General features: G+C 52.1%; 4 protein-coding genes across 20 annotated transcripts in view; 2 read left to right on the plus strand and 2 right to left on the minus strand.

Moving 5' to 3' along the window:
- Positions 1-961: 961 nt before the first annotated feature.
- Positions 962-32,398, plus strand: INTS11 (integrator complex subunit 11). The gene is made up of 17 exons (XM_076072912.1): positions 962-1,329; positions 2,543-2,640; positions 4,861-4,934; positions 5,621-5,849; positions 7,668-7,766; positions 8,875-8,909; positions 9,827-9,965; positions 10,981-11,045; positions 12,996-13,185; positions 14,157-14,240; positions 16,512-16,601; positions 19,461-19,623; positions 23,634-23,741; positions 24,656-24,717; positions 27,750-27,898; positions 28,431-28,560; positions 29,165-32,398. Exons 1-17 carry the CDS (start codon positions 1,302-1,304, stop codon positions 29,231-29,233), a joined length of 1,812 nt encoding a protein of 603 aa, XP_075929027.1. The 5' UTR covers positions 962-1,301; the 3' UTR covers positions 29,234-32,398.
- Positions 31,581-52,501, minus strand: EIF5A (eukaryotic translation initiation factor 5A). 2 transcript variants are annotated; one of them, XM_032968097.2, is made up of 6 exons: positions 52,361-52,501; positions 39,037-39,216; positions 38,026-38,130; positions 36,300-36,431; positions 33,464-33,538; positions 31,581-33,099 (listed from the first exon to the last, which is right to left on the minus strand). In XM_032968097.2, the coding sequence occupies exons 1-5, from the start codon at positions 52,406-52,408 to the stop codon at positions 33,476-33,478; spliced, it is 528 nt and encodes a 175-aa protein (XP_032823988.1). In that variant the 5' UTR covers positions 52,409-52,501; the 3' UTR covers positions 31,581-33,099; positions 33,464-33,475. The 2 variants fall into 2 exon arrangements, with proteins under 2 accessions (XP_032823988.1, XP_032823991.1); XM_032968100.2 differs by having other exon boundaries at positions 52,351-52,374.
- A 5,130-nt stretch (positions 52,502-57,631) lies between these two features.
- On the plus strand, positions 57,632-70,784 carry YBX1 (Y-box binding protein 1). 2 transcript variants are annotated; one of them, XM_076072922.1, is made up of 11 exons: positions 57,632-57,984; positions 61,779-61,842; positions 65,271-65,304; positions 66,077-66,166; positions 66,616-66,729; positions 67,364-67,405; positions 68,118-68,197; positions 68,625-68,904; positions 69,604-69,701; positions 69,738-69,817; positions 70,279-70,784. In XM_076072922.1, the coding sequence occupies exons 1-10, from the start codon at positions 57,822-57,824 to the stop codon at positions 69,784-69,786; spliced, it is 1,014 nt and encodes a 337-aa protein (XP_075929037.1). In that variant the 5' UTR covers positions 57,632-57,821; the 3' UTR covers positions 69,787-69,817; positions 70,279-70,784. The 2 variants fall into 2 exon arrangements, with proteins under 2 accessions (XP_075929037.1, XP_032823980.2); XM_032968089.2 differs by having other exon boundaries at positions 69,604-69,817.
- Positions 70,785-77,432: 6,648 nt separating this feature from the next.
- The window catches only part of RAP1GAP (RAP1 GTPase activating protein), a 254,893-nt gene continuing 218,757 nt past the window's right edge, over positions 77,433-113,568 (minus strand). For 10 of the 15 annotated variants that reach the window (XM_076072914.1, XM_076072920.1, XM_076072921.1 and 7 more), the window contains 9 exons: positions 112,160-112,348; positions 110,637-110,714; positions 98,100-98,209; positions 95,357-95,461; positions 93,575-93,725; positions 87,621-87,855; positions 85,563-85,642; positions 82,502-84,573; positions 77,433-82,378 (listed from right to left, as the gene is read on the minus strand). In XM_076072914.1, the coding sequence (XP_075929029.1) occupies positions 84,478-84,573; positions 85,563-85,642; positions 87,621-87,855; positions 93,575-93,725; positions 95,357-95,461; positions 98,100-98,209; positions 110,637-110,714; positions 112,160-112,348 (1,044 nt within the window). In that variant the 3' untranslated portion in view covers positions 77,433-82,378; positions 82,502-84,477. The remainder of the gene's footprint in view (positions 82,379-82,501; positions 84,574-85,562; positions 85,643-87,620; positions 87,856-93,574; positions 93,726-95,356; positions 95,462-98,099; positions 98,210-110,636; positions 110,715-112,159; positions 112,349-113,568) is intronic. The other 5 variants (XM_076072918.1, XM_032968064.2, XM_076072917.1 and 2 more) reach the window with 4 other exon arrangements.

Below are 113,568 nucleotides of genomic sequence, written 5' to 3' on the forward strand. Positions count from 1 at the left end.
CCCCCCCCCACTCGTCACACGGCGTCACAGAAAGTCAGACCCCCCCTCAACTATGACGTCACAAAGCTCTGCCCCCCCCCCCAAAACCATATTTCCATTTTGAAAATAAAACATGCTTCAAATGGCTTTAAACTATTGTCATTGTAGTGAGTATTTAATGTGGCGCTGCACTCTGATGTTGCAGGAGAAAACATTTATTTAAAAAAGTACTGTATATTTAAGTAGAACGTGTTGTCTATATTTATTCAAAGTTGCGCATTTTGATGTGACGTCACATTTCTCAAACTCCCCCACCCCCGCTCGTCACACATCGTCACAAATGTCTGACCCCCCCCCCCAGGTGCGTGACGTCATTTATGGACGGCCCCTTATATAATAGTATACAATATTGGTTGCGAAAGGCCGCGACGTGTTAAATGTAACGACACGCTTGGCTTTTGGGATGTCTCCATTCGTAAGATTGGTAAGGTGCGTGACGTCACTTTGACAAGCCACGTGGGCGATGACGGTCACCCCTGTCGGATTGCGCTTGGAGTAGGGTGGACGTGACGTCATATCGTCGGAACCATTTTTTTTAGCTGCCGGTACCCTCCCTGGCAATGAAATAGTTTTGTTTAAAAAAATGTTTAAAACACCCAAGTAGATTTCGATTTAAAGCTTTCGTGACTGCAGGGATTCATATTCTTGGTTCTTTCGGTAAATAATATTTTATTATTTAAAATTGTATATTTTTTATTTTATTATTTTATTATTTCCCTTCTACGTGACTTTACCGAAAGAACCAAGAATAAGACACCGAAGTAGACAACGAGACATCAAGTCTGCAACAGCCACACACACGCGATATGTGGATAAATGTGTGCTGATAAAATTATACATGGACGTGACGTCGTTGCTCGCGTGACGTCACCTCAAAGTTTTTTTTAACGATGGCGTCACGGGAGACTGTAACGCCATTTTGTTGGTGACTAACGTCAACGTCATTTCATTGCAGGGAGCGTGACGTCATATCTCGTGCGGCCTGCTCACGTCAATCAACACAACTTATGCGAAAACAGTGCGGCACGTGCATTTAAATTGATAACAAAACAGCACATTTTGTCTAATGTAATGCTCGCTGTGGGTGAATAAATTATATCAAAATCTGGGGGCGTTCGCTAAGTGAGTGAGGCCACTTTACGTGTGGTTGCGATTGAGGTTTGTATTTATTTTTCTCGGGAGTTTCCGTGAGGGGACCCCGTCGCCTGGATTTCGCCGCGGGAAGCCTAGACGAGGCCGCCGGCCGGTGGGATCCGTGGAAGATGCCCGAGATAAAAGTGACTCCGCTTGGTGAGTGTAGCAGTGGGAGAGATGAGTGCGAGCTGTTAATCCACTGCTGGATGAGGGCCTCCGCCACACGCTTTGTGGGCCGTGGGGTGCTGTTCACTTGACCATACTTCACCACACCGGTCAGTGCGGTTTGGTGAAGGCGGAGAGCATCTCCCGTGGGAGGCACGTATAGTACTGTACAACTATGGATTTTGTGGGAGGCACGTATAGTACTGTACAACTATGGATTTTGTGGGAGGCACGTATAGTACTGTACAACTATGGATTTTGTGGGAGGCACGTATAGGACTGTACAACTATGGATTTTGTGGGAGGCACGTATAGGACTGTACAACTATGGATTTTGTGGGAGGCACGTATAGTACTGTACAACTATGGATTTTGTGGGAGGCACGTATAGTACTGTACAACTATGGATTTTGTGGGAGGCACGTATAGGACTGTACAACTATGGATTTTGTGGGAGGCACGTATAGTACTGTACAACTATGGATTTTGTGGGAGGCACGTATAGTACTGTACAACTATGGATTTTGTGGGAGGCACGTATAGGACTGTACAACTATGGATTTTGTGGGAGGCACGTATAGTACTGTACAACTATGGATTTTGCTGTCTGGCCCTCATGCTGTGAATGGTCACCATCCAACCTCTGTGCTGCATGTACGTTTGTTGAACTTCTTTCGCACCGTACGTAGCCAACCGCGCTACTCTGAGGTGTGGGGGCGGGGGTGGTGGTGAGGAACACGGCAACAAACTAAACACAAAAACAACAAAAATCACGACGTTTCGGCCACAACACAAGCGGCCTTCATCAGGTGAAGGGACCAGGCTGTCTCGAGGACACCTGATGAAGGCCGCTTGTGTTGTGGCCGAAACGTCGTGATTTTTGTTGTTTTATTTTTTCACCTACGTGACTTTACCGAATAGAACCAAATAGTATGGATCCTTGCAGTCACGAAAGCTTTAAATCTACAATTTCTTGAGAAATTAAAAGCCGTGTGATCGTAGGCGACAAATGGCTGCACAGAATCAGAATGTGTATTTATACCGGAGGAATCCGATGAGCTACAAAGCTCTTTCGTTTTTTCCCCGATGCCCAGTCGGGGGGCCACCTGGGCCAACTGACGGACACTTCCATCACGGGGTGCGTGTCTCCGCTGGTCTGTGTGACTGTCGCCTCGTTATATCTCCACCCCCCCCCCGCCGGCAGGAGCCGGGCAAGATGTGGGAAGGAGCTGCATTCTCGTCTCCATCAGGGGCAAGAATATCATGCTCGACTGCGGCATGCACATGGGCTTCAACGACGACGTAACGACACCAGGGATACCGCTCATGTTTACCATACTATAGTAGTTGGGTTAGATCCCGTAAATATATGTTAACCGCCCACCCCCACCCCCCACTTGACACAGCCAATTAGTGAGGTTTGTCACGTAAACCAAACGTGCCAATTTAGGTACTGTTTCAGCACACCACCCGGTTGAGTGTTGGAGAGTAAACCCACCACAACATTTACGTTTCGCCGGTAATTACAACAAGCAGCATCATCAGGCGACAGCCAGAGTTGCGGAGGAATCGTCCTCCTGTGCTTCGGTCTTAAATAGACGGGGGATAGATGTGATGTCGTCACCTGTGAGCCAATCAGGTGCGGAGACCAGAGATGGGGGGGGGGTGGGAGTTAATGTATCCATATAAATGGAAATGGATATCTATTTTTGGTTTGCAATTTACACTCCCCGATTTTCTATCAAGACGGTGCTATTGGCGTCACGGCGTGAGACCAAGTACAGGTTTCCCCTCGCTTTATGCTTGTTCGGTGTGTGCGATTTCACGCCGTATACGCAGCTAACCATTTTACTACACAAAATTCGCTGAATGCGGTTTGAATTCACTCGCACGCGGCTATGGCGGTCGGACGTGGGGAAACATTGTGTGGAACGCATCTGCCGAGAGATAGCTTGCAGGGCAGCTCTTTGCATTCGGGAACTTTTTGACCAAAGCGGATAGCATAGACCTACTTCTGAGATCCCTACATACAAGTTTCCTGGGATCCGCATACAGTAGCGGTCAGCACTTTGCCACCGACTCTCCGGGAATATTGTTTATTGAGGCGGTCAGATTGCTCTGACCACGGTGGCTAGGAGATGTTAACTACCTCGCCTGGAATGCAGGAGGTCGTGGGTTCGATCCCGACCTTCAAAGCCTGTATACGCATATCTCTCTCCCGATGGTCACGTGTATTTTTCTCCGGGTCCTCCGGATTTTTCCCTCCACATTCAGAAAACACCCGTTTAGAGTGTTTGCCTGCTATACATTTCTACACAATAAGTCACTTTGTTGAGCTGGTCGCTTCTAAAAAAGAGAGGCTCTTACCTGTTCAAATAGAAAAATAGTTTGATTAGCTCAGGTTGCAGACAGCTGAGCCAGCATCAGCACCACTCAGAGTCTATGTTTGAATCTGGGTCTCAACCTCCCAAACCGTGATTAATACTGGTTCTAAAGTGTGGCAAGTTTTTAGGTCCATACTCTTTAGTTCTATTCGGTAAAGTCACGTAGGTAAAAAATTAAAATAAAATAAAACAATAAAAATCACGACGTTTCGGCCACAACACAAGCGGCCTTCATCAGGTGAAGGGACCAGGCTGTCTCGAGGACAGCGCTGGGATTTAAATCTAGAAAGTTTTTAGGTCTCAGCACTGGCTACCAATGAATGGTTCCACAAAAATGTAATATTAATTTTACTTTTTTTAACCTAGTTTGAATACAGTGAACATTTTATCTAGTAAAATTAAGATTGTTTGGATTTGTATTGCATCTAAATGTGACCACATCTCAAGACAAAATATGAATCTAAATTCCATCTCTGTCATTTAAACAATTTATTTTGATTGACATGGCAACAAACACTTGTTGCTGGGTATGTGAAAGCTGTGTCCCCTCGTGTGGATGAAAGAGCTTACTGAAGTAACCTCAGATGTACTTCTGTCATGTCATCTTCCAAGGAGCCATTCTGACACAGTGTGATGTATGAACTACAAAGTTGCGAATGAGAAACTCCTCATCTCTTGACAAAAGCAAAATTGTGTTGTAATTATGTAATTAGATTGATACATCTCCTATGTTCTACCTTAAATTTTGATTTAAAGCCTTCGTGACTGCAGTAATTCATATTCATAGCTCTTTCGGTAAAGTCACGTTGAAGGGAAACAATAAAATAATAAAATATATATAAAAACCAATAAAAAATTTTTTTATTTTATTGTTTCCCTTCAACGTGACTTTACCGAAAGAGCTAAAAATATGTTCTACCTTGTTGATTGCGTTCACGTAAATGTTTATTTTCATTTTCCACAAATCTTAAATATTGTCTTAAGACACACGAATCACATGTGACAAACGGAGGAATCGTCGAATGCCCTGGACCTTTGTCATTGACACTGCACGGCGTGAGTGAACGGCGCGATGCGGTGAGTAACTTCCCCCCATCCCTGCCCGTGTCTGCCGTGCTCCCGTGTCGATCGCGTGCAGCGAAGGTTCCCCGACTTCTCGTACATCACGCAGAACGGGCGGCTTACGGATTTCCTCGACTGCGTCATCATCAGGTAGTGCCAGTGATCTGGGCTACCACACTTCCGCCGTCACTATTTGCGGTAAAAGCGTGGCGATCCAGAGGTCCTGCTGCTGCTACTGGTGGTAATGGTGTTCAGTGGTTGCGGTGGTGATGACGGTTGTGGTGGTGATGATCGCATTGGTTATGATGGTAATGATCACGGTTGTGGTGGTGGCAAAGTCGCAATCATTACATTATGTTACTCGCATGGCCAGCGACCACATGCCCAAGCAGCTTCTGTTCGGCCTGATATGAGGGGGTTTATTTGGTGCGGCACAAGCTAAATCGGAGGTGGGTTGATGCTCACGGTACCTGTGATGGTGGTGATTCCGATGGTTGTAGCCCTGGTTATGGTTGTATCACTGCTGTTGCGGCTGCTGCTTTTGAGTTGCTGCTGCTGCAATTACTTGTGCTGCTGCTTCTGCCGCTGTTTCTGTTGTTGCTTCTGTTGCTGCTGTTCGTGACGCTGCTGCCACTGACGCATTTGTTGATTTCGATGGTGTTGCTACCGCCTCTCTCTATGTCGCTGCAGTCTGCTGTTTGCTTCGATGTTGCTCATTCGTACGTTTTTCTGCTGCCACTGCTGCTTTTACACTGCCGTTGTTGTTCATACTGCTGCTACGTGTCACGGATAGTGCCGGTAATTGGCAAGTTTGCGCCCCCGCCGTCTGCACCCAGCCACTTCCACCTGGACCACTGTGGTGCCCTGCCGTACATGTCGGAGATGGTGGGCTACGACGGGCCCATCTACATGACCCACCCGACCAAGGCCATCTGCCCCATCCTGCTGGAGGACTATCGCAAGATCACGGTGGACAAGAAGGGCGAGACCAACTTCTTCACCTCGCAGATGATCAAAGACTGCATGAAGAAGGTGGTGGCCGTCAACCTCCACCAGAGCGTGCAGGTGAGCAGGGACACACGCACGGCGCTCTGTCTGTCCATCCATCCATTCATCTGTCCATCCATCCATCTGTCCTTCCATCCATTCATCTGTCTATCCATCTGTCCATCCATCCATCTGTCCATCCATCCATTTGTCCATCCATTCATCTGTCTATCCATCTGTCCATCCATCCATCTGTCCATCCATTCATCTGTCCATCCATTCATCTGTCCTTCCATCCATTCATCTGTCTATCCATCTGTCCATCCATCCATCTGTCTGTCCATCCAATCATCTGTCCGTCCATCCAATCATCTGCCTATCCATCTGTCCATCCATCCATCTGTCCTTCCATCCATTCATCCATCCATCCATCTGTCCATCCATTCATCTGTCCTTCCATCCATTCATCTGTCTATCCATCAGTCCATCCATCCATCTGTCCATCCATTTGTCCATCCATTCATCTGTCCTTCCATCCATTCATCTGTCTATCCATCTGTCCATCCATCTATCTGTCCATCCATCCATCTGCCCATCCATCCATTCATCTGTCCTTCCATCCATCCATTCATCTGTCTATCCATCTGTCCATCCATCCATCTGTCCATCCATCCATCTGTCCATCCATCCATCTGTCCATCCATCCATCTGTCCATCCATCCATCTGTCCATCCATCCATCTGTCCATCCATCCATCTGTCCATCCATCCATCTGTCCGTCCATCTGTCCATCCATCCATCCATCTGTCCATCCATCCATCTGTCCGTCCATCTGTCCATCCATTCATCTGTCCATCCATCCATCCATCTGTCCATCCATCTGTCCTTTTATCTATTAACCCGTTTATTAATTAGTCTATTTGTCTGTCCATTCGTTCGTCCGTCCGTTTGTCCATCAGTCCGTCCTTCCATTCATCAGTGAGCTGGAGATCAAGGCGTACTACGCGGTGTGTTTTGGGGTGTGAGTGTGTGGTGAGAGGTGAGTGTGTGTCGGGGTGTGTGTAGTGAGTGTCTGGTGAGTGAGAGCTGAGGGAATCATGCTGTATAGCTTCACCAGGTGGATGACGAGCTGGAGATCAAGGCGTACTACGCTGTGTGTGTGGTGAGTGAGTGGTGAGTGTGTGGTGAGTGAGTGGTGAGTGTGTGGTGAGTGAGTGGTGAGTGTGCGGTGAGTATGTGGTGAGTGTATGGTGAGTGTGTGGTGAGTGTGTGGTGAGTGTGTGGTGAGTGGTGAGCGGTGAGTGTGTGGTGAGTGAGCGGTGAGTGAGCGGTGAGTGTGTGGTGAGTGAGTGGTGAGTGTGTGGTGAGTGTGTGGTGAGTGTGTGGTGAGTGTGTGGTGAGTGTGTGGTGAGTGAGTGGTGAGTGAGTGGTGAGTGTGTGGTGAGTGAGCGGTGAGTGTGTGGTTGAGTGAGTGGTGAGTGTGTGGTGAGTGAGCGGTGAGTGTGTGGTGAGTGTGCGGTGAGTATGTGGTGAGTGTGTGGTGAGTGTGTGGCGAGTGTGTGGTGAGTGTGTGGTGAGTGAGCGGTGAGTGTGTGGTGAGTGTGTGGTCAGTGTGTGGTGAGTGAGCGGTGAGTGTGTGGTGAGTGAGCGGTGAGTGTGTGGTGAGTGTGTGGTGTGTGGTGAGTGAACGGTGAGTGAGTGGTGAGTGAATCGTGCCGTGTGTTCCCGCCAGGTGGATAATGAGCTGGAGATCAAGGCGTACTACGCTGTGTGTGTGGTGAGTGTGTGGTGAGTGTGTGGTGAGTGTGTGGTGAGTGTGTGGTGAGTGTGTGGTGAGTGTGTGGTGTGTGAACGGTGAGTGAGTGGTGAGTGAATCGTGCCGTGTGTTCCCGCCAGGTGGATAACGAGCTGGAGATCAAGGCGTACTACGCTGGACACGTCCTGGGAGCCGCCATGTTTGAGATGCGCGTGGGGCCCGAGTCGGTGGTTTACACGGTGCGTGAGGTCGTAATGGCCGTGTCGGAGATTAAAAACTTACTTATACAAAAATTATTTTACCAAGTAAGGCCTCGCTGAGATTTTTATAGCTCTTTCTTTTCAGAAGCGACCTGGCCACAAATGATAGCTCAACGAAGTGGGCTCATCATCATCGTGTGGAAATTTATAGCAGCCAAATGCTGTGAATGCATGCAAACCTTGATTCAAGAACTGGGGTTTGGTGTATTTTCTCTTGAGGAAGATTCCTAATGGCCATGCCATTGACACTGACACAACATCATTGAAAATCTAGTTTCAAAGTCGCAGACTCGATTTGCTAATGGCAATGTCAGGGACACTGTTAAATACCTCGCCTGGTATGCAGGAGATCTTGGATTTGATCCATACCCTTGACACCTGTATATTTTGGGTTTGCGTGTCTCTCTCCCCGTGGTCATGTGGATTTTTCTCCGGGTCCTCCCGTTTTTCCCTCCACATATGGAATCAGGATGCGTTTAGAGTATTTGGCTGCTATACATTTCCACACGATGATAAGCCACTTTGTTGAGCTATCGTTTGTGATCAAGTCACTTCTGAAAAAGGCTCTACAGCTCAGTGGGCCTTACCTGGTAAAATTTTAAAAAGTTTCGTTTTCTTTAGCAGTTCCAAGCTTCTGGGTTTTAGTCCTGGAGCTGGCTGTGTCTCAGCTGTGTCTGAGATTTCCTCGCTGAATAAAAGGCAGTAATATCATTATTATATCAGCCTTCTACACCTTCTGCAAAGAGTGTTTGTTGGGGGTGAGCAGTAGTGTAGCGGTTAGTGCTACGCTGCGCTACGAACACGGAAACCCGAGTTCGTTTCCTGCTCACGGCTACCAACACCGGTGACGATTATCTAAACCGGTCCTGGGCCTCTCCTAGGTCGACTCAGCCTCAAACGAGTACCTGGTGCGATGTGTAAACATCGCCGCTGAGGAGACAAAGGCGGCCGGGCGTGGTGCTGGCCACCCACCCCCTCGTGTGCCGTGCCGGCCTTCATAGGTGCTCGCTAACAGCACTTGACCCAAAAATTGTTAAACCTATATGGGGGATCTTTGTCTTTCTTTTTGTTTTGTGTGTTTTTGCAGGGAGACTATAACATGACTCCAGACCGGCATCTCGGGTACGACGGCGCACACTCTTGTTAGATCGCTTAAGTTGATCGAAGTCCACGTGTAGCGGGGTGGAATCATAAGATATTGAATGGAGAGAGAGAGGGATTGTGCAGTGTAGCGGTTGGCGCGGCTGCGCTACGAACCCGGCGACCCGAGTTCGATTCCCGCTCGCGGGCACCACCGCGATGGAGTACCCGAACCGGTTCTGGCCCTCCCTGGCGTCGACTCGGCCTCGAGGGTGTTGCCCGGTGCGGTGAGAAAACACCGCACCTGGGGAGACAAAGGGTGTTGCCCGGTGCGGTGAGAAAACACCGCACCTGGGGAGACAAAGGGTGTTGCCCGGTGCGGTGAGAAAACACCGCACCTGGGGAGACAAAGGGTGTTGCCCGGTGCGGTGAGAAAACACCGCACCTGGGGAGACAAAGGGTGTTGCCCGGTGCGGTGAGAAAACACCGCACCTGGGGAGACAAAGGGTGTTGCCCGGTGCGGTGAGAAAACACCGCACCTGGGGAGACAAAGGGTGTTGCCCGGTGCGGTGAGAAAACACCGCACCTGGGGAGACAAAGGGAGCTGGGCATGGCGCTGGCCACCCGCCGCTTCGTGTACCGCTTCCGGGCTTCATTGGTTGGTGTGCAGTTGCCCCAGCTGTCTGGTTAAAGTTATACGGGGGATCTTTGCCTTATTCTCAGCTCTTTCGGTAAAGTCACGTTGAAGGGAAACAATAAAATAATAAAAAATATATGTTTCCCTTCAACGTGACTTTACCGAAAGAGCTAAGAATATGAATTACTGCAGTCACGAAAGCTTTAAATAAAAAAAAATTGATCTTTGCCTTGCGCACCCGGGTGTGCGTGCGTCTGTGCGTCGGTTTAACGCGTAGGCTTCCGCGTCTGCGCGTCTGCTCGTCTGCGCGTGCGTGTTGCAGCGCGGCGTGGATCGACCGCTGCCGCCCGGACCTGCTCATCAGCGAGTCGACGTACGCCACCACCATCCGCGACTCCAAGCGCTGCCGCGAGAGAGACTTCCTGAAGAAAGTGCACGATACCGTGGAGAAGGGCGGCAAGGTCAGCGCCACGGGCAGTGGCCACGGGGGACGGAGATGGGGGGCAGGCGGTAGAGATGGGGGGCAGGGGGTAGAGATAGGGGGCAGGGGGTAGAGATTGAGGGCAGGGGGTAGAGATAGGGGGGCAGGGGGTAGAGATAGGGGGCAGGGGGTAGAGATAGGGGGCAGGGGGTAGAGATAGGGGGCAGGGGGTAGAGATTGAGGGCAGGGGGTAGAGATAGGGGGCAGGGGGTAGAGATTGGGGGCAGGGGGTAGAGATTGAGGGCAGGGGGTAGAGATAGGGGGCAGGGGGTAGAGATTGGGGGCAGGGGGTAGAGATGGGAGCAGGAAGTTCGATCTTTAACACTCTGGAACACGAGGGGGGAATGTGGTACCGCAGGGCCACGTCACCAACATTTTTTACACACACACGCACACACGCACACACATGCACAAAGACAAAGATCCCCTGTATAGCCTTAACAGACTGTTGGGGCAAGTGCTCTTAGTGAGCACCTATGAAGGCCGGCACGGCACACGAGGGGGTGGCTGGCCAGCACCGTGCCCAGCTGCCTTTGTCTCCCAAGTAGCGATGTTTACACACCGCACCAGATACTCATTTGAGGCTGAGACAACCTAAGGGAGGCTCAGGACCGCTTCAGATAATCGTCACCGGTGTCGGCCGTGAGCGGGAATCGAACTCGGGGGCCGCCGGGTTCGTAGCGCAGCACTAACCGCTAAACCACTGCTCTCCACGCACAGACACACACAACAACAACAACAACCGCCATTTGCCACTAAGTGGCGGTGACGTCACCACGACGCTTGTGCCAGGCTATGTGCACCCTGAGGCCACGTGAAGACAGACACGCACGGACACGCACGGACACGAACGGACACGCACGGACACGCACGGACACGCACGGACACGCACAGTCTCTGCCACGCTTGCTCGGCGTCGTTGTGACCACTCGGTGATTGGCTCGAGCGGCGCTCCCTAGCAGTTTGCTGTGTGTGCCCTCCGCGTGGCGGGGTAGGTGCTGATTCCGGTGTTTGCCCTCGGCAGAGCTCAGGAGCTGTGCATCCTTCTGGAGACGTTCTGGTGAGAGGCTCTGTTCGAACCGCATCATACAATCACACCGTCGCAACATCATACAATCACACTATTGTATCATACAATCACACCATCGCAACATCACACAATCACACCATCGCAAAATCACACAATCACACCGTCGCAACATCACACAATCACACTATTGTAACATCATACAATCACACCGTCGCAAACATCACACCATCACACTATTGTAACATCATGCAATCACACTTGTGACATCATACAATCACACTATTGTAACATCATACAATCACACCGTCGCAACATCACACAATCACACTATTGTAACATCATACAATCACACTATTGTAACATCACACCATCACACTATTGTGACATTATACAATCACACCGTCGCAACATCACACCATCACACTATTGTGATATTATACAATCACACCGTCGCAACATCACACCATCACACTATTGTAACATCATACAATCACACTATTGTAACATCATGCAATCACACTATTGTAACATCATACAATCACACCATCGCAACATCATGCAATCACAACATGACACAATCACAACATCACACCATCACCATTGCACCAATGCACAGTAACATCATACTAACACACAGCGCATCGCACCGCACCATCACACCAACACACAGCACATTGCACCAATACACGGGATGCTCCACACGTTTTCAAGGCTTATGATGGGAGGTAGTGTGGTAAAAAAAAAATGCATTGCTGTTGGATGAATATTTGAGCGCACTGTGAAACTCTGCGGGCTTAATGTTGCAGGGCTCACGAAGAGGAGGGACATGTGTCAAATGGTTGAGTGTGCGCCTTGGTTAAAGTCGCTTTACAAATCCAAGATATAATAGAATACAGGCATTCCCCGGGTTAAGGAAGACCCGGCTTACGGAAATCCGACTTTACCGAAATGTTCCCATAGATCGTGTAATAAAAAAAAAATCCATTCTGTGTGGGTAAATGTTAGCGTTGGTTACGTGACCGCAGGTAGTGCAGCGCGGTGAGGCTGCGGATGAATACAGTGGAGCGAGGCGTAAGGCACGGTTGGCTATGTAAGGTCAATGTGCCAGTCTCTGTGTCTCTATATGGAGTCTGTGGGTGTCTGTGAATCAATGCGTCTCTGTGAATCTCTAGTTTATATGTGAATCTGTGGGTATATATGTGAGTGGGTCTCTGTGTGAATATATGGGTCTCTGTAAATCTATGGGTCTGTATGTGAGTGGGTCTCTCTGTGAGGAGTCTATGGGTCTCTGTAAATCTGTGGGTCTCTATGTGAGTGGGTCTCTCTGTGAGGAGTCTATGGGTCTCTGTAAATCTATGGGTTTCTACATGAGTGGGTCTCTCTGTGAGGAGTCTATGGGTCTCTGTAAATCTATGGGTCTCTGTATGTGAGTGGGTCTCTCTGTGAGGAGTCTATGGGTCTCTGTAACTCTATGAGTCTCTATGTGAGTGGGTCTCTCTGTGAGGAGTCTATGGGTCTCTGTAAAGCTAACGGTCTCTATGTGAGTGGGTCTCTCTAGTGAGGAGTCTATGGGTCTCTGTAAATCTATGGGTCTCTATGTGAGTGGGTCTCTCTGTGAGGAGTCTATGGGTCTCTGTAAATCTATGGGTCTCTATGTGAGTGGGTCTCTCTGTGAGGAGTCTATATGGGTCTCTGTAAATCTATGGGTCTGTATGTGAGTGGGTCTCTCTGTGAGGAGTCTATGGGTCTCTGTAAATCTGTGGGTCTCTATGTGAGTGGGTCTCTCTGTGAGGAGTCTATATGTCTCTGTAAATCTATGGGTATCTATGTGAGTGGGTCTCTCTGTGAGGAGTCTATGGGTCTCTGTAAATCTATGGGTCTCTATGTGAGTGGGTCTCTCTGTGAGGAGTCCATGGGTCTCTGTGCGAGCCATCGATGAATTGCTCTGACCTCCCCCATCGCCCAACCGCACGGGCGCAGGGAGCGCATGAACCTCAAGGCGCCCATCTACTTCTCGACGGGCCTCACAGAGAAGGCCAACCACTACTACAAGCTCTTCATCACCTGGACCAACCAGAAGATCCGCAAGACCTTTGTGCAGCGCAACATGTTCGAGTTCAAGCACATCAAGGCCTTCGACCGCTCCTACGCCGACAACCCAGGCCCCATGGTGAGGGACGAAGGGCGGAGGTGGAGGACCGCCGGGAAGGGGTTTAGAGTTCTGCGGTGGCTAGGAGATGTTAACTCTCTCGCCTGGTATGCAGGCAGTCGTGGGTTCGATCCCAATCCTGACGCCTGCTGCTGTATATTTGGAGTTTGCGTGTCTCTCTCTCTCTCCCTGCGGAGATGTTGACTACCTCGCCTGGTATGCAGGCAGTCGTGGGTTCATTCCCGATCCTGACGCCTGCTGCTGCTGTATATTTGAAGTTGGTGTGTCGCTCTCTCCGTGGTCGCGTGGATTTCTCTCTGGGTCCTCCGGTTTTCTCTCTCCACGTTTAGAATCAGCATCACGCGTTTTTAGAGTATTTGGCTGCTCTTATAAATGTCCACATGATGATAAGCTAACTCGTTGAGCTATCATTTGTGATTGGCAGGTCGCTTCTGAAAAAATATTTACATAGCTCGGTGGGCCTTACCGAGTAAAATAAAAATAGTTTAATTTAGTTTCCGCGGTTCCTCGGCGCGCTCCGGGTTCTTCCCACGTGGGATCTCTCTGGCTCAGTTCCTGTCAACCCCTTATCACAGACCAATTCAGACCTTATTGGTCACCCCGTGCCCTTATAAAGCTCAACGTTCATCCTTTAAACTCCCATCACAAGGAGAGAAACACAAACAAATAGACAATGATTGTTGTTGTTGCCCGTAGTGAAACGGCTGTACGCCGTTTGGACCTGAAAACTCAATTTCCCTGTACAAGAATACGGGGGGCGGGGGGGTAAACCGTGTTGGTTGTGACAGGTACGCCGTTTGAATCCGCGCTCGGGAGAGATGGTAGCGGTTAAAGGGGGAGGTCTTCACCCAGCAGTGGATCGATCACGGCCGTCTGTGGCGATCGGCGATTGGTCGCCGTGCCTGTCCACCGGTGTCCACCCCCCCACTACCCCCCCACCCCCCCCCCCACCACCCCGTGTCACGGCGCAGGTCGTGTTTGCGACACCCGGCATGCTGCACGCGGGCCAGTCGCTGCACATCTTCAAGAAGTGGGCGGGCAGCGAGAAGAACATGGTGAGGAGGTGGCGGAGAGGTGCTGGAGCAGGGGGAGGGACAGACCATCGTCATCATGGTCGTCATCGTCGTCATCATCGTCTACATCGTCGTCATCATCGTCGTCACCGTACTTGGTGTCGGCGTCACGGCTGTCGTCACTTACGATACGGTCATCGTCGTCGTCATCATCGTCATCGTCATCATCATCGTAGCCAAAATCGTCCGTGCCACTGTGATCTTTGGCTTCGTCGTCATTGTCACCACCATCACCACCACCGTCTTCTTCATCGGCACCACCAGCTACCGTCATCGTCACCTGGCAGAACCAGAATCTTTATTGATGCTGGAGGAATCCGATGAGCTATAAAGCTCTTTTTCACAGACGTCCAGTAGGGGCGGGTCAGGAAGTCACAACAACAAACAGTACACAAACACGATAGGAGTGGAAAGTATGGGCATGCTAAACAAGTAAATAAAATACATAAAGTGCCTCGATTCCTGCCGATTTTTCAACACTAAATGCAAGCAGCAAAACATCAACAGCAGTCCCACAGCACACTAAGACAATCCCTCATTCACAGTCCCTCAATTACATTGCACGTAAACATTTTACTTTCGATACAAGGAGGCCAAGGATCATTTTCATTGTTACCAACCTTAATCGTCACCACCACAGTTATCAACACCATGATCACTGCCACGGCCATCAACACCATGATCACCGCCACAGTCATCAACACCATGATCACCGCCACAGTCATCAACACCATGATCACCGCCACAGTCATCAACACCATGATCACCGCCACAGTCATCAACACCATGATCACCGCCACAGTCATCAACACCATGATCACCGCCACAGTCATCAACACCATGATCACCACCACAGTCATCAACACCATGATCACCACCACAGTCATCATCACCATGATCACCGCCACAGTCATCAACACCATGATCACTGCCACAGTCATCAACACCATGATCACCGCCACAGTCATCAACACCATGATCACCGCCACGATCATCAACACCATGATCACCGCCACAGTCATCAACACCATGATCACCGCCACAGTCATCAACACCATGATCACCGCCACGATCATCAACACCATGATCACCGCCACAGTCATCAACACCATGATCACCGCCACAGTCATCAACACCATGATCACCACCACAGTCATCAACACCATGATCACCACCACAGTCATCATCACCATGATCACCGCCACAGTCATCAACACCATGATCACCGCCACAGTCATCAACACCATGCTCACCGCCACAGTCATCAACACCATGATCACTGCCACAGTCATCAACACCATGATCACCGCCACAGTCATCAACACCATGATCACCGCCACGATCATCAACACCATGCTCACCGCCACAGTCATCAACACCATGATCACTGCCACAGTCATAAACACCATGATCACCGCTACAGTCATCAACACCATGATCACTGCTACGGTCATTAACACCATGATCACCGCTAGAGTCATCATCACCATGATCACTGCCACAGTCATCAAAACCATGATCACCGCTACAGTCATCAACACCATGATCACCGCCACAGTCATCAACACCATGATCACAGTCATCAACACCATGATCACCGCTACAGTCATCAACACCATGATCACCGCCACAGTCATCAACACCATGATCACAGTCATCAACACCATGATCACCGCCACGATCATCAACACCATGATCACCGCCACAGTCATCATTACCGCTACCACCATCCTCGTCACCATCATTGTCGCCACTACCATTATCTCCTTCACCACCACCACCAAAAAAAAAGATCCCCCATATAGCCTGAATTGGGGCAAGTGCTGTTAGCGAGCATCTATTAAGGCCGGCATGGCACACGAAGGAGTGGGTGGCCAGCACTACGCCCGGCCGCCTTTGTCTTCCCAGTAGCGATGTTTACACATCACACCAGGTACTCATTTGAGGCTTAGTCGATCTAGGGGAGGCCCAGGACCGGCTCAAATAATTGTCACTGGTGTTGACCGTGAGCGGGAATCGAACTCAGGTCGCCAGGTTTGTAGCGCAGCGCGCTAACCGCTACACTACCACCAACCCCCATCATTGTCATCAGCAACATCACTATCACCACCGTCATCGTCATTACCACCGCCACACCATCGTCATCATCATCACCACCACCTCCGTTACCACCACCGACACCACCGCGTACGCTTCGCGTGTGCTCGTGACCCCGTGCCGTCGCCGCTCCCCCCCCACCCCCGTCTCGCCCAGGTGATCATGCCGGGCTACTGCGTGCAAGGAACCATCGGCCACAAGATCCTGAGCGGGCAGCGCAAGCTGGAGATCGAGGGCCGACAGACGGTGAGCGCCGACGGCCGTCCCGAGTCACCGTAAACCGTACAAGTGGAACCTCGCGGCGCCCTCTGTCGCTCCACTGCCGGATGAAGGCCTCCCCCCATACCGCGACTCTCACGGGGGTTGTTCGACCATACTTCCCAAAGTTTGGTCGAGACTAAGATCTCCCCGTATGAAGGTCTGACAAGGCTATTCGGGAGATCTTTGCCCTGACCGTACTTCTTCACGCTGGTCGGTGCGCATTGGTGAAGGGGCGAGGGGACACCAGGACCGGTGGCTGGGAATCGGACCCGGGCCGTCGGGTTGGTGGTGCAGTGAGCTGACCACTGCGCCACCCGCTCTGCCCTAGGATGGACACACGTGGCTGCGTCAAGGGGAGTGGTGGCGCAGCGGTTAGCGCGCGCCACCGCTACGAGCACGGCGGCCCGAGTTCGATTCCCGCTCACGCCCAACACCAGTGACGATTATCTGAACCGGTCCTGGGCTTCCCCTAGGTCGACTCGGCCTCAAATGAGTACCTGGAGACGAAGGTGGCCGGCCGTGGTGCTGGCCACCCACCCCCTCGTGTGCCGTGCCGGCCTTCATAGGTGCTGCTCGCTAATGGCAGTCTGCAAGGGAGTGGCCTTTGTCTTTTTAGGTGTAAAAGTGACTATGCGTATGTGCTGTACAGTGAGGGAAAAAAGTATTTGATCCCCTGCTGATTTTGTACGTTTGCCCACTGGCAAAGAAATGATCAGTCTATAATTTTAATGGTAGGTTTATTTGAACAGTGAGAGACAGAATAACAACAAAAAAATCCAGAAAAACGCATGTCAAAAATGTTATAAATTGATTTGCATTTTAATGAGGGAAATAAGTATTTGACCCCTCTGCAAAACATGACTTAGTACTTGGTGGCAAAACCCTTGTTGGCAATCACAGAGGTCAGACGTTTCTTGTAGTTGGCCACCAGGTTTGCACACATCTCAGGAGGGATTTTGTCCCACTCCTCTTTGCAGATCTTCTCCAAGTCATTAAGGTTTCGAGGCTGACGTTTGGCAACTCGAACCTTCAGCTCCCTCCACATTTTCTATGGGATTAAGGTCTGGAGACTGGCTAGGCCACTCCAGGACCTTAATGTGCTTCTTCTGGAGCCACTCCTTTGTTGCCTTGGCCGTGTGTTTTGGGTCATTGCCATGCTGGAATACCCATCCACGACCCATTTTCAATGCCCTGGCTGAGGGAAGGAGGTTCTCACCCAAGATTTTACGGTACATGGCCCCGTCCATCGTCCCTTTGATGCGGTGAAGTTGTCCTGTCCCCTTAGCAGAAAAACACCCCCAAAGCATAATGTTTCCACCTCCATGTTTGACGGTGGGGATGGTGTTCTTGGGGTCATAGGCAGCATTCCTCCTCCTCCAACACGGCGAGTTGAGTTGATGCCAAAGAGCTCCATTTTGGTCTCATCTGACCACAACACTTTCACCTAGTTGTCCTCTGAATCATTCAGATGTTCATTGGCAAACTTCAGAAGATCCTCCCGTGTAGTTCTGGGCTGATTCCTCACCGTGCTCATGATCATTGCAACTCCACGAGGTGAGATCTTGCATGGAGCCCCAGGCCGAGGGAGATTGACAGTTCTTTTGTGTTCCAAATGCAAATAATCGTACCAACTGTTGTCACCTTCTCACCAAGCTGCTTGGCAATGGTCTTTTAGCCCATTCCAGCCTTGTATAGGTCTACAATCTTGTCCCTGACATCCTTGGAGAGCTCTTTGGTCTTGGCCATGGTGGAAAGTTTGGAATCTGATTGATTGCTTCTGTGGACAGGTGTCTTTTATACAGGTAACAAGCTGAGATTAGGAGCACTCCCTTTAAGAGTGTGCGCCTAATCTCAGCTCGTTACCTGTATAAAAGACACCTGGGAGCCAGAAATCTTTCTGATTGAGAGGGGGTCAAATACTTATTTCCCTCATTAAAATGCAAATCAATTTATAACATTTTTGACATAAGCTTTTCTGGATTTTTTGTTTGTTGTTATTCTGTCTCTCACTGTTCAAATAAACCTACCATTAAAATTATAGACTGATCACTTTTTTGGTCAGTGGGCAAACGTACAAAATCAGCAGGGGATCAAATACCTTTTTCCCTCACTGTATGTCTTTGTGTTTGTCTGTGTGCTTTGCGTCTGTGGGTTGTGTGTCCATGTGTGAGTGTGCTGTGCGTGTCCTGTGTGTGTGTGCTATTTGCATGTGTACTGTGTCTGTCCGCATGCATGTGCTGTGTGTGCTTGTGCTGTGTGTCTGCGCGTGTGTGTGTTTATGTGCATGTATGCGTGCATGCGTCTGTGTGTTCGTGTGTCCGCTTGCATGTGCTGTGTGTGCGTGAGTATGTCTGTGTGTCTGTGTGTGTGTACGCTTTGTGGGGGAGCGATAGTGTAGCGGTTAGCGCGCTGCGCTATGAACCTGGCGACTCGGGTTCGATTTCCGCTCACGGCCAACACCAGTGACGATTATCTGAACCGGTCCCGGGCCTCCCCTAGGTCGACTCAGCCTCAAATGAGTACCTCGTGCGGTGTGTAAACATTGCCACTAGGGAGTCAAAGACGGTCGGGCGTGGTGCTGGCCACCCACCCCCTCGTGTACCGATCCGGCCTTCATAGGTGCTCGCTAACAGCACTTGCCCCTACAGTCTGTTAAGGCTATACGGGGGATCTTTGTATCTTTGTGTACGCTTGCATGTGTGCGTATGTTGTGTCCGCGTGCGTGTGTCCGCGTGCGTGTGCTGTGCGTGCGTGCGCGTATCCCTGTGCTGTGTGTTGTGTGCCCGCGTGAGTGTGCTGTATGTGTGTGTGTGCTTGTGTCTCCGTGCGTGTGTGCGCGAGCAGCTGGAGATCAAGCTGCAGGTGGAGTACATGTCGTTCAGCGCGCACGCCGACGCCAAGGGCATCATGCAGCTGGTGCGCATGGCGGAGCCACGCAACGTACTGCTGGTGCACGGGGAGGCCAAGAAGATGGAGTTCCTCAAGCAGAAGATCGAGATGGAGTTCGGTGCGCGCACGCACACACGTGTGTGGCTTTGTCTTTGGGGTAGTGGGGAGCGGTGGTTCAGCGGTTAGGGCGCAGCGCTATAAACTCAGCGACCCCGAGTTCCATTCCCACTCGCGGTCAACACCAGTGACCGATTACATTATCTGAACGGGTCATGGGCCTCCTCTAGGTCGACTCAGTCTCAAATTATTACCTGGTGCGGTGCGTTAAACATCCCCACTAGGGAGACAAAGGCGGCCGGGCATGGTGCTGACTACCATACCCCCTTGTGTGCTGTGTCCACCTTCATAGGCGCATGTGTACATACGAGTGTTTGCGTCCGCGTCCGTGTATGTGTGCATGGTTGTGTATGCGTGTGTGCACGTGTGTGTACTCAAAAACAACCTCCTACCTCGTGGTGCTTGGATGGCAACGTTGTGGTGGACAGTGCCGTGGGGGGAGGGCCAATTGAGATTGGCCTTTCCCTTAATGGTGTCTGTAACCACCACAGCGGCAAAATGGGGGCTTTGGATGGGTGCAAGCGGCTGGTTACCCCTCCTTCAATTAACTACCATTAAAAAATGTATTAAGCTTGTGCCGGAGGCCCCGGGGGTACAGGCGTCTATGACGTCTCCTGGCCAAACCCCAGGAGACTGAATCCTTACACTCGGGGCTCCTCTGGAAACAACAAAAAGCCACTACAGATGGCCACGTGGAATGTTCGAATGCGCACTGCGGAGGAGAAGCTGCCACTCCTCTGGCGGGAGCTGGACCGGTACTGCCTGGATCTCTGTGGTATTCAGGAGGTCCGGTGGACCGGCTCTGGCTCCTGCCACCTTGAGGGGTAGAGATTCCTCTACTCGGGGCAGGAGACTGCCAAACAACAGGGAGTGGCTCTTCTTCTGAACAAAAGAATGAAGGGGCATGGAAGCGTGGCGGTGAGGTGTGGGAAGCTGTAAGCCCCAGGCTACTTTGGGCTCACCTTCCCATCAACCAGAGGCGAGGAGTGGTGGTCGTGGTTACTAATGCCCCCACCAAAGACGAGCATACGTGGAGGGATGCAGGCAAGGCAGATGATTCCGATGCCTTTCATGATCCCCTGTCACAGGTGCTGGCTAAAGTAGTCCCTTGGGATAGAATCATCTTGTTGGGTGACTTCAATGCCCGAGTTGGTCATGATGCTAGGACCTGGTCTGGAGTGATTGGAAGACATGGACCAGAGGTCTGGAGTGATTGGAAGACATGGACCAGATCAGCTCAATAACGACGGTAGGAGGCTGCTAGATTTTTGTGCAGCCCATGGGCTTGTAATTACCAACATGCTGTTTCGGCATCGGCGCATCCACACAACATCATGGATACATGCCGGGTCCAAGCAAGAACATCTGCTGGACTACATAGTGACGGAACAGCGGATGCGGGCCCATGTCCTTGACACCAGGACTTACCGTGGAGCTGATATGCCCACTGACCGTCGACTTGTCATCTGTAAGATGCGCCTGCCATGCTTCCACTCCGGTGGTGGGTGTACACCTAGGACCCCATTCAAACCCATTGTGGCATGGTCCCAGCTAGCTGATGAAAGTTGCAAGCGAGAATTTCATCATCGCTTGCGGCTGGGGTTGGCATCATCCCCCACTCCTCCTGATGTCGAGGGGAGGTTTAGGACTGTGGCTCATGCAGCTGCAATGGCTGCTTTGGGTACATGGTCCAGACCTTCTCAGATACTCTGCTGACAGAGGAGGTGTTTAGGCTGGCTAAGAAAAAAGCGACAGGCTCACTCTCATCGTCTACAGCATCCCACGTCAGAGAATGAGGAGGCTTGCCGCAGCCTTCACTCGGAGGTTCGGAGAGCCGTGAGGTGCAAGGATGGGTGGTGGTCACAGGTTGCTGAGGAGATGGAGTCTGCCTCAGCGGCCCGCGATCACAAATCTCTATTTAACTCCATCAAAAAGTAACCTGCAGCGCCACACCTAGTACCATCATTAGGGGAAAGAACTGTGATCCAATCTCCGACCCCCAGGAACAGGTTTGCAGATTTGCTGAGCATTTTTGTGAGGTCCTAGGGGAGGGGAAATCCCTCAGCCAGGAAAACATCGTGGCACAAAGTGGGAATGACCCTGCTGAGGCTGCAGTGCCTCAAATATTGGAAGAAGTCACCCCCTGTGAGTGGCTGGCTGAGGCACCATCTGTTGAGGAAGTACTGTAGGCGATCCAGAGCCTGAGACCAGGAAAGGCACCGGGCAGAGATGATCTCCCAAGCGAAATGCTGAGGGAGGGTGGTGTTTGTGCACAGACTGCCCTACATGACATCATAACAACAGTCTGGACCACTGGACAGGTTCCGCAGGATTGGAAGGATGCCCTGACGGTCCCCCTCTTTAAGAAGGGGAACCGCACAGACTCTAACTACAGGGGCATCTCACTCCTCAGTATGCCGGGAAAGGTCCTGGCAAAGATTAATCAACATCGCCTTGCCAGGCATGCGGTTTCAGGAAAGGGCGGTCCTGCACAGATGCCATATTTTCTGTCCGTCTGCTACAGCAGAGGTGTAGGGAATTCCAACAAGACCTACATCTCTGCTTTATTGACCTGGTCAAGGCCTATGATACCGTCAGTAGGCCTGGGCTCTGGGTTGTTTTTCGTGCTTTCGGAGTCCCTGACCCGCTATTCACGATCATTAAGGACCCGGATAAAACTACGTGGCCGGGAGTCAGAGCCATTCCCTGTTCACTATGGGTTGTGACAGGGATGTCCTCTGGCTCCCACATTATTTAACATCTATTTAGACCACGTAGTTTGTGAAGCCTTCAATAGCTGTATCGGAGGAATTTCTATCCGGTACAGATATAATGGGAGGCTGATTGATGCCCGGGTGCGGTCAAGGTATGGCTCCCTATTGCTCAACCACGTTATGTATGCCGATGATTTGGTAATAGCTGCTCATTCAGAGGAGGAGTTGGAGACGCTGCTGCTGAGACTGGAGTGTGCCACTAAGAGATGGTGCCTTACCATCAGCCCCACCAAAACTAAGCACCTGCCTGGGTATTTTGTACCATCGGACACTCCATCCCCACAACTCCCAATTGGTGATAGGGCAGTTGTGGAGAGAGTGGAGAGTTTCCCATACCTGGGCAGTGTGCTCATGACCGGCTCCAGTTTGACAGTAGAGGTCTCACTCCGAATCAGGCATTATCTTTTAATCAGTTGCGTAACACTGTGTGGAAGCTACCTGGTCTGTCGTTCTGCAAGAGTCTTCAGGTCTTCTCGGCCACAGTCATTCCCTCTCTTCTCTTAGCGATTGTGAAACGTGGACCCCCCTAATGGAATATCTTCACCGGTTAGAAACATTTTGGCTGGCCTGCCTACGATCCATCCTGGGTTTATCCAGGCTGGATTGTGTGCAGAGCTCACATATCCTTGAAAGATCTGGACAAAGTCCCATCCGTGAGCTCCTCCGGAAGGCAAAGCTGCGTTGGCTGGGTCATGTAGCCCACATGCCCAGCCACCGCATGCCGAAACAGCTTTTATTCGGCCGGATCGAGGGGGCTAAACGGCCGTGGCACGGGCTAGAGAAGAGATGGAGTGATGTGGTACAGGAAGACGTGGAGCTGAGTGGACTTGCCGATGGCCGGTACCAGCGGTGTCAAGATCGGCCTCTGTGGAGGAGGCTCGTGAAGGACGCTACCGGGCAGTTGGAGGCAGTCGCCCTCCAACAACAACGGAGGGCGGAGGAGCGACGCTCACAACAACGAGCGGATCGCCGGGTGGCTAAAGCACAGCAAGTTGGCACAGTCGGGGGCACAGGTGGTGCATCAGCCAGTCGTCTCAGTCATCTCAGTCAGTCGACCCGTGGCACCTGGGTCTGCCCCGTGACCTCCTGCCAGCAGGCTTTCGACACTTCACGCGGCCTCAACGTGCACATGGCCTGACACAAGCGTCTTGGTGACGTCACCGCCACTTACTTAGTGGCGAATGGCGGTTCTTGTTGTTGTACGCATGTGTGTGTTTGTGTACGCGTGCGTGCGTAGGGATCTCGTGCTTCATGCCGGCTAACGGGGAGACGTGCTCCCTGCCCACGTCGCCCAGCATCCCCGTCGACATCTCGCTCGGCCTGCTCAAGCGCGACGCCTCGCTCGGTAACCACAGAGGGAGCTCTCAGAACCCTCGCGCGAACCACTGCCCCCGTAACCCATCGGTGACCTTCACCGATTCAGAACCCTGGCACTAACCACGTCCCCCGTACCCCATCGGTAACCTTCACCGACTCAGAACACGAAACTTAACCCTATCGCTACCCATAGCACTAGCACTAACCCCAACCCGTCACTCGCACGAGCCTCAATGCTTAACCCATTGCTAGTTCTGTGGCCCTAACTGCAACCCATCCCTAGCACAAGCCTTACCCTTAGCAGTGATTCCCATACTAACCCCAACCCTGGCACTACTCCTTAACCCAATCGCCTGCTCCTTCATCACTTGTGTAGCCCCCGACGCGACACAAAACCCAAACTCTCGTGCTAACACTTAACCGTAATCCATAGCCCCGAACTCGCGACCCTTTAACCCTGACAACCTTCCCTCTCGTTAACATTACCCCCTGTATGAGTCTGTGGGTCCTCTGTGTGGGTCCATCGCCTTGTGACGTGTGTGTGGGTGCGTGTGGGCGTGCGTGCGTGCGTGGGTGCGTGCGTGCGTGGGTGCGTGCATGCGTACGTGGGTGCGTGCGTGTGTGGGGAGCGGTAGTGTAGTGGTTAGCGCGCTGTGCTACGAACCTGGCGAGACGAGTTCGATTCCTGCTCACGGCCAATACCGGTGACGATTATCTGAACCGGTCCTGGGCCTCCCCTAGGTCGACTCAGACTCAAATGAGTACCTGTTGCTGTAAGTACACATTGTCACTGGGGAGACAAAGGCGGCCGGGCGTGGTGTTGGCCACCCACCCCCTCGTGTGCCATGCCAGCCTTCGTAGATGCTCGCTAACAACACTTGCCCCATCAGTCTGTTAAGGCTATACGGGGGATCTGTGTCTTCCTGTGCATGGGTGCATCAGGGGCACCGCCGGACCCCAAGAGGCCGCGCACGATGCACGGTGCCCTCGTCATGAAGGACGGCGTGAGCCCCGCACCCAGCGTCGCACACACGGCCACCACAAACACACGGCGACCACACACACACGGCCACCACACACACACACGGCCACCACACACACACACAGCGACCACACACACACACGGCCACCACACATACACACGGCCAGCACACACACACACAGCGACCACACACACACACGGCGATCACACACACGGCCACCGCACACACACACACACGGCCACCGCACACACACGGCCACCACACACACACACGGCCACCGCACACACACACACACGGCCACTACACGGCCACCACACACACACATGGCCACCACACACACACACGGCCACCACACACACACACGGCCACCGCACACACACACACGGCCACCACACACACACACACACGGCCACCACACACACACACGGCCACCACACACACACACACACGGCCACTACACGGCCACCACACACACACGGCCACCACACACACACACACACGGCGACCACACACACACGGTGACTACACACACACATGGCCACCACACCTACACACACACACACAGCGACCACACCCACACACATGGCCACCACACACACACACGGCGACCACACACACACACGGCCACCACACACACACACGGCCACCACACACACACACGGCCACCACACACACACACGGCCACCACACGCACACACACATGACCACCACACACACACACGGTGACTAGACACACACATGGCCACCACACCTACACACACACACAGCGACCACACCCACACACATGGCCACCACACACACACACGGCGACCACACACACACACGGCCACCACACGCACACACACATGACCACCACACACACACACGGTGACTAGACACACACATGGTCACCACACCTACACACACACACAGCGACCACACCCACACACATGGCTACCACACACATGGCCACCGCACGCACACCATACATACACACGGCCACCACACACACACACGGCCAACACACACACACACACACGGCCACCACACATACACACACGGCCACCACACACACACGGCCACCACACACACACACACACACATGGCCCACACACACACGGCCAACACACACACACACGGCCAACACACACACACACACGACCACCACACACACACACGGCCAACACACACACACACGGCCACCACACACACACACGGCCACCACACGCACACACACATGACCACCACACACACACACGGTGACTAGACACACACATGGTCACCACACCTACACACACACACACACAGCGACCACACCCACACACATGGCTACCACACACATGGCCACCGCACGCACACCATACATACACACGGCCACCACACACACACACGGCCAACACACACACACACACGGCCACCACACATACACACACGGCCACCACACACACACGGCCACCACACACACACACATGGCCCACACACACACGGCCACCACACACACACGGCCACCACACACACACACGGCCAACACACACACGGCCACCACACATACACACACGGCCACCACACACACACGGCCACCACACACACACACACACATGGCCCACACACACACGGCCAACACACACACACACGGCCAACACACACACACACACGACCACCACACACACACACGGCCAACACACACACACACGGCCACCACACACACACACACACGACTACCACACACACACATGGCACACGGCCACCGCACACACACACACACGGCTACCACACACACGGCCACCACACACACACGGCCACCGCACACACACCGCCGCGGGGAGCGTTGGCGTAGCGGTTAGCACGCTGCGCTACAAACCCCGTAACCCATGTCCGATTCCCGCTCAAGGCCAACACGAGTGACGAATATCTGCACCATTCCTGGGTCTCCTCTCGGTCGACTCGGCCTCAAATGAGAACCTGGTGCGGTGTGTAGTAAACATCGCCACTAGGGAGACAAAGGCAGCCAAGCGTGGTGCTGGTCACCCATCCCCTCGTGTGCCGTGCCGGCCTTCATAGGTGCTACTCGCTAACAGCACTTGCCCCAACATTCTGTGTGAGCTTCCCCACCCACTTACCTCCGGTCATCCTCGCAGCAGCGGCTTTTGGCTAACCATCGAAACCAAAGACGGTCACCGCATCGCTTTCAGACGCGGTTCTGCGGCCCGTCTGGGATGCTCTCATGATTATTAGGAAGCCACTAGGAGCTGAACACTTTTTAAACCATCTAGATTGCAAAGCTAATTTCTTTAGTGCTGTTTTTTTGTGCTTGGTTTGCTCTTCTTCCCCCGCACCTCCGATTGGCACAGTTGGCTACATACGGTGTGGAAGAAGTTCAACACACTTACATATTAACTTAACTGCTATTTTTTATGCTACCAGGTAAGGCCCACTGAGCTTTTTAGCTCGTTTTAAGAAGCGACCTGGCCACAAATGATAGCTCAACAAAGTAGCTCATGACATGGAAATTTACAGCAGCCAAATACTCTAAACGCACGATGTTGATTCTTAATGTGGAGGGAAAAACCGGAGAACCCGGAAAAAAATCCACGCGACCACGGAGAGAGAGACACACAAACTCCAAATATACAGCAGCAGCAGCAGGTGTCAGGGTCGGGATCGAACCCACGACCTCCTGCGCACCAGGCGAGGTAGTTAACATCTCCTAGCCACCGTGATGATGATGAGAGAGACACCGCAAACTCCAAATATACAGCAGCAGCAACAGGCGGTCAGGGTCGGGATCGAACCCACGACCTCCTGCACACCGGGCGAGGTAGTTAACATCTCCTAGCCACCGTGATGATGATGACAGAGAGAGAGACACCGCAAACTCCAAATGTACAGCAGCAGCAGCAGCAGGCGGTCAGGGTCGGGATCGAACCCACGAACCTCCTGCGCACCAGGCGAGAGCGTTAACATCTTGCCACGGCGACACCCTTGTCCCAGCAGTCTGTGTGGGCGACATAGACATGGAGGGGGTATGGGGGAATCTTTGTGTTTGTCTGTCGTCGTCGTGGCGGTCGCCGCAGACGCTGCGGCTGCTGGCGCCCGAGCAGGCGATGCGGGAGCTGGGGCTGAGCGAGCACGTGCTGCGCTTCACATCCACGCTGCCGCTGCACGACTGTGGCGGCGCCAGCGAAGCGGACACCATGCAGCGTCTCTACGGACACCTCAAGGGGTGAGACCAGCGAGCCACCGGCCGTCCACACCCACCACCACCACCACCACCACGGCCAGGAAAGATTTTCAGAGAGTCTCAAGACTCACTTTCAGGAGGGTCCTGCCAAGTGTTTTTTTTTTTTGTAGCAGGCGGGGGTGCGATGCTGCTGCTGTTTGTGATCCCGTGACCCTGTGCATCGTGGGTGTGCCTCGTGCGTGGTGCAATGGTTAGCGCGCCTCGCTACGAACATGCCAATCCGAGGTCGATTCCCGCTCACGATTACCTGAACCGGCCTTGGGCCACGCCTCCGTCGACTCGGCCACCACCCGGTGCGGTGCGCGGTAAACATCGCCACTGGGGAGACAAAGGCGGCCGGGCGCGGTGCTGGCCACCCACCCCCTCGTGTGCCGCCGTGCCGGCCTTCATAGGTGTGCCGCTCGCTAACAGCACTTGCCCCGACAGTCTGTCAAGGCTACACGGGGGACCTTTGTCTCCAACCTCCACTCTACCTCCCCCCCCTCCCCCGCCCCTCGTTGCCGTGCTGACACAGCATCCTGAAGGAGCACGCGGTGCAGCAGCTGGCGGACGGCTCCGTCATGGTCGAGTCGGTCCTCATCAAGAGCAGCGGCGTGCAGGACGAGGCGGCGGCTCGGAGCATGCTCGTGTCCTGGTCCTATCAGGTGCGCCGCACGCGTCCAACCCACCCACGCACCCACCCACCCACGCGCCGTAGTGCGTGCGTGCCTGCCAGAGTCACACGCGAGTGCGTGTGGGTGATGATATCGTAGGGCACGATGAAGGATCGTTGCCTGAAACTTAAGTCGATCGTATTTGCTTTTGTTAAATGGTGGATTTTGTCGAGTTGTTAATCGTGGTTGTGCACCACTGCCCCATCGCAGCAGCAGCAGACAACTCGGTTTGTGGGCGTCATCGCGGCTGTCCTGTGCGTGTGCCTGCACGCGCTGCGTTCCGTGCGTGTTCGTAGTGTAGCGGTTGGCGCTCTGCGCTACAAACGCGGCGACCTAAGTTTGATTCCCGCTCACGGCCACAGACACCAGTGACGATGATCTGAACTGGGCCTGAGCCTGGGCCTCCCTTAGGTCAACCTGGTGCGGTGTGTAAACATCGCCACTGGGGAGACAGACGGCCAGGCGTGGTGCTGCCTACCCACACCCCCTTCTGTGCCTTGCCGGCTCGCCAACGTAGGTGCTCGCTGACAGCAAGAGCTCCAACATTCTAAGGCTATGCGGGGGAATCTTTGTCTGTTGCGGTCCGTGTGTGCAGGATGAAGACTTAGGAAGCTATCTCATGACTCTTCTGAAGAAGGGGCTGCCTCCGAGCATCGGAATGTAACGCGAACGGTCCCAGCAGCAGCAGCAACGGCGATAAGACTCGTTAAAAAAAAGTCGAGAGGCAGGGAAAAAAACCTTGTCCCTCGCGGCCTCCGCCGCCAGCAGTTGTCCCGGTGTGAACCTCCGAGGTGCGTGGCCGCACGCCTGCGACCCATCGCCGTGGAAGCAAGGGGTTGGCGGCTCGCAGGAAGATTTTTGGAGGTCCGTAAACCTGCAGGGGCTGCGGCCAAGAGGAGGCGGTAGCAGCAGCAGCAAGTGGAGTCCTGAACGTGCTCATACGCATCCCGGATTCTCTCCGGTTTGCTTCCACTTGGAAAACATTTCCTAAACAGAGGTTGTGTGCCGTCCTTCCAACCCGCGTTTGTTCTCGCATTGAATTTCGTAGTGACGTTATTCCCGGCCCCATGACATCACATTCTCTTTTAATGTCGTCACACATGTTATTTGCCTTGGTTGAAAAGGCTCACAAATTTAAAACCAAAAATGTCACCGAGAATCATCGTAACCTCACGGTTATGCGCAGACGGGAGAGCGGCAATGCATTCACGCTTTCAACCGCGTGGAAGACTCTGGAAAGTTATGAGCCACAAGACTCTTTAGAGGCTTTCCGGGAAAAACGTGGCTCATTTTTTAAAACAAATTCCAAAATTAAACCAGTGCCATCTCACCACTCCATCATTCCAGTTTGACCAGTGTTCCCTGTTCCACACGCGAGCGTTTCGCGCACTGCGTGGCATTTGTTGTTGGGAGTTTCCCCGCAAAACGTGGTTGTGAAATCGGACGTGTGCCGGTGGACGACGTGAAAATATCGCCACGCGCAACTCGTGAGCAGAATAAAGGAATCTCAAAAGGCCGCCGTCGTCTGTACTGAACTTGGGGTGAAAATCTGTGCCCCAGATTTGTTGATGTTTTATCACCCAACTATAAAAAGAAGCGGCAACCCCTCGCGAGGGGAGTGAACCTCCACCTCGGTGAGATGTAAAATACCTCCCCTGGTAGACAAGAGGTGGGTTTGATGCCCAACTCTTGACCCCTTTATATTTAGAGTTTGCACGTCTCTCTCTCACCGTGGTCGCGTTGATTTTTCTCTGTGTCCTCCGGTTTTTACCTCCACATTAAGTATCAACGCGAGTTTGAGTATTTGGCTGAGATATACGTCCACGTGATAAGCCACTTCGTCGAGTGATCATTTGCGACCAGGTCGTTTCTAAAAAAATAACTACATAGCTCAGCGAGCCCTTACGAATAAAAAATGTAGTTTTACCTGTGTGGCTGGCACTGGAGCCTGCGGTCCGATCGACTCCTCAGTGGGGGGGTTTTAGTCGTGGCTCGCCACCCAAGACCCAGCGACCAAACATTAACGCGAGACCACGGGGTCGGCAAAACTGCAGGCTCTTTAAAATGACCCTCTCTCGCACTCACGTTTCATTGGCGAGTCGCTAACATTTTTACGGAATAAAAAAGGCTCGTTATTTTGTTTGCAGGACCCCTGCCATAGATATGAAAAGGGCTCGTAGACAAGACCTACCGTAGGAACCTCGGACATTGCCATAGCGCAATTCTTAGAGGCACAGACTTGCACAGGACCCATAGACTTGCAGAGAACCCATTCATTCATATAGGGACCCATAGACCCACACAGGAACCTTTACACAAGACCCATATATTAATAGGACTCATTGATTTACACAAGGCCTATAGACGTAGCACAGGACCCCCTGTACTTGCAGAGAGCTAAGACCGTCTTAGAGACCCAAACACTTGCATAGGACGCAGCCACTACCAGAAGACCCGTCTCCTAGGCTTGCACTGGGGCTGTATCTACTTGTAGGCTAAACACACAACTCACAGAACCCAAGGGCTTAAATGCAACCCACAGAGACTGCAACTCACAGAGACTGCAACTCAAGTCACAGCGGGTAATGTACGCCGAACGAAATCTTCGCCCCCGAAGTGTTAAGCCGCCTTTTTTTTTTCCAAGTTACATTCTTCCAAAAATCGCCCCAACCTTGGATCGCCCAACATCCACCAGAAGTCGGGAGGTAGAGACCACCACCTGCGTATTTCCCGTCGGGGATAACGGTGGGCCTGGGGGCAGCGGCTGTCCGCGGTCAGGCCCAACCACGGAGTGGCAGACAAAGGAGGGAACGCGCCTAACCGGGGAGGGGGGGGGGGGGACAGGGGCTCGTTGCGCCAGAGCCGCGTGGATCGACCCCGGCGAGCGGCCACGTCGCACGACCACCCCCCCACCAACCCCCATCACCACCCCCCGGGAAAGGCAGCGGTGGCGGCGTAGGGGGAGACGCAGGGGGGAGACGGAGCGAAGGAAGACGACGCGTAGACACCAGCTGGCCCGTAATGTTTATTATTCAGAGCACTGCGCAGCAACATTGGAGTATGACGCGGGCCAGACACGCCGTGCGGCCGCCTTACTACGGTCATGGGGAGCCGGCGGGGATCGTTACCCTCGCCGGCACGGTCCGCTCGCTCCGCCCACAACACAGGGGGGTAAGGGGGTGTGGGGGGGGGGAATTGTATCGATTACAATCGGCGCTCCTCTCTCCTCCTACCGGTCGTGGTTAAATCTTTTCCTTGATCTCACTTTTGTCACGAGCGCGCGCACGGATGCACGCACCTCTCCCGACTCTGTCCGTTCTCTCTCGGTTCTCGACGACGCAAGAAACGTGACGGCCACCAACAACCACCACCCCCCCCCCCCACACACCCTCCACCATCGTCGTCGTCTTCTTCCTCCTCCCCCGAACAGTAACATCCATACGGCTTTTTTTTTGGCCAAGTTATTCCTATCCGTCGTGGCGGGTGATCGGCAGTGTTGGGACGGCGGGGTGGTGGTGGTGGGTGGAAGGGGGGAGGGGCGGACAGCGCAAGCAGCCAAGAGGAGCGCCAAGTCTTGGTCGAGTTCCGGCCACCGCATTCCAGACTAGCGCCACCGCTAAACCGTCGTCGCTTGCGAGAGGTCGGCAGCTCTAGCGACGGGGACCCCCACCAACCCTCACCCCCCCCCCCCCTTGATTCTGAGATTGCGAGGCGGTGGTTTCGGGGGAGGGTGTGGGAGGTTTAGACCACGCAACGGACCCGAGCAAACGTTTGTGTAGAATTTTTATTTTTTGTTACTTCTCGGCTTTTTTTTTTAAGGGGGGGGGGGGTGGGTGGGGACGGGGAGGAAAAAAAAACAAGTAAAAAGGCAAAGCTGTGCTAAGGCGTTGTGGCCAAAAAATGCTGTTGTCGACGATTACATTTTGCTCCTGTCTGTGCGCACGCACTCCACCTCGAGATCAGAAAACCGAGGGTGATCGAGTCACGGACGTCTGCGGTTCGTGTGGGGTTGGCGAGGGCCGGGTTGGGTGGGTGGAGCGAGCGAGCGGGTCGGCGAGTCTGCGTGTAGATACGAGGAGGAGGAGGGGGGGGGGGGGAGCAGGACTTGATGGGACGCACCGATGGGTAGCGTCGCCTCGCTCCCCTTTGCCCCTTTGCCGGCGGCGCGCGGTCACAGCAGTGCTTGACCGGCGGCAACGCTGACCCCGCCGTGGGTGGTTGGTTCGAAGGAACAGGGCGAGACTGGAATGGGCCGAGAACACCTTCTAACGGGGTCCCTTGGCATCAAGAGCGCTCGCTAAAAAGAAAAAAACCTCTGCTAATTTGTCTTCTCGTTTTCAGGAGGTGTGCGGAGGGGAGAGGCGGCAGGTTGTGTGTGTGTGTGGGGGGGGGGGTTGCTTTTTATATGGAAAATAAAACTAAATGTTTGGTTTGGGCCTCGATAATGTCGGTCGATCGCAGTGGTTTCTGTTATTTTAATAAACTTGTGTTGTCTTCTCTTGTTAGCATTCACACCTCCAATAAGCAAGGCTGCAGGGTCGGGGGCAAGAAAGACAGAGGGAAGGACACGAGCCCGCGCACACACGCACGCCAGTCCGTTAACCATCCGCTTCACACACGCACGCCAGTCCGTTAACCATCCGCTTCCCGCACCGTCTCGCTTCGTAGACGGCAAGGGAATGAACGTGCCTCGGTAGCGCGGCTAGGAGAGCGGAGGGGGGGCGGGGGGAGGCTTTGTTCACAACGCTTGCATCGCGACGAATCGATTTCGTTAGCGGGCCGTGCGTCGCGTGCGGCCGGTCGGGCGCCCACAGGTTGCGATTTCGGATCGTGCGAATTGTGCGAATCGTCGGTGGTGAGAGAGGCGCTTGGGCCCGGCGGGTGCGCGACTCACCCACAACCCGCCTTATTTAGCCATCGCCTTGATGCCCACAGCGCTCTCCTCATTCATGGCGGACAGCACTGTGACCTGGAGACACGAGGACGACACCAAGAGAGGGGGGGAGTGGGGGGTCACACGCACGTCCAGTCAGAGATCCGTCGCTAGAGAGCACGTCTGTACGCTGGCGCGGGTGTTAGAGAGAGGCTGGTAAAGCGTTTCCCATTTGAATTAAATTGTCCTTCTCTTCACCCAAATCCAATGGCAGCTCTAAACCCAGAGTTAACTTTGAGTTTTACACAAGGGGTGGAGATAGTTGGCGCTAGTAGTTCGTGTGCCTCGCGGTAAGGCTGGCCAGCAAAACACCCTGCCGTGACTGCTAACATGAACAATAATAATTCAATTCATAAACAGTGGCTTTTCATATCGGATCTCAAAGCACTGTACATGTAACAGCAGCAACACACAACTCGACATGAAAACAATTATACTCGAAACCATTTACTAAATTAACTAAAAGTGTAATCGGCGATAATGTCGCCCGTTAGAAGGGAGGGAGAAAAAAAAAACGTAGAATTTAAACTGGGTACGAGCCAACCATCCCAATGCTGAGAAATGACCTGTAGATTCGATTCAATTGGGATTGTGAATTGCAACATGGGTCCCCCCGAATGTTGAAACGTATCCCGACCCTCCTGAATGAGTCATGAGACTTGGCGTGGTTTCCATGGGTCGACAAGCATAATAAACCAAAACTTTGTATTTTACCAGGGTAATGTCCACCACCCAAGCTGTAGGGCTCTTGTTTGGAGAAGCCGCCTGGCTATCGCAAATGAAAGCTCAAGGAAAAGTGCCTTGTCGTGTGAACATTTATACAGCAGACAAAAATACCATGAAAGGTCACTTAAAGGGATCTCGGAGGTAGCTCTTTGATATCCGCTTCGGTGGAGATTTCCAAAATACAAAGGGCTGCACACACTGCCGCCCTGAAGTATCCGATAGCGGCCAGATATTCAAAACCCATGATGTTGATTCTAAATGCGGAGGGAAAGACCGGGAGGACCCGGACAAAACTCGCGTCCACGCAGAGAGAGATACGCAAACGCCAAATATACAACAGGCGTCAAGGGTTGGGGGGGTCGAACCCACAACCTCCTGCATACCAGGCAAGGGAGTTAACATCACGCCAGCCCGTGACGTGCCACGAGAGGGTAATGTCCGTCGACACGCTCGGCGGTGGACCACGCCGTGTTTAGAGGGCAACCCGCGGAATGAGACACCACAGAGCTAGATCCGAGATTAATTCCAAGAGCCCCCCCTCCTAGGCCGACACGATACACCCTTCCCCGCACGCTCTGCTGCTGGAGAGAACTCAACGCACGTTCGTCAACAACACAGAGGCCCTTGAAAGGTAAAAATATATATATATTTAACAGGCGACGTTTCAGGCAATGGCCCTTATATATAGCATAGCACTTTATGACTCGGACAGGAAATCAACAGAATCTGCAGGGTAAACGGCCAAAGCTAGGGGATATAACGGCCAATTTTAAGGAGGCGAGTTGTCAAGACGGGACTTTGAAAGGCTCCCACCGTCTCATTAGCAAGGGGCCAAAGCGTTCCAAAGAGCCCGGTAGCTGCATCAAATCCCGTCACCCCTAGGGAACGAGCCTCGACCCTCCCAACGAAGATCTCAAGTCGGGGGGGGGGGGGGGGGGGTGGACGAGCAGGCAGAAAACAGCTAATGTGGCAGCAAGACGTTCAAGGGGGACACATCTCTGGGGCGGGGTTCATGGTTCATGTCGCCAAGTTGGATGCGTGAAACGTCACCGACGCGAACGCATCTTAAGGGTGCTGTACAAATTAGGGGGCGGGGGGGGGTGGGGGGCAACGTGGCGAGGGCCTGGGGAGGGAGTTGAGGGAGTCTCTACCCACACACATTGCCAATCGCATTAAGACTGCCCCGCGTACCCTCGCTCTGTATACCCGCCCCCCTCTCCACGTCCGTTTTTAACGTTTCCATAACTCGATTTTAGTAAATTGTGCTGGGACCCGTCTAGAAAATTATCTGTCCCGACAGGCTATGGGTGACGTCCGTTGGCGTGTTTCTCTGCCCGCAACTCTGCAAATCAGGGCGTCTGTCTGTCCGTGCGTCCCGTCGGCGTCCGATGTGTCCGTCTCCGGGGTAGGTCTCCTGTCCGTGTGGGTGTGCGTGCTCTCTATGTCCCCCGCGTGTCCGTCTCTCCGTTTTTCCTTCCCATTCCGTTGCGAAACCGGAAGAATAACTTAGAAGTAAAGTAACTATCGGTACCGAGGCTTCCCACGCGGCCACGCGGCAGGGCGTGCGCGGCACCGTCGGAGCGGAAGATGGCAACAGCCCCCACGTGAGCAGTCGCGACGAATGCCATCAACGCTGCGACCGAACATCGATCGATCATCGACCTCCCGTTCGTCTTCAGAGCAACAACAACAGCAGCAACACCACCGCCACAAGCCATTTCTACGAGTCACGCGAAAGAAAGTCTACAGGGCGGGTGTCAAGTCCTAGCGCGCCCGTCCGGTGCTCTCGCTGGCAACAAACGAGGCGGAGATCGTGCCGGGGGGCGGCTAAAACGCAGCAAAACGGTGTCAAGAGCGCACGTGGTGGCGAAGTGGCATCGGCCTGGTCGCCTCGCCGAGTTCACCCACAGCGCCTGGCGGGGGCGGTGGGGGCGGGGTTCTTGCCCCGTCAGCTCCACCGGCGGCGTCGAGAGCTTTCCAACAGCTTGACGGGACGGGCCTCAACGAAAGGGCACCTAGCCTGGCACTATCTCGGCTGCCGGACCGACCGTGGAGCCCCCCTCCAACTCACCAGCATCTCCTCCCCGGCCTCGTGCTTCTGCTCGATTTCCTTGCCCAGCTCGCCCTCGGGCAGCTTCAGGTCCTCGCGCAGCTCGCCATTGTCCATGAGAAGGGTGAGGTATCCGTCCTGGATGCCAATCAGCTGTGCACGCACGCAAACACAACAACAAAAGGTCACACCCCCCTCCCCCCATGTAAACCTCAGCAGACTTTCTGGGGCAAGTTTCCGTTCACGAGCAGCGCCCACGAAGGACGAACTGCACACACGAGGGGGGTGGTGGGGTGGCCCAGCGCCGCGCCCGGCCGCCTTTGTCTCTCCAGCGGCGATGTTTACTGCACACCGCGCCAGGTACCCATTTGAGGTGGAGTCGACCGAGGGGAAGGCCGAGGACAGGTTCGCATAATCGTGAACGGGCGTTGGCCACGAGCGGGAATGGAACCAGGGCCTCTGCCGCTCCCCGCAACAATGATCGCCCCCCTTTAACAGACTGCACTGTCGGCGAGCACCTATTAAGGAACACGGGCGCAACGAGGGCGGTGATGATATTGCCGGAGCCACGCCTGGCCACCAAGCGTCTCTCCACAGTTTTTTTACCGCGCTACACACGGGCAAACCCGAGAAAAGCCACGACAGGAGCCGGCGATGACTTAGAGATCCCCGGTGGCAGGAGTGACCATCGCTGAGTGGGGGAAGAGGGTGAGAGGAGAGGCAGTGGCAGGAGTGACCATCACCGAGTGGGACAAGAGTGTGAGAGGAGAGGGAGTGGCAGGAGTGACCATCACTGAGTGGGACAAGAGAGTGAGAGAAGAGGGAGTGGCAGCAGTGACCATCACTGAGTGGGGTGAGAGGAGAGGCAGTGGCAGGAGTGACCATCACTGAGTGGGAAAAGAGGGTGAGAGTAGAGGGAGTGACAGGAGTGACCATCACCGAGTGGGACAAGAGAGTGAGAGAAGAGGAAGTAGCAGGAGTGACCATCACCGAGTGGGACAAGAGAGTGAGAGAAGAGGGAGTGGCAGGAGTGACCATCACTGAGTGGGGTGAGAGGAGAGGGAGTGGCAGGAGTGACCATCACTGAGTGGGACAAGAGGGTGAGAGGAGAGGCAGTGGTAGGAGTGACCATCACTGAGTGGGACAAGAGGGTGAGAGGAGAGGCAGTGGCAGGAGTGAACATCACTGAGTGGGACAAGAGGGTGAGAGGAGAGGGAGTGGCATGAGTGACCGTCACTGAGTGGGGTAAGAGGAGAGGGAGTGGCAGGAGTGAGCATCACCGAGTGGGACAAGAGGGTGAGAGGAGAGGGAGTGGCAGGAGTAACCATCACCGAGTGGGGCAAGAGGGTGAGAGGAGAGGGAGTGGCAGGAGTGACCATCACTGAGTGGGGTGAGAGGAGAGGGAGTGGCAGGAGTGACCATCACCGAGTGGGACAAGAGGGTGAGAGGAGAGGGAGGAGAGGGGAGAGGTGGCACTGAGGGGAGTATAAGAGAGGAGAATGGGAGGATGGCGGAGATGAGGAGGTGAGCCGATGGAAGAGCAGGGGAGAAGGGAGATGATGGGAGGGGAAGTGACGGGGTGAGTAGGAGAGAGTAAGAGCGGAGCGTAGGAGAGTAGGTGAGGAGAGTGCGAGGGGGAAGGCGATGGCAGAGCAGCAGAGGAGAGGCGTGCGTAGTTGAGATTCCACGAGAGTTCGGAGAGCAGGAGGGGGGGGGGGGGTGGGGGTGAGTAGGGACGGCTGCGTGCCTGGTAGTCGTTGCGCTTGATGTTGGGCACGTCCATGTTGTGGGTGGAGGGGCAGATGTCCTCGTACTTCTTGCCGTTGAAGATGTCGATGCCGATCATGTGGACCTGCGTCCGCGTGTGGGGAGAGCGGAATCGAGAGGCGGTTAGACGGCCGGTGTCCCCCCGCGCGGGCGCGCTGGGCCGCCCGGCCACGCCGTGGCGGGTCGTGGGGAGGTTAAAAATCGCCAGTCGTACCTTGGGCTTTAAAAACAACGGCGCGACTAGGCCTCTCTAAATAAAATAAACGGCCGAGCCGCGTCCCGAGATTCAGCGGTGAGCGGGGGGACGCCCCTGCAACTTGCCGAACGTCTCGGAACGGGAGAAAGGGTGAAGGCGGCAGGCGTTAACGTGGCCAACGTCGCCCGTTACAAATTGTACGCGATTCACACGAGTACGACCACCGCCCGCGCGGACCCCCCCCCCCCTCAACCGATCCGGGGTATAAAAAAACTACACGAGTCTAAAAACTAAACTATTAAAACTATATATTATTTTTTTCAACAGGTAAGGCTCCACCATAGCTATGCATAGCTCTTTTTCAAAAGCGACCCTGGCCACAAATGATAGCTCAACAAAAGTGGCTTATCGCGTGGAAAATTTACATCGGTCAAATACTCAACGTGGAGGGGAAAACCGGAGGAAGGACCCGGAGAAAAATCCACGCGACCACGGGGAGAGAGAGGGAGAGACACGCAAACTCCAAATATGCAGCAGGCGTCAGGGTCGCGATCAAACCCACGACCTCCTGTACACCAGGCGAGGTAGTTAACATCTCATAGCCACCGTGATGATGATGAGAGAGAGGGAGACACGCAAACTCCAAATATACAGCAGGCGTCAGGGTCGCGATCAAACCCACGACCTCCTGTACACACCAGGCGAAGGAGTTAACATCTCCTCGCCACCGTGGCGGCGCCCCCCCCGTTGCGACTGGCGACGACGGCACAGCCTCCCCCCCCCCGCCACGCTCACCTTGGCGTGGCCGTGTTTGCCCGTCTTGGAGGTGGACATCTCTACGATCTTGCAGGGGCGTCCCTTGAGGACCACGTATCCGTTCTTGCGCAATGCCGAGCACTGCTGGGGGAAGGTGGCCGAGGCGCCGGCGTCGCCGGTGTTGAAGTCGATGTCATGATCCGCCATGCCGTTGCCCAACTGTGCCGGAGGGAAAAAACGTTGTAATTATTATCCGTTTACTTAATTGGTTCAAGCCTCCCCGTGCCCATCGTGGCCCCACACTCCATCTGCCCGCAGCCGCCCACCGTGAAAACAGACGCCGCTCCTCTTCCATGCAAGCAGTTCCTTCTCTAAAACTATTTTAAAGCTATAAACTGTTTGTATTTTACAAGGTAAGGCCCCAGTGAGCTGCATAGCTCTTTTTCAGAAGCTGACCTGGCCACAGATGATAACTAAGTGGATTATCATCATGTCGAAAATTATAGCGGCAGCCAAACACTCTAAACGCACGTTGATTCTAAAAATGTGGAATGAAAAACCGGAGGACTTGGAGAAAATTCCACGCGGCCACGGGGAGGAATGGAGACATGGCAAAATCCAAATATAGAGTGGGCATCAGGGTCGGGATCGAACCCATGACCTCCTGCATAGCGGGCGAGGGAATTAACGTCTCACAGCCACCATGGTGCCCTTCCCTCCTTCCCCCGCTCTCATTTTCACCTCCCTCTCATCATTCCCCGCTCCTTCCTGCTGCTCGTCCTGAGCCATGCCCCCCCCCCCCGCCCCTCTTTGTCTGGGGGGCTTCTGTCCCGGCAGCGTACCGCTCCCTTTCCCGTTCTCCCCTTCTTCCGCGGTGTGCCATGGGGTAAAAAGTTATTACAGTAGTAATAACAAGACAACTATTTGTGACACGCTCGACATTTGCTCAAAGACGAGCCGCGCGTGTGCCAAGCGCCAGTAAGAATAATCAGAACCGGCGACGTATCATTGCGGCTACTACTGCCAAGCAAGCGTTGAACTACTTTAGCACCCTTACGTAGCCAACTTTGGCTAATCGGAGGTGCGGGGAAGAACTAAAAAAAACACACGCAAAAAACTATTCTGAAGAAATTAGCTTTCAATTGCAATTAACCCTATCGCTAACCTTACGATAACCTAATGATAGGTTAGTGATATGGTTACCCATTTCCTAGTAAGCCACGTTGGTTCACACCAAGTTCCCCCCCATTCCCCCACCTCCCCGACAAATGCCCAAACAAAATGAAGGCTAAATCTTGACTTGAAGCTTTCGTGACTGCAGGAATTCATATTCCTTGGGTCTTTCGGTAAAGTCACGTAGATAGGTTCAAAGGAAACAACAAATATAACAAAATAAATACGACGTTTCGATCGCAACACAAGCGGTTGTCATCATTGCTTGTGTTGCCATCGAAACGTCGTAGTTTTTTTTTAATTTTCTTTGAACCCATCTACGTGACTTTACCGAAAGACCCAAAGAAGATAAAAAGCTGGTTCACTCATTCAAATGCGAATTGCCAAAGCTCCCTTGTCCCGATCCGAGAGTCATTGTACATTTTTTTTTTTGCTTTCATCTCAACGGGCTTCTCGGCGCGGATTTACGAAATTCCTGCAGCGGACCGTCTTCACGCGACAACCCCGCTCCGGTTCCGTTTGCCGGCGGGTGGCAATTCCGCGTGCCTACGACAGGGCCCGAAGTCGGACTGTTTTTTTTAATGTAACCCAGTTAAAAAGGAAAAGGGCTCAATGAGTTAAGTGTGTCATCCGCGAGGCTGGCCTCGGGGAGGGGGGTCAGGGGGGGGGGAATTGCGGCAACAAGCGGCTGTATTTATGTTTATCACGCATCGTTTGTGCGGTATCGGGTGTCTTGAAACTTTACCAAGACGCTCCCCCTCCTCCCAAAATATTTAGCCCGGCTCTACCACTGGGCAGGGAGAGAGAGCGACTCTCCTGAAGTCTCAACGGAGCTCCCGATTGGTAACGAGGGTCACGGCGTCTCACGTACCCGGGAGGGTGACACGGCGCCCAGCGGGGGCCCGCAGGGGCTCGCGGTTCAAATCCCAAGGGCCACCCCGGTTATTATCGCTGCGTGTATGTACTGTGTGTTGAACATCTTTGGCACCGTACGTAGCCGACCGTGATAATCGGAGGTCCGGGGGGTAAGGACAACAAAACTAAACAACAAAAAGGCAGTTTTAAAGAAATGGGCTTTCAATCAAGATGATTTAAAAGTACAAAGCTCCGGAAGAGTGTTCCAGACGGCCGAGACGAGGAATCCCGTGACACAGTCCGTAAGATCGGGCCATCATCGTGCGCCGGGCGCGACATCACCGAATTTGCCAAACTTGAAAATCAAAAAAGAATTACCCCGAGATTGACTCCGACCCTTCGTAACACACACACGGCGGTGACTGTCCCCCCACCCCCCACCCCCCCACGGCTGACAGACGAATGCCAGTTTTCAGTCACCTTGTGCCCACAGGGACAGCTACCACTGTGGGGGGGGGGGGGGAGGGGTGGGTTGGCGCCATTTCAAAACGTGCCGAGGCGAAGGAGGCGCGATGCGGGGCGCTCTCCGGGACGCCCCGGCGCCGGGCGGTGTACACGGGAGGGCGCTACAACATCAGCGACAAATCGTCGACGTTACCCTTCACAGACCTACGCCGCCCCCCCTCCCCCCCAGAGTAAATCTACCCCATGACCCCCCCACCCAAAGCTAAACCTACTCTTGTACCCAGCAAAGCAAATACCACAACTTGCCCCCCCCCCCCAAACTCTCTGTGACCCCCCCCCAAGATGAACCCTGCTCATGGCCCCCCTCCCACTCCAAGACGAAATCTAACCCCCGGGCCCCGACCCCCACGGTGACTCAAAGACGGGGGGAGGGGGGGGGGTCGGGCAAAAGTGCCATGTGGCCACGCCTGAGGCCTGGCACGGCGTGTGGGTGGGGGACGACTCGCAGCACCCTTTGGTCGCTTCGCCGCTCACGCTCGCCACTTCGTGAACCCCTCCAAAGTATTTGTGCTTGCTCAGCCGATTGACTCTGCGAAAAAGTGGTGGGGGGTGCCGGGGTGGGGGGGGGGGTAGGAGTCTGCGTCGCTGGCACCGGCTCGGGGCCACGTGGGTGGCGCCGGGCCAAGCCTGCGGGACTCTTGCAGAGCCCGGGAGGGCCGCCATCCTCGTCGCCCTCCTCCCGCCGCCACCCGCCCGCCATCAGTGTCGCCATCGCTATCATCGTCGTCATTATCATTCGCTAAAACCACAGCAGCAGCACCACCACCAAACGGACAAATACCCCCACCCCCCCCTTATATAGCCTTAACACACTTTTGGAGCAAGTGCTGCTTGCGAGTGGCGCCTACGAAGGCCGGCACATCACACGAGCGGGTGGGTGGCCATCACCACGCCCGGCCGCCTTTGTCTCCCGAGTGGCGATGTTTGCGATACATCGCACCAGTTTACTCATTTGAGGCTGGCCGAGTCGACCTAGCACCACCAACAAGCAAAGACAAAGACTAAGACCCCCCCCCCCCGCCACCCCCCGGATAGCCTTAACAGACTGTTGGGGCAAGTGCTGTTAACGAGCAGCAGCACCAATGAAGGCCAGCACCATCACGCATCTCGACACCCGCATCACTCTGCCGTAGCACGAGCGGACATATCGGCAGCAACAATGCCACCAGCAATAGCCAACAGATGTACTGCCACTACGAATTCGAAGCATCGGCGATGTTACTTGCGGCAGTGCTAGCAACAGCACCACCACGAGCAGTGGCAGCGCGTCGGCATGAGCGGCAGCAACAGAAGTAGCAGTGGCGACCGTACAAACCAGCAGCGCCAGCAACAGCTTCACCGCCAGTAGCAACAACGCTCGCAGGACACAAGCGGCAAGTATCAGCGCCTGCATCAGCAACGCACCGCCAGCAGTAGCAACATTCACAGCCTCCACCACCACCACAAGCAGTAGTGCCAACAGCAGCACAATTTCATCACCGCCAAGGCTATCAGTAGCATCACCAAGATAGTCAAAAGCAGCAGCGTTAGCATCGCTTACAACAACATCTGCAGCCGCAGCAGCAGCAGCATTACCACCATCTCTAGCAGCACAAAAAGTAGCAATACAATAAGCAGCAGCGTTAACATCATCATCAGCAAGACTATCAACCACCAGCAGTACAATAAATAGCAGTTCCATAAGCGGCAGCACAACTATCATCAGCAGCAGAATCATCAGCAGTAGCGGCAGCAGTTCCATCATCAAGCAATAGCACCATCACGATTAACAGCGCCCGTCAGCAGCACGAGAATTATCACCACCAGCAGCAGCACAATAAGCCTCACTCCGATAAGAAACAGCGGTAGCAGCATTACCATCATCAGCACAAACAGCAACCACTACCAGCAGCAGCAGCAGCAAAGCGCAGACGGCCACCTCCACGAACACACCGCTACCACGCCCAGCGGCCACGCCACGTGGTGTGCGCCCTGCCTCTCTGGCAGCACCGCGTTTCGTCAGCCCCCCCCCCCCTTACTCTCTACCCCCACCAAAGACAAAGGTCCCCCCGGTATAGCCTTAACAGACTGTTGGGGCAAGTGCTGCTAGTGAGCACCTATGAAGGCCGGAAACGGTACACGAGGGGTGGGTGGCCACAGCACCACGCCCGGCCGCCTCTCCCCCAGTGGCGATGTTTTAACACACGGCGCCAACAACTCATTTGAAGCCGAGTCGACCTAGGAGAGGCCCAGGACCGGTTCAGATAATCGTCACCGGAGTTGGCCACGAGCTGGAATCGAACTCGGCTCGCCAGGTTCGTAGCGCAGCGCGCTGTTACACCACCGCTCCCCAAAACACGACACTAGCCTCCCCCACAACACCAGTGTGACCCACCACCGTGGTTTGCGAGGGGGGGGGGGGAAGTGACCATAATATTAATAGCAGTGGCGGCGGCGCTTGCTGGTGACCGGCAGCGAACGGCAGTCGAGAGCGAGAGACCCTCGCCAGGATTTTTACTGCATCGTCGTCGTCCGCGGGGCGAGGCCCGCGAGCGGGCGGGCGGACGCTGGGACTGCACCACAATTTAACGCTGCGTCGTGGTCCGTCCTCGGGTTGCCGTGTTTGTCTTGCGCTCATTATCAGCTCTTATGTTGCCCTCCTCTCGCAACCCACCCCCGCACCACCTACCACACCCCCGCACCACCGCCACCACCACGCCCCACCTGCCACCTCGTCTTTAACAAAGCCTTGTCTTGTACCTTTATTGCCAAGCATCGTGTGTAATTTTTTGTTTGTTTTTGGCCTAACAGCAGAACCAGCCATTACACACGCACCCTCTATCTTCTTCTCCAGGTCTTCGTTCTCCCATGCCCAATGTCTCTCTTACTCCCGGATCTGACCAACAAAAAAAACGTCTTGAAGCCAGGTGTACTACGGTCACTTTCCTGTCTCCCCCTCCCCCACCACTCCCCTCTCCCTTCTAATCCGCGGGTCTAAACCCCAGACCTGACTTTTTTCTACGTCACCGTCTGACCTTCACGTCGCCTCTCTTACTCCCAAGCTCCACCCGACTCGCTCTTAAACTAGAGAGCTGTGTTTTTATTTTACCAGGTTAAGGGCCTCACTGAGCTATGTAGCTCTTTTTCAGAAGCGACCTGGCCACAAACGACAGCTCGAAGTGGCTTATCGCGTGGACATTTGTAGCATCAAAATACTCTAAATGCACGTTGAATCGAAACGTGGAGGGGAAAACCGGAGGACCCGGAGAAAAATCCACGCGACCATGGGGAGACACGCAAACTCCAAATATACAGCAGCAGCAGCAGCAGGCGTAAGGGTTGGGATCGAACCCACGACCTCTTGTATACCAGGCGAGGTAGTTAACGTCTCACCACCATGGGGTGCCCTTCTTCCCAACTTCTACCACCGCGAGGGCTTTCCAAACACGTCTTCGATCACTCTTAGTCTGACAATTTCATTAATTCCCAAACCCCATGTCGGTTTGTCAATTATACAACTTCAGCCCCTCCCTCTTGAGCTAACCGCAGTTCGGCATTAACGTTTTTATATCACCGCTCCAAATTCACTTTTAGTTGCCTCCCCCCCCCGTAGCAGCAACTTATCTTCATTCACTGCCCACATGTTCTTTAATCGTAACTCGTTCAAACCTCGCTCCAGGGTGCCTTTAAACCTCTTAACAACTCCGGATGATTGCGTGACCCAACCCAATGCCGTGCATAAATTCCGAATCGGTTTATTGGCTGCAAAAAGCCTGCGCGGTCAAGCTTCCGACAACTCCCGTTTCCTCCGTTTCCTAATCTTTACTACGACTCGCGCCCTGCCGCGATCATCGCTCCTTCCCGAGCTTTCTCTGCTCTTTATCACGCGACAGCATTCCTCCCCCCCCCCACCACCCCGGGGGGGGTCTCACCTCCCATACGTCTCCAGGTCTCTCTTGCCCCCCTCCCCACGCCCGCAAGGCAGCACAGAAAATGTCCGAAAGAGACGAAGCTCCTCCCGGCAAAAATAAAAACGGCTAAAACGAACGAACTTGGTCCGACAGCCCAAACACAATAAACCCTACCAACGAGGCTTTTCCAGGCTAACAAGTTAGTTATTACCACCAGTTACCATTACCACCCACCGTGCATCGGATGGGCACCGTCATAGCTTCAAGCTTGTTTTGTTTAAACCAGGCACGAGCTCAATAGACCAGGTGATGAGTCTCATTTGCAAGAGTGACGCGGGCATGCTGGCGTGTCTGCATGAGCATCCCCTTGCCTGGCAAAACCATTCCAATATTTGTTTTTGTTACCTGGAAGCTCATGAGCAAATCGCCCACCAGGCACCCTGATCTCGCCAAAGCTCAAAAGCCAAGCAAGGTATTTGAGCCTGGACAATGCTTGCGTGGGGGGTGATCACCCTGCATAGGCTGCTGCAAGTCAACAGAGGGGAAAGTGCGGCAACGGCCAGGCCAGCGTCGCACTGTATTTATATGCTGCCGCGTCTATGCTCCCCACCATCAACCCGCACTGACCGGCATTAACTTCGAAGCGCTGGGCTGGGCCACCCCCTCCCCCCGCCGCCCCCACAAAGCGTGGGGCCCAGGGCTAATTGCCACAATTCCCCGTTACCCCAGGGACTGACGGGCGTGAAGGTAAACTCTCGACCTGCGCCGCCCGCCACCCACGCGGCGTACCGGAAGGCTCTCAACCTGGCAGTAGGTTGACAAAGTGCTGCACATGCTGTTATTTTTTTATATATATTACTCTCGTTTGCCCGGGAAAGCTTCACCGACTCTCGGGACTCTCTCTCCATGGAGGGCACTGCGCCCAGGTATTTTCCGCAGCGGGAGGCGATGATCGCAATTTAAAGTATATTATTCAAGTTCAGAAAATGTCATCCACGTTTTCAAATTTGGCAAATTGTACAATGCAGCATGCACAATGTACGGACGGAGCGTTGGTCCCCCACCACCACGGGAACGTGGAATCTTCCACGACCACTCTCACCCGCTCAGAAACCCGAGTGCACCGTCGCGTTCGACGGGAGACTGAGCCACGCATTGACTTTTGGATTCATCTAAAACCCTCCATGGTGGTGGTGGTGGCGGCGGCGGCGGCGGCAGGGTAGGCGGAGATGCCGGGATGGGTGGGGTTGGGTAAAGGCGTTGCCCTCTTCTAGTCTGGCCGGGGTCCGTGTCAGGAGAGACATGTGCTGTGTTGCCAATGAGGCTTCTTGTTGCTAGAACCTACATGTATATGTACAGCCGCTCCATCATCCATACAGCACACACTACCTACCCCTAGTTCATACAGCACACACACACTTCCTACCCCTAGTTCATACAGCACACACACACTTCCTACCCCTAGTTCATACAGCACACACACACACACTTCCTACCCCTAGTTCATACAGCACACACACACACTTCCTACCCCTAGTTCATACAGCACACACACACACTTCCTACCCCTAGTTCATACAGCACACACACACACTACCTACCCCTAGTTCATACAGCGCACACACACACACTACATACCCCTAGTTCATACAGCACACACACACTACCTACCCCTAGTTCATACAGCACACACACTACATACCCCTAGTTCATACAGCACACACACACACTACCTATCCCTTGTTCATACAGCACACACACTACCTACCCCTAGTTCATACAGCACACACACACACACAACCTACCCCTTGTTCATACAGCACACACACACACACTACCTACCCCTTGTTCATACAGCACACACACACTGCCTACCCCTTGCTCATACAGCACACACACACACTTCCTATCCCTAGTCCATACAGCACACACACACACACTGCCTACCCCTAGTTCATACAGCACACACTGCCTACTCCTAGTTCATACAGCACACACACACTACCTCCCCCTAGTTCATACAGCACACACACACTACCTATCCCTATTTCATACAGCACACATAAAACCCCCAGCTCCCTCCACTACTGCGTCCCCACAAAGTGGTGCTAATTTTACTTCACCCCAGATAGTTAATTTGTCGTAGTGTATGTTTGCAAACATATATGTTACCCATACATACACACGTACATATATGTATTAAACACGTGCGCATGGGCTTTGGGTCAGTTATGGCAAAATCTGGATTACCATTTCATAAAATTAAAAACGGTGATCGCGTAGTTTGATTGCCGTTAACAATCTGTCGACTTGTTTCTGTCAAGAGCTGAGCCAACATGTCCCCATTGAGTCAGTTCTATCAATAACCTATCGGAAGAGGGACTTCCATAAGCCATGCGGGTTTGTAGGGGGTTTATTTGATAATACTTCACCACGCTGGTAGGTGCGGGATGGTAAAAGTAGGGGCAGGGAGGCACAGTTATGGCAATATCTAAATACAGAACTAATTGAACAAAGAACGAATTACCCCACACAACCACCCAAGACCCAGTCACAATTCACCATCACCAAATTTAGAAGTCCTTAATCCTTATATATATTTTTTTAATTCTTAATAAACGCACGCATGCCAACGCTGACCAGAACGACAAAAACGTGGTTGAACCACTGCCATGTCCGAATGCGGGTGGAGGGGACGGAGCCTCAGTTGAGCTGGTGAACTGACAAATGTCTGCGAATTATTGTTTCAATGCGGCTAGGATGTGTTGAGGATGAATCCTATTTACTCGTTTAAACACGGAGTCATTTATCCCCTGCTTGTGATTGGAAATTCGATGACAAGGAAGGGATTAGTGGCAAAGCAATAAGGGCCACACCTATGACTTTGCCGATTTTACCACCATGCACACGCCAAAGTTGTCTTAGGCGGACTGTGCTACCTTGTGGTCAGCAGAGGGCAATGAAATGTCTGTTGTTTTACTGCACTTCTATGCTCCCCGCGTCAATGCTGCCCACCCTTCACCGACCCGCACACCCCGGGACGTCGATTCAGAACGCAGTGCGACACACCACTGGACCATTCTAAGCCCACTGCTGGATGAGGGCAGCCCCACGCCATCTCGGTTACGGCCTTCAACCGCACCTCAACACCATGGCGGGCTTGTAAAGTGGGGAGTGGTAAACGCAGGACTGGATCTCGTTATTAATGGGGTGGCCCCAGTGGCAAGATGTTAACTCTCTCGCCAGGTATACAGGAGGTCCGGGGGTTCAATCCTGACCCTGACGCCTATATATTTGGAGTTTGCATGGTCACGTGGATTTTTCTCAGTCTCGTGCGGTTCCTTTCACATTTCGAATCAACATGTGTTGAGAGCATTTGGCTGCAATACATTTCCACATAAGCCACGTAATTGAGCTATCATTCGTGGCCAGGTTGCTTATGAGAAAAAGAATATAGCTTAGTGGGCCTTAGCTCGTAAAATACAAAACATGTTTAGTTTTGGTTTATTATGCTCGTCGACTTAAGCAAATATCACCGAGTCTCATGACTCATTCAGGAAGGTGGGGGCAAGTTTTAACAGTCGGGGATGATATTGCAATTCACAATCTCAATTGAATTAAATCTACATTGGGATGTTTGGCTCAAACCAAGTTTAAGTTGTTGTTTTTCTTCGTCCCCCTAACAGGTGACATGATCGCTTATTACACTTAGTTAATTTAGTAAATGGATTCTAATATAACAATATTTATACCGAGTGTCTGCTGCTGCTGTGACCTGTATAAACGTAATTATTATTATTGCCCATGTTAGCAGCCACGGCAGGGAATCAAACTTGAGTGCAGAGCTGGCCAGGTTTATAGCGAGGCACACTAACCACTCCAGCGCTCTCTCTCCACCCCTTGCGTAAAACTCCCAAGTTAACTCTGGGTTTTAGAGCTGCCATTGGATTTGGATGAAGAGGGGGGGCGGGGGGGAGAAGGGCAATTTAATTCAAATGGGAAATGCATCACCAGCCTCTCTGCAATCTTGCGTCTGACCTGAGCAAGGGGTGATTCACCGCATAAAAATAAATATAAAATATATTTTTTAAACGTGTTATTTTAAACATGAGAGGCAGCAGAGGCCCCGCCTCGCCTGACACCACCCAACTATTCCACGATACCCCACCACCAGAAACTTTTTAACTATTAAAAAAGGGCGCTGATAAAAAGAAAACATTAAAGCGCGCCTGCCAATAAAACATTACAATTTCACACATTGCACGCACGTGTTTAAATTGACTTTCGCAAGGTAGCAGGATAATTAGTCAGAAAATTATCCTCGATCGATTGTTTTTTTTCTTGTGAAATGGTGGCGAGAACTTTTTTTTTCCCAATTTACAAAATTACTCGGCAAACTGAAGATAATTGAAAGAGGCAGTGTTCTTAATGACTGCCGAAATCTGCTAGCAATATATAATTATTGAGCGTGTCAAATGCTGCAATTATTTAAACGAATACAAAGGACATCACTGGTGGTTACATGCTGGCAATGGGCGACTATTAAGAGTACGAGTGCATCGCATTTACGGACTGTCGGGGTTATTTGACCTAACTTCAGCGTGCCGGTAAATGAATATTCACTAAGACATTGGACCAGCGTAGATGTAGGTACAACGTGAAATCCGGTACATAGCCCTTAATCCCAGCGTTTTAAAGAGTTTTAAACAGTCTTAGTGGCTGTTAAGCTTTGACGATGCATTCACGAATGTTCACCACCCCCACTTAACCCCTACACCAAGACTTGCTCAAGACTGCAACGGGTGGTGTTGGAGGCGAGAAATTCGCCAATTACAAATAGAGTATGTTAAATAGGCACTTAGTTGGTATAATAGATCAGCTTCAGCCACACTACCCACTAACGATATTAAGCAGACTGCTGCAATTATTCCGATTATTAGATGCCATCTTTAAGCCACGAGTATATCAAGGATCTGGTGGTTACGATATCAAACCACGTGGCCGGAAAATCCATATTTTATGTTAAATATAAACACGCATTGTTTAATGGCCTTAGCAAAGGCAAATACCCCGTACAGCCTTAACAGACTGTTGTGGCAAGTGCTGTCTCCGAGGACCTATGAAGGCCGGCACGACACACGAGGGGGTGGGTTGCCAGCACCACGCCCGGCCGCCTTTGTCTCCCTAGTGGTGATGTTTACACACCGCACTCAAAGCTCATTTGAGGCCGAGTCGACCGAGGTGAGGCCCGAGACCGGTTCAGAGAAGTCACTGGTGTTGGTGTGCATGTTGATGCAAATAGCCTTGACGCTCTAATCATTCTTGAAATTAAAATTTGTTTAATGTCACCCCGGGCTGAAAATCCTGGCTCCGCCCCTGGAGTTCTATAATGTAATCTGTCTTGAGCGGTTAGCGCTACGCTGCGCTATGAACCTGGCGACCCGGGTTCGATTCCCGCTCACGGCCAACACCAGTGACGATTATCTGAACCGGTCCCGGGCCTCCCCTAGGTCGACTCAGCATCAAATGAGTACCTGGTGCGGTGTGTAAACATTGACACTGGGGAGACAAAGGTGGTCGGGCGTGGTGCTGGCCACCCACCCCCTCGTGTACCGTTCCGGCCTTCATAGGTGCTCGCTAACAGCACTTGCCCCTACAGTCTGTTAAGGCTATATGGGGGATCTTTTTTTTGCAAATAGCCTTAGCAGCAAAATGCACACACGCACTGTATTAAACGATTGTAATCTACAAATAGTATAAATTGCAGTGTTGAAATAATAAATGATCGTTTTCATTCCAATGTATGTCTTGCAATTAAGTGGACCGGTTAAGCATTCAGGCCAAATTCGCCAAAAATGAATGTTAATATTATACGCATTGAATCGTAGTAGTACCACCATACAACATAACTCCAGCTCGCTTAACTATTACTCGTGCACAATTATAAATCACAATTGTGGTTTATAGACTATTACGATTTAAACGCTCTTCAAACGCATGGTTGAGACGAGCCAATAGGGCAAGTCAGCATTTTTTTATTTTTGGCAATCATTTAATAAAGCTAGCAGTGGCACACACACCAAAACTCGCATATATTACAACTGCCGTGGTTACATCTTTATAAGCTGTATATACATTTTTTTTAAACTAGATATTCAATTGCGCTCGGGCCTCTCCCACGAAGCATGGTCAGGCATGCGGTCACAAATCGTCTTACTTCACCAATGCTGTTAATGTACTACTTTATCACGTCGAACACGTGTATTTATGGTTAGTTTAATCGACAGGAGGCCCATTGTAAAGTTAGTATCACCGCGTGGGCCGCTAAATTTAATTTTTTAATTGTTTAAACTTTGAGGCCTAGTTCGAGCCCAGGCGCTCAAGCGCCCACATCACGGTGCCCCTCTCGTAAAACAATATCTACGCACTATTAATCAGACAACAAATTATACATCACGTCAATTGCATGTTACCTTAACAAATTCAAACACAGGCCCGCAGCACACGCGTTTAGGACTTCAACAAAAACCCACAATTTATGCACAATAAGCGCCGTTTAGCGGCATCGCCCACAGCGGCGAGGCCTCCTTACCGAACACTTTAACCGCCACGACAACCTAACACTCTTTTTGTAAATTACCGGCGTAAAATTTGTAACTTAGATTCGATTAATCATTTAAGCCGCAATTCACACCAAGCTCAGAGCCTGCGCTAGGCCGCAATGGACGTGTATGGTGGGTGGGGTGGAAGCCTGTCCCGACGCTAAAACTCTCGCGTATCTCCCATCCGCGCGGGTTCCCTCGCCTCGTCGGGCACACCGAGCGGGGTCCCCTCGCCCGGCCCGGGACCCCGCCAGCGGGCGAGGGGAGACCGCTCGAGTTCCCCCAAAAGCTCGGGGCCTGGGACGCACCGCCACTCACATGTGCCACTCCAACTCCGGGCGACGACGAGGAGGCAGCAGTGCGCATGCGCGGGGGGCCTTGCGGCCTGCGTCTTCGGACGGGAGGAGTGGCTTCAGGTTTTGGTAGGCGTGGCTTGAAATTCGTGTGGGCGTGGTCACACGCTGAACGTTCGGCAGCGGGCGGAGGGCGTGGCTGCGAGTGTAAGTAGGCGTCGTCTCAACTAGAGAGGGCGCGGTCCCGATTTAAGTGGGCGTGGTTCATACCATATAAGGAGCGGATGGGTGTGTGCTTGCTACTAAAAAAAGGCAGTGGGGAGGTGGGGTCCACTGTTGGAGAGAGGCCAGTACTTGACGCGGGCACCCCCCCCTCCCCACGTGTACCGCGGGGTCGAATTCAGAGGGAGGGGAGGGAGGGAGGGGTGGGGAGGGAGGGGAGGGAGGGGAGTGAGGCCAAGGCAGTGCGCATGCGCGCCTCGACGCGCCGCGTCTTGAGGGGGTGGGCGTGGCTTGAGAGAAAGGGGGCGTGGTCTCAACATATCTGGCTGTCGCCTGGTGATGCTGGTTGTTGTAATTACTGGCGAAACGTCGTACCCGGATTGCTAAATGTTGTGGGTTTACTCTCCAACACACGACCGGTGTGCTGTACTCGTAACTTAATTGTCACGTTTTGTTTACATGACAAACCTTACTAATTGGCTGTCGGGTGGTGGTAGGTTCAACGACATATTTATATTTACGCGATCTAACCCAAAACAACCCTCTATTACGGATAATATTTTGTCACGAAAGCCTACTACGTGTTAAACTGTGAGAAAGAGCTTAGTAGCTCAACGTATTTATCCAGGATAAATAAAGATTCTGATGGCCCTTCGCAGCACATGGCCACCCTACCACTATGGTCTGTGTGACCAATCTACCTCTGGCCTATGTGCTGCACAGAAGGGACATTGCCCAAAACGTCGCCAAAGTTTTCAATAAAGGCAGTGTTGTTGACGGGTGTGTTGAATTTTTGTTGTTGTTTGCTTTTTGCGCACTACTGCCAACGCAGCAGCAGCATCACCAAATCAAGTTTATGAATGATTAAAATTAATATACGATAAAACAATGTATTTTTTTTAACTGAAATATCATTAAGCATCATTTGGTTTAAAGTATCACTCTCCAACTCTCATCCACTCTACCTCTCTAGGCTGTCTGTTCTTGTCCGAAACGTCACCTATTACTTTATCTATTAAGGCCAAATTGTTATTGACAAATGTGTTGAGTTATTTTTTTCTACTCCATGCTTATGAGGGCACATTATAACCATGTATAATATGCTGAACTTCTTTTGCACCGTATGTAGCCAACCGTGCTAATTGGATGTGTGAAATGTAATTCTCATCAGCCCCCATGGCATAAAGTACAGTCTATATAATATCGCTTTGGTTTATCTTCTATCCTCCTGTCTGATGGCAATTAGTTCAGCAGTTAAACGCCAATGTTGAGGTCTGAGAGGGCTTCAGGAGCGTTCGTGTATTGAAAGAGCGCACCCTGCAATGGTTTGCTACATGAATGTATAGTTGTCTTCATGTATCTCTACGGATGTGTCTATGAGTCTCTACGTATCTCTTCGTGTCTCTGTGGGTTTCGTAGCATATGGTCAAATAGTTCGGTTTGCATGGCCTTCCATTCAATGTTCCATTCATCTACGTGCTAAGGAAACGTCGCCAGCCTCCTCGATCATTTTCCTTTCAAGGCCCGCGACACAGTGTTATTCATTCAGATTTATTCTCATATAAAACAAATACGGATCATTGTAGTATTGGCTATGGCAAAGGCCACGCTTTCAAGTTAAGCGATCCGGAAACCGGCCACGTGTGCTGTTCGACCATGCGGCCAAGGAGGGCCGCAGTGCGGGGAGGGGGGTGTGGCCATGTGGCCATTCATACCAATGGTGGGGCTCAGGGGGGGGGGGGGGGGTTCAGGAGGGGGGGTGCTCAGATGGGAGGGGGGGTTATGGGGTTTGGGGGGCGGGAGGTTTGGGGGGGGGTTGGGGGAGGGGGGTTGGGGGAGGGGCTTGGGGGAGGTGGGGGGTGAACCATTGGGGTGGGGAAATAGGCGTGGCAGCAGCAATACCTATTATTATGCTATGAGAGAAAAAAAAGGGGACCATTGTCCGAAACGTCGCCTATTATATATTTGTTGAATAAAGACATTGTATACTGACGGACGTGTTGAGTTTTTGTTGTTGTTGTTCGAGTGGGGGATTCAAGTTGGGTGGGGCGATTACATAACCCCTGTTGTACCAACCCACTTCCCGTTCCCCTGAGCCGTGGTCACGTGGTTCTGTCGTCTTACGAGGGGCGGGTTTTGGGGGGGAGGAGATGTTGGGGGGAGGGCGTGGATGTTGTGACGTCATCACCTCATTATCGAGCCTCCCCACTAATTAATTAACAAACATTTCTAGCGACGTATAATTCATTGGCAGTGGTGCACAATCATTAACAAGATGGAAAAAAAACCCTAAAAGTATTTGTCAATAACACTATTTTTTATTTATTTAAAGCTTTCGTGACTGCAGGGATTCATATTCTTGGTTCTTTCGGTAAAGTCACGGAGAGAAACAATATATCATTAGCGACGTTTTACGGGAAATATCGCCTTCCTTGGAACGCGTAAACAGATAGGCTGGAGAGACAGAGTGGCTAAGGTTTGGAGACTGCCTAGGAACGCCATGGGGCCTAATTAAAATAAAAGAAATACAAACTTTTCTGATGACCAGTTTTTAAACGGGCATGTGAATGAGATTGAGATCCAGACAAACCACTGATTATCAGAAAACATTGAAAAAAACGTAATTCTCATTTGGTTTTAGGTAGTCTCCAACTCTTATTATCCACCCCATTAAATTATCTACAGATATTGTTTTGAGACCTATCAGTTTTGCCAAGAAATATAAAAATATGAAAATATATATACAGTATGTAGAATTGTTTTAAAAGTGAGGCACATTTAACGGGTGTGACTTAATAGCCGTAACAGAAAAAAACACTCGCAACTGACGGAAGAACGGAAACAAAGTTTGTAATCAACACTTAATTACACATTCGTGGTTCTTTCGGTAAAGTCACGTAGAAGGGAAGCAATAAAATAATAAAAATATAAAACAATAAAATTCTCACGACGTTTCGACTGCAACACAAGCAATCATTATCAGGTGTGAAAACCACAGCAAGAAATTTTGAAAGAAGTGGCGGTTTTTTTAACGTTAGCACCACGGAGAGCGATTTGGCAGTTATTCAGATGGACATGTCTCGGACCGCATTCGTGAACACAAAGCAGACCTAAAACACGGTAGGACCAACACCTCGACCGTGGCAGATCACTGTTATAATTCAGTGGGCTCACATGACATTGACTTCTCCAAGACAGAGGTTCTTTGCAAGCCATCTGGCTACCATGAGAGATTCGTTCATGAGGCTATCCACATATACAAACACAGAGACAATTTCAACCGAGAAGATGGATTCTGGCTTAGCAATCATTGGAAGGATTTGATAAACCATTTTGGGTCTTAATTGATTGTTCACGCTTACGGTGGCTTTCAGACAGCATACATTAATTTTCGTCTCCCCCCTCCTCTTTTCCGAACATAGATTGACTCGTCCATCTGAAACTGCCAAATCGCTCTCCGTTGTGCTAACGTTAAAAAAACGCCACTTTTTTCAAATTTTCTTGCTGTGGTTTTCACACTTGATGATTGCTTGTGTTGCAGTCGAAACGTAGTGAGAAGTTTATTGTTTCATATTTTTATTATTTTATTGTTTCCCCTTCTACGTGACTTTACCGAAAGTACCATGAATATTTTTTAAGCGGTCGAGGGATGATCGTTGATTTATGACGTAATCGCGTAACTCCATCCGTCATTTTAAAGCTATCAGCCGTTGGGAGTTCCGTGGCGTCATCGCGCCGTTTCGGTTTGATACGTGACGTCATCACGCCGGAATACGTTCAAGTGTTGGGAATCGTGTGACGTCACCGCGCTTGTACGCAAACGCCCCTGAACATCATCGCGTTCCCCCCCCCTCACCACCCCAAACGGATGCTACTACCGTGACGTCATTACGTCAAAGGCGTGTCGCGACTTTGATGTGATGCCTTCCGCACGCGAGGGATTCAGGGGCCAACCATTGGGTACGTACGCATGGGGGGTGGGGGTGGGTTAACCCAAATGCGTACGCGTGCGTATGGGGGGGGGGGGGTCTACCTACAATGTACGCAGAGGAAACGAGGGGGGGTGTGAAGCCTCGAAAATACTTTGTCTACGTTGGCCTTCAAATGAGCCACAGTTCAGTTTACTCTTTGGTTCTTTCGGTAAAATGACGTAGAAAGAGAAAATAATAAATTAAATAGCAGCGTACGACGTTTCGATTGCTACACAAGCACTCATCATCAGGAGGTACAAATGACAAGAGAAAATAAAACCCTAGGAAACTTAGAAATATAAAAAGCAACACAACAGTCAACGCCCTACCTGGTTGATTGACGTTTTTGTCCAAAGATTTTACTAAATCTTAAGAGAGAGAGATAAAAACAGAGCAGGAGAAACGCTTGCTGTGCTTCAGCCTGACATTGTGCGTGTTGAAACGAAACTCCTATTAACACGTAAAACCCGTTCGCGACTGGGTTCAGTCGGCGTTTGAACCTAGCGGACACTAGACAAACGTTCTAAAGGTACGCGACTTAATTCTTTAACGCAAGCCCGGCGGTGTGCTGTTTACTAAAAAAACAAACACCCTTGAGCAACACCAATTTAGAACATTTTTAAAGCAGCCTGCCTCAGCAGCAGACCATGCCTTTCCCACCTGATGACGGACGCTTGTTTGTGCGCCCGAAACGTCGTTAATTATTTTATACCTACGTTTACTTTACCGAAATAACCAAAAGAGTACGTTCATATTATTAATCCTTGATCGTTTCTTGCGTGGATTAAATATCGGTCGATCTATAGGATTCGGGGCGGGGGGGGGGGTTTGCTACCTAATGGATGGCCCCGAATCGGTTGACGCCCGGCAGACGTAATCACGTGACATCATCACGTCGAGGCGTGCCGGACGTCATTTGGTTAAAGGGGAGCGTCATGACATCATCGCGTCGAGGCGTATCCCGGTGGGGGTGGGGCGTAAAGGGGGTGGAGCCTGGGGGGCGGGGGAAACGTAAAAGTCCCCAACAACCCCGCGCCACGATTGGTCCGCCGTCTCCGCCGACGTCATCCCCCGCCCTCCCCGCCCCATTAGAGCGTCGCGCGAAGGGGGCGGTGACGTCACCGCGCCGGCCCTACTCAAGGGGGCGAAGCGGTGTCCACCATCTTTCCGGCCAGAGAGAGCGCGCGCGCGCGTGAGGAGAGGAGAGAAGCAGAAGCCAACGGGGGGGTCTGAGGGAGCCGCGGCCAACGCGAAGCGAAACCACCGGAAACGGCAGCTACAAGAACAGCCATCATGAGCGACGCCGAAATCGTCACCGAGGCCCTCGCCGCCGTCGCCGCCGTCGTCGACGCCGTGAACGACGCCGCCGAGAACGACTCCGCCGTCAACGACGACGACGCCGCCGCGAACGACGCCGAAGAGACGCAGCCGCAGAAGCCCGAGAAGAAAGTGATCGGTGAGGAGGAGGGGGGGGGAGGGGGTGGGAGGGTGGGGGGAAGGTGGGGGGAAGGCGCGCGCGCGAGCTCCAACCGCCACAGCGCGAGACCGTAGTTGGTATTGTGACGTCACGGGCGAGGCCAACTTCCGAAGGGGTTAGGGGAGGGAGGTTTAGAATGTGGGGTTTGGGGGGGGGGGGGTTCTTTTACAATTCAAATGTTTGCCGAACTTTTACAAGTTAAAATTTGTGTTATGTTTAATGGCGGAGGGTTGGGTTTATCGAGTGCGTAGAATGTTTACTGATGGTGCCTTGGCCGCCCGACTCGCACCCCTCACACCCCCCGCACCTTTTGGTCGCGCCCGTCCGCTTCCTCGTCGCTTACGAGTTAATCGTACTGTTGTACAGTAGAGCACTGTACATAGCGCGTGAGCACATGGTGACCCTTGGTTCGAGTCCCCGCCACGGTGTCCGCTCGCGGCCTTTACCCCGCGCTGTTGTTGAGAGAGAACTTTTGGTCGCGCCCGTCCGCTTCCTCGTCGCTTACGAGTTAATCGTGCTGTTGTACAGTACAGCACTGTACATAGCGCGTGAGCACATGGCGGCCCTGGTTGTGAGTCCCTGCCACGCTGTCCGCTTCCGGCCTATTAACGCCCTTCTATTTAACAAACACGCTGCCTTCTTTTATTTTATTGTTTCCCTTCTACGCGGTGACTTTACCGAAAGAACCAAGACTATGAATGCCTGCAGTCACAAAAGCTTTGGATCAAAATTTACGCTGCCTTATTATTAACCACGGTTAGCCTCGGTGTGGGGGGGGGGGGTTATTACACAATGAGTAGCAATTTTATGTAAAATGTAACCGCAGTGAATGTGCGATACCGCGGCCTTAAATCACCTGGAATGTTAACGCCGCTTGCTCACCCGCTGCCTCGCGAATCGGGAATTTTATTTAGCCGAAACCTGGGCTTGGTTTAAGTGCCGCGTTAGTTTCGCCCTCATACTTTCGCAAGAGCGTGTCGTTTCAATAAATACGAGCGGTTGAATAATTGGAAAGCAGCGACGAGAGGGGTGACGCAGAGAGATTGGAGCGGTGAATTCGGCTCGAGCGGGGGTAGGCCTTCAGCCAGCAGTGAATTGAACTTTGGTGATGATGATGATGAATTCGCAACACCGCTGGATCCGAAATCGTCGGAGGTTTAAGATTTTTGACCGGGGGTCCCCTTTTTGGTCAATCCATCGCTGGAATGGAGGCCTCAAACTACGCTGGCCGACCAGCTGCTTGGTTTGGATTAAAGTCGGCAGTAGCTTTGGACAACTATTTGAGTTTGATGTTACTGGTCCCCGTCATACGAATGTGTAATTTCTATTAACACGGGCTTTGTAAAAGGTAGTTATGTCGAAAGTTAACTTTGTTTTTAAGGAATTGCTGAGCACCCGGCATACGAACGTGGAGTTTTCGCAACGCGCCGCTGAATACAGAAGCTGCTCCTTTACAGGGAATGAGGAGTGTCTGAATCCCTGCCATGTGACCGTGGAGTTTTCACTTCGAACGGAAAAGAGAATGTGTTGAGTAATAACAATTTAATTTGTAATTTACAGCAAATTTGCATACCAGTCAACCCATAAGGTTTACCCTTTATTCTTGTATAGGGAAATTGAGTTTTCAGGGCCATACGTTGTACAGCCGTTTCAATATGGGCAAAAAAACACTTGTCTATTTTTTATTTTTCCCTTGTGATGGGACTTTTATAAAAGGGCACGGGGTGACCAATAAGGTCTGAATAGGGGTTGACAGGTGCGAATTTGTCAATCCGTTGCCGGATGAAGGCCTCCGCGGATTGGTTGACTATGCCATACTTCACCACGCTGGTTTATATGAAGGGGAGATTGGGTGGGCCAGGTCCCCGAGGGTTTAGATCTGTCACGAGCCACTCTGATGTTAGCTGCGGCTGGAATCTGACTCGGGGCACATTGCTCAATTCTTAGCAACAGCAGCAACAACAACTCGCAGTTGTATTTCACTGGGAACATAAACTTCTCGAAGCCCTGCTAATGTTGATTAATCGCTTGGTTACATGTCCCTACGTTAACTTGTGGTAAGTGACTGATGTTTTCAAAGCTAAGGGATTGAGATACTCTTATTGTTAAAACATCAGAATATCAACAGGCCAATGTACAGCATCACCTTCATGAATGTAAAATGTAAGACAAGCCACAGTAGTGCGCCGATGATGACCACAGGCAACCCCAAGCTCGTGGGATATTCGCACAACCATGTTGTGTACACGTCTCCAGGACGTCGTGGGTCGGTGACAATTGTGGCTGTTGAAACGACAGTAACGCAATTGTCAATGTTGATAGGCAACAATGCAGCGCTGACATCTAATTCCTGTTGACCTCGGTTCTGATGTCTACAAGGGAGAAAAAAATGGATGTCTTTTTTTTGCAGCGCGTCTTCCCGTTCATTTGGCCGATGGCTACGATTGTCCTGAGGCCACTGTGACCCACGCGCAGGGCCATCCCTAGGGTACACGGGGAATCTGGGTGACTGCCCCGGGCCCCCCACTTTGGGGGGGGGGGTGGGAACCCCTCCGTCCCTTGCGTTTCGACGGCACAGTGTTGGATGTAATACGTCAATGGACGGCCCCTGCCCATTGGGTCGCAAATGTGTGGGCGATGCTGTTCAAGAGGAAGCGATGCACACGCCATTGTACATGGGGAGGAGGAGCACGTGGGCGTGAAGAGTACAAAATAAGAGCGTGACGATGGAGAAAAACAGTTGGGTTGGGCTCTTCTTGTGTGCCATGGTAATCCAGCTGGGTGCTGCCTAGGTCAAATTATTGGCCTTGTTTTTCAACTAATCCTATCATCGTCGTCGTCTCTCTGGGGTAGATAAAAATGAGTTGATGCCACGTTGTGAGTACGGCAGAGTGCAGTGGTTGGCGCACCCGTGCTCTGTACCCGGCTTGCAGAGTTGGATTCCTGCCCGTGGTTAACATCGGTGGCAAGTCCTATCCGGAACCGGTCCTCCCTTTACAAACATGCTGTGATTGATGATCTGCAAGGGTTTAGGGCTTGGTTTTATAATGTATCAAGGTTAGGAAAATGGTAATTCATAATCAAAATGCCATTTATGGCACCTACCAGTGAACTCTCTGAAGCTAAAAGTTTCATTGCATGGGATGACGCTGGTCCAATTTGTTGTCTCCACGTACTTTTATATTCCTTTAGTCACATCCGCTACCCTTACATGGAGATGCACTGACGTGCATATACACCCATTCTCTTGCATAATCCATAAGCTTGCATCACAAGTTCTAAGCTCAAAGTCCTGTCAGCACGTGGTGGGGGGGGGGGAGGAGGTCTGCTGCCTGGCTTTTAATTCTCCACGTGCTTCTCTACTCTGCCTCTTGTCTCTCTTAACAACCAGCCGTCTAATGTCGTTCCACCGCGTCCTTCCTTCCCGCCTTCGTTCTCCCGTTTGCTCCTCCTGTGGTGGAATGGGCAGGCAGGCAGTGGCGTCGTCGCCCTTCGAATCGGCGTTGTCTCTGTCGCTTCTCGACGCGCGCTCGCGACGTCGCAGTCCTCTGAGCCTCCCTTTTGCCATCGGGTAGAATCTCAACCCTCCTTGCCCACCAGAGAGAGGGAGAGAGAGACATTCCGCTGGCAATCGAAACGAGGAAGTTCCCACCTCTTGTCATTTGCATTGAAGGCGAAGTCCGTTGGAATGTGTTTCGTAGGGGGTGGTGTGGGTGAGTGGTAGCAGTTGTCGCCCTCCCCGTCTGACGTTCTGATGGTTTTTATTTTTGCAGCCACCAAGGTGCTCGGAACGGTGAAGTGGTTCAACGTGAAGAACGGCTATGGCTTCATCAACAGGTGAGACACCGCCACCAGACAAGACGTTTTGGAGGGGGCCGTGTAGCTCAGGGGGTGCTTGTAATGTCCGTGTCTGAGATCTGTAGCTCGAGGGGGGTGCTCATAATGGTCGTGTCAGAGATCCGTAGCTCGTATGGAGCACTCAAAATGGTCGTGTCAGAGATCCGTAGCTCAGGGGTGGATGGTCATAATGGTCGTGTCAGAGATCCGTAGCCTGGGGGGGGAACGCTCCAATGGCTGGGTCAGAGATCCGTAGCTTGGGGGTGGATGGTCATAACGGCCGTGTTAGAGATCCTTAGCCCGGAGGCTGGGCGCTCCAATGGCCGTGTCAGAGATCCGTAGCTCGGGGGGAGCGCTCATAATGGTCGTGTCTGAAATCCGTAGCTTGGGGGGAGCGCTCATAATGGTCGTGTCTGAGATCCGTAGCTTGGGGGGAGCGCTCATAATGGTCGTGTCTGAGATCCGTAGCTTGGGGGTGGATGATCATAACGGCCGTGTTAGAGATCCTTAGCCCGGAGGGTGGGTGCTCCAATGGCCGTGTCAGAGATCCGTAGCTCGGGGGGGAGCGCTCATAATGGTCGTGTCTGAGATCCGTAGCTTGGGGGGAGCGCTCATAATGGTCGTGTCTGAGATCCGTAGCTTGGGGGGAGCGCTCATAATGGCCGTGTCTGAGATCCGTAGCTTGGGGGGAGCGCTCATAATGGTCGTGTCTGAGATCCGTAGCTTGGGGGGAGCGCTCATAATGGTCGTGTCTGTGATCCGTCGCACGGGGGGGCGCTCCTAATGGTCGTGTCTGAGATCCGTAGCTCAAGGGTGGGGGGGGGTGGGAGCGCTCATAATGGTCGTGTCAGAGATCGTGAGTCGGTTTCTGCCGAGTTACAGCGTTTTTTTAATCTTGCTTTAAGTCGCCCTGTGATGAAACCGGAATTTCCGGTATACTAAGTTGTGGGGGCTTGATCCAGTGCGTCCCCAATGACAGCACAAAAAAATCGTTAATATATTATGTTTTTTTCACTTTATTGGGCTCATTCGTTCTTTTTAACACATAGGTTTTCGCGACCAATATTATTCATAATAAAGGTTTTTGGGTTAGATCGCGTTATTTATAAATGTGTCGTAACCCTCTACCACCGACACGGCTAATCAGTAAAAAATTGTCACGTTGACAAAAGACAAATGGTTCACTACTTTAGCCTACCGGTGTGTTGAAGAGTGAATCCACAACATTTACAATTTTTGAGTACGACGTTTTGCTGGTTATTACATCCAGCTGGAATGGTTCTGGCAAATTGCCCGATGATCCTTTTTTACTGATTGGCCGTGTCGGGTGGTGGAGGGTTACGACACATCCATAAATAACGCGATCTAACCCAAAAACGTTTATTATGAATCATTCGTTCTCCTGAGTTTCGGTTTTACTTGAGACAAACATTGTATGCTACTCGTAATTGGGAGTTATAATGAAATCGCTTTCAGAATTAGTTTGGCGATGTCATCTTCCAGGGCTGGTCTGGGATGAGGCAGTCCATTCCCTGCTGTCAGAATTCTAAATATACCTTTCTTGGCCTCGTGATACAGTGCCAAAAAAAATTAGTTGGGGAGGGAAATTAATCCAAGTGTCTAAAAAGGGACCTATTCGGTACACGATCCCTGAATATGATACAGGAAAAATCTATGATGGCGGCGGTAGTCTGGGACACTCTTGAGTTACTTTCCCGACGGAGTCTCAAGTAAATGGTTGAACGGCGATGTCGCTTGGATTCCTAGGCGGTGGGGGGCGGGGGTATGCGCCCCCACACTCTCTTTATCGCTCCCTCGTTAAAACCACAAGTTCACGTTGCCCAAGAGCTATTTGAACTTGTTGAGCAGCGTGGACGAAAGCCGCGTGGCCACGGGGTGGTGTTGGGGTGTGTCAAATGAAGTGGGTGGCAAAATGCGAGTGAAGCAGTAAGCCAGAGGCTTTCCCCTAAGCGGTGTCCTCACGTTGCCCGACACGCATTTGAGACGTCGTTATTAAAGTCGATAACAAGAAAAAAATGCCAACAGTGCAACTTTCAGATGTCCTTTTGTTCAGTAGCTGTCCCCACGAACGATGCATTTTTAAGAGTAGGCGGCAAAAACCATGCGGCGCGGGTATTCTCGCCGCGTGGTTTTGCCTCCCCGTAGCGGCCACGCACGATTGAGCGTCGCGTCTCTCCAGCTTCCCCCACGCGCCACTAAACCCCGCCGGCTTCGTCGTGGATTGAAACTGAACTATCCATGCGTTTTTTTTTTTGGGTTAGATCGCGTAAATGTGTCGTTAAACCCGCCACCACCCGACGCAACCAATTAGTAAGGTCTGTCACGTAAACAGAACGTGGCAAATCGTTACTAGTACAGCACACCGTTGTGTTGGAGACTAAATCCACAACATTTACAATTCGGGTCAGACGTTTTGGCAGTAATTACAACTTGCATCAATAGGCGACAGCCAGATCACATTAGGCGAAAGCCTGATGTAATAACCGGCAACAAATCGCACTCTAATTGTAATTGTTGAGGATTCACTCTCCTACACATACGAAAGCCTACGTGTTAAACTGAACGTAAACTAACTGAACTATTTTATATTTTTACCAGGTAAGGCCCCACTGAGCTGTTTAGCTTTTTTTTTCCAGAAGTGATCTGGCCACAGATAGCTCAACAAAGTGGTTTATCATCACGCAGGAAATTTATAGCAGCTGAATACTCTAAACACGTGATGTTGATTATAAATGTGGAGGGGGAAAAACTAGAAGGCCCGGAGAAAAATTCACACGACCACGGGGAGGGAGACACCGCAAACTCCAAATATACAGCGGGCGTCAGGTTTCGGATCAAACCCACGACCTCCTGTATATCAGGCGAGGTAGTTAACATCTCTACGGGGAGAGTGAGAGACACGCAAACTCCAAATATACAGCAGGCGTCAGGGATAGGTTAGGCCCACTGAGCTATTTTATATTTTTTCAGAAGCGATCTAGCCATAAATGATAGCTCAACGAAGTGGCTTATCATTGCGTGGAAATTTCTAGCAGCCAAATACTCCTTACGCATGTTTCTAAAATGTGGAGGGAAAAACCGGAGGACCCGGAGAAAAATCCATGCTACCACGGGGAGAAGACGCAAACCCCAAATATACGGGCGTCAGGATCGGGATCGAACCCACGACTACCTGTAGACCGGGCGAGGTATTTGACATCTCGCCACCGTGCAGGCCCCCCCAAGGCCTGTAAACCGCACTCGGATTAGGAAAAACTCGCGTGCTTAAAATTAACGCGTGGCTACGGTTGTTTAAAATAACACGAGACGGAACCGAATGCCGTTTGTGAAAACGTGTTTATCGGTGTGAAAATAAATGTAATAATTGTACATTTCTCTCTCTCCCGCCCCTCGCCTCGTGCTCCCAGGAACGACACCAAGGAAGATGTGTTCATCCATCAGGTGAGCTGCTGCTGCTGTTGTTGTGATGGCGTTGTAATTGTTGTTGTTTGTGAGATGTGGCAGTAGCAGGGGGTTTGTTTGTCTTAATTCATAGCAACGATCGATTATCAAAGTCGCCTTCTTCAACGAAACTTCACTCGTCTCGGGCAACGTAAACAAGTTACACGTCCGCACAATACAGGCCATTTGTGCTTTTGGCTCGTTCCAATAGAAAGTAGAAGGTTGATTCTTTATTCGAGGAGGAGTGAGACTGAGGGAGGGTTAGAGTCGGGGGCAGTAACTGTACAGGGTAGGCGTGTTGGGGATTGTGGGGTTCCGAACCCTCGGGATTTTATTTTCAGCTCGCAACGGACAAAAGGTGGAAGACCAGACCGATAGATGGATGGATACAGATGGATAGACAGACGGATGTATGGCTAGAGACGTTGGAAATGCCAACGGACGAATGGACGGATGAATGGAAAGGCAGACGATTCAATGGACAGATGGATGGATACAGATGGGATAGACAGACGGATGTATGGCTACGGACGTTGGAAATGCCAACGGATGAATGGAAAGGCAGACGATTCAATGGACAGATGGATGGATACACACACATGAATGCAAGGATAGACATGCGAATAGATGGACGTTATAGATTGAGGGTTCGACAAATAGATAGATGGGCCAAATGAATAGACAGTCGAAAGGATAAACCAATTTACGGGCTGACAAACGAACAATCCTAATCTCCTCCGCCCCGCCACCTGCGCGTTTTGTTCATCGGCAGACGGCGATCAAGAAGAACAACCCAAGGAAATACCTGCGCAGCGTGGGTGACGGGGAGACGGTGGAGTTCGACGTGGTCGAGGGGGAGAAGGTACGGACGGCAGCAAAGCTGGCGAGCACCCCCTCGACAGAGAGAGATTGGACTGCGTGCGTCTGTGGGTGACGGTGCGAGTCTGTGTCGGCGTGCGTCTGCCGGTGCATGTATCAGTTTGCCAGTGTGTGTGTGTGTGTGCATCTTGCGTTTATCACGAAATGTATTTTTGTTCGTGCACCACGTGTGTAATTTTATACGTGTAAAATGTGTGTTTTATTTATCAGTGGTATACCTATTAGTATCTCCTGAAGAGCAGGTTGCCGACATGAGCATCGGTGTATCTTTGTGTCGGTACGCATGTCAGAGCGCACGGTACTACCGCGTGCGCTTGCGCGCAAGGCCGCATACAATCGCGCGCCGCTACTCCTCCACAAACACCAAAGCGGCTCTCCCTCCCTGCTCGTCCCTCCCCCCCCCCACCCCCCCACCCCCCACGTGCCGTGCAGGGAGCGGAGGCGGCGAACGTGACGGGCCCCGACGGCGCGGCCGTGCAGGGCAGTCGCTACGCGGCCGACCGGGGCCGCTACCGTCGTTCTTACCCACAGAGACGGCGCCCCAACGTGAGTCCAGATGTGCACCCCCCCCCCCCCCCCCCACCCTAAACCGCGTTGGCTAGGAGATGTTAACTACCTCGCCTGGTGTACAGGAGGTCGTGGGTTCGATCCCGACCCTGACGCCTGCTGTATTCCCGCTCATGGCTAACGCCAGTGACGATTATCTGAACCGGTCCTGGGCCTCCCGTGGGTCGACTCGGGCTCAAATGAGTACCTGGTGCGGTGCGAAAAGATCGCCACTGGGGAGACAAAGGCGGCCGGGCGTGGTGCTGGCCACCCGCCCCCTCGTGCGCCATGCCGGTTTTCATAGGTGCTCGCTGACAGCACTTGTCTCAAAAGTCTGTTAAGGCTATACGTGGGATCTTTGCCGTTGTGTGTGCGAGATTTTTATTTATCATTCGTGACGTTCGTTGAGCCAGGACCACCTCCAGTCGAGTAATTAGCGGTCGAAATTTTCTAATCCAGACCGCGACTCCGTCACACATTGTCCTCTCCACCTCTTGCGAGCGTCTCGCCACTGGACCTTTAATATTCGCTGTGAAGCGGGGGGCAGCGCCTAGCACGTGCAAGGTGAACACACGCCGCAGCGCGTTAACCCCACCGTGTGTGTTCGTCTTGTTCTTCTGGCTCCCTAACACAGAACCAGGAGGGCGGGGAGAATGGAGAAGGGGGAGACGCTGCGGTAAGAAACCCACCCCCACTCTGACTCCCCTCCCGCTCCCCCTCCCCTCCTTCCCTCATCCACTCGGTTACCCCATTATTGTTGTCCCCCCCCCCCCCCCCGCGCACCTCCGATTAGCACGGTTGGCTACGTACGGTGCGGAAGAAGTTCTACGTACGTGCATGACTTGTCCCCGCTTTGTGTCTACAAACGTACACGCGCAATCAAAGCCACCGTTTGCCGCGAAGCGACGGTGACCACAGTGCTTTGTGCCAGGCTCGGTGCGCTTTGAGGCCGTGTGAGGGTGCTGAGGTTTCGCCTGTAGCTCACGGGACAGACCCCCCCCCCCCCCCCCCCTCCCTCCCCGACTTGCACGCACGCAAGGCTAACGATGGTTGGTCTTGAGCGGGGATCGAACTCGGCTCGCCAGGTTTGTAGCGCGGCGCGCTAACCGCGACACTGCCGCTCCCCCCCGCGCACGCGGTCGCACACGTCAGGGCGGGGGGGGGGGGTGGTGCGTGCTCGGACACGCGTGTGTACGTAGAACTCTCTTGCTCGGTCGATGCTGCGTGCCGGGAGAAGTGGCTGCGTGTGTGTGAGAGAGAGAGCTCCACGGGAGCTCCGGCGGCTGAAGGCTCCATTCTCTGTCTCTGCTGCCGCCGCTGCTGCTGCCGCCGCCGCTGCCGCCGCCGCCGCTGCCGCTGCTGCCGCCGCCGGGCTCTCGTCGCCGCAGGCCGTTGAGGAGGAGGCAGGAGCAGCGCCGGCGACGAACCGGCGCCCTCTCCAGGGACAGTTCCGCCAGCCGTACCAACGGTCAGTGCCGATGTCCAGCACGCGCGCGTGTCCTGCGCGTCCACGCCAGTGGCTTAACACCCAGTGGCTATTGTCTGGACCGGTCCTGGGCCTCCTCTAGGTCGACTCGGCCTAAAATTAGTCGCTGGCGCGGTGTGCAAAACATCAGCACTGGGGAGACGAAGGCGGCCGGGCGTGGTGCTGGCCGCCCACGCCTCTCGTGCCGTTCGGGCCTTCGTAGGTGCTGCTCGCTTACAGCGCTTGCCCCGACAGCCTGATAAGCCTATACGGTAGGATCTTTGTCTCTGTGGTGTATAGGGGGAGCGGTCGTGTAGCGATTGGCACGCTGCGCTACGAACCCCCGCGGCTCTAGGTTTTGACTCCCGAATCCGGTAATTTATACCGGCGCCACTTGTCGTCCCCCCCCCCGCCTCGCTCGCTGCACCAGCGGTGGGTACCGCCCGCGCCCCCGCGCTCCGCAGCCGCAGCAGCAGCAGCAGCAGGCAGAGGGGGAGGAGGCCGGCGGAGAGGACAAGGAGAACCAGGCCCAGCAGCGGCGCCCCGGCGGCGGGTACCGGCGGCCGTACTACCACCAGTACCGTCGCACGCAGCAACCACGCCGCCCGGCACAGCCCAAACAGCAGCAGGAGGGGGCGGCGGCCGAGGGGGCGGCGGCCGAGGGAGCGACGGAGGCGGTGACGACTGCGACGGAGGACTCCAGCAACAAGGTGGGTTTTGCGTGGCTGCTTCTCTGGCACGCTCAGAGTGAGGGTAGGGGGGGGGGGGCTGGACAAAGTCTCCGAGCGAGGGCTCTCGAAGAGAAGGCTGGGTTTTAGCAACGTCTTGGAATAACAACATCGGCGTGAGAATGGGAGTCCTTGAGACTTGGCAATTAAATTTGAGAGTTGAAATTGACCGTTTTATTTGCCGGGCAAAGCCCACAACTTGCTGCGTACCAGGCGACGGAGTTGACATCTCCCCCACCTTGGCACCCTGTACGAGTGGAGTCGAGACACGCGGCTGGGTTCCAGTGTCATGGCCCAGCGGGTTAATGGTGGTGAAATGTTAACTACCTTGCCTGGTATGCAAGAGGACCTGGGTCCGATATCCATGTCCACCCTGACGCCTGCTTTATATTTGGATTCTGTGCGTCTCTCTCCCAGTGGTCATGTGGATTTTTCTCCGGGTCCTCCAGTTTTTCCCCTCCACATTGAGAATCGACAACATCGCGCGCTCGTAAATTTCCACGTGATAAGCCCCACTTCGTTGAGCTATCATTTGTGATGGCCGGGTCGCGTCTGAAACAGAGCCGTGTCGTTGAGTGGAGGCTTACCTGTAAACATAAAAAAATATATTTACTGTATTTTTTTAATGATGGGCGAGCTGACAATCTTCCTCTCCCATTGTCTGTCTCGCCTCTGTCTTAGGGCTCGGATGAAGCCCCCACCTCTGCCTCCACCCCGGCCCCCGTCTCTGCCCCTGCCTCTGCCCCGGCCTCCGCCCCCGCCCCCGCCTCCGCCCCCGCCTCCGCCCCCGCCTCCGCCCCCGCCTCCGCCCCCACCTCCGCCCCGGCCCCCGTCGTGGCTGCCGAGGCGATTACTGAGGAGTGAAACCAACCAAGAGAGCCCCTCCCTCATCCAGGTACAACTTGCATAGCTCCTGCAGCAGCTTCTACAACTGCTATAGCTACTACAGGCAGCTACTACAGGCAGCTACTACAGGCAGCTACTACAGGCAGCTACTACAGGCAGCTACTACAGGCAGCTACTACAGGCAGCTACTACAGGCAGCTACTACAGGCAGCTACTACAGGCAGCTACTACAGGCAGCTACTACAGGCAGCTACTACAGGCAGCCGCCATTCACCACCGAGTGGCGGTGATGACCCCCACGGCGCTTGTGCCAGGCTGCGTGCACTTTTGAGGCCTTGGGGTTAATTGTGGTGCGTTACGGGGTTGAGTGAGATGACTGGCAGATTCCGCAACATGTGCCGACTCGCTAAGTATTCACCACACTTACGACGACGTTGCCCGTGACAACGGGCGAAGGCGAGGAAGGAGGAGGAGGATGAACCGCGTTGTGGTGGGGCGTTGTCGTTGCAGGCGTTTGCCGGATGAGCGATCCACCCGAGAGAAGTAAGATCGCAGAGGAGACCGGCCGGGCTCGTCCTTGTGCACACGTGTCTTGACACTGCAAACGCGACGTTTCAAAATCCCCTTTTTTCTTTTTTTTTTTACAAAGAGCCAAGTACCCCCCCCCCCCCATCACCTCTCCACCCCCCCCCCTCCTCTCCGGATCTCCTCTCCCTCCTCCTACTGACATTCTCAAAATCACTCTTTCCCCCCCCCCCCACCACCATCTCTTAACCGAATTTCATGGTCAATTTGCCAGCAGGTTTGTTTTGTTATATAAATAAATGAGTGAAACATGCTCAGGCGCTGAGATTTATTTTTTATTTTTATTCAACCTGTTCCGTGTTGGTACCGTACATTTTTTTCTTCGCTTCCCCCCCCCCCCAACGATGTCCTGTGTTTTATTAAACAACGCGTTGGTTTTGTCAACACTTGTGGCAACAAAGACGGTTAATAAATTGATTGCCATCAACGTATCCCGCTTTTGCCGTTTGATCTGTGTGGCAACTTGGCACGCGCTTCGAGGACGATGGAAATGAGCGAGCCACTTGGTGTGCCGCGGTGGCTCGGAGATGTTAACTACCTTGCCCTGGTATACAGGAGGTCATGGGTTCGATCCTGGCCCTGACGCCCATATATTTGGAGTTTGCGTGTCCTCCCTGTGGTCGCGTGGATTTTTCTCCGGGTATTCCGGTTTTTCCCTCCACATTTTTTTGAAACATGCTTATCGAGTATTTGGCTGCTATCTCTTCTGAAAGAGAGCTACGTAGCTCAGTGGGCCTTCCCTGTGGATTGTTCTCCGGGTACACATTTAGACTCGACACATGTTCAGAGTTTGGCTACTGCGATACATTTCCACACGACGATACGCCACTTCGTTGAGCTATCGTTTGTGGTGGCCAGGTCGCTTCTGCAAGGCCCCACCTTACCCTGGTAAAATAAAAAAAAAATTAAGTTTAATCACAAAGAAGATGGCTTGTTATCATTATTACCTTTTGTGTTTTTTAACCAGGTAAGAGCCTGCACTGAGTTCCCATGTCCCATCGATGGTCAACTTGGAGGAGGGGGGGGACCCAATGTAAAGACAAATAACTCGGTGGGCCCTAAAATAAGAAAAAATAACTAACGGTTTGGATAATGTGGCCTCCTTCGGAGCACAATGCTACACCAGGAGGCCTGCAACCTCTGGGTTAGCACGGTTGGCTACGTATGGCGCAAAATAAGTTCAACTTGCGTGAAGAAGGGCCGTGGCCTGAAACGTCACCTGTTATATATACACACCCCTTTTTTAAGGCCACATTGTTATTGAATTGTTGAGCTTGTTTGTATCGTGACCTTTGCCAGTATCAAAGTATGAAAAATAATAGATTTTACCATTTCGCAATAAATGCAGGAGTTAAGATGTTTCAAACACAATAGAAACCGTTTGCAAGGAATCGCGTTACTGCATGAACCACACACCGTACTTGTCGTGAACATGCAAACAAAACGTGCTCTGACAATTATATATGGGCATTGTCTTTGAGACTGATTGGCCTACACCAGAGACGGCCTTCTGTATGGCCTAGTCTCACCAGTGTCAGACCAGAGAATGCCAAAAGGCGAGCAGGACAAAGCCAATGCCACACGTATCGGAGCATTCATAGCTCGGGGTGAGCAGTTTTATTTGCCAGAAAGGGTAAAACCTATTTTTATTCTTCATACTGGTTTGTGTTTATGCGCCACCTGAAAGCAGCAACACAGCATCACCAGCACGTAATTGGTTTAACCGTGTAAATAAATACAGCTTCAAGGCCACAAGGACGTATGTGAAAAAGAGCTTTATGGCTCATCGGATTCCTCCGGTATAAATATTTTGATTCGGACTTATTTTCTGTGTAGCGGTCGCTACGCACGTGGCCTGTAACCCAGCGCCAAAGGGCGGGGGTTGGTGGATCGCCGCACAAAAGTTTCAAAGGTCCGCCTCCCCCTCCCCGCAGGGTGTCGAGGAGGGTGCCATACCCTGGGCTCGCCAGGAGAAGGCGGTGGTCAACCGGTGCGGGCGACTCTCCGTGTCCCATCTGTCTACACACACACACAGACACTCTCCCTGTGTCCCATCTGTCTACACACACACAGACACTGCCCTGGTACTCTCTCTCTCTGTCCCATCTGTCTACACACACACAGACACTGCCCTGACACTCTCCCCGTGTCCCATCTGTCTACACACACACACAGAGCCCTCGCACCCGGTTTGCTTTTCTCCAGGGGGGTGTGTCCCGGTTTTCCTTCTGCTCGTTCGTTCGCCGGCCCGAGGAAAAGAAAAAGTTCTGTATGCACGAAAATGTTGAGCGCGCGTGGCCGGTCGCGCGACGCAGTTCTGCGTGAGTGACGCGGCAGGCGACAACCGAGGATTTTATTTTGCGTGCCGCGCCGATCACGAGCCGCGCTGGAACACCGGCAGAAGGGAGACGCGAAGCAAGGCGCTGGGAGGCTGTCGACAGGCCACTTAAATCTTTTTTTTATTTCTCATTTCTTACCAATAATAATAATAATAGTCCTGTATTATATACACCAGTGATCGAAACCGCTTCCAGATATATTCAAACACTCTTGACACAAATATACACTATATACAACAACAAAAAAAACCCCAGCCCAGACAAGCAGCCCAAAAAGCCGGAGGTCCAAAAACAAACACGAAAGCACTAGACACATCTTGCACTCGCAGGGGAAGGGGTCGTTATTATTCACGGCGTTGATAAATAACATTGAACTCTCTGATACACTAAGACGAAGAGGCTGGGGTGGGCACGCAGCATCATGCGCAGGATGTGGAGGCATGTGGGGAGCCATGGGGGGAGCCATGGGGGTTGTTTGGAAACGACGCGGGAAGTGCCGGGCAGGGGTTTGGCATGGGGGAGACCTCGTACAGTTGGGTTGTTGCCGTACCGTGTCCGACGTTTCGCAACGTGTGCCGGAAGGAACATTCTTCGCGGACTGAATTGACTCCCGGCACGATTTTTCCGACGTTTCGGTTTGCTCCACGCGCCCCCGTAGGCGGACGACGACGACGACGATCTCGGTTGCCGGAGCGGGTTCGCGGGCGCGTGGAGCGAAACGTCGGGGGACGTGGTGCCGAAACGTCGGACGAGCGGCGGCACGAACCCTCCCACGCACGCACCGGCACGGCGCGGAGCTGCCTACGCGCGAGTGTTGCCCTGGAGGCCTCGCCACCGTGGGGGGGGGGGGGGGGGGGTGGGGGGGGGGACGACTCGGGACACAAAGCGACGACAGAGAAAACGAAGGCCACGTTTACAGACGGACGTGACAACGAATCGAGATTACGATGGGCACAAAAATAAAAGCCACCCCATGCCCGAGGAAACACTTCCACAGAGGGACGGCGAGCGCGAGGGGGGGGGGGCGGGGGGGGGCAGGGGGGGCGGCACAATCGCCAGGGGCACTCGCGACGCACGTGGGGGTGGGGGTCACCGTGGTCACGATGGGCACGGTGGGCACGGTGGGCACGGTGACCCAAGGTGGTAAAGCTATAATCGTCATTGGTGTTGGTGGCCGTGTGCTGGAATCGAACTCGGGTCGCCGGGGTTTGTAGCCCTGCGCGCCAACCGCTGCGCCACCGCCACCACAACCACCACCACAACCACCACCACAACCACGGCAACCACCACGGCCGCCACCGCCACGGCCACCACCACAACCACCACCACAACCACCACCACGGCCACCACCACAACCGCGGCCACCACGGCCACCACGGCCCATGCGTGAACCACAGCAGCACCGGCCTCTGGCTTCCCATCCCACCGGAACGGAACGCTCATAAATACGCGCGCCGACGAGACTACGAAACCAACAAACAACAATAAACAATCAACAATAGTAGTAGTAGTACGGTCACTGGGGGATGGATTACAGATCCGATCCGCGAAACCTCCTCCGCGACGCCCGGCTTTCTCACCGCCGAGACGACGCTGCTTGCACGCTGAACTTCTTTCGCACCGTACGTAGCCAACCGTGCTCATCGGACTTCCTGCGTGCGCGTTGCTGTGGCGGCTGCTGCTGCCGCCGCCGCCGCCGCCGCTGCACATTTCGAGGGCTCCCGTCACGAGTTGGGTCGGCACTGGAAGTCGAAAGAATATCCGTCGTCCCCATCGCCGAATTGAAGAAAACCCGCCACAGTTTAATTCGTGCCCCAAAGATGCCGTGGATGTCTCCTGGTCGTCATAATAAATAATAAACACACTTTAGAACGCACGCGCTTAGATTTCGCGGATTGGACTCATCGTTCGATCGAGAAGTTGGAGGCGCGGAGCCTGAGCAAGAAGTCCCTCGTACGTCACAGCCTGGATCAGGTGATGACCTAGATCAGGTGAGAGTCTGGACCAGGGGAGGGTCTGGGCCAGGTGAGGGTCTGGACCAGGTGATGGCCTGGACCAGGTGAGGGTCTGGACCAGGTGAGAGTCTGGACCAGGTGAGAGTCTGGACCAGGTGAGAGTCTGGACCAGGTGAGAGCCTGGCCAGGTGATGGCCTGGACCAGGTGAGAGTCTGGACCAGGTGAGAGTCTGGACCAGGTGAGAGTCTGGACCAGGTGAGAGTCTGGACCAGGTGAGGGTCTGGACCAGGTGAGAGTCTGGACCAGGTGAGAGTCTGGACCAGGTGAGGGTCTGGACCAGGTGAGGGTCTGGACCAGGTGAGAGTCTGGACCAGGTGAGAGTCTGGACCAGGTGAGAGTTTGGACCAGGTGAGAGTTTGGACCAGGTGATGACCTGGACCAGGTGAGAATCTGGACCAGGTGAGAGCCTGAACAGGTAACAACATGAACCAGGTGTGACCCTGATCGTGCTGGGGTTGTCCGGACACCCACAGTAGCTGCACTTTCTTTTAGTCGACTTGTTCAGCACGTATGCCTGTACGTACATATGCTGAACTTCTTTCGCACCGTATGTAGCCGACCATGTTAGTCGAAGGCGCTAGCTCGTGGTTGGGGGGGGGCATCAACATGTTGAGGGGGGGGGGGCGGCAGGCTGCGGTGGCATGGATACCGTGCAGGAGAAGAATGTCGAACGCTCGCGCGGGCCGGGGGGGGGGGGGGCGAGGACGACCCGCGGCCGTCAACAAGAACATTGTGGCGACATCCAAAGATGAAAAACAATGCAGCAACGCGCGAAACGAATTCCTGTCTAACGCGGGGGTCTCTGTGTGTGCGCGTCGTTGGTCTTAGTAACTACAGGGGATCACGTGCGGTCAACAACAACAATAATAAGCAATCAGCAATAGCAGTAGCACGGTATAAATATTCACAGCTCGTGAGCGGTACTCCCCGAGCAAGGCGGTTTGTGTCGTGCTCTGTGGCCACAGATAGGGGGGGGACTGGGGGGGGGGACTGGGGGGGGGGGGACTGGGGAGGGGGCGGGGGAGGATGGCGTGGAGGGGGCGGAGGGGTGACTGGGGGGAGGTCGGGGGGGGGTGACTGAAGTGGGTGACTGGGGGGGTGACTGGGGGGGTGGGGTGACTTGGGGCGGGGGGGGGGCGGAGAATGCGGTGCTGGTACCAACGACGGCAACTCGGAGCGGCCAAGATGTCGAGTGGGCGGAGAGTTCTGTCCAAGCCGATGGTAACGGAGTTTGTTGGATAAAACCGTCGCCACGCAAACTCCGGGGTCATCCCCAGAGTAGCGGCGGCGGCGGCTTTTAACTTCAAAGCCATCGAACAAAGACGGTCAGCGCATCGCGCGGCGCATTCAGACGCGCTTTCCGCGGCCGTCTGGAACGCCGCTCTTCCTTCCGACATCAGGAAGCCACTAGGGAGCTACGCACTTTTAAATCATCATCACGATCATCATTATCTATATTGAAAACTCTTTTCTGTATAGAACTGCTTTCTGTGTTTGTTCTTCCCCACCCGCACCTCCGAATAGCGCGGCTGGCTACGTACGGCGCAAAAGAAGTTGAACGTATTTGTCCAATAAAGCAATGTGCCAACGAAACGATACCATCGCGACACAGCTACCGCACAGGACCACGGCACATCGCTTTTTGAGGAGAACCACTGCCCCCCCCCCCCCGAGCAAAGGCTCGGAACGCGTTGGCTGCGTCTGTAGCCGGCGGGGGCAGGGGGTGGGTCACGGATAACTCGAGCGAAGGTGATCCCGACGCACGCAAACGGAAGTCGGGACGACTCCCGTGTGAAGTTCGTGCTGCCGCAGGGGTTCTCGCTCGCCGGCCCGCCCGCCCGCCCGCCCGATCAGAACAGCGGCCACGTCCGCCGCAGGCAGCGTTGCCCGCGGTCGTGGGGACGCAAAACCGGAGAGTGGCCGAGGGCGAATGCCTTTTGAAAACAATCGCACGCCTGGAACGCGATGACATGATCCACGTGTGTGTGTGCAGGATTGTGCTGAACTTGCTGATATGAACCTTATGGCGGTACCACGGCTCTCGCGTGATGTCCGTGATGCAGTCCTAGTGAGTCTGTTGATGGTCGGCGATGCGGCAATCGACTCATCTCGACGAGCTGTACACTACGATGCACCGCCACGGTGCGTACCGCGAGCGTTCAGGGTTCCGGCACAATCGTCCTCGCTGCGTTTCGACATCGCGGAGTGTGGCGCCGATTTCGGATTGATTGGTACCCCAGTCGCGGAGTTAAGTAACACCCCTGGACAAAAATAGTGTCCCAGAAATAAAATATTTAATTGCCTCGGCCATTTTGTATTATTTGGTACCCCGGGGTCCCGCCATAAGGATCATATGACTCAGCTTTATATCAACAATGCCTTGCGATACAGGTACAAACCAAGGCGTCTTGCCAGGCAATGCCAAGGCTACCAGAATCGCTGGGAGGTCACCGATCAGTTCCCTACACGGTGGCCCGTCCACAGCACTCATTGCCAGTGGTGGCAAAATCAAAAGCCCTAGGGCCCCAAGTAGTTCAAGAGACCCCCACCCCCGTCCACCTCTACCACCCCCCCACCAACCACCCCACCCCCACCCAACACGGTTCATGAGAAAAATATGGGGTGCATCTGTCAATATACCGGCATCGAATTTCACATTTAACAAAAAAATATATCCTAAAAATCCAATGACAATTAGTAACTAAAACAACACGCACAAAAATATGGCATTGGCCAAACAGAAAACTGGTATTGGCCAAACATCCCAATGCTCACTAAAATGTACCTGCACATTACTCAATTGGTAACACACACACACAGCAGCAACAACATCAACCCCCTACTGTGGAAATACTTGGCAGGACCCTCCTGAAAATGAGTCTTGAGACTCGGTTGAGGATTTCCTGGGTAAACAAGCATAATAATAATAATAAACAGCCCATCTCGTCTGTATCTCTCGTCTTTCAATCTCACTACATCTCTTGTGTTCGGTCTACATCTCATCAGTCACCTCTAGTCATCAACATCTCTGGTCTACATCTCATCAGTCACCTCTAGTCATCAACATCTCTGGTCTACATCTCATCAGTCACCTCTAGTCATCAACATCTCTGGTCTACATCTCATCAGTCACCTCTAGTCATCAACATCTCTGGTCTACATCTCATCAGTCATCTCTAGTCATCAACATCTCTGGTCTAGATGTCATTAGTCATCTCTAGTCATCAACATCTCTGGTCTAGATCTCATCAGTCATCTCTAGTCATCAACATCTCTGGTCTACATCTCATCAGTCATCTCTAGTCATCAACACCTCTGGTCTACATCTCATCAGTCATCTCTAATCATCAACATCTCTGGTCTACATCTCATCAGTCATCTCTAGACATCAACATCTCTGGTCTACATCTCATCAGTCATCTCTAGTCATCAACATTACTGGTCTACATCTCATCAGTCATCTCTAGACATCAACATCTCTGGTCTACATCTCATCAGTCATCTCTAGTCATCAACATCTCTGGTCTACATCTCATCAGTCATCTCTAGACATCAACATCTCTGGTCTACATCTCATCAGTCATCTCTAGACATCAACATCTCTGGTCTACATCTCATCAGTCATCTCTAGTCATCAACATCTCTGGTCTAGATCTCATCAGTCATCTCTAGTCATCAACATCTCTGGTGTACATCTCATCAGTCATCTCTAGACATCAACATCTCTGGTCTACATCTCATCAGTCATCTCTAGACATCAACATCTCTGGTCTACATCTCATCAGTCATCTCTAGTCATCAACATCTCTGGTCTACATCTCATCAGTCATCTCTAGTCATCAACATCTCTGGTCTACATCTCATCAGTCACCTCTAGTCATCAACATCTCTGGTCTACATCTCATCAGTCACCTCTAGTCATCAACATCTCTGGTCTACATCTCATCAGTCATCTCTAGTCATCAACATCTCTGGTCTAGATCTCATTAGTCATCTCTAGTCATCAACATCTCTGGTCTAGATCTCATCAGTCATCTCTAGTCATCAACATCTCTGGTCTACATCTCATCAGTCATCTCTAGTCATCAACACCTCTGGTCTACATCTCATCAGTCATCTCTAGTCATCAACATCTCTGGTCTACATCTCATCAGTCATCTCTAGACATCAACATCTCTGGTCTACATCTCATCAGTCATCTCTAGTCATCAACATCTCTGGTCTACATCTCATCAGTCATCTCTAGACATCAACATCTCTGGTCTACATCTCATCAGTCATCTCTAGTCATCAACATCTCTGGTCTACATCTCATCAGTCATCTCTAGACATCAACATCTCTGGTCTACATCTCATCAGTCATCTCTAGACATCAACATCTCTGGTCTACATCTCATCAGTCATCTCTAGTCATCAACATCTCTGGTCTACATCTCATCAGTCAACTCTAGTCATCAACAACTCTGGTCTAGATCTCATCAGTCATCTCTAGTCATCAACATCTCTGGTCTAGATCTCATCAGTCATCTCTAGTCATCAACATCTCTGGTGTACATCTCATCAGTCATCTCTAGACATCAAGATCTCTGGTCTACATCTCATCAGTCATCTCTAGACATCAACATCTCTGGTCTACATCTCATCAGTCATCTCTAGTCATCAACATGTCTGGTCTACATCTCATCAGTCATCTCTAGTCATCAACACCTCTGGTCTACATCTCATCAGTCATCTCTAGTCATCAACATCTCTGGTCTACATCTCATCAGTCATCTCTAGACATCAACATCTCTGGTCTACATCTCATCAGTCATCTCTAGTCATCAACATCTCTGGTCTACATCTCATCAGTCATCTCTAGACATCAACATCTCTGGTCTACATCTCATCAGTCACCTCTAGTCATCAACATCTCTCGTCTACATCTCATAAGTCATCTCTAGTCATCAACATCTCTCGTCTACATCTCATCAGTCATCTCTAGTCATCAACATCTCTGGTCTACGTCTCATCAGTCATCTCTAGTCATCAACATCTCTGGTCTACATCTCATCAGTCATCTCTATTCATCAACATCTCTCGTCTACATCTCATCAGTCATCTCTAGTCATCAACATCTCTGGTCTACATCTCATCAGTCATCTCTAGTCATCAACACTTCTGGTCTACATCTCATCAGTCATCTCTAGTCATCAACATCTCTGGTCTACGTCTCATCAGTCATCTCTAGCCATCAACATCTCTGGTCTACATCTCATCAGTCATCTCTAGTCATCAACATCTCTGGTCTACATCTCATCAGTCATCTCTAGACATCAACATCTCTGGTCTACATCTCATCAGTCATCTCTAGTCATCAACATCTCTGGTCTACATCTCATCAGTCATCTCTAGACATCAACATCTCTGGTCTACATCTCATCAGTCACCTCTAGTCATCAACATCTCTCGTCTACATCTCATAAGTCATCTCTAGTCATCAACATCTCTCGTCTACATCTCATCAGTCATCTCTAGTCATCAACATCTCTGGTCTACGTCTCATCAGTCATCTCTAGTCATCAACATCTCTGGTCTACATCTCATCAGTCATCTCTATTCATCAACATCTCTCGTCTACATCTCATCAGTCATCTCTAGTCATCAACATCTCTGGTCTACATCTCATCAGTCATCTCTAGTCATCAACACTTCTGGTCTACATCTCATCAGTCATCTCTAGTCATCAACATCTCTGGTCTACGTCTCATCAGTCATCTCTAGCCATCAACATCTCTGGTCTACATCTCATCAGCCATCTCTAGTCATCAACATCTCTCGTCTACATCTCATCAGTCATCACTAGTCATCAACATCTCTGGTCTAGATCTCATCAGTCATCTCTAGTCATCAACATCTCTGGTCTACATATCATCAGTCATCTCTAGTCATCAACATCTCTGGTCTACATCTCATCAGTCATCTCTAGTCATCAACATCTCTGGTCTACATCTCATCAGTCACCTCTAGTCATCAACATCTCTGGTCTACATCTCATCAGTCATCTCTAGACATCAACATCTCTGGTCTACATCTCATCAGTCATCTCTAGACATCACCATCTCTGGTCTACATCTCATCAGTCATCTCTAGTCATCAACATTTCTGGTCTACATCTCATCAGTCACCTCTAGACATCAACATCTCTGGTCTACATCTCATCAGTCACCTCTAGTCATCAACATCTCTGGTCTACATCTCATCAGTCATCTCTAGTCATCAACATCTCTGGTCTAGATCTCATCAGTCATCTCTAGTCATCAACATCTCTGGTCTACATCTCATCAGTCATCTCTAGACATCAACATCTCTGGTCTAGATCTCATCAGTCATCTCTAGTCATCAACATCTCTGGTCTAGATCTCATCAGTCACCTCTAGTCATCAACATCTCTGGTCTACATCTCATCAGTCATCTCTAGTCATCAACATCTCTGGTCTACATCTCATCAGTCATCTCTAGTCATCAACATCTCTGGTCTAGATCTCATCAGTCACCTCTAGTCATCAACATCTCTGGTCTACATCTCATCAGTCATCTCTAGACATCAACATCTCTGGTCTACATCTCATCAGTCATCTCTAGTCATCAACATCTCTGGTCTACATCTCATCAGTCATCTCTAGACATCAACATCTCTGGTCTACATCTCATCAGTCATCTCTAGACATCAACATCTCTGGTCTAGATCTCATCAGTCATCTCTAGACATCAACATCTCTGGTCTAGATCTCATCAGTCACCTCTAGACATCAACATCTCTGGTCTACATCTCATCAGTCCCTCTAGTCATCAACATCTCTGGTCTACATCTCATCAGTCATCTCTAGTCATCAACATCTCTGGTCTAGATCTCATCAGTCATCTCTAGTCATCAACATCTCTGGTCTACATCTCATCAGTCATCTCTAGACATCAACATCTCTGGTCTAGATCTCATCAGTCATCTCTAGTCATCAATATCTCTGGTCTACATCTCATCAGTCATCTCTAGTCATCAACATCTCTGGTCTACATCTCATCAGTCATCTCTAGTCATCAACATCTCTGGTCTAGATCTCATCAGTCACCTCTAGTCATCAACATCTCTGGTCTACATCTCATCAGTCATCTCTAGACATCAACATCTCTGGTCTACATCTCATCAGTCATCTCTAGTCATCAACATCTCTGTCTACATCTCATCAGTCATCTCTAGACATCAACATCTCTGGTCTACATCTCATCAGTCACCTCTAGTCATCAACATCTCTGGTCTACATCTCATCAGTCATCTCTAGACATCAACATCTCTGGTCTACATCTCATCAGTCACCTCTAGTCATCAACATCTCTGGTCTACATCTCATCAGTCACCTCTAGTCATCAACATCTCTGGTCTACATCTCATCAGTCATCTCTAGTCATCAACATCTCTCGTCTAGATCTCATCAGTCACCTCTAGTCATCAACATCTCTGGTCTACATCTCATCAGTCATCTCTAGTCATCAACATCTCTGGTCTACATCTCATCAGTCATCTCTAGTCATCAACATCTCTGGTCTAGATCTCATCAGTCACCTCTAGTCATCAACATCTCTGGTCTACATCTCATCAGTCATCTCTAGACATCAACATCTCTGGTCTACATCTCATCAGTCATCTCTAGACATCAACATCTCTGGTCTAGATCTCATCAGTCATCTCTAGTCATCAACATTTCTGGTCTACATCTCATCAGTCACCTCTAGACATCAACATCTCTGGTCTACACCTCATCAGTCACCTCTAGTCATCAACATCTCTGGTCTACATCTCATCAGTCATCTCTAGTCATCAACATCTCTGGTCTAGATCTCATCAGTCATCTCTAGTCATCAACATCTCTGGTCTACATCTCATCAGTCATCTCTAGACATCAACATCTCTGGTCTAGATCTCATCAGTCATCTCTAGTCATCAACATCTCTGGTCTACATCTCATCAGTCATCTCTAGTCATCAACATCTCTGGTCTACATCTCATCAGTCATCTCTAGTCATCAACATCTCTGGTCTAGATCTCATCAGTCACCTCTAGTCATCAACATCTCTGGTCTACATCTCATCAGTCATCTCTAGACATCAACATCTCTGGTCTACATCTCATCAGTCATCTCTAGTCATCAACATCTCTGGTCTACATCTCATCAGTCATCTCTAGACATCAACATCTCTGGTCTACATCTCATCAGTCACCTCTAGTCATCAACATCTCTGGTCTACATCTCATCAGTCATCTCTAGACATCAACATCTCTGGTCTACATCTCATCAGTCATCTCTAGTCATCAACATCTCTGGTCTACATCTCATCAGTCATCTCTAGACATCAACATCTCTGGTCTACATCTCATCAGTCACCTCTAGTCATCAACATCTCTGGTCTACATCTCATCAGTCATCTCTAGACATCAACATCTCTGGTCTACATCTCATCAGTCACCTCTAGTCATCAACATCTCTGGTCTACATCTCATCAGTCACCTCTAGTCATCAACATCTCTGGTCTACATCTCATCAGTCATCTCTAGTCATCAACATCTCTGATCTACATCTTATCAGTCATCTCTAGTCATCAACATCTCTGGTCTACATCTCATCAGTCATCTCTAGTCATCAACATCTCTGGTCTACATCTCATCAGTCATCTCTAGTCATCAACATCTCTGGTCTACATCTCATCAGTCATCTCTAGTCATCAACAACTCTGGTCTACATCTCATCAGTCATCTCTAGTCATCAACATCTCTGGTCTACATCTCATCAGTCATCTCTAGTCATCAACATCTCTGGTCTACATCTCATCAGTCATCTCTAGACATCCACATCTCTCTCTGGTCTACATCTCATCACTCATCTCTGCTGTTCTTGAGCCCCCAATTGGCCAGCATCACCACTGCTCATTACACAGATCCCAGAGGAATTGTGACGACGGTGACGACCGTGACGATGATGACGACGACAACTGCGCGACCGGGGTGGGTGTTGTGGGTGGGGTAGTTTGGTGGGTGGGGTGGGTGGGTGTTGTCGGTGGGGTAGGTTGGTGGGTAGGTGTTGTGGGTGGGGTAGGTTGGTGGGTGGGGTGGGTGGGTGTTGTCGGTGGGGTAGGTTGGTGAGTAGGTGTTGTGGGTGGGGTAGGTTGGTGGGTGGGGTGGGTGGGTGTTGTCGGTGGGGTAGGTTGGTGGGTGGGGTGGGTGGGGTAGGTTGGTGGGCGGGGTGGGTGGGATGGGTGGGGCTTTGTGATGGCGGTAGGAACTTGTGACGAGAGAGATGGCCGGCAGGCAGAGCGGTGGACAGACAGGAAGACAGGAAGACGGATGGAACGGATGAAAAGGTAAAAATTCACGTCGATGGACAGAGAGAGACAGCGACGGACACGAATACAGGCGGAGGGCTCAATGTACGGGGCAGACGGACGGACGGACGGACGAGCTATCAGCCGGGCAGACAGACGGACAGACAGACGGACAGACAGACGGACAGACAGACGGACGGACGGACGAGCTACGGACAGACAGACGGAGCAACGCACACGTGGACGGATGCGTGGAAGGAACGCGGCGCAAGAAACCTCACGGTTCCTCCGCGCCGGGCGCTGACAAAAAAACAACACGCAGGCGGTTCTATCAGCATCATCATCGTCGTCATCGTCGTCATCGTCATCGTCGTCATTGTCGTCATCGTCGTCGTCATCGTCGTCGTCACGGTCGTCAGAGGCAGGGTTCGAACTTGAGCTCCTCCTCCTCACTTGGGGTGAGCAGCTGCCCTCTCTTGAGCTCTCTCTGCCACTGGCTTCTTGACTCGATCTGCTCACACACCGTGCATACCACACACACCGCGCACACCACACACACCACACACACCGCGCACACCACACACATCACACACACCACACACACCACACACACACACACACGATCAGCACGGTTGGCTACGTACGGTGCAGAAGAAGTTCTACGTACGTAAATAGATACACACACACACCGGGCGCGCACGCACGGCACACGCACACGGCACACGCACGCACACACACGGCACACACACGCACGGCACACACACCGGGCGCGCACGCACGGCACACGCACACGGCACACGCACGCACACACACGGCACACACACGCACGGCACACACACCGGGCGCGCACGCACGGCACACGCACACACACACACGGCACACACACGCACACACACACGCACGGCACACACACCGGGCGCGCACGCACGGCACACGCACACAGCACACACACGGCACACACACGGCACACACACGCACGGCACACACACCGGGCGCGCACGCACGGCACACGCACACACACACACGGCACACACACGCACACACACACGCACGGCACACACACCGGGCGCGCACGCACGGCACACGCACACAGCACACACACGGCACACACACGGCACGCGGGGCGGGGTGCAGCTCAGCTCAGCGCGGAGCGATCGCTGGCGCTCAGACGTCGCGACCCACGTGGGTTTCCACGGTGATGGGCGGCAACGCAGCGGCAACGCTCGCGGGGACGACGAGGCACCCAGCGGGTACCAGATGCCCAACCTGGGCGCCTTTCTCCGTGGAGTTTGTGCGAACCTCCCACCCCCCCCCCCACACCGTTCTGCACGGGTTCCCCTCCAGATCCCCCCCGCACGCAACGTCAGCCACCCGCATTGACCAGCGTGGTGAAGTATGGTCAAACGATCCTCAGGGGAGGCCTCGATCCGGCAGCGGATCGGTTAAAGTCCGCGCGTTGTTGCTGTACTGTTTTACTTTTGTTGTCAGAAAGGTTCTTACCAAGTGGTTCATGACTGGGTGACCCTTAACCTTTCCGTTTGGCTTTGATGTGTCCCCAGACACAGCGAGGCACGCGGAGGCTGAGCCCACACGACACGACAATGGGAAACAAAAACACGACAACACAAACCGCACGGCGATTAACATAAAAATAGTGGAATGGCAAAGTCACGAGACATGCAACAACGTCAAATCATAATCACAATAAAAAATTATCGTTCTCTTCTTGTATTCTATTATCCTCCGGTCACATTCCGCATGTCCCACCGCAGTGGGCCGTCCGCGATGACCCCAGCGAGCGGTGCACCACCCCGTGTCAGAGAACAATTCGCGATACGATCACGCGGCAGAGCTACACCTCGCCACGGTGGCAGAATGTTCACTACCTCGCCTCGCACACAGGAGGACGTGGGTTCGATCCCGGCGCCTGTGTGTTTGGAGTTTGCGTGTTCTCCCCATGGTCTAGTGGATTTGTCTACGGCTCCTCTGGGTTTTCCCCTCCACATTCAGAATTAAAATGCGTTCAGAGTTATTTGGCTCCCATTGATTTGTACGTGATGATAATCCACTTGGTTGAGCCAACACTTGTGATTTCCAGGTGGCTTCTGAAAATGAGCTACAACAGAATAAAAAAATGTTTTAGTTTACTTTTAAATTCACATCAATTGCCTCGCTATCCGCACAAGGGAATCAGCTCTGTGGCAAACGAAAACTTTAAATAATTTCACTGGTTCTGAAATTATTTTCGGTGACCTCCAAAGTAAATGCTCGACCAAAATCCCAACACGTCTGTCGATAACACTGCGTTGGCTTCGTCGTGACGCCCATAAACCATTTTCACTGGAGTCACTGTGGCACATGGCCCTCACCCACACCACCCCACCCACCCAACCCACCCCACCCACCCAACCCCACCCACCCAACCCCACCCCACCCACCCAACCCACCCCACCCCACCCACCCACTCAACCCCACCCCACCCACCCAACCCCACCCCACCCACCACACCCACCCCACCCCACCCACCACACCCACCCCACCCAACCCCACCCCACCCACCCCACCCACCCCACCCAACCCCACCCCACCCCACCCACCCAACCCCACCCCACCCACCCACCCAACCCCACCCCACCCACCCAACCCCACCCCACCCACCCAACCCCACCCACCCCACCCACTCAACCCCACCAACCCCACCCACCCAACCCCACCCTACACACCACACCCACCCCACCCCACCCACCACACCCACCCCACCCAACCCCACCCTACCCACCCAACCCCACCCCACCCACCCAACCCCACCCCACCCACCACACCCACCCCACCCACCCAACCCCACCCAACCCCACCCCACCCCACCCACCCAACCCCACCCCACCCACCCAACCCCACCCACCCAACCCCACCCAACCCCACCCCACCCACCCAACCCCACCCCACCCACCCAACCCCACCCCACCCACCCAACCCCACCCCACCCACCCAACCCCACCCACCCAACCCAACCCCACCCCACCCAACCCCACCCACCCACCCAACCCCACCCACCAAAACCACCCCACCCACCCAACCCCACTCAACCCCACCCCACCCAACCCCACCCCACCCACCACACCCCACCCAACCCCACTCCACCAACCAAACACAAACTACCCACCCACCGCACCCCACCCCACCCACCCCACCCACCAAATCCAAGCATCCCACCCCACCCCATTCCACCCCACCCATCCCATCACACTCGCCCACCCCACCCGCCCACCCCACACCACTCGCCCACCGCACCCCACTCGTCCACCCCACCCACCCCACCCACACACAACACCCACCCACCCTGCCTCCTGGCGGTGCATTCAGCCCATTGGGTGGCCCCTTCGCAAGGCTCCGAGCCGGGCGGTGCAGCAACTGGTGCAATAACATCAGGCACCAGAGGCTCAGCCCCTGCAACCGCTCGCTCACGCCACCGCTGGCAGACGAGGGCCTCCGCCGCTAGGAGAGACACAGAGGCGCACCGGGACGTGGCATGCCGGGATTCACCGGCGTCCGTCTCACCTGGAGAGGCGGCGGCACCGGGGGCGCCGCCGCCGCCGCTGCTGGCAACGGCCATGCTGTCGTCCAGCCAGGTGCTGCAGGTGAAGGAGTCGCGCTTGTGGGGCGTGCCAGCCGAGGACAGGCTCTCCTGCGGCACATCACGGTCATCGTCAGCCGCGTAAGATCCATCGCCGGGCGAAGGGCACCACGAGCCGGTGCCGCCTCCCGCGTGGCACGACGCTCCGTCGCGCTCCTCCTGCACACGAGCCGCCCCCAACCGCCCCCCCCCTTCGTCACACTCCATCTCCGCGCCGTACGTACGCTCGGGCGCGCTCCCCTCCTCGTCATTAGTCCCGCTGCCTCTCTTGTCATTAGTCCCGTCCGCCAAGCCGACCGACTTTTCTTAACGGTGCCTTGAACCAAATCCGTCTGTTCCCTATCAGCGTGATTCCCCACCATCGTGCTCACTGCTACGTGCGGTCCTCACGATCCCCGCTATCCCGTGTGGTGCTCGCTAGTCCAGTGTCGTACTCACTAGTCCAGTGTCGTACTCACTAGCCCTGTGTCGTACTCACTAGTCCAGTGTCGTACTCGCTAGTCCAGTGTCGTACTCACTAGTCCAGTGTCGTACTCACTAGTCCAGTGTCGTACTCACTAGTCCAGCGTTGTACTCGCTAGTCCAGAGTCGTTCTCGCTAGTCCAGAGTCGTACTCGCTAGTCCAGTGTCGTACTCGCTAGTCCAGTGTCGTACTCGCTAGCCCTGTGTCGTACTCACTAGTCCAGTGTCGTACTCACTAGTCCAGTGTCGTACTCGCTAGTCCAGTGTCGTACTCACTAGTCCAGTGTCGTACTCGCTAGTCCAGTGTTGTACTCGCTAGTCCAGTGTCGTACTCGCTAGTCCAGTGTCGTACTCACTAGCCCCGTGTCGTACTCACTAGTCCAGTGTCGTACTCCCTAGTCCCGTGTGGTGCTCGCTAGCCCCGTGTCGTACTCACTAGTCCAGTGTCGTACTCGCTAGTCCAGTGTCGTACTCACTAGTCCAGTGTCGTACTCACTAGTCAAGTGTCGTACTCACTAATCCAGTGTCGTACTCGCTAGTCCAGTGTCATACTCACTAGTCCAGTGTCGTACTCACGAGTCACGTGTCGTACTCACTAGTCCAGTGTCATACTCACTAGTCAAGTGTCGTACTCGCTAGTCCAGTGTCGTACTCGCTAGTCCAGTGTCGTACTCGCTAGTTCAGTGTCGTACTCACTAGTCCAGAGTCGTACTCACTAGTCCAGTGTCGTACTCGCTAGTCCAGTGTCGTACTCACTAGTCCAGTGTCGTACTCACTAGTCCAGTGTCGTACTCACTAGTCCAGTGTCGTACTCACTAGTCAAGTGTCGTACTCGCTAGTCCAGTGTCGTACTCGCTAGTCCAGTGTCATACTCACTAGTCCAGTGTCGTACTCACTAGTCCAGTGTCGTACTCACTAGTCCAGTGTCATACTCGCTAGTCCAGTGTCGTACTCGCTAGTCCAGTGTCGTACTCGCTAGTCCAGTGTCGTACTCACTAGCCCAGTGTCGTACTCGCTAGTCCAGTGTCGTACTCACTAGTCCAGTGTCGTACTCACTAGCCCGGTGTCGTACTCGCTAGTCCAGTGTCGTACTCACTAGTTCAGTATCGTACTCACTAGTCCAGTGTCGTACTCGCTAGTCCAGCGTCGTACTCACTAGTCCAGTGTCGTACTCACTAGTCCAGTGTCGTACTCACTAGTCCAGTGTCGTACTCGCTAGTCCAGTGTCGTACTCACTAGTCCAGTGTCGTACTCACTAGTCCAGTGTCGTACTCGCTAGTCCAGTGTCGTACTCGCTAGTTCAGTGTCGTACTCACTAGTCCAGTGTCGTACTCGCTAGTCCAGTGTCGTACTCACTAGTCCAGTGTCGTACTCGCTAGTCCAGTGTCGTACTCGCTAGTTCAGTGTCGTACTCACTAGTCCAGTGTCGTACTCACTAGTCCAGAGTCGTACTCGCTAGTCCAGTGTCGTACTCACTAGTCCAGTGTCGTACTCACTAGCCCGGTGTCGTACTCACTAGTCCAGTGTCGTACTCACTAGTCCAGTGTCGTACTCACTAGTCCAGTGTCGTACTCACTAGTCCAGTGTCGTACTCACTAGTCCAGTGTCGTACTCACTAGCCCGGTGTCGTACTCGCTAGTCCAGTGTCGTACTCACTAGTTCAGTATCGTACTCACTAGTCCAGTGTCGTACTCGCTAGTCCAGCGTCGTACTCACTAGTCCAGTGTCGTACTCACTAGTCCAGTGTCGTACTCACTAGTCCAGTGTCGTACTCGCTAGTCCAGTGTCGTACTCACTAGTCCAGTGTCGTACTCACTAGTCCAGTGTCGTACTCGCTAGTCCAGTGTCGTACTCGCTAGTCCAGAGTCGTACTCACTAGTCCAGTGTCGTACTCACTAGTCCAGTGTCGTACTCACTAGTCCAGTGTCGTACTCACTAGTCCAGTGTTGTACTCACTAGTCCAGTGTCGTACTCACTAGTCCAGTGTCGTACTCGCTAGTCCAGAGTCGTACTCACTAGTCCAGTGTCGTACTCACTAGTCCAGTGTCGTACTCGCTAGCCCAGTGTCGTACTCGCTAGTCCAGTGTCGTACTCGCTAGTCCAGTGTCGTACTCGCTAGTCCAGAGTCATACTCACTAGTCCCGTGTCGTACTCACTAGTCCAGTGTCGTACTCGCTAGTCCAGTGTCATACTCACTAGTCCAGTGTCGTACTCACTAGTCACGTGTCGTACTCACTAGTCCAGTGTCGTACTCACTAGTCAAGTGTCGTACTCGCTAGTCCAGTGTCGTACTCGCTAGTCCAGTGTCGTACTCGCTAGTTCAGTGTCGTACTCACTAGTCCAGAGTCGTACTCACTAGTCCAGTGTCGTACTCGCTAGTCCAGTGTCGTACTCACTAGTCCAGTGTCGTACTCACTAGTCTAGTGTCGTACTCACTAGTCCAGTGTCGTACTCACTAGTCAAGTGTCGTACTCGCTAGTCCAGTGTCGTACTCGCTAGTCCAGTGTCATACTCACTAGTCCAGTGTCGTACTCACTAGTCCAGTGTCGTACTCACTAGTCCAGTGTCATACTCGCTAGTCCAGTGTCGTACTGGCTAGTCCAGTGTCGTACTCGCTAGTCCAGTGTCGTACTCACTAGCCCCGTGTCGTACTCACTAGTCCAGTGTCGTACTCCCTAGTCCCGTGTCGTACTCACTAGTCCCGTGTCGTACTCACTAGTCCAGTGTCGTACTCAATAGTCCAGTGTCGTACTCGCTAGTCCAGTGTCGTACTCGCTAGTTCAGTGTCGTACTCGCTAGTCCAGTGTCGTACTCACTAGTCCAGAGTCGTACTCACTAGTCCAGTGTCGTACTCACTAGTCCAGTGTCGTACTCACTAGTCCAGTGTCGTACTCACTAGTCAAGTGTCGTACTCACTAGTCCTGTGTCGTACTCGCTAGTCCAGTGTCGTACTAGCTAGTCCAGTGTCGTACTCGCTAGCCCCGTGTCGTACTCACTAGTCCAGTGTCATACTCGCTAGTCCAGTGTCATACTCGCTAGTCCCGTGTCGTACTCACTAGCCCAGTGTCGTACTCGCTAGTCCAGAGTCGTACTCGCTAGTCCAGAGTCGTACTCGCTAGCCCCGTGTCGTACTCACTAGTCCAGTGTCGTACTCGCTAGTCCAGTGTCGTACTCACTAGTCCCGTGTCGTACTCACTAGTCCAGAGTCGTACTCACTAGCCCCGTGTCGTACTCACTAGTCCAGTGTCGTACTCGCTAGTTCAGTGTCGTACTCACTAGTCCAGAGTCGTACTCACTAGTCCAGTGTCGTACTCACTAGTCCAGTGTCGTACTCACCAGTCCAGTGTCATACTCACTAGTCCAGTGTCGTACTCACGAGTCACGTGTCGTACTCACTAGTCCAGTGTCATACTCACTAGTCAAGTGTCGTACTCGCTAGTCCAGTGTCGTACTCGCTAGTCCAGTGTCGTACTCGCTAGTTCAGTGTCGTACTCACTAGTCCAGAGTCGTACTCACTAGTCCAGTGTCGTACTCGCTAGTCCAGTGTCGTACTCACTAGTCCAGTGTCGTACTCACTAGTCCAGTGTCGTACTCACTAGTCCAGTGTCGTACTCACTAGTCAAGTGTCGTACTCGCTAGTCCAGTGTCGTACTCGCTAGTCCAGTGTCATACTCACTAGTCCAGTGTCGTACTCACTAGTCCAGTGTCGTACTCACTAGTCCAGTGTCATACTCGCTAGTCCAGTGTCGTATTCGCTAGTCCAGTGTCGTACTCGCTAGTCCAGTGTCGTACTCACTAGCCCAGTGTCGTACTCGCTAGTCCAGTGTCGTACTCACTAGCCCGGTGTCGTACTCGCTAGTCCAGTGTCGTACTCACTAGTCCAGTGTCGTACTCACTAGCCCGGTGTCGTACTCGCTAGTCCAGTGTCGTACTCACTAGTTCAGTATCGTACTCACTAGTCCAGTGTCGTACTCGCTAGTCCAGCGTCGTACTCACTAGTCCAGTGTCGTACTCACTAGTCCAGTGTCGTACTCACTAGTCCAGTGTCGTACTCGCTAGTCCAGTGTCGTACTCACTAGTCCAGTGTCGTACTCACTAGTCCAGTGTCGTACTCGCTAGTCCAGTGTCGTACTCGCTAGTTCAGTGTCGTACTCACTAGTCCAGTGTCGTACTCGCTAGTCCAGTGTCGTACTCACTAGTCCAGTGTCGTACTCGCTAGTTCAGTGTCGTACTCACTAGTCCAGTGTCGTACTCACTAGTCCAGAGTCGTACTCGCTAGTCCAGTGTCGTACTCACTAGTCCAGTGTCGTACTCACTAGCCCGGTGTCGTACTCACTAGTCCAGTGTCGTACTCACTAGTCCAGTGTCGTACTCACTAGTCCAGTGTCGTACTCACTAGTCCAGTGTCGTACTCGCTAGTCCAGTGTCGTACTCACTAGCCCCGTGTCGTACTCGCTAGTCCAGTGTCGTACTCACTAGCCCCGTGTCGTACTCACTAGTCCCGTGTCGTACTCACTAGTCCAGTGTCGTACTCGCTAGTCCAGAGTCGTACTCACTAGTCCAGTGTCGTACTCACTAGTCCCGTGTCGTACTCACTAGTCCAGTGTCGTAATCGCGAGCCCCATGTCGTACTCACTAGCCCCGTGTCGTACTCACTAGTCCAGTGTCGTACTCACTAGTCCCGTGTCGTACTCACTAGTCCAGTGTCGTACTCACTAGTCCCGTGTCGTACTCACTAGTCCAGTGTCGTACTCACTAGTCCAGTGTCGTACTCACTAGTCCCGTGTCGTACTCACTAGTCCCGTGTCGTACTCGCTAGTCCAGAGTCGTACTCACTAGTCCAGTGTCGTACTCGCTAGTCCAGTGTCGTACTCACTAGTCCAGTGTCGTACTCGCTAGTCCAGTGTCGTACTCACTAGCCCCGTGTCGTACTCGCTAGTCCAGTGTCGTACTCACTAGCCCCGTGTCGTACTCACTAGTCCCGTGTCGTACTCACTAGTCCAGTGTCGTACTCGCTAGTCCAGAGTCGTACTCACTAGTCCAGTGTCGTACTCACTAGTCCAGTGTCGTACTCACTAGTCCCGTGTCGTACTCACTAGTCCAGTGTCGTAATCGCGAGCCCCATGTCGTACTCACTAGCCCCGTGTCGTACTCACTAGTCCAGTGTCGTACTCACTAGTCCCGTGTCGTACTCACTAGTCCAGTGTCGTACTCACTAGTCCCGTGTCGTACTCACTAGTCCAGTGTCGTACTCACTAGTCCAGTGTCGTACTCACTAGTCCCGTGTCGTACTCACTAGTCCCGTGTCGTACTCACTAGTCCAGTGTCGTACTCACTAGTCCCGTGTCGTACTCACTAGTCCAGTGTCGTACTCACTAGTCCAGTGTCGTACTCACTAGTCCCGTGTCGTACTCACTAGTCCCGTGTCGTACTCGTCGAGCCCTTCCTCGTGCTCCTCGGCGACGCTCGTGAAGCTGCTCGCGTTGGACGAGGAGCGCGACAGGTGCAGCGCCGTCGCCCCCCCACCGTTGTTGTTGTTGCCCTTGGACCCCACGGAGACCACCACCCTGCAGCACGCGTGGGGGGGTGGGCCAGAGGTGAGACCCCTGACCTAGACGATGACCTGCACTTACGTTGTTCCTTCCACTTTGTGAGCCGTGGAGTTTGTGCGTGTAAGTGGTGGTCTATGTGAGTGAGCGGTGGAGTTTGTGTGTGTAAGTGGTGGTCTATGTGAGTGAGTGGTGGAGTTTGTGCGTGTAAGTGGTGGTCTATGTGAGTGAGTGGTGGAGTTTGTGTGTGTAAGTGGTGGTCTATGTGAGTGAGTGGTGGAGTTTGTGCGTGTAAGTGGTGGTCTACGTGAGTGAGTGGTGGAGTTTGTGTGTGTAAGTGGTGGTCTACGTGAGTGAGTGGTGGAGTTTGTGCGTGTAAGTGGTGGTCTATGTGAGTGAGTGGTGGAGTTTGTGTGTGTAAGTGGTGGTCTATGTGAGTGAGTGGTGGAGTTGGTGTGTGTAAGTGGTGGTCTATGTGAGTGAGTGGTGGAGTTTGTGTGTGTAAGTGGTGGTCTATGTGAGTGAGTGGTGGAGTTTGTGTGTGTAAGTGGTGGTCTATGTGAGTGAGTGGTGGAGTTTGTGCGTGTAAGTGGTGGTCTACGTGAGTGAGTGGTGGAGTTTGTGCGTGTAAGTGGTGGTCTATGTGAGTGAGTGGTGGAGTTTGTGTGTGTAAGTGGTGGTCTATGTGAGTGAGCGGTGGAGTTTGTGTGTGTAAGTGGTGGTCTATGTGAATGAGTGGTGGAGTTTGTGTGTGTAAGTGGTGGTCTATGTGAGTGAGTGGTGGAGTTTGTGCCTGTAAGTGGTGGTCTATGTGAGTGAGTGGTGAAGTTTGTGTGTGTACGTGGTGGTCTATGTGAGTGAGTGGTGGAGTTTGTGTGTGTAAGTGGTGGTCTATGTGAGTGAGTGGTGGAGTTTGTGCGTGTAAGTGGTGGTCTATGTGAGTGAGTGGTGGAATTTGTGTGTGTAAGTGGTGGTCTATGTGAGTGAGTGGTAGAGTTTGTGTGTGTAAGTGGTGGTCTATGTGAGTGAGTGGTGGAGTTTGTGTGTGTAAGTGGTGGTCTACGTGAGTGAGTGGTGGAGTTTGTGTGTGTAAGTGGTGGGCTATGTGAGTGAGTGGTGGAGTTTGTGTGTGTAAGTGGTGGTCTATGTGAGTGAGTGGTGGAGTATGTGTGTGTAAGTGGTGGTCTATGTGAGTGAGTGGTGGAGTTTGTGTGTGTAAGTGGTGGTCTATGTGAGTGAGTGGTAGAGTTTGTGTGTGTAAGTGGTGGTCTATGTGAGTGAGTGGTGGAGTTTGTGTGTGTAAGTGGTGGTCTACGTGAGTGAGTGGTGGAGTTTGTGTGTGTAACTGGTGGTCTATGTGAGTGAGTGGTGGAGTTTGTGCGTGTAAGTGGTGGTCTATGTGAGTGAGTGGTGGAGTTTGTGCGTGTAAGTGGTGGTCTATGTGAGTGAGTGGTGGAGTTTGTGCGTGTAAGTGGTGGTCTATGTGAGTGAGTGGTGGAGTTTGTGTGTGTAAGCGGTGGTCTATGTGAGTGAGTGGTGGAGTTTGTGTGTGTAAGCAGTGGTCTATGTGAGTGAGTGGTGGAGTTTGTGCGTGTAAGTGGTGGTCTATGTGAGTGAGTGGTGGGCGAGCGTGGTGGAGCCACCCGTACTTGGCGGTGGGCATCTCGGGTGAGCTTTGGCTCGAGTGGTCGGAGCGAGGCTCCGGGAAGGTGCGATCGCTCTCCGCGGCCTTGTGCGAGCCCAGCGAGCCCTCGCTGCGGACACACGGGGGAGATGGGGGGACACGCGGGGACACAGGGGTAAGAAGATATACAGTGAGGTGAAACAAATATTTGATCCCCTGCTGATTTTGTACGTTTGCCCACTGACAAAGAAATGATCAGTCTAAAATTTTAATGGTAGGTTTATTTGAACAGTGAGAGACAGAATAACAACAACAAAATCCTCCTCCAAACACGGCGAGTTGAGTTGATGCCAAAGAGCTCCATTTTGGCCTCATCTGACCACAACACTTTCACCCAGTTGTCCTCTGAATCATTCAGATGTTCATTGGCAAACTTCAGACGGGCATGTATATGTGCTTTCTTGAGCAGGGGGACCTAGCGGGCGCTGCAGGATTTCAGTCCTTCACGGCGTAGTGTGTTACCAATTGTTTTATTGGTGACTAAGGTCCCAGCTGCCTTGAGATCATTGACAAGATCCTCCCGTGTAGTTCTGGGCTGATTCCTCACCGTTCTCATGATCATTGCAACTACACGAGGTGAGATCTTGCATGTAGCCCCAGGCCGAGAGAGATTGACAGTTCTTTTGTGTTTCTTCCATTTGCGAATAATCGCACCAACTGTTGTCACCGTCTCACCAAGCTGCTTGGCAATGGTCTTGTAGCCCATTCCAGCCTTGTGTAGGTCTACAATCTTGTCCCTGACATCCTTGGAGAGCTCTTTGGTCTTGGCCATGGTGGAGAGTTTGGAATCGGATTGATTGATTGCTTCTGTGGACAGGTGTCTTTTATACAGGTAACAAGCTGAGACTAGGAGCACTCCCTTTTAGAGTGTGCTCCTAATCTCAGCTCATTACCTGTATAAAAGACACCTGGGAGCCAGAAATCTTTCTGATTGAGAGGGGGTCAAATACTTATTTCCCTCATTAAAATGCAAATAAATGTATAACATTTTTGACATGCGTTTTTCTGGATTTTTTTGTTGTTATTCTGTCTCTCACTGTTCAAATAAACCTACCATTAAAATTATAGACTGATCGTTTATTTATCAGTGGGCAAACGTACAAAATCAGCAGGGGATCAAATACTTTTTTCCCTCACTGTACGAGTGGGCGGGCGAGTAGATGGTTGAGTGAGCGACCGTGGGGTTGATTGAGCGAGCGAGTAAATGAGTGAGTGAGCGAGCAGGTAGGCAAGTGAGCGTATGAGCGAGTAGATAATTGGTCAAGCGAGTTAAACGAGTGAGTGTTTGGGCGAGTGAGTGAGTGAGCGAGCGAGTTAAACGAATGAGTGAGTGAGTGAGTTAAACGAATGAGTGAGTGAGCGAGTGAGTTAAACGAATGAGTGAGTGAGTGAGTTAAACGAATGAGTGAGTGAGTGAGCGAGCGAACGAGTGAGTGAGTGAGCGAGCGAACGAGTGAGTAAGTGAGTGAGTGAGTAAGTGAGTGAGTGAGTGAGTGAGTAAGTGAGTGAGTAAGTGAGTGAGTGAGTGAGCGAGCGAGTTAAGCGAATAAGTGAGTGAGTAAGTGAGTGAGTGAGTGAGCGAGCAGGTGAGCGGGTGAGTAAGTGAGTGAGTGAGTAAGTGAGCGAGCAGGTGAGCGGGTGAGTGAGTGAGCGAGTTAAATGGGTGAGTGAGTGAATGAGGAAGTGAGCGAGCAGGTGAGCGAGTGAGTGAGTGAGCGAGTGAGTGAGTGAGTGAGCGAGTGAGCGCGCAGGTGAGCAGGTGAGTGAGTGAGTGAGCGAGTGAGCGAGTGAGTAAGTTAGTGAGTAAGTGGGTGAGTGAGTAAGTGAGCGGGTAAGTAAGTGAGCGGGTGAGTGAGTGAGTAAGTGAGTGAGTGAGTGATTAAGTGGGTGAGTGAGTAAGTGAGCGGGTGAGTAAGTGAGCGGGTGAGTGAGTAAGTGAGTGAGCGAGCAGGTGAGTGAGTAAGTGAGTGAGTGAGCGAGCAGGTGAGGAGGTGAGTGAGTGAGTAAGCGAATGAGTGAGTAAGTGAGTGAGCGAGCAGGTGAGCGGGTGAGTGAGCGAGTGAGTGAGTGAGCGAGCAGGTGAGCGGGTGAGTGAGTAAGTGAGTGAGTGAGTGGGTGAGTGAGTAAGTGAGTAAGTGAGCGAGCAAGTGAGCAGGTGAGTAAGTGAGCAAGCAGGTGAGCGGGTGAGTGAGTGAGCGAGCGAGCAGGTGAGTGAGTGAGTGAGCGAGCAGGTGAGTGAGTAAGTGAGCGAGCAGGTGAGCGAGTGAGTAAGTGAGTAAGCGAGCAGGTGAGCGGGGGCGAGCAGGTCAGCGAGCAGGTGAGCGAGTGAGTGATTGAGCAGGTGAGCGAGCAGGTGAGTGAGCAGGTGAGTGAGCAGGTGAGCGAGCAGGTGAGCGAGTGAGTGAGTGAGCGAGCAGGTGAGCGAGCAGGTGAGTAAGTGAGTGAGTGAGTCAGCGAGCGGGTGAGTGAGCAGATGAATGAGTGAGCAGGTGAGTGAGCGAGCGAGCGGGTGAGTGAGTGAGTGAGCGAGCAGGTGAGTGACTGAGTGAGTAAGTAAGTAAGTGAACGAGTTAAACGAAAGAGTGAGTGAGTGAGCGAGTTAAATGAACGAGTGAGTAAGTGAGCAGGTGAGTGAGTGAGTGAGCGAGCAGGTGAGTGAGCAGGTGAGTGAGTGAGTGAGCGGGTGCGAGCGGCCCAGGGGCCCTCACCGGATCTCGGGCCCCTCCTGGATGTTCTCGATGCCGATGGCGCTGCTCCTGCGAGCGCCGAACGGACTCGACTTCCTGCGCACAGGGCTCTTGCTGGGGATGATCAATGCCTGGGGGGTGGGGGTCAGGGGTCGGGGGTCGAGGGGGTGGTCACACGGTGGGGACAGGCGTCTCAACCACCACGTGACAACGACCAGCGCCGGCAACTACGACGCTCAGCCCGGGTTGACACGAGCGAGTCGCTACGGGCTGCGGTCACCTCCTGACCTGGACCTGTCGCGGTTTGACAGTGCTGGAACACGATTCGGCTCCAACCACGAGAAGAAGCCTCCTCCTCCACCTACGCGTGGACTCGCTTGTGCAACCTGAGTAGACTCGCTTGTGCAACCTGAGTAGACTCGCTTGTGCAACCCGAGTTGACTCGCTTGTGCAACCCGAGTTGACTCGCTTGTGCAACCCGAGTAGACTCGCTTGTGCAACCTGAGTAGACTCGCTTGTGCAACCCGAGTTGACTCGCTTGTGCAACCCGAGTTGACTCGCTTGTGCAACCTGAGTTGACTCGCTTGTGCAACCTGAGTAGACTCGCTTGTGCAACCCGAGTTGACTCGCTTGTGCAACCCGAGTTGACTCGCTTGTGCAACCTGAGTAGACTCGCTTGTGCAACCAGAGTAGACTCGCTTGTGCAACCTGAGTTGACTCGCTTGTGCAACCTGAGTTGACTCGCTTGTGCAACCTGAGTAGACTCGCTTGTGCAACCCGAGTTGACTCGCTTGTGCAACCTGAGTTGACTCGCTTGTGCAACCTGAGTTGACTCGCTTGTGCAACCAGAGTAGACTCGCTTGTGCAACCTGAGTTGACTCGCTTGTGCAACCTGAGTTGACTCGCTTGTGCAACCTGAGTTGACTCGCTTGTGCAACCTGAGTTGACTCGCTTGTGCAACCCGAGTTGACTCGCTTGTGCAACCCGAGTGGCACGGGCAGTGAAGAAGATCAGCGAGTAATACCACGGATTCCAACGCAGTGGCTGATGGGAAAGCCTGGGTCCTGACAACAGAGAGAGAGAAGCCCAGCGGCCGGAATGAAGCCGAGTTCTTTACTTCTCTACGTGGCCCCCTTGGAGCGCAGGACACTTGGTCCGTCATCGTCGTCGTCATCGTCGTCGTCATCGTCGTCGTCATCGTCATTGTCGTCGTCATCGTCTTCGTCGTCGTCATCATCGTCGTCATCATCGTTGTCATCGTCTTCGTCATCGTCGTCATCATCGTCGCCGTCATCGTCTTCGTCATTGTCTTCGTCATTGTCGTCGTCATCGTCGTCATCGTCGTCATCATCATCATCGTCATCGTCGTCGTCATCGTCATCGACGTCATCATCGTCATCGTCATCGACGTCGTCATCGTCGTCGTCATTGTCGTCGTCATCGTCGCCGTCATCGTCTTCGTCATCGTCTTCGTCATTGTCGTCGTCATCGTCGTCGTCATCGTCATCGTCGTCGTCATCATCGTCATCATCGTCGTCGTCATCGTCGTCATCATTGTCGTCGTCATTGTCGTCGTCATCGTCGTCGTCGTCATCATCATCGTCATCGTCGTCGTCATCGACGTCGTCGTCATCTTTATATTCTTAGTTTTTTCGGTAAAGTCACGTTGAAGAGAAACAACAAAATAACAAAATATATATAAAACAATAAAAAATTCTCACGACGTTTCGACCATAACTCAAACGGTCATCATCAGGTGTGTCGGTTTGCATAAATTTATTTTGAAAACGGCATATTTATTTATATATATAAAAATAACGTTTGCGTCACGCGCAACGATGGCAGTTTGCCAGGACTAGTCCATCTATTTTTTGAAAAGAGGAGGGGGGGAGACGAAATTTGTTTTTATGTATGCTGTCTGAAAGGCACTGTAAGCGTGAACAATCAATCAAGAACTGAAATGATTTATCAAATCTTTCCAATGATTGCTAAGATAGAATCCATCTTCTCGGTTGAAATTGTCTCTGTGTTTGTATATGTGGATAGCCTCATGAACGAATCTCTCATGGAAGCCAGATGGCTTACAAAGAACCTCCGTCTTGGAAAAGTCAATGGCATGTGAGCCTACTGAATTAGAACAATGATCTGCTACGGCCGAGGTGTTGGTCCTACCGTGTTTAAGGTCTGCTTTATGTTCACGAATGCGGTCCGAGATATGGCGTTTGGTTTCTCCAATGTAACTACTACCACAGAGGCAACTTAGTTTGTAGACACCAGGGTATTGTATGTCCGGAATCACATCTTTTACAGACGGAACCAGATCACGGATTTTATGTAATGTGTTGAAACGGACCTGGATCTTGTGTTTATTCAAGATTTTGGAGATCTTTTTTGTGATCCCAGCAATGTAGGGTAAAGTGATGGTTTTGAAAGGCTCCTCAAGAGGGTTCTTCTTCATGGTTTGAGTGATAGCTTTGCGGATTGTATAGTCGGAGTAACCATTAGCCCTAAGAGCTTGGTGTACGTGCTTGAGTTCACTGCTTATGTGTTCCTGGTCGGATATGCATTGGGCTCTATGATACAGAGTCTTGATGAGAGAATTCTTCTGTGATGGATGGTGGTGGGAATCCGGTTTCAGATAAGCATCCGTATGGGTAGCTTTCCTGTAGACAGAGTGGCTCATTGAACCATCAGGTCTCTTTTTAATTAGGACATCCAAAAAAGGTATCTTGCCATCTATTTCGACTTCCATGGTAAATCTAATGGCTGGGTGTATGGAATTGATGTGGTCGAAGAATTTGTCTAGAGCAGGCCGGCCATGTGGCCAGATGACAAAAGTGTCATCCACGTACCTCTTCCATAAGGTTGGGCGCAGAGTGGCAGTCTGGATGGCGTCAGTCTCAAATTTCTCCATGAAAATGTTAGCTATAACTGGAGAAAGGGGGGAGCCCATTGGGGTGCCCTCAGTTTGTTTGTAGAAAGTTCCATTCCAAGTGAAGTATGTATTGGTTAAACAGTGTCTCACCAGGGGGGGTACCTCAGTGTTTAGTCCTTGATGAACCAAGTCTTCAATGATTGCAATGGTGTCAGGTACAGGAACCTTGGTGAATAAGGAAACTACATCAAAACTGACAAGCAGGTCGTCTGGGGACAGGGAAATACCCTTGATTGTTGATACCAGGTGAGTAGAATTTTGTACCGCAGAGGTGGTCTTTCCAGTGAAAGGACGCAGGATTTCAGACAAAAAACGAGCTAGTTTGTAGGTGGGGGAGCTGATAGTAGAGACTATGGGACGAAGAGGTGTATCAACTTTATGTATTTTTGGTAAGCCGTATAATCTTGGTGGCCTGGCAGCAGAAGGTTTCAACGAAAACTGTTTAGATTGATCAATTAATGCGGTTGAATCAGAAATGATTTTGTTGGTTTGTGTGACGAGGCTGTTGGTGGGATCTCTTTTTATTTTTGTATAACTACCATCGTCGAGTAATTCTTTAATTTTGTTGTTGTATTCTATTTTATCCATGATAACAGTAGCATTGCCTTTGTCAGCTGAGAGAACTACAATATCATTCCTCTTTTTTAATTTATATAATTCAAAACGCTCATCTTTGCTGAGGTTGCTAGCTGGCATCTTAGCGTTTTTGAGGGTTGCAGCGATTTCAGATCTTGCTACGTCTGCAGCGATGTGACCCAGGCCCCTGAGAGCAACGTCTACTTGGGCAATTATATCATTAACTGGTATGTGTTTAGGTGTGACTGCAAAGTTTAGACCTTTAGCTAAAACGGATTTCAGACCATCGGAAATAGAACTGTTACTGCGATTAATTACGACTTTATTAACGTCTAACTTTTTGGTGTGTGGGTCCGGTCTTTTGTTTAAGAGGAGGTTAAATTTGGAAATCAGGTTTTTCTTACATTTGGTCGACATAGTAGCAGCTGAAGAGGCAGTCATATTGTCTACATGTTCCCAATCCGATGTGGACATTATTGCCGTCAATGATAAGTGTGATTTGTAGAGTGTCTTGTCTAACTGATCTAGTTCTGTGCGTATAAGTCTGATTTTTTCTGAGATAAGAGCTAAGCTAGTTTTGAAAAGAATTCGTTTCGCATTAGAAGAAGTTACAGTAGCAGAGGTGAGTGTAAATGCGATTGGTATTACCCCAGAGTCGCGGCATCTCTTCAGGAAGGTGAGAGACTCGATCAGCTGAGCTTTCTTATCCCGGAGTTTGTTGAAAGATCTTAAAGTTATGTGAAAACCCTCCCCGTAGAGGCGATTAAATTTTGATTTAAAGCTTTCGTGACTGCAGTAATTCATATTCTTAGTTTTTTCGGTAAAGTCACGTTGAAGAGAAACAACAAAATAACAAAATATATATAAAACAATAAAAAATTCTCACGACGTTTCGACCATAACTCAAACGGTCATCATCAGGTGTGTCGGTTTGCATAAATTTATTTTGAAAACGGCATATTTATTTATATATATAAAAATAACGTTTGCGTCACGCGCAACGATGGCAGTTTGCCAGGACTAGTCCATCTATTTTTTGAAAAGAGGAGGGGGGGAGACGAAATTTGTTTTTATGTATGCTGTCTGAAAGGCACTGTAAGCGTGAACAATCAATCAAGAACTGAAATGATTTATCAAATCTTTCCAATGATTGCTAAGATAGAATCCATCTTCTCGGTTGAAATTGTCTCTGTGTTTGTATATGTGGATAGCCTCATGAACGAATCTCTCATGGAAGCCAGATGGCTTACAAAGAACCTCCGTCTTGGAAAAGTCAATGGCATGTGAGCCTACTGAATTAGAACAATGATCTGCTACGGCCGAGGTGTTGGTCCTACCGTGTTTAAGGTCTGCTTTATGTTCACGAATGCGGTCCGAGATATGGCGTTTGGTTTCTCCAATGTAACTACTACCACAGAGGCAACTTAGTTTGTAGACACCAGGGTATTGTATGTCCGGAATCACATCTTTTACAGACGGAACCAGATCACGGATTTTATGTAATGTGTTGAAACGGACCTGGATCTTGTGTTTATTCAAGATTTTGGAGATCTTTTTTGTGATCCCAGCAATGTAGGGTAAAGTGATGGTTTTGAAAGGCTCCTCAAGAGGGTTCTTCTTCATGGTTTGAGTGATAGCTTTGCGGATTGTATAGTCGGAGTAACCATTAGCCCTAAGAGCTTGGTGTACGTGCTTGAGTTCACTGCTTATGTGTTCCTGGTCGGATATGCATTGGGCTCTATGATACAGAGTCTTGATGAGAGAATTCTTCTGTGATGGATGGTGGTGGGAATCCGGTTTCAGATAAGCATCCGTATGGGTAGCTTTCCTGTAGACAGAGTGGCTCATTGAACCATCAGGTACGTGGATGACACTTTTGTCATCTGGCCACATGGCCGGCCTGCTCTAGACAAATTCTTCGACCACATCAATTCCATACACCCAGCCATCAGATTTACCATGGAAGTCGAAATAGATGGCAAGATACCTTTTTTGGATGTCCTAATTAAAAAGAGACCTGATGGTTCAATGAGCCACTCTGTCTACAGGAAAGCTACCCATACGGATGCTTATCTGAAACCGGATTCCCACCACCATCCATCACAGAAGAATTCTCTCATCAAGACTCTGTATCATAGAGCCCAATGCATATCCGACCAGGAACACATAAGCAGTGAACTCAAGCACGTACACCAAGCTCTTAGGGCTAATGGTTACTCCGACTATACAATCCGCAAAGCTATCACTCAAACCATGAAGAAGAACCCTCTTGAGGAGCCTTTCAAAACCATCACTTTACCCTACATTGCTGGGATCACAAAAAAGATCTCCAAAATCTTGAATAAACACAAGATCCAGGTCCGTTTCAACACATTACATAAAATCCGTGATCTGGTTCCGTCTGTAAAAGATGTGATTCCGGACATACAATACCCTGGTGTCTACAAACTAAGTTGCCTCTGTGGTAGTAGTTACATTGGAGAAACCAAACGCCATATCTCGGACCGCATTCGTGAACATAAAGCAGACCTTAAACACGGTAGGACCAACACCTCGGCCGTAGCAGATCATTGTTCTAATTCAGTAGGCTCACATGCCATTGACTTTTCCAAGACGGAGGTTCTTTGTAAGCCATCTGGCTTCCATGAGAGATTCGTTCATGAGGCTATCCACATATACAAACACAGAGACAATTTCAACCGAGAAGATGGATTCTATCTTAGCAATCATTGGAAAGATTTGATAAATCATTTCAGTTCTTGATTGATTGTTCACGCTTACAGTGCCTTTCAGACAGCATACATAAAAACAAATTTCGTCTCCCCCCCTCCTCTTTTCAAAAAATAGATGGACTAGTCCTGGCAAACTGCCATCGTTGCGCGTGACGCAAACGTTATTTTTATATATATAAATAAATATGCCGTTTTCAAAATAAATTTATGCAAACCGACACACCTGATGATGACCGTTTGAGTTATGGTCGAAACGTCGTGAGAATTTTTTATTGTTTTATATATATTTTGTTATTTTGTTGTTTCTCTTCAACGTGACTTTACCGAAAAAACTAAGAATATGAATTACTGCAGTCACGAAAGCTTTAAATCAAAATTTAATCGCCTCTACGGGGAGGGTTTTCACATAACTTTAAGATCTTTCAACAAACTCCGGGATAAGAAAGCTCAGCTGATCGAGTCTCTCACCTTCCTGAAGAGATGCCGCGACTCTGGGGTAATACCAATCGCATTTACACTCACCTCTGCTACTGTAACTTCTTCTAATGCGAAACGAATTCTTTTCAAAACTAGCTTAGCTCTTATCTCAGAAAAAATCAGACTTATACGCACAGAACTAGATCAGTTAGACAAGACACTCTACAAATCACACTTATCATTGACGGCAATAATGTCCACATCGGATTGGGAACATGTAGACAATATGACTGCCTCTTCAGCTGCTACTATGTCGACCAAATGTAAGAAAAACCTGATTTCCAAATTTAACCTCCTCTTAAACAAAAGACCGGACCCACACACCAAAAAGTTAGACGTTAATAAAGTCGTAATTAATCGCAGTAACAGTTCTATTTCCGATGGTCTGAAATCCGTTTTAGCTAAAGGTCTAAACTTTGCAGTCACACCTAAACACATACCAGTTAATGATATAATTGCCCAAGTAGACGTTGCTCTCAGGGGCCTGGGTCACATCGCTGCAGACGTAGCAAGATCTGAAATCGCTGCAACCCTCAAAAACGCTAAGATGCCAGCTAGCAACCTCAGCAAAGATGAGCGTTTTGAATTATATAAATTAAAAAAGAGGAATGATATTGTAGTTCTCTCAGCTGACAAAGGCAATGCTACTGTTATCATGGATAAAATAGAATACAACAACAAAATTAAAGAATTACTCGACGATGGTAGTTATACAAAAATAAAAAGAGATCCCACCAACAGCCTCGTCACACAAACCAACAAAATCATTTCTGATTCAACCGCATTAATTGATCAATCTAAACAGTTTTCGTTGAAACCTTCTGCTGCCAGGCCACCAAGATTATACGGCTTACCAAAAATACATAAAGTTGATACACCTCTTCGTCCCATAGTCTCTACTATCAGCTCCCCCACCTACAAACTAGCTCGTTTTTTATCTGAAATCCTGCGTCCTTTCACTGGAAAGACCACCTCTGCGATACAAAATTCTACTCACCTGGTATCAACAATCAAGGGTATTTCCCTGTCCCCAGACGACCTGCTTGTCAGTTTTGATGTAGTTTCCTTATTCACCAAGGTTCCTGTACCTGACACCATTGCAATCATTGAAGACTTGGTTCATCAAGGACTAAACACTGAGGTACCCCCCCTGGTGAGACACTGTTTAACCAATACATACTTCACTTGGAATGGAACTTTCTACAAACAAACTGAGGGCACCCCAATGGGCTCCCCCCTTTCTCCAGTTATAGCTAACATTTTCATGGAGAAATTTGAGACTGACGCCATCCAGACTGCCACTCTGCGCCCAACCTTATGGAAGAGGTACGTGGATGACACTTTTGTCATCTGGCCACATGGCCGGCCTGCTCTAGACAAATTCTTCGACCACATCAATTCCATACACCCAGCCATCAGATTTACCATGGAAGTCGAAATAGATGGCAAGATACCTTTTTTGGATGTCCTAATTAAAAAGAGACCTGATGGTTCAATGAGCCACTCTGTCTACAGGAAAGCTACCCATACGGATGCTTATCTGAAACCGGATTCCCACCACCATCCATCACAGAAGAATTCTCTCATCAAGACTCTGTATCATAGAGCCCAATGCATATCCGACCAGGAACACATAAGCAGTGAACTCAAGCACGTACACCAAGCTCTTAGGGCTAATGGTTACTCCGACTATACAATCCGCAAAGCTATCACTCAAACCATGAAGAAGAACCCTCTTGAGGAGCCTTTCAAAACCATCACTTTACCCTACATTGCTGGGATCACAAAAAAGATCTCCAAAATCTTGAATAAACACAAGATCCAGGTCCGTTTCAACACATTACATAAAATCCGTGATCTGGTTCCGTCTGTAAAAGATGTGATTCCGGACATACAATACCCTGGTGTCTACAAACTAAGTTGCCTCTGTGGTAGTAGTTACATTGGAGAAACCAAACGCCATATCTCGGACCGCATTCGTGAACATAAAGCAGACCTTAAACACGGTAGGACCAACACCTCGGCCGTAGCAGATCATTGTTCTAATTCAGTAGGCTCACATGCCATTGACTTTTCCAAGACGGAGGTTCTTTGTAAGCCATCTGGCTTCCATGAGAGATTCGTTCATGAGGCTATCCACATATACAAACACAGAGACAATTTCAACCGAGAAGATGGATTCTATCTTAGCAATCATTGGAAAGATTTGATAAATCATTTCAGTTCTTGATTGATTGTTCACGCTTACAGTGCCTTTCAGACAGCATACATAAAAACAAATTTCGTCTCCCCCCCTCCTCTTTTCAAAAAATAGATGGACTAGTCCTGGCAAACTGCCATCGTTGCGCGTGACGCAAACGTTATTTTTATATATATAAATAAATATGCCGTTTTCAAAATAAATTTATGCAAACCGACACACCTGATGATGACCGTTTGAGTTATGGTCGAAACGTCGTGAGAATTTTTTATTGTTTTATATATATTTTGTTATTTTGTTGTTTCTCTTCAACGTGACTTTACCGAAAAAACTAAGAATATGAATTACTGCAGTCACGAAAGCTTTAAATCAAAAGTCGTCGTCATCATCGTCGTCATCGACGTCCCACTGCTTTAATCGCCGTGGGACGTCCTCGTCGCGCTGCTGGCAGCTCACGGCTCGCGTGGCTCTCACCGTGAGAGAGTCTCCGGCTGTGGAGACGTGGGAGGGCCCCGGGGGGGAGGGGGGGTCAGGTTTCCCCACATCTCTCTCATCGATTATTCTCAATATTCCAGCGTCGTCTGTGGATTTGTTTCACCTCTGACGTTTCTCCACGTTTGTTTTTCGAATTCTCAGCAGATTTCTCCGCCGTTGTCCCCGTATCACCCAGGGCTTCTCGCATTTCTATTCCCTCTCTCGAATTCCACTGAAACTTCCCGAGATTTCTCCACCCGCCCTTTCACTCTCTCTCCGTCTCGACGGACCACTCAAGTTCTCTCAATTCCGCAGGAAAAGGACTCGCTCGAGACAATTCGCATCGTCCGCAAAAATACTCGACCGGCGGCTGCAGTCCACTGCTGTGGACTTCGGTCGTTCTTTTTAAAACATTTTTTTTTATGAAGATAACAAACCACTCGTTAAGCGAAACTATTTTAATTTGACCAGGCAAGGGCCCCACTGAGCCACGTAGCTCTTTTTTCAGAAGCGACCTGGTCATCACAAATGATAGCTCAACGAAGTGGGGCTTATCATCATCATCATCATCGTCGTCACGTGGACATTTATAGCAGAAGCCAAATGCTCTAAACGCACGATTCTAAACGTGGAGGGAAAAACTGGAGGATCCGGAGAAAAATCCACGCGACCACTGGGAGAACACGACATATCCAAATACAAAGACGGAACCCCACGACCTCCTGCATACCAGGCGAGGGAGATAACATCTAGCCCCTTTGCCAGGCCACAGGCTTTCCGCTCTCACCATCAACCGCTGCTCCTGAACAACAATCAGCCCCGATTGAGATGGCCCGAGTGAGATTTTTCGACAAGCAGTCGGAATTCCCAGACGGAACGGAGATTTTCGACACACACGATTGGTAAGGCGTGGGAGGATCCAGGGTGGTTACGACGATTCGCTTAGATTCCGCAGACTGCCGATGAAACCACCGGACCTCCCTTTACGATCGACACGCGACGATGAATCGCGTTCGCTATTTTATTCCGTCCGTCCGTCCCGTCCGCCCGTGAGCTTTGCAGCGGTACGTTCGGGGTCCTAGTTCGGGCGCTGGAGACGGACGCACTTCCACCAGTTAATCGGAAACAAACTGGATCTCTTTCCTGCAAATGTACCCGTTTCCCTTCTCTTTCCGTAATTAACAAATACAGCCAGTGTCCTCCGATAATGCGGTGGTAGTAGCGTTCCTGAAGAACACCGGCTTACGGGAAAAATAAAAAAATCGTAAATAATACCGGGCAAAGCACAGTCCGCGATCATACGTGAGATGCGCAGGCAGGGCCGAACAAAGACCGAGGCGTGCGGGTAGCATCTAGAAGCATCCAGCAGCATCCCGCCTTGTGCGATGCTGAGCCGAGGCAGCCGTACCACCGCTTAGTCCCACTCGCGTGACGTAGTTCCGTTCGCTCGACCGCGTTGTATTCAATTCGCATCAGCGGCGGCGCCCGCCTTCATGGTGAGAGGCGCTGCACTTTGAGAATCAACGACAGCGCAAATATTCAACGTGTAAAAATGTATTGCTATTGATATTATCGTTATTGAAGTCAACTACAGTCAACGCATTTTGGACAAGGGGGACTAAGCGGATGTTCTGCTGACGCACGATTGTCAGCTCGGGGAGTCAGCAAACGCTTTGTCTTAAGGGTTCAATCGAGGAATTTAACGCAGCATTCGACCGAACTAACTTTGCGGATTTTAAATTACAATTTTTTTTTGAAATTCTAAATCTCGGTCGACAGGAGAGGCGAGCGAGGTGTGCAAATGAAAACGTAGTGGATTCACTCATCAAGATTTCACCATTGCGGTCTAACAATTGAGATTTAACCGAAACCAAGAGAATCGTTCGTTGGCACGAGTCGCCGGGGTCAGAGATCATTTCCCGCGTGGTCGCGGCTGGGAGGTCAGAGACGTGTTGGGGCAGGGGTGTGAGATGACGAGTCACGTGCACGACACCACCACCAGCACCACCACCGCAACGATGACAACGACGACGACAACAACAACAACCAGCAGGCCACCACCACGAATGACACCAATAATAGCCGGGGCTTAATTTCAGCCAGAACTGTTTGGGGCTCTGGAAAATTAACTTCCTCGCTCGCTGTTGTGAGGGGGGGGGGGTAGCGGGGGTCTCGGTCTAGAGTGAGGGATGGGGGGAGTGGGGGTGGGGTCTAGGGTGGGGGGTGGGGGGGAGTAGGGGGAGGGGGGAGTGGGGGTGGGGTCTAGGGAGGGGGGAGTGGGGTTGGGGTCTAGGGTGAGGGATGGGGGGGAGTGGGGGTGGGGTCTAGGGTGTGGGTGGGGTCTAGGGAGGGGGAACGTGGGGGCTAGGGGGGGCTGGAGGAGGGGAGGTGGGGTCTAGGGAGGGCTGGAGGGGGGGGTGGGGTCTAGGGTGGGGGGTGGGGGGTGGGGGGGAGTAGGGGTGGGGTCTAGGGTGGGGGTGGGGTCTAGGGAGGGCTGGAGGGGGGGTGGGGTCTAGGGTGGGGGAGGCGGGAGGAGGGGAGGTGAGGGTGGGGTCTAGGGTAGGGGTGGGGTCTAGGGTGTGGGTGGGGTCTAGGGAGGGGGAACGTGGGGGCTAGGGGGGGCTGGAGGAGGGGAGGTGGGGTCTAGGGAGGGCTGGAGGGGGGGGTGGGGTCTAGGGTGGGGGGTGGGGGGTGGGGGGGAGTAGGGGTGGGGTCTAGGGTGGGGGTGGGGTCTAGGGAGGGCTGGAGGGGGGGTGGGGTCTAGGGTGGGGGAGGCGGGAGGAGGGGAGGTGAGGGTGGGGTCTAGGGTAGGGGTGGGGTCTAGGGTGGGGGAGGCGGGAGGGGGTGGTGGGGGTGGGGTCTAGGGTGGGGGTGGGGGGGAGCAGGGGTGGGGTCTAGGGTGGGGTCTAGGGTGGGGTCTAGGGTGGGGGAGGTGGGAGGGGGTGGTGGTGGAGGAGTCATTCCGGGATTGGTGGTTGGGCAATTGGGCGGCCCTGAAAATGATTTTGTGGAGAAGTTAAGAAGTTAAAATGATTTTGTGGAGAAGTTAAGCCCTGCTGGGTCGGCAGCGTTCCATTAGCCAAATCGGCAGGGTCAGCGCCGATCGTGGTCAACACAGGAGGAGGAGGAGGAAGCGGGAGGTAGAGCAAGAGAGCCGTGGCCACCTCCTCTATGGTGCCTATGCCAATGGCACTGCCTCTGCGTCCGTGCTTTGCGGGGCTCTTCCCTGGAACGAGCAACGACTGACAGGGGGGCAAGAGGGGGCGGGGGGGGGGCGAGACGCGCGGGTTAGGGGGTGCGTTTCCGCCTGCGCTTGCGTGTCTGTGTGTCTGCGCGTCTGCGCGTCTGTATGTCTGTGAGCCTGTGAGTCTGTGCGTCTGTGCGTCTGTGAGTCTGTGTGTCTGTGAGTCTGTGCGTCTGTGTGTCTGTGTGTCTGTGCGTCTGTGTGTCTGTGTGTCTGTATGTCTGCGCGTCTGCGCGTCTGTGAGTCTGTGTGTCTGTGTGTCTGTGCGTCTGTATGTCTGCGCGTCTGTGTGTCTGTGAGTCTGTGTGTCTGTGTGTCTGTGCGTCTGTATGTCTGCGCGTCTGCGCGTCTGTGAGTCTGTGTGTCTGTGAGTCTGCGTGTCTGTGCGTCTGCGTGTCTGCGAGTCTGTGCAGGGAGCGGCGGCGCCGGGGTTCGCGCTGCACTGCACCACGAACCGGGTTCGATTCACGCTCACCGGTGACGATTATCTGAACCGGTCCTGACTCAGCCTCAAATGAGTACCTGGGTGTGGTGTGTGGTAAACATCGCCACTGGAGAGACAAAGGCGGTCGGGCGTGGCGCTGGCCACCCACCTCCTCGTGTGCCGTGCCGGTGCTACTCGCTGACAGCACTTGCCCCAAAAGTCTGTTAAGGCTATGCGGGGGATCTTTGTGCGAGAAAAGATGAACGTAATGTAAAGTTGTGAAACAAGGTGGCACGGGAGTGGGAGATCGGTCTCGCGACAACTGTACTGGGAGGAGGAGGGGGGAGAGTAGTGGTGAGTGGGGGTGGTGAGTGGGGGTGGTGAGTGGGGGTGGTGAGTGGGGGTGGCGAGTGAGCGGTGGTGGCGAGTGGTGGTTAGCGGTGGTGAGTGAGCGGTGGTGAGTGAGCGGTGAGTGGTGGCGGTGAGCGGTTGGTGAGTAAGTGGTGGCGATGAGTGGTGGCGGTGAGCGGTGGCGGTGAGCGGTGGTGAGTGAGCGGTGAGTGGTGAGCGGTGGTGAGTGAGCGGTGAGCGGTGGTGAGTGAGCGGTGGTGAGTGAGCGGTGAGCGGTGGTGAGTGAGCGGTGGTGAGTGAGCGGTGGCGGTGAGTGGTGAGCGGTGGTGAGTGAGCGGTGAGCGGTGGTGAGTGAGCGGTGGAGAGTGAGCGGTGAGCGGTGAGCGGTAGTGAGTGAGCGGTGGTGGTGAGTGGTGAGCGGTGGTGAGTGAGTGGTGGCGGTGAGCGGTGAGCGGTGGTGAGTGAGCGGTGAGCGGTGGTGAGTGAGCGGTGGCGGTGAGTGGTGAGCGGTGGTGAGTGAGCGGTGGCGGTGAGTGGTGAGCGGTGGTGAGTGAGCGGTAGTGAGTGAGCGGTGGTGAGTGAGCGGTGAGTGGTGAGCGGTGGTGAGTGAGCGGTGGCGGTGAGCGGTGAGCGGTGGTGAGTGAGCGGTGAGCGGTTCCGACACTCACGATCCCGGCGGCCCTGGCGCTGCTGTCGCTGACGCTGTGGCTGATGAGCGGCGCTCCGTGGCTCGACGAGGCCAAGGTGGCCGAGCCGCCGGCGGTGGCCACGCCGCCACCACCTCCCCCCGCCGCGGTCTGCTTCTTCACCGCCGCTCCCATGGCGTCCATCGACTGACTACGCCCGCGGATCACTCGCTGAGGCCGCGGAGAGAGACGGAGGAGGGAGACAGAGGGGGACAGAGAGAGACAGAGGGAGACAGAGAGAGACGGAGGGAGACAGAGAGAGAGAGACGGAGGAGGGAGACAGAGGGAGACAGAGAGAGAGACGGAGGAGGGAGACAGAGGGAGACAGAGGGAGAGACGGAGGAGGGAGACAGAGGGAGAGACGGAGGAGGGAGACAGAGGGAGACAGAGAGAGAGATGGAGGAGGGAGACAGAGGGAGACAGAGAGAGAGACGGAGGAGGGAGACAGAGAGAGAGACGGAGGAGGGAGACAGAGAGAGACGGAGGAGGGAGACAGAGGGAGACAGAGAGAGAGACGGAGGAGGGAGACAGAGGGAGACAGAGGGAGAGACGGAGGAGGGAGACAGAGGGAGACAGAGAGAGAGATGGAGGAGGGAGACAGAGAGAGACAGAGGGAGAGACGGAGGAGGGAGACAGAGGGAGACAGAGAGAGAGATGGAGGAGGGAGACAGAGGGAGACAGAGGGAGAGACGGAGGAGGGAGACAGAGGGAGACAGAGGGAGAGACGGAGGAGGGAGACAGAGGGAGACAGAGAGAGAGATGGAGGAGGGAGACAGAGAGAGACAGAGGGAGAGACGGAGGACGGAGACAGAGGGAGACAGAGAGAGAGAGAGAGAGACGGAGGAGGGAGACAGAGGGAGAGACGGAGGAGGGAGACAGAGGGAGACAGAGAGAGAGAGAGACGGAGGAGGGAGACAGAGGGAGACGGAGAGAAGGAGAGAGAGATATACCGAGAGAGGCAGAAATAGTGAGAGAGGGAGAGACACAGAGACATGAAACTAAACTAGTGCGCTATGTTTATTTTACCAGCTACCTGGCTATCACCAAATGATAGCTACACGAAGTGGCATATCACCATAGCGAGGAAATTTACAGCAGCCAAAGACTCTAAACGCGTCACGTTGAGTCTAAATGTGGAGGGAAAATCCGGAGGACCCGGAGAAAAATCCACGTGATCACGGGAAGAGAGAGAGAGACACCGCAAACTCCAACGACACAGTAGCAGGTGTCAGGGTCAGGATCGAACCCACGATCTCCTGTGTACCAGGCGAGGTGGTTAACATCTCGCCACCATTTTGGATCCAGCCGGAACCGAGCTGGAACCAAGCCGGAACCAAACCGGAACCAAACTAGAACCAAACCGGAACCAAACCGGAACCAAGCCGGAACCG

The sequence above is a fragment of the Petromyzon marinus genome, chromosome 39 (assembly GCF_048934315.1).
Source record: "Petromyzon marinus isolate PM22_M1 ecotype Great Lakes invasive population chromosome 39, UKy_Petmar_22M1.pri1.0, whole genome shotgun sequence".
NCBI lineage: Eukaryota > Metazoa > Chordata > Hyperoartia > Petromyzontiformes > Petromyzontidae > Petromyzon > Petromyzon marinus.

Bases quoted from the DNA above. Each gene is read 5' to 3' on its own strand.
- INTS11 (XM_076072912.1), top strand. From the start codon at position 1,302: ATGCCCGAGATAAAAGTGACTCCGCTTG. The intron at 13,186-14,156 runs GTGAGGGACGAA...GTCACGGCGCAG, and splicing joins CCGACAACCCAGGCCCCATG to GTCGTGTTTGCGACACCCGG. The intron at 24,718-27,749 runs GTGAGCCCCGCA...CGGTCGCCGCAG, and splicing joins CCCTCGTCATGAAGGACGGC to ACGCTGCGGCTGCTGGCGCC.
- YBX1 (XM_032968089.2), top strand. From the start codon at position 57,822: ATGAGCGACGCCGAAATCGTCACCGAGGCCCTCGCCGCCGTCGCCGCC. The intron at 57,985-61,778 runs GTGAGGAGGAGG...TTATTTTTGCAG, and splicing joins GCCCGAGAAGAAAGTGATCG to CCACCAAGGTGCTCGGAACG. The intron at 68,905-69,603 runs GTGGGTTTTGCG...CCTCTGTCTTAG, and splicing joins CGGAGGACTCCAGCAACAAG to GGCTCGGATGAAGCCCCCAC.
- EIF5A (XM_032968097.2), bottom strand. From the start codon at position 52,408: ATGCGCACTGCTGCCTCCTCGTCGTCGCCCGGAGTTGGAGTGGCACAT. The intron at 39,217-52,360 runs GTGAGTGGCGGT...CCTCCGGCACAG, and splicing joins CCGGAGTTGGAGTGGCACAT to TTGGGCAACGGCATGGCGGA. The intron at 38,131-39,036 runs GTGAGCGTGGCG...ACGCGGACGCAG, and splicing joins GCAAACACGGCCACGCCAAG to GTCCACATGATCGGCATCGA.